The sequence below is a fragment of the Rhineura floridana genome, chromosome 5 (genome assembly GCF_030035675.1).
Source record: "Rhineura floridana isolate rRhiFlo1 chromosome 5, rRhiFlo1.hap2, whole genome shotgun sequence".
In the NCBI taxonomy this organism is placed as follows: Eukaryota; Metazoa; Chordata; class Lepidosauria; order Squamata; family Rhineuridae; genus Rhineura; species Rhineura floridana.
In genome coordinates, this window is record NC_084484.1 from 187852319 (window position 1) to 187991546 (window position 139228).

Consider the following 139228-nt stretch of genomic DNA (forward strand, 5'->3'; position numbering starts at 1 on the left):
TGGAGGAGTGCTTTGTGTGAGTTAACTCTGTGTGTGCTGGAAGACCTTCCCCTGGGCTGAAAAGAGACTTTTGCAATTTGCAGACGCCCCAAACAATAACATCCTTTGAAAAAGCAAACAGCCTGGAGTGTTGGTGAAACTGCCATGACATTAAATGTAAAGTGTTAGCCAGGCCATTCCACTCCAGGGGCCAGTGTGGGACTGGGGGCAGCCAGCTGGCTCAGAGGCCTGGATATTCATTCTGCTCTCACAGGAACACCCCTTATACTGAGCCAGGCCACCGGTCTGTTTACTTGAAATCGCCTACAGCAGGAGGTTGCCAACCTTTGGGTGCCCAGAGGCACATGTGCAAACCAGAAAACTGTTGTGGGCACTCTCTCCCTCACTGGCTGTAACACACACACACACACCAGGATCACCCCTGTGCTGTCATTAGACTTGGGGGGGACTTTCCATTGGTGAGAGGAAGCTTCTTTCAAGCCTAACTTCATGGGCAAGACCCCCGGGACAGCAGAGAAGGCCTCTGCAGGCACATGCGCCCTTGCAGGCGTCACGCTGGCAACTCATATTCAGCAGTGGCGCTTCAGGGTATCATGTACTAATTATACAAAACCAACAATAAATACACTATGGATCACTGGTAAAATATCAGTATCAACAGTCTTTTTCAGGTTCCTACAGATGAAAGGTGACAGCTAATTCCTTTAAAGTTGACAGTGGGGACATTGAACTTGTCAAGGGTTATCAATACTTCAGCACAGTTATTTAACAAACTGGAGACAATAGTCAAGAAATCAGAAAAGGGTTAGGACTGGGGAGGGCAGCTGTGAGAGAACTAGAAAAGGTCCTCAAATGCAAAGATGTATGGATGTGAAAGATGGACAGTGAAAAAAGCGGATAAGAGAAAAATCAACTCGTGAAATGGAGAGCTTTGCGGATACCATGGACTGCGACAAAGACAAATAATTGGGTGTTAGAACAAATTAAACCAGAACTGTCACTAGAAGATAAAATGATGAAACTGAGGTTATCATACTTTGGACACATCATGAGAAGACATGATTCATTAGAAAAGATAATAATGCTGGGAAAAACAGAAGGGAGTAGAAAAAGAGGAAGGCCAAACAAGAGATGGGTTGATTCCATAAAGGAAGCCACAGACCTGAACTTACAAGATCTGAACAGGGTGGTTCATGACAGATGCTCTTGGAGGTCACTGCTTCATAGGGTCGCCATAAGTCGAGACTGACTTGAAGGCACATAACAATTCCTTGGAGAGGGGAGAGTTTCTTATCTGGCTCCACCTTGTTCTCAAAGCTTTCCTGACTCAGCACCTGACTTTCTTCATCAGTGGCCCCCAAAGACTGTGGGGTCTCCATCGCTGGAAGGGGCCCTTTTAAGCAGCAGCCGAACAGCTTCCTGAAGGGCTGTGTCAAGTCCAAGAGCACCTCTTCATCAAAGTATATGGAGCAAGACCAACCAATCCCCCCACCTGGCAAACAAAAGAAGTTCCCAAGCAAGTTCAAACGATCTCCTGTGCCCAGGCACACCTCTGCATTTCAAGGAACATTCTGTGACTCAGCTCCAGTCACGCCATGCCATGATTCATCCTTGGCACAGCTGCAACTGGAGGTGTCAAGACATTGCTCAAGGGTCTGTTTTCTACTGTGAAGCACTTGGCTGCTCCAGAGGACCAGCTCAGAGTCTGCTTCCTAGCCTGGCCCCTTCACAACATCTGGACTCAACCAAAAGCCCCCCCCCCTGAAGTTTCTCCTCTGTGTACCATATCTGGACAACCAAGGAGTGTTGAGATGTTTCCAGCATCTGCCCTAAAAAGCATATTTTTATATCAACTGGCCATCAGTCGCTGTGGTTGCACCAGTTGTCTCGGTGACTTTTAGCTGTTTAATTCAGAATTTTGTTGGAGATTTGTGGCTTGTTTTTTTCAATTTACTCCATAAGAACACAAGAGTCCTGTAGCAGCTGGGCCAGGCCAAAAGGGGGGCATCTAGTCCAATGTGTTGTATCCCAAGAACAGCCAGGCAGATGCTCCAGAGGGAAGCCTGCAAGCAGGACCTGGGTGCAACAGCAGCAAATCTCCCCACTCGTGATTCCCAGCCACTGGCATTCAGAGGCATTGCTGTCGCCTCTGATTCCTTCCTTCTGAGCCTGCATTATGAAGGCAAACAAATATAGCCACTGTGTCATAAAGGAATCTCCTCAAGTAGTCCACAAGTTAAACATCTGCATCCCGATGTCTTGGCCTAGCACTTTTAAAGTGCCACTCTGTGTCAGGAAGGGCTGTTTGCCTCTGGGTACAGAGGGCACATCCTCCGAGTGCCCACAGCTGAGCACCTGGTTTGCAGGCAGGCAGTTCGGCTGGTGGCTCCATACGGGAAGGCCTCTGGCAGGAAGACACCCACCCCTGCTCCATGTGAACCCCTCTGCATGCATGTTCAGCCCTTGAGGTTGCTCCAGAAGCTGCAGCTGGTGCAAAATGCACGGCGAGACTGCTCACTGGGGAAGGGTATCGCAAACATGTCATCCTGCTGCTGAAAGACTTGCACTGGCTGCCCATTTGCTACCTGGCCAAGTTCAAGGTTCTAGTTTTGGTGTACAAAGCCCAATACAGCTCAGGACCAGGATACCTGAAAGACCATCTTATCCCTTAGATACCCAGTCAATCACTACGCTCTGCGGGTGAGGGCCTCCTGCAGATACCATCTTATCAAGAGGTCCGCTCTGCACAACATTGGAAACAGACCTTTAATGTGGCAGCACCTACCCTGTGGAATTCCCTCCCTTTGAATATTAGGCAGGCGCCATCTCTGCTATCTTATCGGCACCTTTTGAAGACTTTCCTCTTTCAACAAACCTTTTAAGTTGAGACCTATCCCAGTCTGCATCTGTGTTAAGAATTGCTTTTAATATGTTTTAATAATATGTTTTTAACCCTTTTTTAAAAAAAATGTTTTAAAGCTTTTTTAAAAAAATGTTTTTAACGTTGTTTTGTTTTAATGTATTTTAAGGTCTTTTTATGATGTTTTAAAGTGTTTTTCGCGTTTCTGTTTGCCGCCCTGGGCTCCTGCTGGGAGGAAGGGCGGGATATAAATCAAATAATAAATAAATAAATAATGTTCAGAGATGTAGGGAATGGGGGTGCCAGGCAGAGGGCGGCCAAGGGAAGAACCAATTCATTCGCTCTGGTAACTTCTAGACTGGATTACTGTAATGCGCTCTACGTAGGGCTGCCCTTGAAGACTGTTCGGAAACTTCAGCTAGTGCAAAATGCAGCAGCCAGGCTGTTGACGAGGACCAATCGGTCTGCACATATAACACCTGTCCTGGCTCGCTTGCACTGGCTACCTATTTGTTTCCGAGCTAGATTCAAGGTGCTGGTGTTGACCTATAAAGCCTTACACGGTGTGGGACCGCAATACCTTGTGGAACGCCTCTCCCGCTATGAACCTACCCGTTCACTTCGTTCAGTATCTAAGGCCCTTCTCCGGGTACCAACTCACCAGGATGCCCGGAGGACTGTTACTAGATCTAGGGCCTTTTCTGTGGTGGCCCCCGAATTATGGAACAGCTTACCGGAGGAAATACACCTGGCGCCTACGGTTCTTTCTTTTAGGCGCCAGGTTAAGACCTGGCTATACTCCCAGGCATTTTAATGTTTAATGCTTTATGTTTATGTTTTTAGTTTAATGTGTTCCTTTGTTACTGATTTTATTCTATATTGTATTTTAATCTCGTTTTGTACACCGCCCAGAGAGCTATTAGCTATGGGCGGTCTAGAAATGAAAATAAATAAATAAGTAAATAAATAATTCTCAGCCTCTTTGAGAATAATTTCATAAGACGGAGGACACCTGCAAGGTAGCGGGAGGGGGGGGCACCTGTGAGGACCATGCCACCAGCTGCCCACACAGATATACTGACACCAAAGCCTGAGTCTGGGCACACACGAGGGGGCTTCGCCAGAAGAGCCTTCACTCCACAGCCCTTCCCCCCCCCATTTCTCTGCAGCAGGGCGCATTGGAAGACTCCAGAAAAATGAGTTTTAGACCCCACAGAGGCCCACTCTGAATTGTTTGCAAGGCAGAGGGTAAAGTTGCTCGCCTCTGTAGCAGTCTTGATGCCCCCTCCACATCTACTGTAGTCCCCAATGAGGTGTCCAGTGCAACGTCTGCTGCAGCTTCTTGGGAATGGTTTCAGTTGATGTGGCCTGATGACGTAGACAAGGTGCTTCCGATGATGCGGCCAGCAACGTGTCCTCTCGACCTTTGACCTTCTTGGCTTATTAAAGCTTGCCAAGGGGGGTTGACCGAGTGGATCCAGGGGGTGGTCAACGCATCATTGCGGGAGGGAGTGGTTCCAGGTGCCCTGAAAGAGGCGGTGATTCGATCACTCCTGAAGAAGCCCACCCTGGACTCATTGGTTTGCGACAACTACTGCCTGGTTGCAAATACCCCCTTTTTAGGGAAGGTGATTGAGAGGGTTGTGGCGCAGCAATTACAAGCACTCTTGGATGAAACAGATTATCTTGATCCATCCCAGTCTGGGTTCAGGCCTGGTTATGGGACTGAATCAGCATTGGTCGCCCTGATGGATGACCTCTATCAGAAGGACAGGCGAGTGTGACCTTATTATTCTTATTTAATCTCTCAGCGGCTTTTGATACCTTTGACCATGGTATCCTCCAGGCCAACTTGGTAAGATGGGTATTGGAGGCATTGTTTTACAGTGGTTCTGATCCTATCTCCAGGATCGTTTTCAGATAATAGCATTGGGTGATGGTTCGGGCCCCTGGCAGATGTGCTGTGGGGTGCCGCAGGGTAGCATCTTGTCCCCCATGCTGTTCAACATCTATATGAATCCCTTGGAAGCAGTCATCAGGAGCTTTGGGGCGAGGTGTTAGCTGACGGTACCCAGCTCTATTTCTCTGTAATATCTGAATCGGGAGAGGCCGTGCAAGCCCTGGACCGCTGACTGGACTCGCTGGTGGGCTGGCAAAGCTTGGAAAAGTTACTTTTTTGAACTACAACTCCCACCAGCCCAATCCATGCTGGCTGGGGCTGATGGGAGCTGTAGTTCAAAAAAGTAACTTTTCCAAGCTCTGCCTGGATGATGGCCAATAAACTGAGTCTGAATCCTAGCAAGACAGACACTGTGGTCAGTTGGGATCGTACTCCCTCTGAAAGAGCAGGTCCGTAGTCTGGGGGTGTGCCTGGATCCATCTTTGTCACTAGAGGCCCAGGTGACCTCAGTGGCTAGGAGTGCCTTTTCCCTCCCCTTAAATGTTAGACAGGCATCTGTTATCTTTTTGGCACCAACTGAAGGCCTTCCTCTTTCAACAAACCTTTTAAGCACAGACGTTATCCCAGTCTGCATCTGTGCTGGAATTGTTTTTTAAACCTCTTGTTTTTTAAGATGTTTTTAAAGCTTTTAAAAAAATGTTTTTAAAGATGTTTTGAAGGATTTTTTTATTTATTTAGTTCAAATCAAATCAAATTTTATTGTGCGGTCATAGACCCAATATACAATTGATTAAAGTTTCAGATTAAAACAAATAAAACAAGACGATACAGAATCATCAGCTAAAAAAATTAGTCTACAACAATCAGTCATAATGTTAGGTACCATTTTTACGTAGGCTCTGAGCTAGAATTAGAAACTGGGCGACTGATTCAGTGGTACGCTTGTCTATATCAGACAGGAGATGGTTCACTAACCACTTGGTGGGCCTGCCAGGAAAAGCTTCGATACATGGCGAAATAAATCTGGCACGTACATCTTTATATAAGTCACAGGTAAGAAGAAGATGAGCAATTGTTTCTACCTCCCCCTTCTTGTAGATACAGAGTCGTTTTTCATATGGAGTTCCTTGAAAGCGGCCCTCTAAGAGCGCCGAGGGGAGGCAGTTGAATCTAGCCCTGGCAAACAGATGACGAAAACTCGGTATGGTCAAATTGGCAAGATAGGCCATGGGTTTAGGGAATGGAGGGCTTAGGCCAAAATAGAAAGGGGAACAAGTTTTACGAGCCCTGGCCATTGAATAGTGGAGGGCTATATCCTTGATACGCTGGCCAATAGTGTGATTAGCAGAGTCAAGATCCATAAAGGAAAGCAAATCCAGTGATAGGCCAAGTAACTTTACTTTCTCATTAAAATTTTTGGACCAAGAGCTGAGGTGAGGGTCTTTCCAAATTAAATTTAGGTAGCCTAAAGAATGGGCAGCATAAGCAGCTTTGGTCCAGAATCTGAAAGCATAAATCCAGGCAGAGCATTCAGTGGAATTTAAGCCCGCTTCGAGGCGGAGGCCAGCTGCTGAGGCGCATTGAGTCATTCTAAATATAGAACGCAGGAAGATCGAAAGTATCGATTCCACTTTGGCATTAAAGCTAGAAACCCATAATGGAATACCATAGAGGAGTTGAGGGAGGATTTTAGCTTTAAAAGTCTGGAGAGCAGCCGGGATATACTGGCTGCCCTGGGTAGAAAAAATCGAAGAATGGCCTTAGAGGTGTTACGGGCAGTTTGGACTGCAATTCGGATGTGTGTAGACCAGGAGAGTGTCGCACAGAACAAGATCCCCAGGTACCTGTACTGTTTGACTTGATCAGTCTTTTGGCCATTTATTACCCAAGAATGGATCGCAGAGCGCCGAGAGAAAGCCATAATTTTTGACTTATTGAAATTGATGGTAAGGGAGTTTGCGTCACAATAAGTCATAAAAGCACGTAAGAGGCGTTTTAGGCCAATCTTCGAGAGGGACATTAATACAGCGTCATCTGCATAAAGCAGTAAAGGACACTTAGTATCGGCCAGTTTGGGAGGATGGAAGTTATCAGCAAGGCAGTATTTACTCAGATCGTTGATAAAAAGATTGAATAGGGTAGGGGCCAGTATGCATCCCTGACGTACTCCTTTTGTGGCAGAGATAGGATTTGTCAGACTACCATCCATGCCACATCGCACACGAAGTGTTGTGTGCTGATATAAAAGGCTAATCAAGAACAAGAGTCTCTTATCAATTGATGTCTGGGATAATTTAGTCCATAGTAATTCTCTCGGGATGGAGTCAAAGGCAGTCTTCAGATCGATAAAGGCAACATAGAAACCATTACCGAAAGAGCATCTATACTTCTCTGCCAGATGGTTCAATACTGCACAATGATCAATAGTAGATCTGCCCTTTCTAAAACCAGCCTGCTCTCGACCCAATATATCCTCTTCCTCTATCCAGGTCAGTCTCACATTTAGAAGGTTAGCGTAAATCTTTCCCACCACTGACAGAAGCCTAATGGGTCTATAGTTGGTGGGGTCGTCCCTATCCCCTTTTTTATATACTGGGATAACAACCGCCTCAAGTCAAGCTTGGGGAAACTTGCCCGTTAGGTTAATCAAGGTGAAGAGGTTGGCCAGAACTGGGGCCCACCAGTCTATACGTGTTGTTATCAGTTCAGGAAGAATTGAATCAATCCCTGGGGCCTTACCAGTTTTTAAGGACTTAATCAATGTAACTATCTCGGATTGTTCAATTGGGGGCCAAGCTGGCAACGCGCTTATGTCTATAATAGTTGGCACACATGAAGAGTAGTCTGAGGAATTTGCAAACAAAGCAGAGAAATGGTATTCCCATATAGCAGGCGGGATGTTACATTGGGAGTTAGAAGAAGAGCCCAAGGCACCTGTAACCAAGGACCAAAAGAGCTTGGAGTTATTATTTAAAGAGGCATTTATTAGAACCTTCCATCGCTCTTGAACATCTCGTCATTTTTTGCTAGCAATCAGTAATTTATATTTCCTTTTAATAAGGTAATATTCCAATGGCAGCGTATTTACATTATCGTTTCTATATCTGATATACACCCTTCTCAATTGGTTCTTAGCCTCATGACAATCCTTGTTAAACCAGCTAGAAGTTTTTGTCCCGAGTGTTTGAGAAGAAGGGGGTGGTGGCCTTAAGGCCGTCTTCAGGGCCGAGGTCAGAGTAGAATAGACACATAAGCCAGCCGAAATTTCACTAGCATCAACTAATCGGGACCTAAGATCCAAGCTCGAAGGAGAGTCTAAGAGGTTAGACACCTTCTCAGCGATCGCATCCGACCAAAAGACTCTCTTATAGGAGGAGTCAGGTGCCTGGACCTGATAAATGAGGATTTATCTCTAGGTGGCCTAACTCAGGTATTCGCAGGGTAAAAGTTAAAGGTAAATGATCACTTTCAAATCTCGCGCCAACTGAAAAGTTGCAGATTAAATTAAAGAGAGATTGGGAAATAAGCACATAATCCACCACACTACTTCCATGGCTAGAGATGAAGGTGAATTCTCCAGGATTGTCAACTTTTGTATGGCCATTAAGAATCGTCAAATTTAAACGGGCCACTAATTGAGTCAGGGAGGTTCCCGCGTAATTCACCTTTAGATCCTTGGAAAATCTGTCAAACCTAGGAATAAAGTTGTCTGTATCTATTCCTCCCCATAGTTTGGATAAGAAAAGGGCATTGTTATTCGGGGCAATTCTGGCATTGAAATCTCCCATTACAATGGGGTATGCCCTAGGGTATAGAGCTTCTAGTTCAACTACATATTTTTCCAGATTTTCCCAAGACGCTATTATACCACGTTTGTGAGGCGAGGGCGGGATATATACATTAATTACTAAAAGGGTGATAGTTCTAAACTCCCAAATAGACCAAATTAATTTCCTGACTTGGAATATAGCGGGGTGGACGTCTAAACAAAACTGTCCTGGGTTCAGGGAATTTTTGGGTACCCATGATGTGATATTTATACAGGAAACCTGGTCTTGTAAAAAAATCTATGTGAATGGTTTTTCAGTATTAGAGTTATTTGCTGAGCCCCCTAAAGGGAAAGGCAGGCCCAAGGCAGGCTTAGCAATTCTGGTTTCCGCTTCTCTACATATGAACATGACAGCTTCCGCCATGCAGAAATATTGCAATTGCGGGATTAATTGAGTTTTATTTATTTAGTTATTGTTTTAATATATTTTACAATCTGTTTTTATGATGGTTTAAAGTGTTTTTAGTGCTTTTGTTTGCCGCCCTGGGCTCCTACTGGGAGGAAGGGCAGGATATACATTTAATGAATAAATAAAGAATAAAGAAGAACCGCCTTGAGGGTTTGGCCCTTCTTTCTGAAGCCCCCTCCCTCTTCCCCTGCAGCATCTTCCCACCCACCCCCACCCCGTCCTCAGGGTTTGGCCCATTGGTTTTGAGCTGTGTTTCCTTCCCGGAGACTTTGTCCAGAGCGTCTGTCTGTGTCCCAGTTTGGGGCCAGGGAGCTGAGGCAGAGGCAGGCCACCCTCCCTGGCTTGGCCTGAAGACCAGAATCCGGGCCTGCCATCACCTCTAGGGCAGACAGGATTTTGTAGGGCCCTGCGCTGTGTCAGGGAGATGGAAGGAAAGGAGCCAGGACTCTCCCCTTGATGCAGCACAAGATGCGAAGAGGGTCAGCAGAGAACGACCAGAGGTCCAGGCAAGCCAGAAGGGCTGTGGAACTCACCAGCACTGGATTCAAGGACAACAGCCAGGAATACAACTAGGTCCAAAAATCAATTTCCAAAAGAGTTTCCTTGAGGAAAGAGTGATTTTGCTTTCATGCTCAGGGTCTGGAATATTTTATTTATTTATTTATTTTAGTTTTATACCGCCCCATAGCCGAAGCTCTCTGGGCGGTTTACAACATAAAAGCAATATACCATCACATTTGGTACAATTGATAGTAAAAGAAAACGAATATATCACATTTTAAATAAACATAGCTGAACAATAAATCACAAGCAATATACATATCTTCAAAAACAAAATATGACAATTATAAAAATATCTAGACAAAAATAAAAGAAAACCATACATCACATTATAAAACATAAACCAAACAATAAATCTCAAACAATATACAGTTCATCAAAAGCAGAACAAGAGTAACAATTGTAAAATATGTCTAATAACAGTTATAAAATACGTCTCAAAGTTTTCTAGTGTCCCGTTGTGCTTCTCCCCACCTAACCACCATTTTCGCAATATGTTGCAATGACTATTCTGGCCTCGGTTTCCTACTTAACTGGAATCCTGGAATCTGTGAAGGTGCCACAAGACTCCACAGGGGCCTATATTTTGAAACACCAGTGTTTTTTTTGGGGGGGGTAGTTTGATTGCCCTGCCTGGGAACCTCCCCAGTTAACTAAAATCACCTACAGAGGCTCCACTGGTTGTGCCATGGTCTGAGGTGCCCATTAGCTGGCATCAACCAGGAAGAGGCCTTTTCAGTGACCCCCCCCCAAAAATAGGGTTTGCACCGACAAGTGATGCAAGTTTAGTGCATGCTCTAAACTTCATTTCCTCAGAGCTTTTGCTGCCACTGAAGGGTGCAGTTGTTTATTCTACTGTATTTTAATCTGTTTACGTGCGTTTACAAAATGTCCTTGCACTCTCTTTTATGAGATTGTTATACATCTCCTTATCTTAACAAATAAGCTAAATGAACGAACATTTCGGGGCAAATCAGATTCTCCCCAAGGCCCGGCATTTCTCACCCGAGGAGCGATTCCTTTGCAGACTCGGCTCCTAATTCCTTGCTAGAGGCCTCCCCCCCGCGCCCCCCCCAGGAAGAGCCCCAGCCTCCGCAAGTGGCCCGGAGGGAGGGAGGGACACTTCCGTCCCCGCCGCAGCCGAGCCGCCCCCTGCAATCCGGGCAGGCTGCCCTGGGGGCAAAGTGGCTGCCTCGGAAAGCCCAGTGGGAGGGCGGCTTTACTTCCCAGTAACCCCGCGCAGGAGAGAGGCCGTGCTTCGCAGAGGCCGACCCGGGAGGCTCCGGGGGGGGGGACTTTGGCGCTCCACACGTGCTCAGAGGGGCCCTCGCCTCCCACCGCCTGGCCTAGCACCCACAGAGTCCCGTTGCCGCCGCCCGTGCGGCGGTCCGGAGGGAGGGGGGAGGCGGGGGTCCCGGCCGGCCGCCTCCCCCTTCCTGTCTCCGGGGCGGAACGAGCGGAAGTTTGGCGGCTGCCGCCCAGCCCGCCGCGGAGGAGCAGGTGAGGGAGTGGGGCGCCCGGAGGGGGGCGGGGGAAGGACGTGGTGCCTGCGGGGGGGTCCGTCCTCCCATGCGGAGCAAGCCCAAGAGCCCCCCGTAGCCTGCCCATTCTGCAGCCCCCCGACAGGCAGGCGCCCGCTTCCGGAGCCTGCCCCCAGCTTAGGGCACCGCCTGCACTGAGCCCCCCCCGAATGGTGCCCCGCTTCTTTGCTTCCTCCCGAATGCGAAGGCAGCGGGGGCGGGGAGGAAAGGGCCTTTCTCGGCCTCTCTTCTTTTACTCCCCCCCCTCCACGGCCAGCGCCTCTTGCTGCTGAGCTGAGCTCTGCCTCCCTGCAGGGCTGGCCGGGCTTCTTGTTGCCACCCCCCTCCCCGCTGCCCCAACTCACAAACAAACCACATGGGCTCCAAGGCGCCCCGGCGCCCCTGGCTGTGGGGAGGGGGCTCTCAGTGTTGTTGAGGGAGGGACTCCGCTCGGCCTCGCTCGGCCTTCCCGGCTCTCGTCCTCTACCTGGCAGGGGGGCACCAGGGTGGCCCACCTGGCGGGGCTGTTGGGAGGCCTGGCGCAGGTGCACGCGGCGTGATTGGCCAAGCGGGACGGTCGCTGGGCCATCCTGGCGCCTTCCTTGCAAAACGCCTCCCCTCCCCGTGGGGAAGCAAGCCAAAGACTGACACGGCCTTTGCCCATTTTACAGCTTTCAAGCGAGGAATGAGGCTGGCCGCAGCGGAGGGCCAGGCACTCTGTGGCTCCCAGGCTGTGTGTGTAGGGGGGGGGGGAGAGAGGACTCTTCCCTCTGGGAGATCCTGCCTGCTTGAGCTTGCAAGGCGTTCTCTTCCCAGCACCCCCTCCCCCGCCCTGGCTTGATGCCCCTTGATCCTCTCCCTCCTTTGTGTGGGGCAAGATGCGATGAGGCTTGCCCAGGCAGCCCCCACCCTTTCCTACCCCCGCATTGTGCTTTCCCAGAAAATATAGTGGGGTGACACGGGGGGGGGGTGTCTCTCTGCAAAAGGGAGGCTGAGTTGGCCTGCCTGGGCTTGATGTGGGGTGGGTGGGACTGCCCTTCTTCCTCCCCTCTTCCTCCCCCCTCCAGATGCACCACTCCCCCTTCCTTCCTTCCTTCCTTCCTTCTTGGCCCTTGCAGGGAGTGGAGCCCTAGCTCAAGGCATGTGGGCTCAGCGTGGGGGTAGGACGTTCTGGTTTCCTGTGGGCCTCCTCTATAAGGCCAGCAGAAAAAAACCCCGGTAGGCGGGCGAGGCCGTATCCTGCTCACCCCCTTGGCCCTGGCCCTGGCTGGCTGGATAGGTGCACCCTCAAGCTCTGCAGCAAGAGCAGCTTGGGCAGGAGGGGGTTACTGGCCTCACCGCCACAGGGCTGGCCCTGCTCAGGGTGTGGGGCTGATGAATCAGCATCCGCTGCTGTTGCTCCGGCTGCGCTGCCTTCTTCTGGAGCACCTTGTGGCTGGCGCGGCTGGAGAGAGCCCGGGAGGGGGAGGAGGCACGGAGCAGCGAAGGTTAGTGATGGGGGGCATCACTGGGTATTCAGGGGGCCGTGGGTGCTGTGGGGTTGAGGACGGCTCAGCCACCAGGTTGCCGGACCAGCCAGCAAGCCGTAGGGCTTAACATGCTCTCTCTCTCTTCCCCCAGGCCTCCCCCCGCAGCTACTTTCCAGGCCCCCCACCGGCTGCCCTCGGAACCCGTTCTGGCCCTCCCTTGGCGCTGCCCCTTGGATTCCGCCATGCCCCCAGCCTGGCATGGAGCCCGCCGGGAGCCTGCTGCAGGGCAAGCCCTTCTACTGCCGGGAGTGGGCGCTGGGTCGGCTGGCGCTCAGTTTGGAGGGAGGCGGGGGGGTGCTGGTGACAGGGGGGCCTGGCAGCGGGAAGACGGCGCTGTGCACTGAAGCGCTGTGGCCGACATCCGAGTCAGGGCGCCGGGGGGGGCTGGGCGACTGTGCCCTGGCCTGGCACTTCTGCCAGCCCCACGATGGCACCACTTGCTCCCCACGTGGCTTCCTGCTCAGGCTGGTGGGGCAGATCAAGCGCTGCCCGCTGCTGCCCGGCTACTGTGAGCGCCTGAGCCAGGCAGATGCCCAGCATGCCCTGGAGACCGCAGAGTGCAAGAAGGACCCAGATGAAGCCTTCCGGAGGTAAGGAGCTCTCGGACACCCCCCCCCAGCTCTGCCCTAGGCTGCCCAGAAGCTCCGTGTCCTTCTGGAGGTGCATGCTGGTTGTGCCACTGCCCAGGGGGCCGGATCTTCCCAGCACTCACCCGAGGGCAGCACCTTCCAGTTGCAGACAGGAGCCACGTTCTTGCTGCTACGACACCAAACCCTCTGCTCCGATGCCTGCCATTTGGCCCTTGTCTGCCCATTAGGAGATGGACGATGGCATTGCATGGCGCTGTTGGAGGGTTTGCCAACCCCTGTGGTGCCCCCTCCAGGCAACTCTGCTCCTGTTCTGGAGAGCAAAGGAACCAAGGAAGTCAAAAGAGCCAGGGGGCTGGAGCAACCCCCCTCTCCTGCCGAGGAACGGTTGCAGCATTAGAGGCCTTGCAGTGGGGGAAGAGGAGGAAGGAAGCGGGGGGGCCACCACGTTGGACAGCTTTGAAAGGGGATAAGAAACAAGCAGAGCCTGGCTGCTGGATCAGGCCAGTGGCCCACCTAGTCCAACATCCTGTTTTCAGTGGCCAACCAGTTGCCTCAATGGGAAGCCCCCAAGTAGGACCCGAGTGCAAGAGCAACTCTCTCCCCTCCTGAGGCTTCCAGCAACTGGTTTTCAGAAGATACTGCCTCTGACTGTGGTGGGAGACACAGCCATCGTGGCTAGTAGCCGCTGAGAGCCTCTCTTTCTCCATGACTTAGCTTAATCCTCTTTCGGTGGCCGTCTGTCCGCCCTCTTTCCTCTCGCTCTGCACACTTATGGATGTGAAAGTTGGACAGTGAAAAAGGCGGATAAGAGAAAAATCAACTCATTTGAAATGTGGTGCTGGAGGAGAGCTTTGCACATACCATGGATTGCGAAAAAGAGAAATAATTGACTGTTGTTCTTGTTATGTTGTTATGTTATGACAACAGGATGCTGGATGAGATGGGCCACTGGCCTGATCCAGCAGGCTCTTATGTTTTATACCATTTATTTATTTATTTGATTGATTGATTGATTGACTGATATCCCGCCTTTCCTCCCAGCAGGAGCCCATGGCTCAATCCCCCGGGCAATTAAATGGATGTGACAGGAGGAGCAATCATCTGAAGTTCCTCTTCCTGTTGTTGTTATGTGCCTTCAAGTCGATTACGCCTTATGAATCGGTGACCTCCAAGAGCATCTGTCATGAACCGCCGTGTTCAGATCTTGTAAGTTCAGATCTGTGGCTTCCTTTATGGAATCAATCCATCTCTTGTTTGGCCTTCCTCTTTTTCTACTCCCTGCTGTTTTTCCCAGCATTATTGTCTTTTCTAGTGAATCAGGTCTTCTCATGGTGTGTCCAAAGTAGGATAACCTCAGATTCATCGTTTTAGCTTCTAGTGACAGTTATGGTTTAATTTGTTCTAACACCCAATTATTTGTCTTTTTCACAATCCATGGATGTTCAGAGGTGGTTTACCGTTGCCTTCCTCTGAGTCTGGATGCCTCTTAGTCTGGTGTCTCAGCTTTGACCATTCTGCCTTGGGTGCCCCTGCTAGGAGTCTAGCCTCCTGGTCTAGACTCCTGACGGCATTGCTCTCAGCTTCTTCAACACTCTCAACCCCCCTCACCACATTAAGGTGTGCATCCTATAGGGGGAATTGACTGTTAGGACATATTAAACCAGAACTGTCACTAGAAGCTAAAATGATGACACTGAGGTTATAGAATAGAATAGAATAGAATAGAATAGAATAGAATAGAATAGAATAGAATAGTAGAGTTGGAAGGGGCCTATGAGGCCATCAAGTCCAACCCCTGCGCAATGTAGGAATCGAAATCAAAGCATTCCCGACAGATGGCTGTCCAGCCGCCTCTTGAAGGCCTCCAGTGTCGGAGAGCCCACTACATCTCTAGGTCATTGGCTCCATTGTCGTATGGCTCTAACAGTTAGGAAGTTTTTCCTGATGTTCAGTCAAAATCTGGCTTCCTGCAACTTGAGCCAATTATTCCGTGTCCTGCACTCACACTTTGGACACATAATGAGAAGACCTGATTCACTAGAAAAGACAATAATGCTGGGAAAAACAGAAGGGAGTAGAAAAAGAGGAAGGCCAAACAAGAGATGGATTGATTCCATAAAGGAAGCCACAGACCTGAACTTACAAGATCTGAACAGGGTGGTTCATGACAGATGCTCTTGGAGGTCGCTGATTCATAGGGTCGCCATAAGTCGTAATCGCCTTGAAGGCACATAGCAACAACAACAAACACGCTTCTGTAAGACATCAGTGGTGGAGGAGGAGGCGGCAGCTACCAATGGCTACTGGCCACGACAGGCATCTCCTCTCCCTGCTCTCTGGCTGCCAGCTGCTGGGACTGGCAAGGAGGGCAAGTGTGCTGCGTTTTGCTCAGGTCCTGCATTGGGCTTCGCATCATGCTGGGCATCTGGCTGGCAGCTGTGAGGACGACAGGATGCTGGACTAAACGGGCCCCCGTTGGGCCGATCCAGCACCCGCAGGGCTCCTTGATGTCCCAGGGTGAGGTCCCACAGGCCGGACAAGCAGGCTTTGCTGTGCTGTTTGTCCCTTTTCGGGCCTGTTGGGAGTTGCTCGTTTGAGCTCTGGAATCCTCTTCCTCTCCCCCGCAGGGCTGTGCTGCTCCCCTTGCTGGACTTGCCTCCTCCCATGAAGCCCCTGCTGCTGGTGGTGGACGCCCTGGATGCAGGCAAGGCTGAGCGCGAAGAGGAGCGAGCCCCTCCTCCAGGGCCCAGCCGGACCATCGCCCAGCTCCTGGGGAGCCACCTGCAGCTGCTGCCCCCCTGGCTGCTCCTGGTGTGCACTGCCCGCTCCCACAGCAAGGGGGTGCTGCGCCTCTTTCCTGGTGAGGGGGAGGGGAGGGGCAGACCAAGGGGGGGGTGCCTCAGACCCAGGCAGGCAGCTCCCTGGCCATGGAGGTTCTCCAAAGCAAAAGCCTGGGAGCTCTTCGGAGGCGCTTCAGCGAAGACATTTTCACTGGAATGGGCTGTGGGTGGCTGCACTTGCACCAGAAGCTTGGTCCAACTTCCCCTTGCCCTGTACGGGTGATGGGGGGGAAGGGGCCATGTGGGGGGGATGTCGCTCCCTTCCCACTGTGGTCCTAGCCTCTGTTCTCAACGAGAGGGGGCGGGGCGGGGCATGCATCGGGAATCTTTTCTGACCGGGGCCTTTCCAAGAGAGGAGAGGAGAGGGCAGAGAGCCCCTGTTGCCCCCTGGGCTTCTTGGGCTGCACTTCATGGGGTGGCCCAGCAGGAGACCATGCGGGGCAGAGGGGGGTCCTTTCTTTTGTGGATTAATCACCCCTTCTGTTGGCCACCCTTTCGGGGAGGGCCTTTGGCGGTTCTTATCCTTCCGTTTCCTTTGCAGGGTTCCGGCGGCTGTGCCTCGATGACCTGCGCTGGGAGCCGGTGGTCTGTGACATGCAGCAGTACATCCTGGCGCGGCTGGATCAGGAGGAGGCTCTCCGCCGGCACCTGACCCGCGACACGGCCGAGGCCCTGAGCCAGCTGCACATCAAGAGCAACGGGTGCCTGCTATACTTGGAGCGGGTGCTGGATGGGGTGGCTGTGGAGCTGGTCACCCTGCGCGAGGTGCGCCACATTCCAGGGACGCTGTATGGACTCTACCTCTGGCTGTGCCAGCGCCTCTTCCCTGGCCGCGAGTTTGCACATGTCCGCCCTCTGCTGGAGGCCCTCCTGGCTGCCCCCAGCCCTCTGGGGCCTGCGGAGCTCTATGCGGCCGTCTGGACACGCCACCCGGTGCCCCAGAAGGAGTTTGAGGCCTGGCTTACCGCCCTGGCACCACTTCTGTGCCAGAGACCCCCTGCCGGCGGCGCCTGCATTCTCTTCCATTGTAGCTTTGCTGAGTGGCTCTGCGACGTCAAGCACTGCACCCAGAAGTACCTCTGCTGCCCAGCCCGTGGGCACGCCTTGCTTGCCATGAGTGCCTCCTGCCGCGCGCCAGGGCTGGTCGCTGGGCAAGTGCACGAACTGGCCCACCACCTGCTCTGTGCTGAGCTGGGCATGGAGCCCTGGCAGCTGGCCCTCTGGCTTGTGTGGTGTGGGGCACCTGTTGAGGGCTGCCTGGAGTTGGACGAGATGCTGCTGCCGTTGGAGCCAGCGGTGCTGGAGCTGTTGGTGCTGGCGGGGGCTCGCCTGGGGGCCCGGGGGCCCGGGCCCTCCCTGCAGCAGGTGCTGGAGCGTGAGGATTCGGTACGGCTGTTGCTGGAAAACGGTGCCAGCGTCAACCAGCGTGATGTGAATGGACGGACTTTGCTGGCGAGCGCCGCCCACAGTGGCAACCACGAGGTGGCTGGGCTCCTCCTGGCTCGTGGGGCACAGGCAGAGGTCCCAGACCGGCACGGGCAGACACCCATGACGCTGGCTGCCCGCCAAGGGCACACAAAGGTCTTGCTGTGTTTGCTGGCCCACGGCGCCAAGGTTGACCGCCCCGACCGGGAAGGGTGGACAGCGCTGCGGGCAGCTGCTTGGGGGGGGCACAGCGAGGCCGTTGGCGTCCTGCTGCATGCTGGTGCCAACGTGGACTGCGCTGATGCTGAGGGAAGGACAGCACTGAGAGCAGCTGCCTGGGGAGGCCACGAGGACATAGTGGCCACGCTGCTGGAGCACGGGGCTGACATCAACCGAGCAGACACTGAGGGGCGCACGGCACTCATTGCTGCAGCCTATATGGGCCATCGCGAGATAGTGGCGCGGCTCCTGGCTCACGGCGCTCACGTGGACCATGCAGATATGGATGGGCGCACCGCACTTTCTGTGGCAGCCCTGTGTGTCCCAGCTAGCCGTGGCTATGCCAAGGTAGTAGAGCTTCTCTTGGATTACGGTGCCTCTCCGGGACACGCAGACCAGGATGGCATGAACCCATTGCTGGTTGCTGCCTATGAAGGCCACGTAGATGTGGTGGAATTGCTGCTGGAAGCTGGTGCGGATGTGGATGAGGCTGATGCTACCGGCTGCACCCCTCTGCTGGCTGCTGCCTCCATGGGCCACCGAGCCGTGGTGGACACGTTGCTGCTTTGGGGTGCAGCCATTGACGTGCTGGACAGCGAGGGCCGGACTGCTCTGGGCATGGCTGCTGGGCAGGGCAGCGAAGCCGTGGTGAGAGCTCTGTTGGAGCGCGGCCTGGATGAGAACCACCGGGACGGGCTGGGCTGGACCCCGCTGCACTTGGCTGCTTGGCAGGGCCACGCAAGGACCTGTGCTGCCCTCCTGGAAGCGGGGGCCCGCGTGAGCGAGCGGAACCGAGACGGGCGGGTCCCACTCATGCTGGCCGCCCAGGAAGGGCACCTGGGCGTCGTGCAGCTCCTGCTTGACCGCGGCTCCCCCATCGACCACCAGGGCTACAACGGGCTCTCGGCCTTGGCCCTGGCCATGCTGGGCAGGCACTCGGCCACGGCAGAGCTGCTCCTGAGCAAGGGGGCAGACGTGAACCTGTCTGACGCTGAGGGGCGGCCTATGCTCTACCTCCTGGTGCTGGAGGGGCGCGTGGAGATGGCAGAGCTGCTGCTGGAGAACGGGGCCGGCCTGGAGGGTCGTGATGCCCGAGGGCGCTCCGCCTTGCATGTCGCCTGTTGGCAGGGCCAGGTGGAGGCCACACGGCTGCTGCTGAGCTATGGGGCTAATGTGGATGCCCTGGATGAGGAGCGCCGCTCGACCCTCCACTTGGCTGCCTGGCGAGGCCATGCCAGGATTGCCCGCCTCTTGCTGGAGAGCGGGGCGCAGCCTGACCATGCCTGCAACCAGGGGGCCACAGCACTGGGCATTGCAGCGCAGGAGGGCCAAGCGGGCGTGGTGGGAGTCCTGCTGGAGCACGGGGCCAGCCCCAATGTGCTCGACAGGGCCGGCCGCACCCCCATGCGCATGGCAGCCAAGCAGGGGCACCAGGCCGTGCTGCGTCTGCTGGAGGGTTGTGGGGCCTCCCCCGTGCCAACCTCCCCGCAGCTGGACTCCTCCAGCAGCTCCGCCAGCAGCCCCGTCCCACCCGGCAAGCGGGGCAGCTCCCCCTCAGCCTCGCTGGACTCCGCGAGCGAGCACTGCAAGTCCCGGGTCTCCCATGGCTCATCGGGGGCCACCGGGGCCACCTTCCACTCCCTGGCCACGGCCCAGACAGTGCCGATTGACTGCCTCAGCTTTGCCCAGCAGGTCCAGCAGCACTCACTGCCCCGCCGGCGCCAGGCACCCCTCTTGCCTGTCCACTGCCCGCCCACCCCCTCTGCTGCTCAGGACAAGCGCAACGGGGACCCCAGGGGACCCCTGATCTCCATCGACACCCTGGATCCCCACCTGCACCTGAAGGCAGCCATCAAGTTGCAGTTCGAGGGCCCCACCTGTGGCTACGAGTACAAGCAGGAGACGCCCCTCTGACAAGCTGTGGGGGCATACCGGAGGGGAAGAGGAGGGGGAGGTCTCATCTTTGCACAAAGTCCCTGCAGGCCTCTGTTTGGTGATGGTTGTAGGGGGTCACCCATGGGACTAAATGGGCCTAACCCTTACTGGCAGGGCCATGGGGTGGTGGTGGCTCCATTTGCCCCTGAAACTTCTGCTGGAGGGGCATTCCAAGCACACACATTCTTGGCAAGGGAGTTGTGGGGAGAGCCAAGCTTTGTCCCTCTGTCCCCCCATCTCCCCTCCAGTTTCTTTCCAGGATGGAGACTGGGAGGTAGGACTCCACACCCCAACTACAGAGCACAGAGGATCGTGACCTGGGGAGATGGGCAGGTTGGGGAGGAGGCTATGTCCTTGGGGAAACTTCATGTCCCCCCTAAGCCGCCTCCTGTGGCTTCCTGCTGTGTGCTCTAGCGGGGCCGCGAACTTCAGGCGGTTCTTATGGAGAGGCAGCCAGAACAGACAGATGCACACACCTCCCCCCCCCAAGACATCCCTCCTTAACTTCTGTAAGCTTCAGCTATGGGGCAGTGAAATGCAGGGGAAAGGAGGGATGTGGAGGTAGGAAGGAAGGGGCTGCACAGTGTGTGTGTCTCTGCCTGGCTGAAGGTGAGTGCAGGACTTGCCTGAAACATTGCACCTCCCTGCCCCCCCCCCCAAAAAATCTGCCACTTGGATCAGGCAGGTCTGTAAGGTGCTGGTGCTTGCTGTGCAGTCTGATGTTCTGCAGAGGGGCAAGGCCCCCAGAGGGCCCTTCCTCAAAGGGTGTCGTGCTTTTGTGGTGGGCGACATACAGAAGAGCAGGCTGAGCCCCCCTAAGGTCCCAACTCTGACACTGGAGGGGGAGGGGGCAGCAGCAGCTGTCCATGAAGGGGGCTCCAAGACCAAACACCCCCGGCTGCTTCGTCAGGTGCAGATTTGCCACCCTCTTTCCTTAACCCCCCTCCCCCCGGCCACATATCAGCCAAGAGTGACATTGCCACCTGCTGAGGAAAGCACAGAGAACATTTCCTGCTGCCCCCCCCTGAAGAAAATGCTCCTAGGCAACCTCCCCTTGGGTCCCTATCCTTGGGGGGCCAAGGCCTTTGGGTGCTCATGGGCTGGCTCTGCCTCCACCCTGCCCCCTGGTGCTTTGACCACGCTGCTGCCTTCATTTGTGTCGTAACCACTGAGTGAGTGGCTATAGGTGACTTTGGAACCACTGGATACCAAAAATGACGGGGAAGGGGGCAGCCCCCTGGTGCCTCCCTCCAGCCCCTGGGAGCCAACACAGCCCCCTGGCCCACCACCCTAGACCACCAATGCTGACTGTGGCCCTTGTTGCTGCAGGGCTACCTTGTGGCTTGTGTGGATTTGCAGAATTCCTGGCATCAATAAAGGTCCAACTCTGGCAACAGTCTTGTCCTGGCATCTATTGGGGAGGCTGTTTGGAGGAGGGGGCCCCCAAGGGCTGATGGCATCCTCGTGTTCCCTTCCCCCACCGCCGCCACCATCTCCTCAATGCCTGTCTTGCCCTTCTGGAATACAGCGAAGCCTCAGTTACCGACATGCATGAGTTCCTGGGCATGACTTTTTTCACAGACACTTTGGTACCAGAGGTAGGAACAGCATACAAAGAATAGGGATAGGTTCCTACACTACAAATAAGAAGAGCAATTCAACGTATTTCAGCAAACTTTTTATTCAAAACTAACAAGGTGCATGTCTGACATGAAACAACCAGGTCAGGTCAGCCTTGCATACAGACTCCTGGAAGGCTTCTTCCAAAATGCATCCAGGGATGCCTGCCTTGCCTTTTTTTTTTTTATCGTGGAGCATCTTGCTATAGCAATCTCAAGCTTTAAGCACAGTTCCCTCTGTATACTGGAGCAGGCAGGCAAGGGACAGCCACCGCCACCACCCTGTGCTGGGTATTTATTTATTTAATTTAATTTATATACCACCCTAAGCCAAAAAGGCTCTCTGGGCGGTGTACATAAAAGATAAAACAAGCAAAATATATAAATACAGTAAATATAACAGAATCAAAAGTCAAAACAACAACCAAGCAACATCAAAATATAACAATAATAAGATACTGTTTAAAATACACAATAAAAACAATTATTAAGATACATTTTAAAATGCCTGGGAGTATAAAAAGGTTTTCACCTGGCGCCGAAAAGATAGCAGCGTCGGCGCCAGGTGTACTTCATCGGGGAGACTATTCCACAATTCAGGGGCCACCACCGAGAAGGCCCTAGTTCTGGTCACCACCCTCCGAGCTTCTCGATGGGATGGCACTCGGAGGAGGACCTTAGATGTCGAGCGCAGTGTACGGGTAGGTTAGTATTGGGAGAGGTGTTCCACCAGGTATTGCGGTCCCATGCCGTGTAGGGCTTTATAGGTCAAAACCAGCACTTTGAATTTAGCCCGGAAACAAATAGGAAGCCAGTGCAGACAGGCCAGAACGGGTGTTATATGTGCGGACCTTTTGGTCCACGTCAGTAGTCTGGCCGCTGCATTCTGGACTAGCTGTAGTTTCCGAACTATCTTCAAGGGCAGCCCAACGTAGAGCGCATTGCAGTAGTCCAACCTAGAAGTTACCAGAGCGTGAACAACTGAGGCGAGGTCATCTCTGCCACCCTCCCCTACACTGGAGCAGATGCATCTGCAGTAAACGGTGCTTTCAGGGCACCGAAGCACTGTTTACTGTGGAGATGCCTGCAGCAGCTGCAGTCTGGTAGATGGAGTCACATTCTGACTATGACAGAGTGTGTGGTGCAGCATACAAGACTTTGTTAAAAGGAACTGCTTTCTTGGGAGGATTTGTTACCTGAGGTATTACTGTAGCCATAAACAGGAACCCAGGAATGGACCACCGCAGAACTCTCCCATTCACCGCAAAGGGGTCCTGCTGGATGACGGAGGGGGGGAGCAGCCTGGGGTGGATCTAGCCCAATATCCCATGGGGGAGCCGGAAGTTGCCCTTAACCAGGACAACCTCTTTGTCGTCGTCCCTGTGTATTGCCTCTATCCCAGACGGAGGTGGCTCTCACGGGAGCTTTTGCCACGTGAACTCTTCTGAGCAATCCCAGCCCCTCCAGATGCCCTTAGGGGTCCCACCCGCTGGCTTTGGAAGCAGCCGCCTTCCCCTGCTTTCCCGCTCCCATCTGGCGGCGCCGGAGCCGCCCCCTTGGCACCACACCCCCAGATCTCAGCAGGGCGCGTCTTCCACCCAGCCGCTTTTTATACCTTCGCTTGAATTTTGTCTCCGCCCCCCCCCCAAAAAAGGTTTTTGTGGTTAAAAGAAGCGGCGACAAACACACTACCAGAGAGGACGTGGCCCTTTTAATGTGTCCCCGCCCGCCAGGTTCGTTGGGGGAGACTTCTCGCAGCCCCCGCCCGCCTTGAGAGAGTTTCCCTCCCTGTCGTGATGGCCGAAAGGGACGGAGCCGGCTGCTGCTGCTGCTGTGGGCAGCCCCATGCCCCCCCGGGGGCGCAGAAAGCGGGGGGTCGGAGCGAGAGATTGCAGAGCCTTAGAGTGGGGGCGATGATCCCACAACAACCTTCCAACCCCCCCCCCGCAAAGGCTCTTAATGTGAGTTGCCCTCATTTTCCCCGCCCCCGCCAATTTGAAAAGGAAAACGGAACCTGGACTTTGGGGGAAGGGGGGTCCCAGCACACACGCACGCTCCCTCCCCTTCTGCCGCGCCCCCCACCTCCGGGCCTTTGGGGCGCTGATCACCAGTACTGGAAGGTTTTCAAGCAATGGTGCATGCTGTCAGCCACCACCAGATGGCGATCCCCGAGCAGGGCGACCCCGCGGGGGCTGCTTAACTCCTTGGTTGCCACAGGCCAGCCCTGCCCCTGCCGAGGGTAGCAGAAGACGGCGTGGGAGTGGCGCCCCCAGTCCGCTACCAAGACCCGGCCTGCCTCGTCCAGGGAGACGCCCCATGGGTTGGTGAGCAGAGGGGGTCGGCTGTGGACCCCCAGCACCCGCAGGAGCTGCCACTTGGAGCCCAGCACCTTTACACAGCAGCCACCATCCAGCCCACGCTCGGACACGGCCACCTCCCCGTGCCTGTTGGTGGCCACAAGATAGGGCTTACGGAAGCCCAGCACTACGTCGCTCCGTGCCAGCTGCCCCCCCCTGCTGGCCACCAGGACATGCAGCCCCCCCAGGCGAGTGTCGGCTACCAGGAATCCACCCCGGGGCCCCGCCGCGATGCCCCGAGGGCTCTGGAAGCCCTCGCTCAAAGTTTGCAGAAGGACCCCCCGGGCACTGTACACCTCCACGCCATGCCAGGTGATGCTGGTTAGGGCCAGGCAGCCGCCCCTGCCCCGGGCCACATCGAAGTAGGCCTTGCCCTTCAGGGGGAGCACCTGCCGGGCCCCCCCCACCTCCTGCAGCCGCCGGTTCCCAAAGTCCACCACGTAGAGGGAGCCGCTGCCACCACTACCGGCAGCAGGAGCCGCGGCACAGAGCCCATGGGGGAGGCAGAGCTGCCCTGGCTTGCCGCCCCACCCACCCCACTGCCCCACCAGCAGGTTACAGGGCAGAGCTGCTGGGGCACACTTGGGGGAGCCTGGCGCCCCCTGGGAAAAGGGGGGGCTCCGCTTCTGGGCAGGAGGGGCAGCTGGTGCCGGCTGCTGAGCCCCTCTGAGGAAAGGGGCCAGATCCCAGCCAGGGGAACCTGTCTCTGCCAGCTCCACACAGCTGCCCCCCAGGCGCGCCCTCCTGCCTTGCATGGCTCTGCGCAGTCTCCCCAAGGATTCAGCGGATGCCCACCGGGGCAGGGGCTCCCTGGCTGAGGGCACCCGGCTGCCCAGCACTGCCACCTCCCTGAAGCGCCCCAAGGCCCCAACCTGCCCCCTGCAGCCATCAGAGTTGTCTTCGTGCACCCAGATGGCCCTGGCATGGAAGAGGGTGCCAGGAGCATGGGCCAGGTGGAGGGGGCCCAGGGTTCCTTCTGCAGTGGGCCGGCCTGACACTGCTGCTGACCTGCCCACTTTCTCAGCCACCGCCGGGCACCTCCCTGGCCTCTCCCCGGCACTGGAAGAGGCAACAGGCTTCATGGTGCCTGGCAGGGATCTCTCCCTCCCAGCCACCTCCTCTGGGGCCCAGTTTGCTCCCTCAGTGCCTGGCAGGGCTCCTCCTTGGGCCCCCCTAGACATCTCCCCTCGGGATGCCAGGCCGGCCTCTCGCTCAGAGGTGTAGGTTTTGAGAGTGGGGTGCTGATCGCTGCCCACAGTGGCCTGATCCCCTTGGCCAGCGGCCCAGATGCTGCCGCTGCTGCCTCCGCCGTTGCCGCCCACCTCAGGCGAGATGGAGCCCCTCTGCCCTTCGGGGGTCCTGGCCGGGCTCTTGCACGGAGTGAGGCTCAGGACCTGCTCCTCCAAGCGGAATTCCCCCAGGGCTGCTGGAGCCCCCTGCTGGGGCACAAAGTGGGCCCAGGTCAGCTTGAGGGCGAGGCAGGTGGAGGAGGTGAGCAGCTCTCCTGCCTTTTGGGCTAGCTCCAGGGCCTGCGCTGCTGCAGGGGTCGCTAGAAGACAAGTGTGAAGGCTGCCCAGCTGGTGCCACAGGGCGTGGATCTTGGCTGTGCCCGCTTGGCCCGCCTGTTCATTGGCCTCTTGTATGCTTGCCAGCTCTTGCTGCAGCCGCAGCCGCTCCTCCCGGGCCTTCGTCCACAGCCGCTCCTCCTCCTGCAGTGCCGCAGCCAGGGCCACTTCCAGGGAGCACTGGGCATCGGCCAGGCCCTCCAGCTGGCACTTCCACAGGGCCCTCAGACAGTCCCGGGCTTGGCTGAGTGCGCGCACCAGGGACTTGTGATCCAGTGGAGGCAACGCCATGTTCCAGGAGGGCAGGTGGCCGAGGGCGTGCTACCTGGGAAGGGAGAGAGAGAGGGGAGAGCACCCCTGTGAAGGCCAGGCCACACTCGCCTGTGTGAAGCCAGGGCTTGGCTGGCAGGAAGGGGGGGGCAATATGGCAGGAGGAGGAAGTAAGGATAGAAATATGGGGAGGGCTTGGAGGTGAGGGAGAGGCCCTGGTGCCCAAACAGAAGATTCCTGTTGGCTGCACAGGATAAAGAGCGGGTGGCCTCCTTTTGGGGAGGGGAGGGGCTTGTGGCAGCAGGAGGGACCTTCGGGAAGCAGAATGCAAGATGGATGGATGTCGGAGGCAGGGCTTTGACCCTAAGGGCCACTTCTTAAATTACTCTTTGGTCAAATATGGTTATGTTGTTTTCGTGTCAAACTGGTTGCCTTCCAGTATTGATCATGCTTCTGGTTTTGGAAATCCTCCTTTTTAAAAGACAATTCTGAAACTGAAGAATTCTCAGTCTGAGAACGGAAGAATCGCGGAGGGAGGGGGGCAGGGGCTTCATGGCTGAAAGTTCCACCTCTGCCCACTGTTTGCTAGTAGCGTAGTCGCAAATTCAGAAGTGCAGGGTCCCTTCATGGTTGTCACAGCCACGACCCTCCCCCCCCCTTTTTGTTGCGGGGTTGAGAATGACATCCTTGTGAATGCCTTTTCCTACAACAACAGACACACCTAGGAGCCAATAAGCAGGAAAGAGGAGTGTTAGCTACTGAGAAGAGTCTTCTGGGTGGCTGACACACACCCTTTCACTCTGATTGGCTCCAATCAGCAGGAAAAAATAAGGAAGCATGTTAGAAGACTCTTCTCAGTAGCTAACACGCTCCCCTTTCATGCTGATTGGCATGATTCGCCAGGGACCCTCCCCCAATTTGATGGTTGGGGCTCCCTGCCCTCCCCCTGCTAAGCAGCCCCCCTGCCACAGCTCCTGCAACTCCAGGAAGGTCTCGGGTTGAAACCTGGAGCTTCAGTTGCTGCCTCAGGTGGCCCCATAAATATCTCATGAGCTGCTGAAAGAGTCTCTTCACTGCACCGCCTCTGCCCCCCCAGCCCCCAGCCTGGCCAGCCTTGCATTTCAGTCCTTTGGGGCAGATCCGCAGGGCATATACATATACAGAAAAAGAATTGCCGGGGTGGGGGTGAGAGCTTCTGCAGGAGGGAGTTACTGAGGAGACAGCTGGGGTGAAGGTAAAGCACCCCAAGACCTATAGGGTGTATGGGTCCCAGCTGGAGAGAAGGGCGGGAGGGGTCCTCAGGGCCCTGCAAGGCACTCACCTCCCCCAGCTGTTGGCAGCAACAGGAACCGGCCTTGGCCTTCAGGAAGGGAGCTGGGCATCAGCCGGGTACAGGTGAGAGAGGGAGGGTGGAGGGAGGGAGGAGTTGGATGGAAAGTGCAGGTGGGGTGGGGGCGGGAGGAGAGTCGTCATCTGATACAGGAGGCTTTGTTAGGTGCAGGCGGACAGGTTGGCAGCAGCGGCTGAGAAATGCAGAGCAATGTCTTCTTCCTTTGGGGAAAGGAGGGATTATGGCCGAATGTTGCTCAGTCCTCCCTTGAAGGCATCTGAGTGGGCGTTGCCCATCACTGCACCTTCCAACTGCAGATTCCATAATTATGGAAGACGGACCCCCAAGGAAAGAGACCCCCTGTGCAGGGACCCCTCTGTCCCTGTGGGCTGAGTTACAGCCACCTCTGGGTGATGGAGCCAGGCTGCTCTTTGTGACCTCACAGGCAAGCCATGGCTTCTCCTGTTGTTGCTGCTGCTGCTGGCGCCAAGGCTGGAGGGAGGGCACACCTCCCTTCCCTGGACTCACTGGCTACCCCCTCCATGCCTGTGCCCGTGTCCATGCCCACCCTCTGTAGCCAACCTCCTGGACCCCTGTAGGCCTCGTCCAGTTGTATTCAACGATGGACAGTGGGATCCACACTCTGGAGGTTGGCGAGGCTGATGTCAACTGGGAGCTGATCCGGGACAAGGTGAGAGGGAGTTGGCATGTCGAGGGGCAAGGAAGCCCCCCCCTTTGGATGACACCCCTGAAGGGAGGGCGGGCATGCAACATGGACTACATGGCCAACCCTAACTCCAAGACACCCCAGTTGGGGGTCGTGAGGGAGGGGACGTGAGAGCAAACCTGACTTCGGTGCTCTCATGACACATTTGCATGAAACTGTTTTCTGTGGTAGGTTATTTTTTAATCATCTTCTGAAGACCTAAATATATTGTTATTACACTCTACTTTTTAATTTTTTTTATCAACAGCAAAATATGCATAACCCAAAACTGAGATACATCGTATACAAAATAACTTTCTCTGCATACAATCAAACAGTCTACTAATTTTATTTGGTCACATTTATGAATCCAGGGGTTTTGAAAGGCTTATTACACTCTTCCACGTTTCTGAGTGGAGAGGGGGGGTTTCTTTGGAAGGAGGTTGCTGAGTTATGTAATAATTGAATTTATTTACAAATATACAGGTTGAGGGGAGGTGGAGGCTCAAGAGACAGCCAAAGTCCACATCAGATGTCTAGGGAGATGCAGGCAGGCAGGATCCCAAAATGCATCTTGCCTCTTTTCAGGCGTGATTCAAAAGCACATGTGAGGGTTCAAACTGTGTGACGGGCATGGGGGTGCATACTGGCCCCACCCTCAATGTTCCCATGCAGGCAAGCCAACTCCCCATCTCTTGGTGCATTGAGCACAGAAGTCTGGGGGGGGGACTCCAACTTCCTTCATCTGATTCCCCAGTGAGATCCATGGGGTGGGGACCCATGGAGTGGGCTTCCTCACTGGTGGCCCCATGCCGCTGGAATGACCTCCCTCCCTCTGGATTGTGTCTCATCATGACACTGCTGTTGTTCCATCTTTTGCTAAGGCTTTAGACTGTGCAGAATGCTGGACTGGATTTTTTATTGCTGCTGCCACTTCATCTGTATGGAATTTATTCTGGACTATTGTTTAATATTATTGTTTAACTTTGATTTCAGTTCTATGCATTTCCACCCTGGGGGGACACAGTTGATCTGGAGCCCTGATGAATGCCCAGGGGATACTTGTGGATGGGGGAGCACAGGGCTCCCAGCTACCCTTGGCTGTTTATTTGCTCCCGTCCCACCTTGCTTCCTTGTCCGGGATGTGTGTGCAAGGAAGGAGCGCAAGGGGCTGGAACCAACAGCATGGGAGATGGGGGGCAGCGCCAGCCTGTCAGCTGGGGCCAAGGCTGCCTCTGCTCAGGCAGGGGCAGCCCTCTTTAAGAAGCAGCAGGATTTGCATTCAAGCCTCTGCACCTGTTTTGCCCAGGATCCTGGCAGGGTTGTCAGCCCCAAGGCAGGCAGCTCCCGCCTCATCCTGGGGCCAGTGGGCAGGGTTCTTTCTCCCCCTCCCTGTGGCTCCGCCTTCCTCCTCACTGCCCCCCTCTCCCTTCAGTCACCTTCCGAGACCCCCACACCCCTCAGTGGCAACGTCCAGGAACGAGCTGCAATGTGCAGCAGCTCAGCCAACTGTGCGGGGGGGGGGGGGGGATGCCGCAGCAAATATGTGTTTTGTTTCCATGCCAAAGCTGATCCATCGGTGAGCTGTTTCGTCGCCTCTGCTGAGCGACTAGCTGCCCTCGCCCTCTCCAGTAGCCACCATGCTATCAGGCTACCTGCATTGAGCAGGGGGTAGGACTCGATGGCCTTACAGGCCCCTTCCAACTCTACTATTCTAGGATTCTATTATTCCATTCCAGCTGGTCATTGTAAGAACTGCAATTTGAGAACTGGTGACTGAGCCTGCTTTTTTCCTTGTTCTTCCCTGTCCCTTCTCCCTCATGTGTCGTGCATGTTAGCCTAAGAGCAGTTATTGAACTTTTGTAAATTGTATTTTGTAAATTGTATTGTTTTATTGATGTATTTTATATTGTATTTTTATATTTGTGGGGTGTTTTGTAAGCCGCCTTGAGAGCCTTTGGGTGAAAGGCGAGGTATACATAAATAAATAACAACACTAATAACAGACAGGGGCAAGCCGGACCCTCTGGACTGATCCCGTCCCAGCAGCGGAAGGCGCGTGTAGGCCGGAGCAGCGCGTCTCCTGCGGTGATGCGCCCTCTCTCTCCCTCCCGGCAGGTCGTCGAGGAGCGCTTCGGGCCGACGGTGGTGCCGGTGCCCTTCCTGGAGGACGCCGCCTCCTACGACCTGCTGACGGTGCTGATCAAGAAGGCGCCGCTGGGCCAGGGCCTCCTGCGCCGGCAGCGCTGCCTGGTGCCCGTCGGGCCGCTGGAGCACCTGCTGGCGGGGGGCGCGGCGGCGGCGGCGCGGGAGCTGACGCACTGCACGCGCGAGTACAACGCCCGCGTGCGCGGCGAGTCCCGCTACGAGGAGACGCGGCTGGCGGGCGGCGCCCTGCGGCACCTGCGCCTCACCATGGCCGGCGTCCACAAGAAGGTGGCCTTCCTGGTGCTGCGCCCCGGCGCGGTGGCCCTGCGCCCGGACCTGCCCTGGCTGCGCGCGCGGAGCAGCATCTACGTGGTCTACGAGGTCTTCTACTGCGGCAGCCTGACGCTGGCCGTCACCCAGGGGGCGGCGCAGCGCAGCTTCCACCGGGCGCAGCCCCTCCCGGTGGCCTTCTCCTGCCTCAAGTTCGCCCTCAGCGGCAAGGGGGTGCTGGGCTCCCAGAAGCCCATGGGCCACAGCTTGCCCGCGCGGGCGGCCTGGGTCCGAATGGCCGTGCTGGAGGCCCCCGGCCCGGCGGCGCCCTTGGAGACCGCCCCGCCCAGGGACAGCCCCGCCGGCCGCAAGCGGTGGAGGCCCCTGAGCAAGGCCTCCCGGAGCCTGGCAGGTGAGGACGCAGGCGCTGCCCGGGTTAGTAGGCCCCAGCCGGCCAGCCACGGCCACGCCCCCCAAGCCACCCCCTCCCCGGCTTCAGAGCTCCCCTGTGTCGCCTGCTGCCATCAGCTGCTTGATGGCGTAGATGGGATGCTATCCACCGGATTCACTGGCTCTGCCTCTGCAGTTACAAAATTGCCACTCTCCACAACCAGTCTTGGCTTTTTGGAGTAGGAGCTAACAACTGCTTGCTTGCCATCGGCACTCATTGGGGCCTGCATAAGAACGTAAGAAGAGCCTGATGGATCAGGCCAGTGGCCCATCTCATCCAGCATCCTGTTCTCACAGTGGCCAACCAGTTGCCCATGGGAAGCCCGCAAGCAGGACCCGAGTGCAAGAGCACTCCCCCCCCCCCCGCAGTTTCCAGCAACTGGTATTCAGAAGCAGAGTCAAGGCATAGCCATCGTGGCTAAGAGTAGCCCTTGATAGCCTTCTCCTCCATGAATTTGGCTAATCTTCTTTTAAAGCCGTCCAAGCTGGTGGCCATCACTGCATCTTGTGGGAGCAAATTCCATAGTTTAACTATGCGCTGAGTAAAGAAGTACTTCCTTTTGTCTGTCCTGAATCTTCCAACATTCAGCTTCTTTGAATGTCCCCGAGTTCTAGTATTATGAGAGAGGGAGAAGAACTTTTCTCTATCCACTTTCTCCAGGCCATGCATAATTTTATACAGTTCTGTCATATCACCTCTGACTCGCCTTTTCTCAAAACTGAAAAGCCCCCAAAGCTGCAGTCTTTCCTCATAAGGGAGTCGCTCCATCCCCTTGACTGTTCTGTTTGCCCTTTTCTGAACCTTTTCCAGCTCCACAATACCTTTTTTGAGGTGGATGGCCAGAACTGCACACAGTATTCCAAATGCGGCTGCCCCATAAATTCATATAATGGCATTATGATATTGGCAGTTTTATTTTCAATGCCTTTCCTAATGATTCCTAGCACGGAATTTGCCTTTTTCACAGCTGCTGCACACTGGGTTGACATCTTCATCAAGCTTTCCACTACAACCCCAAAGTTTTGTTCCTGGTCAGTCACCACCAGTTCATTCAGACCTCATGAGTGTATTTGCCCCAACATGCATTACTTTACACATTTAATTGCTTTGTAATTTTATTGCCCATTCACTCATTTTACTGTCCATTTGGAAAGGTCCTTTTGAAACTCTTTTTGTTTTAGTGATGCTGAACAATTTAGTATCATCAGCAAACTTGGCCACCTCACTGCTCACTCAAAACTCTAGAGCTTGGCAAAGATACTTTTTTAAACTACAACTCCCATCAGCCCCAGCCAGCATGGCCACTGGATTGGGCTGATGGGCGCTGTAGTTCAATAAAGTAACTAAGAAGTATAGGTCCCAGTACTGATCCCTGGGGGATTCCACTTTCTACATCCTTCCATTGGGAGAACCATCCATTTATTCTGCCTCACCGCTTTCTGTTTCCTAGCCAGTTCCTGATCCAGAAGAGGACCTCTCCTCTTACTCTGTGACTGCTAAGCTTACGCAGGAGTCTTTGGTGAGGTACCTTGTCAAAAGCTTTTGGAAAGTGCAAGTGCACCATGTCAACAGGGTCACCTGTATCTCTACGTTTGTCAACCTCTCAGAGAACTCCAATAGGTTTGTGGGACAAAACATAACTGACTCACAAAGCCCTACAGCAATAAAGAAAACACAACCTTTTTAAAAATGGCTCCCCCCTCCCTTTTTCTAGAAGCTTTTTTGCTGCTGGTTAAGACAAATTCTATTGTTCCTAATTGAAAGAATTCACACCCTCTAAGCAGGCCAAACATTCATTTTGCACAGGAATTTATAACCTTTAAAATTTTGCCACCTTCTAGAAGACAGGGATTTCCCCACCCCCTTCTCCTTCCACACATACCTAGAATACTAGAAAGAGACAGAGGTTTTAGCCCATTCAGGCATTTTCATCATCATTATTATGCTGCAAGGTAGGGAACTTCCTTTGCTGTTTCCCTTCTTGCTGCCATACGCTAAGATTCAGAGTAACCATTTGGGCAGAGCTTATAAGTTTTAGAGGAAACTTAAGCATGGAAATTCCTGATCCTAACTAGCCTCTGGTGTTGGCTGTACCACACAAGCGTGCGCATACACACACACACATTCTTAGCCATATTCATATGCATTTCACCTTACCATGCATGACACAGATATATACAAGATTATTAAAAGCTGAAACACCATCTCTGCCTCTCTCTCTTCCCTCCCCTCCCCCGAAGGTATTTTTCTCCCTTCTCCTCCTCCTCCTCCTCCTGGCTTTATGCTCGAACAAAACCACACATTTCCCCCATCCTCCTTTTTTGCTGCTGGGTTGAGAATGAGATCCTTGTTAACAGACAAACTGGAAGACATGTAGCAGAGAGACAGAGAGTACCCCCCCCCTTCAGAGCCCAAGTTCTCCCTCCACTACCTCCTTTTCTCCCATCGTCCTGGCTGTGTCCACCTTTGCCTCTGCAAAATCTGTTGCTTGCTTGCTCTCCATTGTCATTTCCACACTCCTCAGTCCTTCCTGTGTGTGACTTCTCCCTCAACAACAGACATCCCTTGGAGCCAATCAGCATGAATGGGGTGTATATTAGCTACTGAGTAGAGTCTTCCCAGTGCTTAAGACACTTCATACGGCACTGGAGACACAGGGACCCTTCTAGGGCCTGGCTCCCAAAAAAGTAAGTGGCCTAAGACCCTCTTGGACCCTGGATGACTACACCACTGGCTCTCATCCTCACCAAGCAGCCCCTGAGCAAGCTGCTGCTGCTGCTGCTCTCTCTGGGTGCCTCCTATTTTCATAGAATAGTAGCGTTGGAAGGGGCCTATAAGGCCATCAAGTCCAACCCACTGCTCAATGCAGGAATCCAAATCAAAGCATTCCTGAAAGATGGCTGTCCAGCTGCCTCTTGAATGCCTCCAGTGTCAGAGAGCCCACTACCTCTCTAGGTCATTGGTTCCATTGTCGTATGGCTCTAACAGTTAGGAAGTTTTTCATGATGTCCAGTCGAAATCTGGCTCCCTGCAACTTGAGCCCATTATTCCATGTCCTGCACTCTGGGACAATCAAGAAAAGATTCCAGCCCTCCTCTTTGTGACATCCTTTCATGTACTTGAACAGCGCTATCCTATCTCCCCTCTGTCTTCTCCAGGCTCTTGCTCAATGGAACAGTCTGCAGTTGTGCCTTCTGTATGGGGCTTTTACAGTAATGAGTTCCCACTCTCCTGAGCTTCCTCCTCGAGTATATTTTATACTCCTTGAGTATATTTTTAACGTGTTGAAATCAGCTCTCCAAAACACCCCACAGCTTTCCACCAGATCATGAACCTGAGGAGGAGGGGGGGACCTTGGGGGACAAGGTCCCCCCCTTTCACCTCATCCACCAGTCCTTGGTGAGAACACGGATTTAGGAAGGATAGTGACCGCTCCCCCCACCCCAGGCACAGACATGCATGGTCTTTCGCCTTCTGGAAGGCAAAATTGTCGGCAAGGCAAGGCAGGTGTTGATGAGGCCTTGGATTCTGAGCAGAGTTTGGATTCCACGCAGCTGAAGCTTCACATTGCTGCTCATGTCGCTCTCTTTGACCTTCCAAGGCTTCTGCCTGACTTGCTGGCTGGTGACAGATTCCCACTTATTGCTCTTACTCCCCTCTCCTTGCATTTCTGCCCAAATGCTCTCAGCCCGCCCTCCCACGTCACAATTCTTGCAGCTTTCCTTGCATGTCGATGCATCCTGTACATATAATGCAGTACATCCTGTTTGGTCTGTTTCTCGGCAATATTATGCCCATCTACTACCACCTTCCACTTACAAATTGCATCCCACCAGCATTCCAAAATGCCTGTTAAATCCTGTTTGCTGTCCTGTACTGAGATGCCACGTGTTGGTTGTTTATTTCCCATACTATGCAGGCACTGGAAACTGTCGGACGTGAACCCTGACCTCTGCATTCTCTCTCTGCTTACTAACATCCAAAGCTGCAACTGGTTGTAGCTTGATCAGGCCAAAGGGGGCCTATCTAGTCTAAGGTCCTGCCTCCGCAGGGGCTAACCTGGTGTCTTGGGGAAGCCTGTCGGCTGGGACCGAGTCCTGCTCCCTCACCCGCCCCCTTGTGTTCCCCAGCGAGGGGAATCCAGGCACAGACTGCCAACAACAGTGGAAGAACCTGGAGCTTCTCGTGGAATGAGTCAGACCATTGATCTACCTCAGTATTGCCCACACCGACTGGCAGGGTCCCCCAGAGTATTCAGGCAGGGAAATTTCCCATGCCCCACCTGGAGCTGCTGAGCAGGCATCCTGGGCCCCGCATGCAAAGCAGGTGCTGTGCCACTGAGCTACAGCCATCCGGTGGGACATTGCCATTGTGGCTACCAGTGGCCTTGGTAGCCACCTCTTCCACATGCCCTGCTGTGCCCTGCTCCTGTCAGCAGCCCTCGGCCTTGTGCCATCTTTGAGGCTTTCCTCACTGTCCCCTGAAGGATTTGGTTTGGGGGGCAATGACATTCTGGAAGCCTTGAATTTTTTAAAAATTGCTTGGGATACTGTGATCACAATGTTAAAATCCAGAGCAAGCCTCCCCACCCTCGGTCATCATGGCAGCTGTAGTAGAGGACACAGAACACCACTCGTGGCAGGGCCACCTTTTTGGAAACCTGCATGACCCAAACCTGGCTGGCCACTGTGGGAAGCAGGGTGCTGGGCTAGGAGGCTTCCTCTGGCCTGATCCAGCTGCTCTGCCGCTGGGCTCTTCAGACGACCTTATGGGACAACGTCCAGTTCACAAGCTTTGCTCAAGGTGCCCCTCACTTTTACGGCCTTCAAGCAGCAGGCGGGCAGGCGAGGGAGCCGTTTCCCCCAGACTGGAGGCACAGCCAGCCACTCCTCCGCACTTCCCTGGACCAGCCCTTCAGAGCCCCCCAACCCTCCCCATGTAAGATGCAAGCACCAAAGGCATCGAGGGGTCTCTTATGCCCCCAAGTGCTCCTTCACCTGCTGGGAAGCCCTCCAAGGGCCTGGGAGAAGGGTGTGGAGCGTAGGATGCGCCGGACCCTGCAGCCCTGCGAGGACTTCCTTAGGAGTCAGCCCATTAACTCAGTGGTGCTGGCGTAAAGGTGCAAAGCACTGGGCTCAGAGCACCACCCTGTTGCTACGGCCCGTTTGCTGTCCCCCAGAACCCCGAGATCCAGGCTGCTTCGTCCTTTCCTGCACTCAACGGCCAGACATGTGCTGCTTCCTGCCAATTTCCACATCATCGCTTTTGGACCACCCCTGGCCTGGCCTTGCCACAGATCTGGCCCATTCAGCCTCATGGTCTGATCGCACCTGCCTATCCTACAACCAGTCCGGGGGGGGGTGTCCCTGGCTGCCAGCACCCTCCTTCTCAGTCTCAGTGATGTAGAACTCAGGAGCGGGGGAAGAGGGGCTAACAACCAGTTGGCTCCGCCCCTCCATGGCTCTGGCCCTGCCCATTTTTGGGCTCCTTGCCCCCCCCATCCCTTGCAGACACCAGCTCCTACTGTTGATGGCTTCCTCCAGGTGACGGCTGTAGTCACCACAGTGGGGCGGGGGGCTCAACCATGGGACGGGGTTGCTGTTCTGGCTGCAGCAGCCTGCCACACAGTGTGGGGTGACTGAGGCCCACAGGAGACCTCACACCATTGGGAGACCCTTCACACAGAGCTCCTGGGTGGGAGTTTTGTTCTGGGTACTTTTAACGGAAAAGACAGTGTATGGGGGGGACAGAGGGGGGGTCTCTTTGACTTTTTCCCTCCCTGCCATTTGTCTGCACAAAATGCCCCCCCCATATTTCCCATCCATGGAGACAAAGATCCACTCCACTTTTTCCCCAGGGGAGGGGGGAACCTGGGGGAGGGAACTCTTGATCCTTGAACATGGCTCTCCCCTGCCCCAGAACACTCCACTGGCAACAGCCCCACATTAGGCCCAGTGCTGCCCCCCCATAGTCTCCACTGGGAGCAATATTGTAACACACACAGCTAGCTGGGGGGCCAGAAATGGGGGGCCAGAAATGGGGGGCCAATTTGGGAATGGCCAGGGGGTGGTGGGAGGCACCCCGAGCCGCCTCCTGACAGCCCCCCTCTCCTTCTTCTGTCCCCAGGGAAATGGCCCTTCCGGCAGCACCACCCCAAGCGGGGACCCTCCCCTGCCAGCCTGGCCGACCCGGAGAGGCACTCCATGTCTCTGCCCCTCCTGCAGAGTGTCATGGCCGAGAGCGACACGGAAGAGTGAGCCACCAAGAGCCACCGCAGGCAATAAAGCCTTTTGCACCCCATGCCCAGAGTCCAGCCTGGATCTTTTGGGGGGAGGAAGGGGGCATAGATAGGGTGCAGCAGGAACCAGAGAGACAGCACAGGGGGGGCCCTGGCCCCACCTGGCAGCAGCCATACTGCTCCCACCGCCTGTCAGCCACACAGCCGAGATCCTTGGGAGGGTCAAGAGTGGCCCTTGGCCGTGCAAAGCAAGACTGGCTCCAGCCAGCAGAGCGGCAATGCTGCTGCAGCTCCTGGGCTTGGCTCTGCCTTGCTGGGCACAGCTGGCAGCCCTAAACAAACGTGAAGGGTGCAAACTGTGCTTGGCTTGGAAGACGGATGCTGCCTCTCCTCACCCAGAAGACTGAGAACGCTGCTAGCGGTGCCGGTTCTGCCCCACCCTGGCTGTGGGGGGCCCCAGGCGAGAAAGCCCCAAAGTACAGACGCAGGTCTGTGAGCAGGTCTGTCAGAGTTAACTGTGCTGGGCTCTGCCATGGGCTTGTGGATAGCTGGCAATCACCTGAGACAGTCAGCCAGCGCCTGTCTCAAGTCTTGCTGTTTGCTTTTCTCATGTTTCCAGGCAGACGCACACCCCTCGCCCCCAGGATTTGCAAAGGGAAGGTTTGACCCAAAGTTGGCAGTGCTGCAAAGGAGCAACACTCACTAGGGACTGGAACCCTGGCATGCTTAACGATAAGCAGAGAAAAGTATGCAAATCCGTGCAAATGACTTTGCAAAGTTTATCACAGGGCAAGCAGAGGCACCTCTGAGATTCAACCTTCATCAGTGTACAGGAATAAAGCCCCCCCTCCAACCATCTGTGGTCTCCAAGCTACTGCTGTGAGAGACTCGAGGCTAGAGACTTGAGGGTGAGACCCCACCCTGAGGAACAACCAGAACAGAAGGGTGGGGCTGTGCTGGAAAGAGTTGCCTACACGGTCCTCCCCCCAATTCTCTGCCTGGAGGGGCGGGGGGAGAGGTTTACAGGCAGGCATCCATAACCACCGACAGCTCCTCCTACTAAGCCAGACCACTGGCCCATGTAGCTCAATACTGTGTGCTCTGACTGGCAGCAGTCCCCACATGGGACTTCCTCCAGACCAGTGGAGAGACCTTCTGCATTCCAGACAGATGCTCTGCCATGGAGCTCTGGATGGCAGAAGGAAGAAAGGGCGAGTGATGGGGCAGCCCTGCAGAAAAACACAACTCCCCCCCTTTTTGAAAGACACACAGACCATGCAGGAGAGAGAGAACTTCTTTTATACATATTGCAACGAATTCTCCAGAAAAACATTCATTCCCAATAAATTAAAAAGGTCCTTGTCCTGGTACGGAGTTTTAAAAAGATGCATTCCCAACCCCAGAGGGTGCCACCCCTCCCTGATTAGTGCAGGCCTAGCAAGAGCTAAGCTGGGAGGGGGGAGCCGGGAGGGGAGATTCCAGTTATGTGCCCCACACCAGCAGTGCTGAAGGGTGGGGCAGTTGGGGCACTGCCCGGTCACTCCTCAGGGGGTTCCAGCAGGAAAGGCGAGGTGACGGCGTGCGCCTGCGCAATGGCGGCCAGCTCCTTGAGGAACTCGCTGAAGATGACGGCGCAGTAGACAGCATTCTTCACACGCAGCGCCTCGTTCTGTTTCTCAGCCGAGGTGCGGAAGAGGGAGGCCCCCGCCAGGGCGTGCATGACTTGCCCCTCGCGCATGTGCTGCAGGGCCAGCTGGGCTGCCTGGCGTGCCCGCGTGGGGCTGTTGGTGTGGCGCATGATCAGCTCCCCGATGGACGGCTTCCGGCTCTTGACTGGGGAAAGCAAAGAAGGAACAGTGTCAGCACCGGGGTGGGGTGGGGTGGGGGGTGGCTTTGGGACAGGGAGGCTGCCTGGAGCCCAGCCCTGCCCCATGCCGTGCACCAATCCACCTCCAAAGGCTGGAGCTCTCACAACAGCACCAAGTCAGAGAGGGCCGCATACCAGACGCTCTGCCGAAAAGTCTTGGTTGCTGATGGAAGTGTCGCTATAAAGACTGACTTGCTAAAAATAGACGGCGCATGGTGTGGGCAAAGGTGGTCCCTCCCTGACTCAAGGGAAGACCACCTCACTGCCTTGTCATCACCTCCCCCCCCCAAACAAATGTGGGAATGACGACAGCAGCAACAACGATGTCCTGGTTTCAGGGGCTCTTGTTAAGGATGCCTGAGACAAAAGGTCCTTCTGTGCCCAGAGGGCACCCCCAGCTGAGTGAGGAGCCACAGGGCGACCCCCTAACCGCCCCTGCCCCAATGGCTGGGAGTGCTGCATCCGGCAGTCAAGGGAAACTTCTCACCAAGGGTCTCTGAGCGGCGCAGGGATGGCACGGCGTTCTGGGCGTCTGACCAGTCCAACTTGCCACGGGCAATCAGGTACTTCTTGGCTTTGAAGAGGAGGGACGGAAAGTCCTCCTGGCTGGCAGCAAAGTTCTCAATCTTGTTCTTCACTGAGCCCAGGACCTGCAGGGAGGGTAGGGTCAATTCCTGCATTGTGCAGGGGGTTGGACTTGATGGCCTTATAGGCCCCTTCCAACTCTGCTATTCTATGACCCCAGGAGGAAAAGGGGGCCTGAGGAGAGGCAGGGGTGGCAGCCCCAAAGAAGCACTGGCAGAGACCAAGATCCAGGCCGCCCCCCAGGCCTCCCTCCCTCCCAGGGCTCCGGCGCAGGCTACCTGGATGAGGGATTTGACGCTGGGCTGGAAGACCATGTTGGTGTTCAGCAGGAAAGAGCGCAGGAGTGGCTGCGGGTAGGAGGCCAGCTGGGAGATGAGCCCCGTCAGCAGGAAGTTGACGTAGAGGGAGTTCTGCAGCATGTTCTCTAGCTTGCCCAAGAGGACTGCCACAAACGGCCCTGCAGGGGAAGACAGCGCAGGGTCAGCCTGGCCAGGGTCACTCCGGCCACACAGCAGGCTGGGCAGGGGCGGGCGTGTGAATGGGCAGGCCCCTCACCCAGCAGAGTCCTTCCTGCCACCAGCCCATTGAGCCAGTCCAAAGGCCCATGCTGGGTCCCGACTAAAGACACCCCGGGGCTTCTTGAGGGGCGCAGCACCTGGCTTGACCTCAGGAAGCCCGTTTCAATCCCTGGCAGCCCATCCAGATTTTGAAGAAAGCAGCGGGTGAGGGGAAAGGGGTAGTCTCTCTCTCCCCAAGACCCTGGGCGGCCACTGGCAGTGCTGGGCTGGATGAACCAATGGCCAGAGCTGGGAGATGGCGGCCTCCCTGTGATCCTCTGTGCCCAGCCATGAAGGCTGTGACCCCTCCCAGAGACAAGAGCCCTCTCCCCGCAGAACCATTCAGAGGGGAAGGAGACTTGAGGGGCCTTGGGCCACCCCAGCCTCCCCCAGGGCTGGAGGGAGCCTCTGGCACACGCAGCTCCTCCCGGGTGCGAAGGGCCAGGGCTGGCGGAGAAGGAGAGCAGAAAAGGCTCTGCGGAAGCCACCGCCGGGAAGAGGCGGCAGCGGCTGGCACTTTGCCGTTCAGGTGGAGCGAGTGGCGGGTCTCTTGAAGAGAGAAAACGGCAGGAGACAAAGATGGAGGAAGAGCGTCTGCCAAGGGCCAGGCAGAAGCAGGGGCCTTCGGGAAGGGGGCCAGGCAGAGTGCTCTGGTGCCAAAGCCCCTCCTGCTGTGCTGGTGCTGGGGCCATTTCGCTGCCAGGAGGGGAAGCGCCTGCAGGGCCCTGCACCCTCCTCTGCCCACTGCTACGAGATCTGGCCTCTGTGGCCTTCGCGGCTGGATGCTTCCTCCTTCCAAGCCCCCCTCAGATTAAATTCTACCTGGGGTGGGGAATCCTGAAGCTAGCGTGGTCTAGGAAGAGACGTGCCACGCCAGAGGGGCCACGGGAAGGAGAGAGGACTTGAAATAGCCACACAGTGGGGGGGGTGGCACCAAAGAGGTCACTGGGGTGCAAGAAGAATGGCTCACCTGTGAAAGGCTGGCTGGGGGGCTGCCCAAGAATCCGTGGGGGGCTACTGATGATCTGGGCCAGGGAGTCAGCCGGCCTGGGTTGCCCCGTGCTGCTATTGGGGTGGGAGGAGAAACAGTAGGCCTCCTCCTCCTCCTCCTCCCGGTGCGCAAGGGGATCGGGAGGGAGGCCCAGCGAGGACGGTTCCTCTGCTCGGCCCCCGTTTTCCATCTCGTCTTCAAGCCGGCTCAGTTCCACTGTGAACTTCTCAATGGTCAAGGTGGCCCCGTTCTCCACCGGTGCCTGGCTCAGCAGCTCGTCCAACAGGGAATCCGGGCAGGGCGACGGCTCCCAGGCTGGCCCGGGTGGTTCAGTGCTGGGGATGGAGGCAGAGCCATTCTCCACCACGCCTCCCCCTTGTGGGCACCAGCGGACCTTCTTGATGCCGTGGGCCCCATCGAGCAGGGCACTCGAGTCCTTGGTACTGGGAGATGTGGGGGCACTGGGTTCCATACTAACCAGGGCCCCTTTGGGGCTTGCCCCCTCCTCTGGCAGGCCCCGCTTCTTAGTCCGGGGGGAGGCAGGTGTGGGGCCAGGATGCCCAGTCGGGTGGAAGGAGGTATAGCCGAAGTAGTCGTGGTGGACCGGCAAAGACGAGTCTGGGGGTGGAGCCAGGCTGCTGGCACTGGGCTCCTCCCCATCGTACAGGGCTGACCAGACACGGCAGGCCCACACGCAGCGGTCGATGTGGAGTCGCGCATCCCGCAAGTATTCCAGGTAGTTCCCTTCCAGCTCACAGACCTCCTCCCACCTGCCAGGACAGTGGGAGGGGCTCGCGGTGGGCGTCCCCGGGGAGCGGTGCGTGGGACTGGAGGCCTCTGGGCTGAAGGTCGACTGTCGCATGAAGAAAGAGATGCGAGACGGCGTGGAGGGCTTGGGGACCGTCACGACGGAGGAGGAGTCCACGCTGGGGCTGCCGTGGCCTAGAGGCAGAGGAGGAGCATGGGGGGGGGTCAAAGAGGCTCTGCAAAGGAGGAACACCAACATGCCAATACACCCCAACCCCTCACAAAGTGACGGGGGGGGTGTTCAAAGCCACTCAGGAAGTTATTGCCCTCCCACCCCAGCGCCCCACCCTCCGAGGCTCCTTGCCAGCACAGCCCAGGCACAGTTTGGCCAGTCTGGAGTCGTGTACCCAACCAGGCTGCAGGACGATCCCCGCAGTTGGACAGGCAGCCTTTCCTGGGATTTCTGCCCCCCCCCCGCCTTCCTTGTGAGTAGAATGTGTTTGACTGGACCAATGTGGTCACCCCCCCTTTCCCCCCCCCGGACATGGCTGTGCAGCACAAAGAGATGGAACAGGCGGCGCTTCTGCGCACACACACACACCCCGCCACAAGGAGCGTCACTTGCTAAATTCCCCACGGGCAGGCACAGGCGCAGGACTAGAAGGGGAGACAATCAACAGCCCTTCCAAGGGCTTCACCTCTGCTAGCCAGTGCCCTCCGCATCTCAGGCCATCTCCTTGACTTTGCTCCCGGGGCACCAGCACCTGAGACCACCAGCAGTTTGCTGTGCCTGCCATGGGGCAAGCTCTTCCCACTCTCTGCCTACAAGCGTGCGCCTCCTTCGTAGCCTTGCCTGTAACAATGATGGCCCAGGGCTGTCCGGAAGGCAGCGTCAAGGCCGGCCGTCTGGCCAAAACACAACTTAGTTTGAATCTGTTTTCAAAATGAAGACTGTGCCCCTCCTCCTCACACCGTCAGTGGATTTTCTCTGCCCCACAAGGAAGCCTGACACCCCAGAGGGATGGCGACCGCCCCCTTTGGTCTCCCAGGCGAGGGAGCTGGAGCCAGCAAGTCCCAAACCAGGCGGCCCATATTTCTCTGAGGCCAGCCGCCCCCTGCAGAGGTCATGACGCCAGCGGTCCCTTTGCAAGGACAGACAAGGAAGGCCTCGTGCCTCACTCATGTCCAGCTGTGGGACCACCAGGAGACAGCCGCCTTTGGCCATTTCTTCACAGAAAAGCAGCCGCTGGTGTTTCCTCCTCTCACAAAGGCTGCTTGAGACCAGGCGCCCGCCCCAGAAGCCCAGCTCCGCCCTCACGGCCTGCCTTCGAGGGCTCCAGTCCTTGCAGGGCCGGCAAAGCCTTCACTCTGGCTCTTGGCCAAAGAGCCACTTAGAGAAAGCTGCAGCCAACGTGACCCCATTGCAGACCGAGAAGATTTGGACAGGTGCTGAGCATCAGCGACTGCCACACCCCAGAAAACGTGGCTCTCCAAAGGGAGCCACCAGACGGGGCCCACGCTCTGCTCTGCTGAGCCCACATGCAAACGTCTCTCCTCCTCCCTGCAGGGGGACGCAACAACACCCAGAACGGCCCCAACCTGCCTTCGTGCTGCTTTGCTTTGGGTGCAAGAGGGGAACTTTGCTGCTTTTGCTTAGCCTCTCAACTCCCCGCAGCAAGAAGCCCTTGTAATCTACAACTCAAGATATCCACTGGGCTGCCCAGCTGGGCGCTGTGGAGGAGTCTCCGCTGAGTGTGCGCCACCCTCATGTGGGCATCAGCTCTTGGCAACCTGGGACGGGGAGTCCAGGTGTCTGAAGGGGCTTAGAACAGAGCTAGGAGGACGCACCCTCAACAGGCTTAGTTCCCCCACTCCCACCCCAGCTTTCCACTTTGCTGGTCAACATGGAGAGGGGAAACAGGATGTGCTATTGGGGGACGAGGTGGCGGCAAGGGAATTCAGCATCCTTAAATCATAAACTAACACTATGGTGAGATGTAACACTGAGCACAAGAGAGCACCCAACAGAAGGGAGAATTCTGGCTATGAAGCAGTCTCTGTGCCAACATTAGTGTTGGTATGTGCCTTTGATTAGGACTTATGGCAATCCCATGAATCAGTGACCTCCAAGAGCATCTGTCGTGAACCACCCTGTTCAGATCTTGTAAGTTCAGCTCTGTGGCTTCCTTGATGGAATCAATCCATCTCTTGTTTGGCCTTCCTCTTTTTCTACTCGCTTCTGTTTTTCCCAGCATTATTGTCTTTTCTAGTGAATCAGGTCTTCTTATGATGTGTCCAAAGTAGGATAACCTCAGTTTCATCATTTTAGCTTCTAGTGACAGTTCTGGTTTAATTTGTTCTGACACCCAATTATTTGTCTTTTTCACAGTCCATGGTATGTGCAAAGCTCTCCTCCAACACCACATTCAAATGAGTGGATTTTTCTCTTATCCGCTTTTTTCACTGTCCAGCTTTTCACACCCATACATAGAGATCAGGAATACCATGGTCCGAATGATCCTGACTTTGGTGTTCAGTGATACATCTTTGCATCTGAGGACCTTTTCTAGTTCTAGTTCTTGACTATTGCCTCCATTTTGGTTAATGACTGTGCCGAGGTATTGGCAATCCTTGACAAGTTCCATGTCCTCATTCTCCCATTTCGGCTGGGTGAGGAGTCTCGTGCCCGTCCAGGCTTCACCCAGCACTTCAGAGAAGAGGCGACCCAGTGAGAGGTAGCACCTCGCTCACAACACTTCTGGGGCTGAGCTGCACTGGAGCCACTTGTGCAGGGTGGCTGCTATGTGGCAGAGCTATGTGGCAGAGTACATGTCCCCAGAAAGTCCCAGCCCTGGGCCAGGTGAGAGGCAGAATGGCACCTCCAATCCCCCCCCTGCCTGCTCACCCTTGGACCAGGTGGCATGCTCCTCTTCGCGCTCAGGGGGCAGCAGGCTCTCTGGGCGGCAGCAGTGGGGGATGAGGGAGAGGAACTTGCTGGCTGCCTTGCCATAGAGGTCCACTTCCTTCACCGCCCTCTTCTGGCTCAGCATGACGTGGCTGCAGGGGATCAGGTATCTGCGGGGGTGGAAAGAGGAGACAGACACACATCCTTGCTCAGGGAGTCACAGAAGGTAGGCAGGCAGGCAGCAACCTGGCCAATGGGCAGTGGTGGATGGGGCTGCCTGCCATGAGCCCCACGGGCCACAAGAGGGAGCTCCTGTGCTACTCAGGGAGAGCCCAGGGTGCACACAGGTATTTATTTATTGTATTTATATAGTGCCCCATAGCCGAAGCTCTCTGGGCGGTTTACAGTAACTATTTGTGGGCTGGGGCTCACCCTGAAGGACCAGTCCTTCCCCATCGGCCAGGACAGGCCCCCTCCCCCTCGAGGTCCCCCACTAGAGCAAGCCAGGCTTCCGGCTGGTCCCGGTGGAAGAGCGCCTGGCCAGGAGCAGCCCGCTCACCGGAGCACGAGTTGCAGCAAGACGTCTTCGCAGTGGAGGCCGAGCAGCGTCCGGAACAGGCTGAGGGAGACCGTGCACAGCTGCGGGGGCAGAGAGGGGCTTGAGGTTGGGCAGAATGGCAGGAGCAGCGGGGGGCTCTCCCCCTCCCGGGAGCATCCTCAATGCAAGAGTGCACTAAAGAGCAAGGCTGAGGCATCCTGACCCACCACCAAGGGCTGCCTCCCGGAAGGGGCCACACTCTGCAACCCAGAGCCCCAAGCAGGGAAAAGGGGACTTCGAGGGCATCAAGCAGAGCCATAGAATCCTGCTCTCTACTAGCCCCACCCCCTGGCCGCTTAAAGGGAGCAGGAGGACTCCTTCCTGGCCCTCAGTGTAGTGACGGGCAGAACTTGAGGTGACTTTCCCTCCTCCAAGGAGCAGAGCATGGCACTTTGGGTACACAACAGCCCTGCAAGGTGGACTAGGCTGAAAGAATGCCACTGGTCCAAGGCACCCATCGTGCCTCCCCACTGACTCCGAGCCCCACCACCACTCCCATGGTCTTCCCCCCAGCCTGCAATGCCTGGCTTTCTCACACGGGAGTTGCTGGCGATGCGCGACACCAGCGTGTCGAGGATCGTGCTGTTGTCATGGTGGTGGAGCAAGAGGAAGCGCAGGAAGGTCTTGAGTAGGGCCGTCTCGCTGACGCTGCGCAGGAAGAGGTCCAGGTAGGCAGTGCTGGCAATCATTTCTTCAATGGAGGTCTGGGGTGGAGGAAGAATTGGGGGGAGGGGGCTCTCAACTGGGGCACCCCCCCAACAGGAGGTCTCTGCAGCTCACAGATACATGGCTGTCCCCAAGAGGCCCACAGTCCCCCCGGCCGGACCAGCACACAGAGACCGGCAGGCAGCCCAGCCCTGGTGGCTCAGAGCCCCTCGGTCCTCCGCCAGGGCCCCAGAAACACCGCCTGCTCTCTCCTTGGTTACCCCATGAGCAGGCAAAGAGGTACTGCACCAGGCGAGACTCCCCACTTTTCCTGCTTATACAGCTTAATGTTTGGTGCCAAAGGCAGCAGCAGAGGTCAGTTTGCTCAAATGGCAGGATTTATCCCAGCTGGGTGCTGCTGGCTTCCTCCCCACCAGGCAGGCAGATCGTTTGACACAGGGCTCTGGGAAGGCGGAAGAGGCGGGCTGGGCTGCGCTGGGCCGGGCCTGCCTGGTGACGTCGCCCCACTCCTCCCCGCCTGACCATACCTTGTGCAAGGCCGGGCCCAGGACAGGCACCAGGAACCCATTGTGGATGTAATCCACCAGCTGCTTCTGCACCAGCGGATGGGCCACCTGCATGCAGGAGAGGAAGGGGCCATCAGGAGGTGGGCTCAGCTCAGGGGAGGCAGGCAGAGGCCCACCTGCCTAAGTGCTGGGGGGGAAGCAGCCTGGTCCCCTGGCCCAAGACAAAGACCTTCTCCCCAAGCATCCCTGGCAGCGAGCTCTCTGGCCTTGCCCAGACCCCCCTGGGGAAGAGGCCAGCCGGCCACACCAGTGAGGGGCTCCCGCTTCTACCATCGGCCCGAGCGCTGCTCCCGACCCGCTGTGAATCAGGGCCCGCCCCACACGCCGTCCCCCCTTGCGTTTTGCAAGCACAGCACACAGCATAGGATAGAAGATCACCCAGCCAAAGCCTCTGGGCCACAACTCCACACAGCCAGCCCCAGCCCCTACATGCACCCCCCCCCAAAGCCACCCGTGAAGGCAGGCCGACCTGAATGACAGCGTTGCAGAACTCCAAGGAGTTCATGAAGAGGACGAGTGAGGGGACCCCAATCCAGTCCTCCCGCCGGAGGAAGTGCCAGTCGTCCCCCCGGACCTCAAGCTTGCGGGGCAGGGAGGAGTAGAGGGCACTCAGGCCAGTAGCCAGCACCTGTGGGGGCCGGGGGGGGTGAGATGACAGACAAAAAAGGCTCATTCTAGATATATTGGAAACAGAATTCCACGGCCATTCTAGACTGTTTGTAAACAAGAGTTTCACAATCTGAAAGTAAACTTTGGCTTCCAGAGACAAAGAACATCATCTCTACAGACCCCAAAGCCCCACAGGCCACAGGGCTCCCATTTTCAATGTGCGAGTAGTGTGGAGGGTGTCACTCAGTGGACACACACCAATCACATTCTGAAGACCACAGTCTATTTTCAGAGCTGGAACACCAGTGGGCTGTGGGTACTCTGCATTTCTGGGCCCAGAGAGGATGGTCTCTGGAGAAGGGCTACATCGGGAAGATGCTCAGCTCCCAGAAACGCTGCTGGGATTGAAAGCGGTCTCATGGACACAAGGCCAAGGGAGCATTTCAGAAAGTGACCCAGACAAGACGCCCACTCGCCCCAAAGGCGACCTGAAGACAGGAGTCAAGCTGCCACTCCGCAACTCTTGGGAGTCCGAGGCAGCCTGGGTCCTGAGAAACGACGTCTCTGGACCCAGGGACAGCAAGAGGGTAATAAACAGATGACTAACCAAGCCCAAGTTCAAGCAGGGGTGCCATCATGTTGACAAGTTTGGATTTTCTTTGCGGAGGCGGGGAGGGAGTTGCAGAATCCATTCCTGAGGCCTCCTCCTCCTCGCAGAGACCCAACCAGAGGTATCTCTGCACCGGCTGCACAGCGCACATGGCCAAGAGGCCGGAGCAACGGGCCATGGGGTGGACACGCGTCTCTCCCAGCGGCAGAGTTTGCATGGAGACGCTGCCGCCTGTGAGGCCTGGGCAGAGCAGGTCTTCCCCTGGGCCTGGGAAGGGAGAGTGCCGTCCCCAGGCTCTGGCTGGTCTGGGTGGCTCTGGTGAGGACAGCGCCACCCCCTGGGTCCAGGAGAAGAGCCAGGCCCCTGGCACGCGCCAGTACCGACCAACCAGGACTGCAGAGCTGCCCTCCTGCCAGTAGGGCACTGAGGGCCACACGATCAGTGCTTGCTCACAGACAGGAGGCCAGAAGCGAACACCCTGTGGGCCAAACCTTTCCTTATTCGTTTCCAAAGTGCCAAAATGCTGTAAATCCAATGGGGGCTCCCTATCTGGGCAACACGGCAAGAAGTTGTGATTCCACTCGTTTGGCATTGAAACAAAAAGCTGTATGTAATCAATCCTTTTTTCTGTTGTTGTTTTGGGTCTGATGTATTTTGAACACTTTATAACCCTCTTGGTATGTGATTCTTGGTTCTAAATCTTATTCCAGTGCTGTTTTTTTTAAAGGAACTCCAAGTGCCTAGTCCTCATGGCACCCATGGAATGGCAACTCAGGCCAGCTGAATTCAGAAGCGGGCCAGGGTTTCTGTTATGCCCATGCCCACGTGGGCAGCAGAGGCAACATCCCTTAAACAAAACGGATCGGGGGTTCTTGCCCAGGCTGGGGGCTCTTTCCTGGGTATGGGGTGCGATCCCCTCACCCCCCCTGCCCCCCTTACCGGGCAGAAGTAGGAGTTCTCGGTGATGTACTGGGCGACGGTGCAGTTGCCGGCAGACATCGCCATGAGGAGGAGGAGGGCGTCCCTCGCCTGCTGGCCCACCACCCCCTCGTGGTGGATGAAGGGGATGAGCAGGGAGAAGATGATGAGGTTGGCGGGGCCCTGCTCCGTGGGGCTGTGGAAGAAGAGCTCCAGCAGCGGGGGCTCCCGGGCGACCGAGACACAGAGCTGGTTGAGGAGCAGCACCAGGTTGCTCTCCAGGAGCGGGGAGGCCGGCCCGGGGCACAGGCCCAGCAGGCGCAGCAGGGGGGTCAGGACCGGCTTGTGCCGCAGGAGGGGCTGCCGCGCCTGGCTGATGAGCACCTCGTAGAGCTTCAGCAGCTCCACCTTGCGCTCCTCGGGGACGTCCCACTGCAGGTGCCAGCCCAGCAAGCGCTCCAGCACGCTCTCTGACACCACAAACTCCAGGATGGGCCCCATGGCCGTCTCCGCCCCCCGGGGCCGCTCCTCCGCCAGCAGCGTCATCATCTGGTAGGTGTTGTTGCGCACGGCGCTGAGGTCGTCCGCTGCCCCTGGGGCCGTCCAGGGCCCCCGCTGCTTCTCCAGGATCCTCAGCACCTGCAGGGAGGGGGCGGCAGGGCCGGGAGAAGTCAGAGGAGCCCTGCGGCCGGACCTGGCCCAAGGGGGCCCAGCTGGCCCAGCATCCTGGCCTCACAGCAGCCCACCAGATGCCCCAGAGAAGCCCACAAACAGGACCAGAGCACTCTCCCGCCACCCACCCCAGTTTCCAGCCCCTGGGATGAGGAAGCACACCGGCTTCTGAGAAGCGGAAGCCCCTCCCCAAACACCAGAAGATGCATCAGCCCAAGGCGGCTCCACCCAGCTTAGCATCCCGCCCCCCACAGCGGCCAGGAGCCAGCCCCCTCCCCAAGCCCCACAGCGCAGTGGAACACAATGGGGACAGTGGGCTCTGCACACGCTTGGGGACACCCCCTTCACATTCTCCCCCCTGCCTTCTGAGCGTGGTGTGCGGGCAGTGGGCCTTGCTCACACACTTGCCACCTGTTCCATTTCCCGGGGGGGGGAGGCCATCAAGACAAGCCCAAGCTCTCCCCCCGGACCCTCCTCGTGGGCCAAATGCCCCTCTCAGTAGCACTCACCTGGACCCAGTGATTCTTGAAGACCATCAGACAGGTTTCAGGGTCTGCCACCATGGGGCTCTGCAGACTGGCCCCACGGCTCGCCCGGTGTCCCCCTGGAGCCCGGGGATTCAGCTTGCTCAGCCAGCTCATCCTCTCCATCTGGAAGGGCCACACTCCGGATGGGGACGGCAGGGAAGGAGGCAGGCTGGGCAGGTCAGTGGTCACAGGAGGCCTTGCACTGGCCTTGCTCGTCTGAGGGCTGCTGAGTGGGGCTGGGCAGGCATGGGGGGGCAGCCGGTCCATGGAGAGGGTACTCCATGCTGCTTTGGAGGGAGCACCAGCCTGCGGAAATGGGGCAAGGACAGAAAACAGGTGGGTGGAAGCTAGTTTTGTTTCCACACCCTAGATTGGGGATGTGCGTGTCAAAACTTTTGAAAAGGAGAGTAAACACATTTCAGCGACATTTCACCCTAAAGCAACAGCCGGGGGCAGGTGACAGAGGAATTGGTCACCTAAAGCACAGGTCTGGTACAGCATTTGGTATGGTAGCCTGCATCTGAGTAGGGAAGCTCTATCTGGGCCTGGAAAGGCGAGCCCCCATTACAGCGACTCAGGCAGAGCACGTTTCGAGCTGGCTGAGTTGCAACGCCTCCTGCTGAGGCCAACAGCCACTGCCTCCTTGCACGGTGCATCTCTGCCAACTTCCCGCTGCCGGGGTCCTCTGCCTCCCAGGCTCCGACGAGGAAAGAGTGGATGCAGACTTCATACCCACGCCCCCTCAGTGCGCCTGCCGGGGGGCACATGCCAGCCCCCCTTATCCTTGGCAAACTGAAGCAAAAGGGACTCTCCTGTGGACTCCACACACCCACGCATGCACTTCCCTTTCTGTTGCTGCAGAGGAACCTCCAGCTCCAACAGAGAATGACGGAAAGGTATGAGACCTCAGCAGAAATGCACAAGCACACACACCCCTTCCTCTCTGGCAAGCCCCTCAGCTGGCAAAACCCTCTCCCTCCCTCCTTCCAAGCCTCAACAGACTCCCACTTCGCAAGGAGACCGGCTCCCTTCCCCAGCTCAGGGCTCTCTTTCTCCTTCCTTGGCCGTCTCACCCCAAAATCTCCTTCCCTTGCGACCCTGAGCCACACACTGCAAAAACTGCCGCTTTCATTCTGCGCTCATCCCCCAGCAATGCCCCCAAAGTCTTCCACCTGCTTTCTTCCAATTCTTTCTTTGAAACTCCCCCAAAGCCCCACACTCACTCACCCCCCCAGCAGTTTCCCCTTCTCTCCTTAAACCTTTTGTTAAAACCTTAAACCTTTTTTAAAAAACAAATAGATGTTTTTAAAGCTTTTTTAAAAAATGTTTTTAATTGTTGTTTTGTTTTAATATATTTTAAAGTCTGTTTTTATGATGTGTTAAAGTGTTTTTAGTGCTTTTGTTTGCCGCCCTGGAAGGAAGCGTGGGATATAAATCTAATCAAAGAAACAAGTAAGTAAAGGAAGCAACCGCTTCCCTTCCTTCACTCTCTCCTTCCACCGCAACCTAGTTTCTGTAAGTCTTCCCAGACATACCTCTAGAACATGAGTTTTAACTTTAAGCCAATAGTTATAGTGTGCTCTTTCTTGATTCTCTTCAACATCTTAAATAAGCATGCTAATTCCCTTTCTGAGACAATAAAATTTACTTCTGATCTAGCCTTGCTCCTTGTAAATCCTTGGGGGTGCCAAATTCTGGGGTGTGTTCAGGTCTCAACGTCAAAAGATCCCAAAAGTGGGGTCAGGGAGAACTGCAGCCTTGCACTCCAAACTGAACACTTCCTAAATGGGACCACTCCCAGCCTGAGTGTGCAATGCACCTCTAAACGCCCAGGAACACACTGCATTTCCCCAGATAGGATTCCCTGGCACTGGAGCTCCCACCCAGAAAGTGGCATTGGGTTAGTTGTAAAATAATCACAAAGGGGAGTTCAACAAAAAGCAGGCAAACTTCATAAATAAATAGAGAAAGACATACATAGTTTGGCCCTGCTACAAGACACAACATTTTCACAACCAAAGCCCACTGACTTACGAAAGGGAGTAAAACAAGGGGACTCTAATGCACAATCAGGGGGTGATTATGGGATGACCATTTTGCTCTGCAACGGCATCCTCAAGACACACTCTCTTATAGAATCATAGAATAGTAGAGTTGGAAGGGGCCTATAAGGCCATTGTTGGGTTTGGACCTAACACCATCAAGTCCAACCCCCTGCTCTTTTTAGAAGCTTGCTACACTGCACGCAGGTGACAGCCGGGTCCTTGGAATGCTGCACTTCCAGTACCTGGGCGTACGGTCCTTCAAACTGCAGGCAGGCCGCAAAGACACACCGAGGCTGCCGTGATGACTAGCGGGGCTACAGTTGGCAACCCACGACCAGCAGGCAGCGTCAAGTGCTCCTGTGCCCCCCTTGCAGCGTAGAAGGGCAGCCGTGTCCACCTAGCACAGACGGGCATATGCCACAGTAGGCCTCCGGAGTCAACCCTGGTCTTCAGAAGGCCTCGCGTGGGTCCAAAGGCCTAAGCGTGCCGTCAGCTTTCACTGCAAGGGAAACATCGCCATCGATGATGCAGATTATTATTATTATTATTATTATTTATTAAATTTATATACCGCCCGACTAGCTATAGCTCTCTGGGCGGTGAACATGGCAAAACAATAAATGACACAATATAGTACAAAAATAATGCAATCTAAAATCAGTACAATAACATTTTTAAAATTAAATCAATTTAAATTAAAATGCTTCAGAGAATAAGGTTTTGACCTGGCGCCGGAAGGAGAGCAGAGTCGGCGGCAGGCGTACTTCCTCGGGGAGACTGTTCCATAGTTCGGGGGCCACCACTGAGAAGGCCCTAGATCTTGTCATCACCCTCCGGGCCTCCCTGTGAGTTGGAACCTGGAGGAGGGCCTTCGTAGCAGAACGTAGTGCATGGGCCGGTTCATATCGGAAGAGGCGTTCCGCAAGGTATCGTGGTCCCGCACCATATAAGGCTTTATAGGTTAATACCAACACTTTGAATCTGGCCCGGAAACATATCGGCAAGCAGTGCAAGCTGGCCAGAACAGGTGTTATATGCTCGGACCGCTTGGTCCTTGTTAGCAGTCTGGCTGCCGTGTTTTGCACTAGCTGTAGCTTCCGAACTGTCTTCAGAGGTAGCCCTACGTAGAGCGCATTGCAGTAATCCAAACGCGAGGTTACCAGAGCATGTACCACTGATGTAAGGTCCTCTTTACTCAAATAGGGACGTAGCTGGGCTACCAACCGAAGTTGGTAAAACGCATTCCTTGCCACCGAGGCTACTTGAGCCTCAAGTGAGAGGGAAGAGTCTAAAAAGACTCCCACACTACGAACCCGCTCCTTCAGGGGGAGTGTAACCCCGTCCAGGACAGGGTATATATCCACCATCCAATCAGAGAACCCGTCCACCAACAGCATCTCAGTCTGGTCTGGATTGAGCTTCAGTTTGTTAACTCTCATCCAGTCCTAATGGCCTGGGATCCGAGGTCCTCAAGGGCTGCTTACTCCCAAGCAGACCTGCTGGGCCTTTGCAATCTGCCTCGGAGGCCACAAGAGACCCACCCCGTGAGCTGGGGGCGGAGGGGAGGGGCCCTTACAGGGGATCCGCAATGCTTCCTCCAAGTGAAATCTGCCAGCTTTTTCTAAGCTCCTTCCACCAGAAATCAAAACGAATTTATTGCAGGAGGGTTCTACTGCTGCCAATGAAAGAGATGTTGCTGCCGTGGGTGCAGGGGTATTTTAGTCCTCAAAGCAGTACATCATTTTTAAAAATATTGTTCCCCTTACTCTTCCACAGTGCAGGTTTTGCTTCTATTTTTTACTACTGTATTTGATTTAGTTCTACACCACCTTTTCCAAGCACAGCCGAAGAAGAGCAGGGTGTCAACAAGGTGCAAGTTACGTTCATCTTCTTCCCCTTGAAAACGGGTGCGGGGACCGGCCTGGGAGCTCCCCTTGAAAGGCAGAACGAGAGGCGACAAGGCCGCCGACGCCACCTCCCTGCTCAACAAAGTGATCGTGTTACAAACAAGCAGAAGGCCAAAGGCCAACAGGCCAACGGATCCTTGGCAACAAAAGAGAAGGAGCAGCTGCCTTTGCAAGGATCAGGCAAGCCCTGCCTGGCTGGGAAATGTGCTCCCATTCCTTGCTTCCAAGGGTGGCTTCCCTCACGCAGCAGACCTCGCCAGGGCGTTTGTCTGTATCCCAAACATGTCCTTCCCGGCCAGATAAAGAAACCAGAGGGACATCCCCCCATGAGGAAAGGCTGCCCGTTACCCGCAGCTCATTGCTTCTGCCTTTCCTGCAGTAAAGAAAGCAAGCCCTCCGTTCACAAAGTCCTGCAACTTGGGCTGTCTCTGCATTACGACACCGACGGCTGCCACAAACTGCCTTGGGTGGCAGATCCAGGCTTGACAGCTCTAACCCTCCTGTGCATTTTCCACAGGGCCGGCCGCATGACCACACCACTCCTGAGCTCCAGCGGCCCCTCCACAGCCCAGGCGGGCACCTGCGGGAAGCAGCCGGCTCTTCCTGCCTTGCCTGGGTAGCGTGTTGCTGTCGTCCTTCACGCGAGCCTCGTTAGGGGCGAGGGAAGGCTGTCAGCAAAATGAACAGGGCCCCTGGCTCAGTCCTTGGCAGCCTCTTCAGGGGGGCTGGGACTCTGCCTGTAACTCTGGAGAGCTGCTGCCAGTCAGTGCAGACATTACTCCGCTGGATGGACCAAGGGGCTGACTCAGCATCAGGCTACCTCCTAGAGCCCTCCACTCCATGGAGAACGAGGCGGCCCATGGCTACTAGCCACAGCGGCTATGCTATGCTCTGCCTCCACCAATGGGATGCCTCTGAATGGCGCCTGCAGCCTACTGGCTGGCCACTGTGGGGAAACTGGGACGCTGGTAGTACTAGATGGGTCCCTTTGCCCTTCTCATGCCCTCTGGAGGCTGCTTGCGTCTTCCGCCGCTCCAGAGCGGCCAAGCGGGCACAGCTTCCACCATGTGCTGTGCTGGGTGCCATGGCTGGCTGGAGCACATCCTGGGTCCCCTGAGGGGAGTGGCTCAAAGGACTGGAATCCACCAGGGAGAGCGCACGTGGGCTCCAAAAATGCTTCCCCCTTCACGGGCAGCGAGAGTTCGGTAACCAGTTCAGGACCAGGTTATTTGAGGGGGCCCTGCTATGGCAAACCTGCCTGGGCCTCAAGATCAGCCTCTGATGCACTCTGCCTATTTCGCGAGAGTAGGCCCCTCAGACGGATGATCACCAGAGGCAAGGCCTTCCCAGTCATGGCCCCTCGCAACTCCCTCCTGAGGCAGGAAAGCATGCAGCTTGCCTTGATTACCTCAATATGGGCCCTGAAGGCCTTTATTCTTGGCCGTCTCCCCATTTCGGGATTTAACTGCTGTTTTTAAACTCTTCCTGCTTGGCTACTTGCCTTTATATTTTACTGCTGCTATTTTCAGATGTTTGATAGATTGCAGTGTTGTGGTTTCTAATTGTGCTACGAATGGATTTTATGTTTTTAAACATGTTGCGAGGCCCACCTCAGGAGGGCTAATCCCTAAAAGATGGCCCTGTAACATCAAAATAATTAAAATTCTCATACATCCAGGAATGACACGGAGGTTCACGAAGAGGACGGCATCCCTGCATCTCCCCGCCCCCCAGCTTTCCAAATTGCAGTTACAGACAAGAGTTGGAAAAGATCCAAAATCACCTCCAAAATGCTCTGTGGAGAGAGAGACCCTGCCCTCTCCAGCTGCGCCCTGGGCCCCCTTGGGTGCACAAGGGGGCCTTGCTTCCCCCAGGTGTGGGGCTGCCGTTCTTCTTTGGGGGTCATGACGTCAGGCTCTCTGGCTCAGAACTGGCTTCCCACCCCCTCGCCGTGCATTCCCATCCCAAAGCCAGACCCCGTTTTGAGGGCAGAGAAGCCCTCCCCACATGAGGGGAGGGGAGGTCTGGGACTACAGAGAGCCGGGCAGAGATGCTGCCTGCCAGCTCAGCCTCCCTTCACCACCACTCGCCCTCTGCCAGCACAGGGACGCTCAGGTGTGCCTGCCAGCTGCCCCAGGTAGATCACAGTCCACATCCAGCAGCATGCGCCACTCATGCGCAGCTCAGAGTCCACTGGCAGGGCTCCGCCAGCATCTCTTTTCTGCCTGTTGCCACTCATGGTGACAGTGGCAAGCGCCAGCTGCCCACGGGGGGGGCACTTCCCCTCCCCACACCCCCTCTGGAAGGCAGCCTCCATGGCCAGCTCTCTTTCCCCAGAGACACTCACCTGCTGCCCCCAACAGGGAGACAGAGAGAGGGAAGGAAGGAACGACTGAGCCAGCCCAGAGAGTTGGCAGCCAGAGACGGGAAGGCGGAAGAGTCCCACGGCAGCATCCCCAGAGCAGCTGCGCCCCTCCCCTCCACCTGGACTCTGCCCCTTGCATGAGAAGAGGAGGGCCGGGCAAGGCCAGGAGGAGGCAGCCTCTTCCAGACAGCAGCGGAACGGCACTGGGCCCTTGCAAGGGCTGGGCACGGAGCAGCCAAGGGCTGGGCAGGCAGGCACTGCACCCCGTCCACCAAGATCCCAGCAGGGAACAGCCGCTTCCTGGCAGGGAACCCAACAGGCAACACCTAACGCTGCCAGAGGCGGCATGCACTTGGAGGACGCTCCCCACTCTGGCATGTCAGCGCTGGGCTGGGCACTGGCACAGGGAACCCCTTCACTCCCCCACAGCCCAAGGGAGGAGGGACCTGGGCCTCTCCCCAGGGCCAACACGGCAGCCCCCAAAACATCAGTGCGGTGGCTGGACTGGCACCACAGAGGGCACCTGGCCAAAAGCCTTGCCCACAAGACTCTGTTATGCCCCCGCCCGGCAGGATGGCTGCAAGCAGGAAGGCCTGACGGCAGGGACACCCTCCTCCTCCTCCTCTCCCAGGCCAGCAGCCAGCAGTCCCGTCCCCCCCAGTATCAGGGCACTGGAAGGCAGCCTGTGGCTCAAGCGGGGAAGCGGGTACAGGCCTCCTCCCAGCCTGCCCAGCTGGGGGCCCTCCCCACAACACAAGGGCAGATAGCTCAGTCAGCAGGGCTCATTCAAGGGCAGGCTGCTGCCTGGGCCACAAGGTCAGAAGCAGAAGCTACCGGGCAGGGCTGTCCCTGCCCAGCACCCACTGGCAGCTGCAAGGCTCAGGGTGGGGGGCAGGCCTGCCCCAGCACCCTCGCCCCATGATGCTAATCCCCAGCCCTGGCCGGTCTCTCTCGCCACCGATCCAGCCAGCAACATCTGCTGCCACTGACGTCCGAGGTGCAGCCCCTGCACTGCATGCAGAACGTTCCTGGTTCAATCCCCAAAGCAGCTCCAAGCGAGCGAGGAGAAACTCCTCCTGAAGCCCTGGAGAGCCACTGCCAGTCAGTGTAGACAGCACTGAGCCAGGTGGAACAGCCGCAGCAGCTGGATCAGGCCAAAGGGGGCCCCTCCAGCACCCCTCCTCACAGGGCCAACCAGATGCCCCAACAGGAAGCTCACAAGCAGCAAACATGAGCGCAGCAGCACTTGTGGTCCCCACATGTGACCGCCAGCAACCGGTGCTCACAGGCAGGAAGCAGTACTGCTGTGCACAGTTCTGGCTGCTCATCTTTCCTGCAGAAACGCAGGTGCTGGTGACATCCGGATGATGCTTCTGCCACATGCTCCAGGCAGGGCTGCTTTGGAAGAAGAGCAGCTGGACTGTTCAGCCGACACAAAGCACAGCAGCTGGACTCCCAGCAGGAGCCCCGTTGTCAGATTGCGTAACACCAGTACACACTCCAACTTCACCACCTCAGTGCTGCTCTTGGCCTTCAAAGCCTTAAGCTGAGGGTGGAGGCCCTGAGCCCTCCCCCAGGTATTGCCACTCAAACTCTCAGCAGCCAATGGTCAGGGATGATGGTGGGTTGTTGGGAGTCCAGGAACATCTCAAAGGCCACCGGTTCCTCATCCCCACCCTGGGAAGCCTGGGATAAGCATGGGACCAAGACCAGGCCCCTCTCCAGGGGAGACAGGGCACAGCCAATGCACCAGCTAAAGTTGGAAAAAAGGGCTCTGGGCGACCACCTGCAGCTCCCCCAAGGCAGGCACCTGAAGTCTCAGGGGGGATGTGCAGCCACACCCAAGACAGGCTGCACACCAGCATTCGCCAGATGCACACTTCATTTACAGTAGGGCCCTGCTTCACGGCGCTTCGCTAATGCAGCGGTCTCAATTAGAGGAAATTAGACTAAACCCCCACTCATACGGCGCTTGTTCCACTTTTACGGCGGTTTTCAGGCGTCGCACACCATTCTATTCAATCAGTTCCACTTTTCAGTGGGGGTCCGGAATGTTAACCCACCGTATGAGTGAGGCCCTACTGTATTTTAAAACACGCATAACCACCTCTTACAACGGCATCAAGGCAGTGCATGTATGCCTGGAATACAGCGACTGAAGGATATAACTTGTTCCAAAAGAACAGAAGGAATAAAAAGGGAGGTGGAGTCGCGCTATATGTTAAAAATATATATCCCTGCACAGAAATACTGCAGGATGAGCTTGGTAGCTCCACTGAGAATATCTAGATTAAAATTAATGGAGCAAGAAATAAAAGGAACATGGTGGTTGGAGTCTACTACCGACCACCCAGTCAAGGAGAAGACGAAGGTAACACCTTCACAAAGCAAATTGCCAATGTTTCAAGGAGGCATGAGGTAGTAGTAATGGGGGACTTCAATTATCCTGATATCAGTTGGGAGACAAATTCTGCTAAACACGGCCCCTCCAAGAAATTCCTGACTTTGTTGGAGATAACTGTCTCCTACCGAAAGTGAAGGAAGCAACCAGAGGATCAGCTATCCTGGACTTGATTCTAACCAACAGAGATGACTTGGATGAAGTGGCAGTTATGGGAACTCGGCGGGAAAGTGACCACGCTATACTTGATTTTAATGGAAGCAAAAGCTGAGAGTAGCCATACGTGTACCCTGGACTTCAGGAAAGGTGATTTTAATAAACTCAGAACAATGGTAAGGTTCTGTGGCAAGCCACCCTAATGAGAAAAGGAGTCCAAGGTGAGTGGGAGTTTCTAAATGAGGAAATTCTAAAGGCACAATGGCAAACAATTCCAACAAGGAAAAAGGGGGCAAAACAGCAGAAGAAGCCAATGTGGCTTCACAGAAAGCTTAGAGATGACCTGAAAACAAAAAAGGACACATACAGGAAGTGGAAAGAAGGCCAGGCCAGAAAGGAAGAGTACAGGCAGGTATCACGGAATTGCAGGGATGGTGTCAGGAAGGCTAAAGCTGAGAATGAGCTGAGGTTAGTGAGAGATGCTAAATGCAACAAAAAAGCTTTCTTCAGGTACATCCATCGTAAAAGACAGAGAAAAGAAATGGTGGTTCTGCTACTCGATGAGGATGGCAAACTGATAACAGATAAAGAAAAGGCAGAAGTGCTCAATTCTTACTTTGGCTCAGTCTTCTCCCAAAAGAGGGTCTATGACCTTCCTGATAAATGTGACATTGAAGGGGTAGGATTGCAGCTTGAGAGTGATAGACAAATGGTCAAGGAATAGCTAATCACTTTGAATGAGTTCAAATCTCCAGGGCCCAATGAACTGCATCCTAGAGGCTTGAAGGAACTGGCTGAAGAACTCTCAGAAACACTGTCTATTATCTTTGCGAAATATTGGAGAGTGGCCAGATGACTGGAGGAGGGCTACTGTCCCAATCTTCAAAGAGAGAAAAAAGAAGGAACCGGGGAACTACAGACTAGTTAGCCTGACATCGATCCCTGGGGAAATTATGGAGCAGCTTATAAAGCGGTCAGTCTGCAAGCACCTTGAAAACAATGCAGTGATTACTAGAACCCAACATGGATTTATCAAGAGCAAATCCTGCCAGACTAATCTTATCTCATTTTTTGATTGGGTAACCTCCCTTGTAGACTGTGGGAATGCTGTGGACATAATATATCTCGACTTCAGCAAAGCTTTTGACAAAGTGCCTCCTCTCTGGAGATGCTGAGGACTGAATTTGGGACCTTCCCCATCTCCACCACCTCCACTCATCCAACCAGGGGCCTACTTGGAGGGCGAGGGCACGCAGGAGCAAGTAGGACAACTACTCTGCCCTTCAGATGCTGCCTTAGACAGAGTCAGATCGTGGGTCCATCAATCCCAGGATCGTCTCCCCAACGCCTGTTCAGGACTTCTGACTGAGGGGTCTCTCTCAGCCCTACCTGAAGATGCCACTGTGGGGTTGAACATAGGGCCTTTTGCATGCAAAACAGGTGCTCTGCCACAGAGCCACAACCCATCCCCAAGAGGCCAGCCAGGGCATTGTGCCAACTTCATGGGAAGCAACTGGGGTTTTGTGGCTAGACCACGTTGGGAGTTTTAGGTGGTTTCTCTTATGGGGTCCCTGAAAGACACTGCCCAGATGGACAAGAAAGAAAGAAATAGAAGAGGAGGCCCACAGCCCAGCCCATCCTTCCTTTATCAGAACCAAGATGCATCGAATTGGACTATTACCCTCCAAGACTCTCCGATTTAGGAAGGCATTTTTATCAGGCCTTTTCGGTGCTTTACACCCACAGGGAGTTGTCACAATGGAAGGAGAACATCGGCAGGGGCTGATGATGGGACTTTGCAGTCCAAAACATCTGGAGAGCATCAGGCCAGGGAAGGCTGGCCAGGTAGAGCTCAGGGTCACCAAGTGAAGCCAACTGGCCAGAGAGGCAAAAGGAAGACCTTCGTCCAACATGCAGAACTAAATGTCCATAATTAATCTGCCACAAGACATGGCAATAGTAGACCCCTGGCTGGGATAGCTTCAGGCAAATCCACAGAGGAAGAGGGGAAGGTCTACCAGCTGCAACTGCCCACAACATCCTTTGGCAGCACATGTCCCCAGGCAGTGCAGAGCTGTGCTCCTCCACAGCTGAGCTCTGATTACTCCTCTGCAGGTGGCACGAGAGGACTGTTGCACTCATGCCCCCCTGCGCCTGGTTGGCTACTGCAGGAAATAAGACGCTGAAGCGAGTGTGTGCCTGTGACCTGCATCACCAGCCAGGCTCTCTTCAGAAGTTCTCAAGCTATTTCCTCATTTTGGCCAAGGTCAGCACTCGGCTTAAAAGCAATCTGCTTACTTTGGGAAAGAGCCGGCAGAGGAGCCATCAAACCAGGCAGCTTGGCCTGTTGGCAACATCACAGAATAGCAGAGGGGGAAGGGGCCCATAAGGCTATCAAGTCCACCCCCTTGCTCAGTGCATGTCTGCTGTGGGCAATGAGGAAGGCCTCCCTCCTCCACTGATGCCAAGAAATAGGGAGGGAGATTGAATCCAGCCAGCCGCTCCCCACCCCCCCCCATCAGGTTTGGCAGGAATGGCACTCTCTCTTCTCCCCCCCCACCTCAAGTGACCAATACTAGCAAGCTGCAGTTAGAAAGGCAGAACAGGCGGCCTCGGATACCTTGAATTTCCCTCCCAGCAACTCGCCAGAAGCCTCGTTTTTCCCAACAGGGCGGGAAGCTCGCTAAATACCTTCCCTTTCCAAACTGCATTCTCTGCTCCGAGCCCCAATCCCCTCGTGATCAGCCCTCCAGCTCAGGAGCCTTCTCCTCCACAGCCACAGCCGTGGGGCTGGGAGGATTTGGGTCAGGAAACGGGGGTGGGGAGGACAGGCAGTTGAAACACTCCCTCCCCACAGCCACCCTCTCCCTCCTCCGATTTCCATTCACCACCCTCAGCTGCTCTGAACTCCCAAACACCCTGCAGGAGATCCAATCCCATCTCCTCTAGGTCTAAAATTGGACACTTGTCTAAGAACTCCCCTCCCAGACGGCAAAAGGCAAACTCAGGCCTGTGCAAGGCATGCCACGGGCAGAACCTGGGAGTCTGCCGTGGGGCAGGGTCTGCCTCTCCCCTCTCCGAGGCTGCTTGCGGATTGTGCTGGGAGGAATGCAGCCTCCTCAGAGCATGCATTGTGTTGGGGGGGGGGCTCAAGCAATTCCCCTCTAGCACAGAAGCTGAGGACCTGGAAGGACCCAACACGTACCTCCCCCCCCCGAGATAGAAGATCCAGTGCACAGAGGAAAGGCCTACACCAGACTCAAGCCAGGAGGCAAACACTGCCTGGGGGGGCAGGGAACTCCAGGCCTCATCAGCCACATCCTGAGGATGGGCACAACCTAGCAGCCCTGGAGCACTCCCAGCGAGGGTGCTGGGGGCACAACTACCAGCCTCCTCCACTGCCCCCTCCATCATCTCACTACAGAGCCAGCCAGCCAGCGTACCCAACTTCGAGGAAAGGGTGGGGAAGAAAGAAGAGCTCTTCGGTGATAGGCAGGACTCCTGGGTTCCAGCGAGAGAGGTCTACTGCATGACAATATGCTGCTTCTGCCTCCCCCCGCACCTGCCAAAGGCCAACAGGGATCGGATGGTCCCCCCAGACACAAAAGGGCCCCAGAGATGATCTGCTGCCCTCCCTCCCCAGCACACACCAGGAAGAGGAGGAAGCAGGGAAGATGTTTGCAGAAGCTGAGCCCGCCCAGGCCTGGAACGCCAAACCCACAGGAATTCCGGCACATTCCAAAGCCGCTTGCCTGGGCTTGGGGCCAACAAGGCCTTGGCTTTAGGCTCTGGTGGCAAAAACAGGAGCGTTCCCAGGAGTTTGCCCCCTCCCTGTCAGGGGAGAATGGAAGACGCTCTGCCCGTTTGCAGAGACACTCCTGCCTCCCTCCTGAGGCTGAGCTCTGGCATTCAGAAGGGTCAGCCCGGCAGTCAGAGAGTGGCTCCCGCCCACAGACTGCTCCTCCTCTGGCAGGATGCAGCCCCGGTGATCTGGACGGAAAAAGCTGGGGAAGCCCCAGACCTCATGGAGGGTTATGCCCCTGTTGAAGGAAAAAACTTTCCAGATCAAAGATTGTGCTCCAAAGGATAGAGGTTTATTGATCAATGCCCCCTGCTGTGGAAACATTAAGCCACAGGCGTTCTGCTGAGGCTGGTGCACTGAGCAAGGGCAGAAAGGGACACAGAGGGCCCCCGTGAAGCAGAAGTGTGAGGAGAGAAAGAAAAAAGGGGGGAGGCAGGCAATGGGGCTGCCCTAGAGGCCAGCCTCTTGCACCGAGTGCCAGGATCAGTCCCTTCTTGCTCTGCCTGAGCACCCCCCCAGAGAGACCTCCACAGCCCTTACATGCCCCAGAGGCCCCTGCAGTCCGCAGGTGAGCTTCTCCTGCAGGTTCAAAACATCTCACCACAAGCCAGCTCCACAGCGACTTGGGGCAGGGCCTTCAGCACAGCTGCCCCTCTTCTGAAGACCAGCATCATCCCCGAGTGCCGAGATACGACAGGCGCATACTAGCTGCAGTCTCCGGAAATGACTGGGGGGGAAAGCTGTTCCAACAGGCTTCCCAGCTGGATGAAGAGGTCTCTGCCACGCCAGGCATCAGTTTTGTATTGTTGTTAAAGTTACCTGCTGCTGTTTTCTACATTTTCAACTCTCTTTGCTAAAGCTGTTTTTATCATGCATCGCTTTGAGACGACTGTAGGGGGCGGCGGAGAGGAGGGCAATGCCCCGCCGCCAAGGGGTCCCACCAGGGAGAAGGGGACTTCCTCTGTGCGGGGGGGTGTGTGTGTGTTGCTGAATGCAACTGCTCCCGTTTTCAGATCTAAGCTGTCTCCTACAACCACCACCATGGAAGTAAAACTGCCCCCCCAGCCACCGGAGCCAGCTGACCCCAACAGCGTGGGGAGAAGTGCCGAGTCTCAGAGTAGCCCTGGACACATGCCTGGGCTTGCCTCCCCACACTGGAGCACTTGTGCTCTGGGAGGGAGGGCTTTGGGGACCCCACCAGACGAGCTGGGACTTGGGCCAGCTGGAGGCAGCCCCCCCCCCGCTGAACAGATCCTTCCCAGCCCTGCGGGGATGCCATGGCTGCCACACACCGCACAGATGTGCCAAAGGGCACAAACCCACACACACCCCTCGCAGAAGGAAGGAACGGCCACAAGGCAGGCACAGCCACAGAGCAAGCCGGCATTCCTGATGCCAGGCACCACGAGCCGCTGGCCTCCACACCTTTCTACCACAGGGTGGAATGTGGCATGGGGGGGGAATAAGGCCCTGCAGAGCCCCCCACCGACACACAGGATTCCGCTCACCCACCCCCATGCAGACATCTTCCTGCAGAGTCCCCCACCGGAGCCCTCCATTCTTGGGCCGGCTCCCACAGAGCCACCCCCAGCCATGAGTCAGTCAGAGTCAGAGCCTTCCCACCCCACCACAGAGCCAGAAATAACCTTCTGCAGCATGGAGCTGGGAGGGAGGGCGGCGCTCAGCCTGGCCAAGGACTGACACGCCCCCCCCAGCAGCCCCCGCCCTGGAATCCAGGCAAGACAAGAAGGACTGGCATTGCAAGGGGAGCAGACACCCCGGCTGGCTCAGCAGGCAAGGACTCCCGGGCCTGGTTTGCACAAGGGGGGGCACTCCCCGCGTTGCCTCCTCCCCTCAGGAGGGGCTGTGCTCACAAAGTGCTTCCCAACACATGGGAGCCACTGGCACAGGCCCACGCGTGTAGGCAAAGGCTTTGGGGGAGGAAGCGGCCCCTCGGAGGCTGCTACAGGGGCCCTGCCAGGGGCATCCCCCCGCACACCACTGGCCTGCCCAGTGGGGAAGACCAGCGCCTCAGGTCCAGCTCCCAAAGACAGACTGGTGCACAAAGGCCCCTTTCAGCTGGGGAGGGGGCACAAGAGCTGCAGGGGAACACCTGCCCACGCCCTGAGCGTTCTTCAAGGGGACATCGCTTTTTGGCTGAGTTTGGCAATGCCTCTCCAAGTGGCAGAAGACAGAACCAGATGCGAGGGGGGAACAGGGGTCTCCCCAAGAAAGCCCTGCCCCCTTATGCTAATGCAGGGGCAAGAGGGGGTCCCCGCTCAGCTCTTCCCAAACCCAAAAGCAGGAGGCGGGCCTGGGCAGGAGAGAAAGAGAGAGGGGGTGCAGGAGGCATTAAGCATCCCAATGCCCATGCCCCTCACCCCCCATTCCTACTACGTTGGCAAAGGTGGATTTGTGGCCACTCTCTGGAGGAGAATCTTTGGTGGGGGCAGAGGAGACAAAGGACAGTCACACACCCCTCCCACCCCACCCCCACCGTCAGCCTTCTGCTATGGGACCAGGTCACTGGGTCTCAAGGTGCCCCACAGGGCTCGCCTTCTGCCCCAGGCGGAGCCTCAGAAGTGGCCCTTCCTCACCCCCCACTAGTCACAGGCCAGTACCCCCGACTTTGGGGAGGGCTGAGCCCTTCTGTAGATGGAGAAAGTGAAGAAGTTCAGAGGCAGGCATGAAGCCAGGTCTGGGCTTTTGCTAGCCACCTTGTGACTTGAGGACTGACTTCCGGGGAAGCCCACAAACCCCTTATTCCCTCCCCCACACAACCACACTTGGGGCAGGTTTGCCCGTCTGCTGGCCTGGAGCCAGTCCCACGCACAAGGGCCTCTGCAGAGAACAGCCACTCCCAGGGCACAGCAGGCCTCCCACATTGGGAGAATCTGAGGGGGCAGCCAAGCAGCCGCCAGATCAGAGCACCCCTTAAATCTGCCCAGTGGGGAGATGCCCAGGGAGAGCAGCAACACCAGGCCAGGATGCCCCCCGCCTTGCGTCCCTCCCGGCCCAGCGCCTCCCCCCCATCCCTTCCACGAGCGGACATCAGGCCAGGACCAGCCTGCATTCCCACAGCCTCTCCGCTCAGTTTAGCTTTAAAGAGACTCTTTTTGGGCCACGCTGACCTTGGAAGCAGCAACGGCCTCAGAAAAGCCAGGAGGCTGCAGCTGCGGGTCAGAGGGAGCAGGTGGGGAGCACAGCCTGGAAGAGCTGGGCAAGGCAGGAAAGCCTGTCCCAGAGAGGGAGCAAGGGGCCAGGGGACCCCCCTCCCACCGGAGGTGTGAAGGAACTGGGGAGGGGAGCAGGCCAGGCAGCCTTTCAGAGGAGCCTGCTCACCTTGGGACATAGCCAAGAAAGAAAGGCACTCTGCACTCCCTCAGATACTCAGAGGCTGAGGCCTGGCATCCGAAGGGAGGAAAGCAAACACCAGGCCTGGCATACGCACGCCCATGTAGAGAGTCTGCTCTCTGCCAAGACAGACCTCTCCTCTTCCCCCTCCTCCTCGCCCCCCAATTTCCTCTGCCTGGGCACGCTCTGCAAGTGCATGTCCCAAGGTGACCCCAGCGGAGCGGCTCGACTCGGAAGGAATGACGGAGGAGGTGGAGGAGGAAGCAGCAACGAAAGCGGAGGCCGCACCAGCGGATGGAGGACAGGCAGGCAGGCAGGAGCTGCAGGATGGCCCCTCACCCCCAAATGCAAGGCAAGGAGAGGGGTGGCACCCCCCCCCGAGCTCCCTCCAAGCCCCAGGCCGGACTGAGCTGCTCCAAAGGGGAGGCGTTTGCCAAGCAGGCCCCAAACAGAGAGGGGGGCAGTAGGACCTGCTGGTCTGTTCACCACCATATCCCCCCATGCCTCCACCCCTCAAGCAGGAGCCAGGAGACCTCCAGCCCCCCCCCCACTCGGTGCCTTGCAGAAGCAGAGAGGCCCCGCTGGGCTGTTCCTCTGAGCTTTTTGCCCCCCTTAGCGTGGGGGGGGCATTTCCAGGAGGAGCTTTTGAGATGGAAACCAAAGGGCAGACAACCCCTGCATGCCCCCACATTCCCTGGGAGAAGGCTGCCGGCTGGGGTGGAGGGACAGAGGAGGGGGGGATGCAGAGGAGCCCCAGCCGCCCCACTGAGCCTCTAGGGCTGAGCACCCCTGCAGGGATGTTGGGGGCTGAAGCCTGCGACTCCTGCAGGGAGGGCCGGTTGCCAGACTCCCCACCCAGAAGCTGCTGCCAGCGTCAGGCCAGCCCCCCCCCACTCAGCCCCTCTGCAAAATGCAAAGAGGGGCCCAGGAGCACCGGCCGACGGTGCCCCAGCTAGGAGAGCAGGGGGAGAAAGAAGGAACCCCAGGCGAGCATCCAGACCATCCCCATCCCCAAAGGAACGGGGGGGGAGGGAGAGCAGGGGGCCCTTCTTCACCCCTTGCCTCCCCTCTCCAGCTATCCCAGAGGAGGCCCTTCAGGGATCAACCACAACTAGAGTGAGCTCCCCCCGCCACGCTCCTCCTGCCCTCCACATGGGTGCCCCTCTCCCTGTGCCACCCCAGGGGATCCACCAGAGGCATTCCCCAGCCCTAGACCACCACCAAGCATCTGCCCACACACACACACTCACTCCCCCTAACAACCTCAGGAGCAGGCAGCCTCCCTCGCCTCTTTCTGGCCAGCCAAAACACACACCCGCTTGGAAACGTGCAACGGAGGGGGGGGGAGAGATGGCTCTTGTGCACACAGCCTTATTTTGACAAAGGTTGCAACCGGCCCCTGCACCATCATTCCCCAACCTAGCACCCTCCACATTTCCGACCAGAGCTGCCACCAGCCCCAGGCAGCACTGCCATGTGACGCTGAGGCACAGCCCAACATGTCTGGTGGGGGGTGCCAGGTAGGGGGAGGCTGCTCCCCCGCTTCAAGCTCCAGCTGGGCCCCACCACGGCCCGAGAGCCACAGATCGTGCCTCCTCCAAGGGCCAAGAAGCGGACCGGGCAGAGTGGAAGCACAGGGACGCCACCATAACGAACAGACAGGACCTCCAGTTCAAAGGGGCAGGCAGGAGGAAAAGCCCCTCCTCTGCCAGGGGCACTGTTCATGGGGCAGACAATCCTAGGGGCCTGGCATATGGCAACGTCCTAATCTGCAAAAATGCAAATACTGAGCAGTACTTTTGCACTGACAAGGCAAAGGGATCAGATCGTCACACAACATTTCAAAGAAAGGTGGGGGGTTCAGTGCTCACCAGGACTCTTCAGAGCACCCAGCGCAACGTAAATCCCCCCCAGGCGCCTGCAAGAAACGGTGCTCCATCACAGGGGCAGACAGAAGGGGCTCTCCAAAGTCAGTGATGAGGTGACCCTCTGAGGCAACAAGTGTCAGCACCCAGGACACTAGGGCACATGCCGGGCACACCAGCATTGACCCCTTGCTTGCACTCTCCCCTTTTCAGTGGCCACACTACTGCAGCCGGCAGCTCCCCCCCCCCCCGCCCCGGTCACTTGCCAGCGGGATCAGCAGGCAATGGTACTTCAACTGTTGCTTGGCTCCCCAGACCATTTTAGTGCCTCCATGAGGTAGGCCCGCTCGAGAGACAGGGAGGGAGGGAGGCTGGCAGCTGCAGCAGTGCTGGCATTGGGGGGGGGGGCAACTGGCAGCAGGCATGGTGGGGGGCACTTGCAGTCCTGGATCATCACAAACCTCGAGCCAGGCCAGGAGAGGTCCACATTTCAGGAGAGTATGTTGTTGGGACTGGGAGACTCATCCTAGAGCAGCTTTGCTAGAGCCTGAATTAAACCAGTGCTGTGTTGTGTGCTCCATGGCGTGGCAACCACACGCACATACACCTGAGCCACCTCAGACAACCCAACGCCGCCTTTGCCAGCGACTTGGATCTCCCTCGCCTTCATCCTCCTTCAAAGCACCAACTGGGAAGCGAGGGGAGAGGCTAGCAGCACCTGCCCTGAAGGCCCCCATCCTCCACCAGTCTGTAGCCCCGCGGCCAGGCCTGCTCCCTTGCTTGCAAACACAGGCGCACCAACAGAGGGCGAGGGCCCCTCTGCTGCCCACTCCTTCCCCCCAACATGCACTGCTTTCCCCGTCACTCACCTTGGCCGGCTTCTGGGGTACTCCTGGCCTGCCCCCTCTTTGCTCTTCAGGGGGCCGCCAAGCGGGGCCGCTCCCCCCACAATCCTGCTCAGCAGAAGCGGCTCTTCGCACGCGCAGCTCCGCCGCCCCCCCCCTCCCCGGAGTCGCTGCTTACCTTGGCGTGTAGGCTGCCGGAGTTCACGTCCCATCCACGCAGCAGCTAGAGGAAAAAGCAGGCGCTGATCAGGATGGCGCCATTCCCACCACCCCACTCTCGGCCCCAGCCCTCTTGCTTGGATGGGGCCCCGTCAGTGGCTCTCTAAGGCTGTGAGCCCTGCAGGCGCCCCAGGGAGCGGATCCCCTGGATCCGGTGGACTCGAACAGCACCGCGTTTGCCGGGCGCTGCTTTCGGAGGCCGCAGCAGCCATTGCACCCACCACCAGCGGGCCGGGCCACTGGGCGTCCTTATGCCCCACAGGGCGGATGGGGAGCCCGAGGCCTGCCCAGGACACCTGCCCGGTACCCTCGCGGCAGAGGCGAGATTCGAACCGGTGGCTTCTCGGCTCCCAGCACAACCAGCTCCTTGCTTCCAAACAGGGGTGCCCTGGCCTGGGCTGGGGGGGAGCTCGGGCTCCGCCAGCCAGGTCAGCCCCCCCAAGTAGTGGGCAACGGGGTGCGGCGGGTGGGCAACCGCAGCGACACCCACCCACCGCCTCTCGTTGCACAAGCATCGCCCTCGCGGGAGCTCAGAAACACCCGGTGCAGGGGAGGGGAAGAAACTAGGCAGATCCCACGGGGGAAGCGGGGAGGGGGCATGCCGTAAATAAACAGACCCCGCCCAAGGCGGCGGTCGGAGAGAGTCGGGAGGGGGAGAGGAGAGGGGGGTGGCGCTGCAAAGGCCACTAGGGCCGAGAGAGCGAGCGGGCGAGGCCGCCTTGCAGACCCCCGACCCTCCCTGGGCAACCAAAGTGGGGAAGAGGCCCCAGACTCGCAGACCAGAGCAGTCCCCCGCGACACACACGCACACGCCGCCCCCCCGGACCAGCAGCAGTAGCAGCTCCTCCCTCACGCAAAGCGAGCCGGGGAAGGCGAGGGCTTGGATGCGGCCCCCGCAGGGGAGGAAGGGGTCACGGCGGGGGGGGAGAGCGGTGCCCCCGCGGCTCCCATCCTGACGCGGCCAGGCACGATGAGGGGTCCGATCCTGACCCTCCCCGTCCCGGAACAGAGAGCCCTCCCCCTCTCCCTCCCGGCAGGAGCCCCTCCCCCCGGCCCCGGTACCTGAGTGTCGCCGACACCGAAGCCGCCATTTTCCCGCCGCCGCCGCCCGCCCAGGCCACGCCCGCCGCGGGGCGGAGCCTCTCCTCGCCGCAGTCTCCGCCCAGGGCACGCCCTCCACCTGCATGCCCCGCCCACGGCGGCTCCCTCCAGGTGCAGGAGCCGCGAGGATGGTGTTCCGCTCTGCACGTGCTCAGAGGACGCTTACCCCCCCCTGGTGGCCGACCAGGTGCCGCAGTGGGGGAGACACCCCCCCCGGCGGCAGGACCCCCACGCGATGGCCGCAGCTGCGCGCCCCAGCCAAGTGGCGTCGCGGCGAAGGCGGCTTTGTGTTGTTGCTTATTTGCTTGCGTGATCCAAAGGCCTCCGACGCCGGAGGCCGAACCTCAAGGGAGCCTCTCCCTCCTCGTGTTCCCAGCAGCCACCACTGCACTCCACGGGGGAACAGGGCCTTCGGGGTGGTGGCTCTTGACCCGCCGGATCCCCCCCCCTTGTAGGCCGCGCGGGCGCCGGCTCTGCTGTCTCCGCGGTGCCTCTTGACGAAGCCTTCTAAGTGGAGATTTTTATCCCAGTCGATATCTGTTTTGGATTTCATAAAAAAGTAGAATAGTAGAGTTGGAAGGAGCCTAGAGGGCCATTGAGTCCAACACCCTGCTCAATGCGGGAATCCAACTTAAAGCATCCCTGACAGGAGGCTGTTCAGTTGCCTCTCGAAGGCCTCCAGTGGGGGAGAGCCCACCACCTGCCGAGGTCACTGGTTCCATTGTCCTACTACTACTAATAATAAATAAATAATAATAAATTTAATTTCTGTGTCGCCTATCTGGCTGATGGCCACTCTAGGCGACGTACAAAATCATTAAAATACAATTAATAAAATACAGTGATACAATATAAAACAGTGTAAAATCAATAAATCTGCAACAACAGTATTAAAAGAGGGCAGGAGGCATTACAGTTATAGCAGTTAACCCTCCCCAGAAACCCCGAAGGCCTGTTGAAAGAGCCAGGTCTTTAAGGCTTTCCGAAATACATTTAGGGAAGAGGCGTGCCGGAGATCTTGTGGGAGGGAGTTCCAAAGAGTGGGGGCCGCCACTGAGAATGCCCTACTGTCCTAACAAGATGGTTTTCCTGATGTTCAGTCAAAATCTGGCTTCCTGTAACTTGAGCCAGTTATTCCATGTCCTGCACTCTGGGATGATCTGAAATGTTTTTTAAGTATGCAGTTGTTTTATTTATATATATTTGCATTGTGAAAACTCTTCCAGATGGTTCCTAGGAACCCATTCATAATAAATAAATATTTATAACATAGCCATCTTGGCTGGTAGCCACCAATAGCTTTCTCCTCCATCACTTTATATACTTACAGTATTTCAACAGCTCACATGCCACTTAATCACAATTGTCTCTGATTTGTCTAATCCCCTTTTGCAACCCTCCAGGTTGTGGGAGCGAATCCCCTGACTTAGCTCTGCGCTGTGTGAAGGGGACGCCCATTCCTCCGCCCGTGTCCCCTTCTCCTCAGGAGACAAGAGGCTTCCCAGCACTAGTGCAGTTGAGGGCAACGGCACAGCAGTGGCCAGGGCCAGTCCATGGTTGCCAGGCCAGGAGCCAGCAGTCCGTGGGCAACGTGGGTCTAGCACAAAGAAAGAGGCAGGTCCGGAGTAGTCCCAAGGTCAACACGAGGCAACAGGCCATCAGCAGACCGGTCAGGTGCACAGCTGGTGTATCAAAGTAGATCCAGCAATTCTTCCAGCCTAGCGGGGTGTGTGTGTGCGTGCTGGAGCTGCTGAAACCAAACCTCAGCTGACTCCTGTGAACCACCTGCAGCCAGCCCTTTACTCCTGAGGAGGAGTGCAGGCCTGCAATTGAGCACTCATCTGGATGGGCCAAGTCTCCAGCTAGCATTTGAGGAGATGCCTCTCCCTCGGGCCTGGGACCCGTTCAGCCTCAGTTCAGCCAAACTTGCCCTGGGTGCAGACCGCCCTTCCTTGGCCACCTCCCAGGACCCTGGCTCCCCATCCCGCGATGGAGCCTGACCCGGGACTGGGCCAAGGCCGGAGCCTCCTGCTCTTCCTCTGAGGAGGACTCCCCTGGCTGGGCTCTGAATCATCCAACATTCAGCTCCATTGAATGGCCACAAGTTCTCGTGTTAGGAGAGAGGGAGAAAACCTTTCTCTGTCTGCTTTCTCCAGACCATGCATAATTTTGTACACTCCTCTCATGCCGCCTCTGACTCGCCTTTTCTCTAAACTGAAAGCCCCAAATGCTGTAACCTTTCCTTCTTGTAGGGGAGTCGCTGCATCCCTCTGATCATTTTGGTTGCCCTTTTCTGAACCTTTTCCAGCTCTTCAGCATCCATCCTTTTTGAGGTGAGGTGACCAGAACTTCACACAATATACCAAACGCAGCTGCCCTGTAGATTTAGAGAACGGCATTATGGTATCAGCAGTTTTATTTTCAGTACCTCTCCTAATGATCCCTAGCATGTAATTTGCCTTTCTCACAGCTGCTGCCCCCTGGGTTGACATTCTCTTGAACTGCCCATGGCTGTCCCAAGATCTCTTTCCTGGACCAGCTGTGTGCAATGGGAGATGGGCCCACTGCGTTGTGGTGGTTCTGCAGGACCAGCATCAGAGAATGGAACGGGGGTGGGGGTGTTGCACTACACACCACTGGCACTTGCGTTGTGGGTGCCTCAGGGGACTATATTGCCTCCTGTGTTATTTAGCATCTATAAGAAGCTGCTGGGAGCAGCCATTGGAAGATTTGGAGCACAGAGCCAGCAATATGCAGCTCCTGCTGCTGCTATCATCCTCATCTGTGTATTACCTGCTCTTGATCAGTAGGTCCCAGGGCAGGTTACAACAATTTAAAATTCAATATTAAGAACCGTTGAAACTGTTGTGGTGTAAATTAGTATATTTGTTAAGCAGAGAGTAACAGCGGTCTGAAATGCATGTGTGCCAGTGTGCGCATGCGTGTACCTAAGAAAGCAGGCTTTTACCCTGCAACAGCATCACTGAGACTTGAGACTTAGTAAAATAAGAAAAGCTACTTTATTTATAGAAATATATAGTAGATAGAAAGGCAAACCTAGTTTTAACACCCGGGGTGGGAGTCGCCCTCATGGCTAGGAGAGAGAGAGCAGAGACTAAAAGTGTCTCCTCTCTCTCTCAGACAATGGGAGAAGAAAAGAGAGGAAAGAGCAGAGGAGCAGATAAGCTTCCTTAAGATGTATCAGTCTAACAACGGAAGGAAGTCAGAGCATCACAGGTAAAGGTAATCATGCCTATCCATCTGGAGGACCCTGACTTTATCTCCCTTCTGGGACATAAAGAAAAGAACAAAACAGGAGTTGCTCTTGCCCCACTTCCAACACAAACTACAGTCACTGGAGTAGGGTGGCTCCTGAAAGCACATATCTCAGGTGTCCAAGGCCAAGGTAAAGAGGAGCATCTTCACCTGGAGATACCTAGCTCTGTTTCTCTGCTACATCTGAGCCAGGTGAGGCTGTGCAGCTCCTGAACAGCAGCTGGATGCAGCAAGGAGCTGGGTGAGGGGAAATTAACTGAAATTCAATCCAGGCAAGACATAGGCCTCCTAGGTACTTGGCTGCTGGGCAGGGATGCCAACAGGATTTCCTGGGCAGGGTACACTATGTAGATTGGGCCCCTTACATTCCCACCCAGCCCCCACCTCCTGGCAATCTATTGGCAAGAACGGCTGCTTATGTACATATGCTATTTTGAATCTGCAGTCTTGTTTTAAGGTGAATTTAACAGGTTTTTAACCTACATTTCAGTATTCCTGCCCTCACAAAGCATTTACAAGTTGATTCAAAAAGCATAATCATACAATTAGTAAGTAACATTTAAACGTTAAAATAGCATTAAAAAGATAGGAGCAGCTAAAAAAACTTTTGCAGCTTGACTGAACCAACTGTCAGCCTAACATACCTCACAGGGTTGTTGCAAAGATAAAAGGGGGAGAGAGGACCCAGGAAGAAAAGCAAGGTGCAAATATAGCATGTCATACTCACAAACCATGCAGTGAGGGGGAGGAATGTACCAAGGCAGCCCCCCATTAGCTTTAATTGCAACATTCCATAGTCCTGATCTTTTATAGCAAATTTGGTCCCCTTCAAAAAAAACCTTAACAAAACACACACAGAGAGAGATACTCTAAGCATGTGCAGCTTGACTGAACCAACTCTTAGCCTAACCTACTTCACATGGTTTGTTGGGAAGGCTCTATACGCAAACATACATCCCTTATAATAGTTTATTGTCAAAATCAGTTGGTCATTGCAGAACTTTTTTTAAAAAAAGTTTCCTGCCAAATAACTGCTGTGACACTTACTCTAAGTAAGCCCTTAAAAATAGGAAGGAAGGAAGGAGGGGGGAAGGGGGAGAGCTAGAGAAGGATTAACAACACAATCCTATGTTATGTCTGCTCCTACGTCCCATTGACCTACAGCACAGTCCTAACCATGTCTACTGAAAAGTAAGTTCTATTGCATTCAGTGGAGTTTACTCCCAGCTCCACGCGATTCGGATTGCAGTTTTGTTCCCAGAAAAGTGAATATAGAATTAAAGCCTCATGTTGGGAAGGTTTTCAAACCAGACTCCGAATTAGACTACGAACTGCCCTGTTGAGCAGCCCAGGAAAATTTAAACTTGTATGACTCCTTATATTTTGAAAACTATAACACATTGTAATGGCATCATATGCTACATATACACTTTTTATTTCTGTTCAAAAATTAATTGATAAGCTAAAATGTATAATATGCTATTTTTGCAAATAATTTAAAAAACCCTGCATGTACACTTTTATTTTGATCACTGAAATTGTTTACTGTGCATGCCTACCAAGATCCTGCTGTCCTGTGTGCGCTTCTTTGATTTTTTGGACCTCGTGCTGGATGTGCACAGAAAGAGAAAAGTGGGCAGGCAGGCACACATGTTGCTGCTGAAAGTTATAAGCTTAATCAGCTCATGTGACACACACACACACACGCACACACCATACACCAATATGCAGAGACAAGCAGGAACAAGAAGCTCTTTTCAGATCTTGCAAGGGTTCCTAGTTGTTGCCTGATGTTTAACAAATCCCATGTCAATCACAGCTCAGACTTCACTCATTGGCTAAAACCCTGAAAGGGCATGGATTAGAGCAGCCAGCTAGCTCATTTCAAAGAAAATGCAGGAGGGAGGCAGCTCACATTTTGCTGTATAACTTTTCTGCAGAGCAGTTAGAAACATACTTAAAAAAAAGTAAGAGTCTGGGCCACCTGCTGGCCCTGGGCACAGTAGAAATGAACCCTTTCTACCCTTCTGTTGGGTAACCCTGTTCCTGGGTCCAGGCTGGGTAATGTGCCTGTTCTGGATGGGGCTGTGCTCCCCCTAAAGGAACAGGTACTCATTTTGGGAGCGTTCCTCGATTCATCTTTGTCCCTGAAAGTCCAAGTGGCTAGGACCACCATCTATCAGCTTTAGCTGGTATGCCAGCCATGGACATTCTTGGCCAGGATAGCCTGGCCACTGTGAACCCACACAGTAGTAACCTCTAGATTGGATTACTGTAATGTGCTCTCTCTGGGGCTTCCCTTGAGATTGGTCCGCAGACTGCAGCTGGTGTAGAATGCTGCAGTGAGCTTCCTCAGTGGAGTGGCCTGGCATGCTCATTTTACACAATTCTTAAGGGACCTGCCCTGACTGCCCAAAAGCTACAGGGCCAGGTTCAAGGTTTTAGTTTTAACCGATACTGCACAACTTGGCACCAGGATACCTGCAGGAGCACCCCTCCTCCCACTGCCTTGCGCAAGTGCTGCGAGGCCATAGTGGCAAAAGGGGAGGGAGGGTCTGCTCTGTGGCGGCCCCTGTTCTATGGAATCACCTCCCCTTGAAGCTCATGGCAAGCACCAAGTCTGATGGCATGTTAGCCCTGGTTAAAAACATACCTGTGCACTGAAGTCCCTTCTAGCATTTAGAGGGGGTGTTGTTTTTCGGTCTTGCATATGGACTCTCACTCACACCGGTCTTTGTGCAAGGGTGGGAAGACTCATATCACGAGTTTCCATCTGAAGGCGCACTTTTTGGACTATACAGATGAGAAGCCTTATTGTAACTGAGTTAGTCTCTATGTTATTGTTTAGCTTTCTTGCTTAGTGTTTGGTGTTTTTGATGTTTTATATGTTTTTTGCTTTGTACGTCGCTCAGAGTGGCTGGGTAGCCAGCCAGATGAGCGACTAAGAAATCAAATAAATAAAAATGTCAGGAATCAATGGATGATGCCCTTTGGGTAATCAGTTCCATTTTAAGTGACTTACCATTTTGAGTTTTAGCATGTTAGCTTGTATACCATCTTGAGACAGATTGTAATAGGCAGTATGTATTGCATAGACATACACTTTTATAAATAAATACAATTAATAAAATTAGATAATGGTTGTTATTGCTTGTCCCAATGTGCATTACTGTACATTCGCTTACATTGACCAAATTTGCAATTTTTTTAATGCCCATTGAACCCACCCTAGAGAGATCCTTTTGTAGCCCCTGCCAAATTCTCTAGGATTCCTAACATCCTGTAAAATGTGCAGGTCAGTAACTGTGTAACCCTCTGGCAGGAAAAACAAGTCTACCCTTTGTTTTCTTAAGGGCAGGTCCCTTAAGAAAAGCAAGTCTTATGGCACCTTAAAGAAATGTAAATGTCCTGCCTTCAAGTCGATTCTGACTTATGGTGACCCTATGAACAGGGTTTTCATGGTAAGCGGCATTCAGAGGTGGTTTCCCACTGCCCCCCTCTGAGGCTGAGAGGCAGTGACTGGCCCAATGTCACCCAGTGAGCTTCATGGCTGTGTGGGGATTCGAACCCTGGTCTCCCAGGTCGTAGTCCAGCACCCTAACCACTACACCACACTGGCTCTAATGGCACTTTAAAGACGGGTAACAAATTTATTATGTCGAAACCTTTTGTGGACTAGAGCCCACTTTGTCAGATGTGTAACACATCATTAGTTGGCAAGTGTAAATATACGCACTTGGGCTTACTGTTAACTTGGCAAGGAAATGCAAAAAGTCCAGGCAGTGAAAATTCTGTTAAAGGCATAAATGATTAATAAAAACAGTGACCATTCAGAAAAAGCAGTAATTAGTGACAAATCATCCTAGATTTGATACATTAATTAGCAAGACAGGATTAATTAGTGGAACAGGAGACAATTGTCTCAATTCAGGTCTAAATAAATGGAATCAAACTTCCTAAATGCCAATCCAGCTGTTTCCTGATGGACTCTCCCTTTAAAGTTCCTTTCCTGGGGAATGGCAACATTGGGGTGCGCTGCAAGATGTCCTAAGAGCATCAGAAGCAGCACCACCTGGATCAGGCCAGTGGGGACCCATCTAGCCCAGGCCAACCAGGTGCCAATCTCCCTGGGGCATTGAAATGGGCTTCTGAATGCTGCTGTAACAGAGGTTAAATTTCTGTCCATTCATTTTTTTTGCTCTGTAGGCAGTGACGGAGTGTTGTTTGCTGTTGGTGGCATTGTCCGTGTTGGTGGATGAGCCTCTGCGGTTGTGACTATAGTGGAAAGAGGCTTTTTCCTCCATTCCTTCTAGGACGGCCACTTGGGTCAGAGCTTCAAGGCAGGCTGCCATCACACTCCCCTTAGAGCCCCTCTCTCTCCGAACAGAGGTGCTTTCCCAGGATCTAAGACAAATGCTTGTGAGGAGAGGAGAGCGCATCCAGCTGCCCAGTCTCTCCCGGGAGGCCAAGGTAGCTTGCTCTTCTTTGCCAAACTTCACTTATATCACACGTGGCGTGAGCCAAAATTGTGTAGGCATCTGAGGGGAAAACTAACATAATGAACCATCTTGGACCCAAGGCAGGGCCTTATTGGTGGTGCCGCCCCTGGTCCTGAGCCGTTACAGGGCCTTTTCAGTGGTGGCTCTGTTTGTGGAATGCCCTCCCCAGTGAGGTGTGTCTGTCTCCCTCATTGTTCACTTTTAGAGGGAATTTGGAAAACATTCCCATTTCCTAGGCATTTGATGGCTGAAGAGGACTGTTCCTGGCAACCCAGAGCTCACTGGACAGAGCAAAATGCGGCAGCGAGACTGATCACTGGGGCAGGTATCGCCAACATATCACCCTGCTGCTGAAAGAATTGCACTGGCTGCCCATTTGCTACTGGGCCAAGTTCAAGGTACTAGTTTTGGTGTACAAAGCCCTATACAGCTTGGGACCAGGATACCTGAAAGACCGTCTTACCCCTTATACACCCAGTCGATCACTGCGCTCTGCAGGTGGGGGCCTCCTGCAGATACCATCTTATCAGGAGGTCCGTTCCGCACAATATAGGAAACAGATCTTTAGTGTGGCAGCACCTACCCTGTGGAATTCCCTCCCTTTGAATATTAGGCAGGCGCCATCTCTGCTATCTTTTTGGTGCCTTTTGAACCCTTATCCAGCTCCACGAACATATGGTTGGAAAATGAATGGACTGCAGCACATCCCCTCTCTGCTAAACTCCATACGACCTTTCCAGCTGCCAAAAGCCTCGCAGAGGAACTGCAGGATGCAGGCTTAAATTTTTCCTCGAGCGTAATAAACCATGAGCCACCCTCAGAAATCCTTACCATTGACTCTTACTGCCTTCTCATGGGACAATCAATAACCCCAGTTGAGAGTGAAAGGGAAAAGGATGGATTCCCTTCTTCAGACTCTGCCCAAGACTGGCAGCCCCTTCTTGAGGAAATGAAGCTAGTCAAGGCATATATTTCAGAAACAAACAATCTACTTACCACGTTGGTGGAAGTATTAGCGCCCCCGAGCGGTGGAAGAACAGCTGCAGAAAATTCTACCAATAGATCTGAACTGCCCTATAGCGCGGCTCCAGACACGGGCAAAAACAGAGGCAGAAAGAGGAAGAAAAAATCCACTCCTGCTTTAAACACCAACCAATCAAAAAAATCGAAAAACATTAAGAACAGCAAGCCCAATAACTCTAATAAGATGAATTTTAAGCCTTTGTTCAAACAATTGGACGCTCCAATGAAGAAGGATTCATCAAATGCCCACTGCCAGGCTATCCGGAGAAAATCTTTGCTGCCACTGATGGAGTCTCCGCCAGATTCTCAGAGCTTTACCTCTGTCAAGGACATGGCAGAATCTGAGTCTACTCTGAGGGACCACTCGGAGCAAAGGTCTGAGTTAATTGAAAGATACTCAACAAGGTGGAACCTGACATTGCAACCGGACAAGTTGGTCATCTGTAACGCCCCCTTTTTCCGAGTATTCCATTCTTGGATAACTGTTTCCGTCAGGCGACGTGTGCCTCATGGTGAACAAACTTCATCAGATCAATGAACAAAATCTCCAACAATGTGTGGGATTGGCGCCTGATTATTACTTGTCACTCCAGCAGAGCTTGGAAAAGTTACTTTTTGGAACTACAACTCCCATCAGCCCCAGCCAGCATGGCCACTGGATTGGGCTGATGGAAGTTGTAGTTCAAAAAAGTAACTTTTCCAAGCTCTGCACTCCAGTAAGGAAGCCAACCAAATTCTTAGTGCAAGGGGCGGCCTAAAAGGAAAGGGTATATTCATACAAAGATACTATACTAACGCTGCACCTCCAATGCCGTTAGTCAGATCTCATCCGCGAAGCTTGTTCGGCAGCACGGCCGTTTCTGAAGACCCCCCCAAGGACCAACAACTACATGCACAACGCCCAGCAGGCCCTTGACCCTTTGAAGCCACAATACCCTTCCGCAGTCGTGCCATTATTGATGCCTGCTCTCCTACAGGAACTAGAACCAGAGGAGCTTCAACTCACGGAGCTCTACGTCCAGCTCCCAGCTTCTGAGAGATCGGTGCTTGTCTCCAAGCTGCATCTTCTGATCCAACGACTCAGAGCTGTAGACTGTAGTGAGTCACTTATATCCTCACCCGCTCCTTCAAACGATGCTATAGGAGCTTTTTCCATCACCAAATTTGTGGAGGAAACAGGAACTCCTATCAGGCCAAGATCGACCTCATTAGAAGCAAAGGTTCCTAGATCTATTAATCCCAGCTGCCGTAAAAACGGAGCAGTTTTTCGGGACGACATGGGAACCCTAAACAGAATCTTGGACCTTAATTGACATTCACCCTCCGCTGTCTTGCATTTCCTCTCCTGGAACATAGCTGGCTGGAACAGTAAACAAAGTGACCCAGAGTTGACCTCTTACCTTAACAACTTTGATGTAATATTTCTCCAAGAGACCTGGGCAACCTGTAAACGCTTCCTGGATGGCTTTTCCTCCAGACACCTGCCAGCTACATTTGCAGCAGACAGGAGAGGTAGACCAGCGGGGGGTTTGGCAATTTTGATTTCCACTGAACTGGCTATCCAAGTTAGAGATCTTCAACCCTTGCATTCAACGGCCATGGCAGTGTGCCTAGAATTTAATGCCCTTTCGGTCCTGTGTATTAATGTCTATCTGCCTCCCAATTATACGCGTTCCAATACGGACCTGATTTGGGAGGAGCTTGATAATTATTTGCTAGATTTGGAGGCGAAGTACCCCAGAGCACATCTGCTCATCATGGGGGACTTTAACGTGAGGATTGGTCCAAATAATAATGCTCTTTTGTCATCAAGGTTATGGGGGGGTGAAAATTGTGACCACCTTATCCCTAATTCTAACAGGCACTCGAAGGACACCAAAATTAATTATGGGGGAATATGCCTAGCTCGCTTGGTTGGTAATCATAATCTGACCATATTAAATGGCCTCAAACAACTAGGCGCCAGTGCGGAATACACCTATATTTCCTCCCGCGGAAGCAGTGTTATCGATTATGCAATGATCGCCCCTCAACTATTTAACTTGATCTCTGCTTTCAAAGTAGGAAATAGACAAAACAGTGACCACCTTCCGCTCAACATTGAGTGTGTTTGCCCCAAGAACTCCAGGCTAGCTAACTACCATAACCCTACTCTTAGTGGCAAGCATTTTAAGGGCAGAAGGACCAGATGGTCGACACAGCTGGCCCTTAAGTCTGAAAATTTCCTTTTTTCCCCTCCGGCCATGGCCATTTGGGAAAATTTAAGGAAAGCCAATAATTCCCAGTCAGCTCTAGATGAGTACTCATCCTTAATCTCCAATTTAAACATCGCCCTTTTTCCTAGACAGCTCGCTCCCAAAAAAACCTTTAGCTGTAATGCGAAATGGTTCAATGGGGAATGTTTGGCCTTAAAATTACAGCTGAGGAACGTATATAAGCATTACCATCAGCAAAATCTTACCCAGCTTCCCTCTGAATATTATGACATCAAAAGAAAATACAAATCCCTGCTGACTACTAAGAAAAGGCTATCTGTACAGCAGGACTGGGAGACCTTAATTCGGGTATCGAAATCTAAAGACTCCAAAAGCTTCTGGGCCATCATCTCTAACGCTTCCCGCACCGAATTCATAGCACCCTGTAATATCCCCCCCCAGATTTGGGAATGGTACTTCACTGAAATGTTTGCGGAAGTCCGACACGTGGACCAAAGTCCCTTTGTCCCCCCCCCCCGATCCCTTGGCTCTCCTGCCATGGCCTCCTGTTACACAGGAAGAAGTAAAAGCCCTGATTGTTGCTCTGAAGGCGGACAAGGCGCTCGGCCCTGACAATATCCCGTCAGAAATGTTGATAAAATTTCCAGACTGGTGGGTGCCAATTTTAGCCAATCTATTTACTAAAATCAACAATACTGGCCACGTTCCGGAATCTTGGAGCAAAGCAATAGTTGTGCCTATATTTAAGAAGGGAGATAGAGAGGACCCTTCTAATTACAGGCCAATCAGCTTATTATCGGTCATTGGCAAATTATACGCTGAATACCTGAAAGAAAAGCTTGATGCCTGGATGGAGGAATATGACATATTAGGCAAAGAGCAGGCCAGGTTTAGGAAAGGCTGCTCGGTTTCTCGATCACTGCCTTGTACTGAGTCACCTGGTGGAAAAATACAGTAAGTTAAGAGGCAACGGTCTATAAGTGGCCTTTGTGGATCTCAAAGCTGCTTTTGATTTAATCCCACGAAACAATCTATGGCTCAAACTAGCAAACACTAACATCGACAAAAGGCTACTAACCCTGATCTACAACTTATATCAGCGCACCTCTCTACGTGTACGCTGCGGCCGAGAGGGAGGTTTAACCGACCCCATCCTCTCTAACAAGGGGGTGAGACAGAGGTGCATGCTAGCTCCCCTGCTATTCAATCTTTATTTAAATGACCTGAGATCATTTTGTCTCTCTCAGGATTTTCATTCCCCCAAAATCGCAGATGTAAGATGCCCTCTGCTTCTGTACGCAGATGACGCGGCTCTTCTTTCCCTTTCCAAAGTGGGTCTCAAGCGAATGCTGCGAGCCTTCATGCTTTTTTGTAGTGACAATCGATTGACTATCAACTACTCTAAAACCAAAATCCTGGTATTTTCTAACCGGAAAACAATCTCCCCCTGGTCAATTAATGGTCACCAAATTGAACAGGTCTCCCACTTCAGGTACTTAGGAATCATATTCCACTCCACGTTGACATGGACTACTCATATTAGAGTGGCAATCAAGAATGCTCATAATACAGTCAAGGGTGTACTACGTTTCCTTTTCACCAAAGGGGGGCAGTATGTGCCAGCCGCTATCCAGGTTTTCAAAGCTAAAATCATCCCTCAGATTCTTTATGGGGCCCCTATATGGATACATTCATTTAACTCCTCAGTGGAAGCAGTCCTTTCCCTCTTCCTACGCAGGGTGCTCGGTGTACCGAGATGCGTCGCTTCTGCAGCTCTTAGGTTAGAGTGTGGTCTTGCATCTCTGGAATGCACGGCATGGCTGATGGCTGTAAATTTTTGGGCCGTCCGTGCCTATAATCCGCAGCCAGGCTACATATCTGCCCTCTGGAACGACGATTTCACATCCAACTGGAGCAAAAAAAAATTTGCGAAATTTTTGCAATTAGGTTTCTCTGGGGAATTCCTAGCATCTCAACCACTCACCCTGGCAAAAGCCCAAATTCGGTCTCGGCTTAGAGACTCCAATCTGCAATCTTCGTTTGATAGAGGCTCTAAAGTATGCTCTCCCCTCTTTTTGAAGCTAAAAATGGACCCCGGAAACTTTGCCCCCTATCTAGATTTCTTTACAGTACCCAAATTCAGACTAGCTTTTACCAAGGCCAGATTCAATTCCCTACACTCTGCATTGCCGAGCGGGAGGTTCCCTGGTCTTTCCGTTGAACAACGCCTCTGTCCCTGTGGTATGGGTCCCATTGAAACCCTTCAGCATTCGTTTTTAAACTGCCCCCTATACTCCCTATTAAGGGAAAAATTCCTCTCCCCTCTTCTGGCAAGGTACCCATATAAGCCTCCAGAATCCATATTATCTTACCTGTTGGCTGGTTCTGATAGGGAAATCTCCCTGCAAGTTGCCAAGTTTATCCATGCCTTCCAACAAATACGGATATCCTTGCCCTCTTGATTGTAAGTTCTCGTATTGATGCAATTTTACCTTGTTTCTGTTTTAATGTTTTATTGTCTTTTCATTTTATTTCTCCTTTTATATGCTGTTCTTTGTATGTACTGTGGGTCTTTGACTGCAATAAACTTGAGTTAAGTTAAACATAAGAACATAAGAAGAGCCTGCTGGATCAGGCCAGTGGCCCATCTAGTCCAGCATCCTGTTCTCACAGTGGCCAACCAGGTGCCTGGGGGAAGCCCGCAAGCAGGACCCGAGTGCAAGAACACTCTCCCCTCCTGAGGCTTCCGGCAACTGGTTTTCAGAAGCATGCTGCCTCTGACTAGGGTGGCAGAGCACAGCCATCATGGCTAGTAGCCATTGATAGCCCTGTCCTCCATGAATTTGTCTAATCTTCTTTTAAAGCCATCCAAGCTGGTGGCCATTACTGCATCTTGTGGGAGCAAATTCCATAGTTTAACTATGCGCTGAGTAAAGAAGTACTTCCTTTTGTCTGTCCTGAATCTTCCAACATTCAGCTTCTTTGAATGTCCACGAGTTCTAGTATTATGAGAGAGGGAGAAGAACTTTTCTCTATCCACTTTCTCAATGCCATGCATAATTTTATACACTTCTATCACGTCTCCTCTGACTCGCCTTTTCTCTAAACTAAAAAGCCCCAAATGCTGCAACCTTTCCTCGTAAGGGAGTCGCTCCATCCCCTTGATCATTCTGGTTGCCCTCTTCTGAACCTTTTCCAACTCTATAATATCCTTTCTGAGATGAGGCGACCAGAACTGTACACAGTATTCCAAATGCGGTCGCACCATAGATTTATACAACGGCATTATGATATCGGCTGTTTTATTTTCAATACCTTTCCTAATTATCGCTAGCATGGAATTTGCCTTTTTCACAGCTGCCGCACACTGGGTCGACATTTTCATCGTGCTGTCCACCACAACCCCGAGGTCTCTCTCCTGGTCAGTCACCGCCAGTTCAGACCCCATGAGCGTATATGTGAAATTAAGATTTTTTGCTCCAATATGCATAATTTTACACTTGTTTATATTGAATTGCATTTGCCATTTTTCCGCCCATTCACTCAGTTTGGAGAGGTCTTTTTGGAGCTCTTCGCAATCCCTTTTTGTTTTAACAACCCTAAACAATTTAGTGTCGTCAGCAAACTTGGCCACTTCACTGCTCACTCCTAATTCTAGGTCATTAATGAACAAGTTGAAAAGTACAGGTCCCAATACCGATCCTTGAGGGACTCCACTTTCTACAGCCCTCCATTGGGAGAACTGTCCGTTTATTCCTACTCTCTGCTTTCTGCTTCTTAACCAATTCCTTATCCACAAGAGGACCTCTCCTCTTATTCCATGACTGCTAAGCTTCCTCAGAAGCCTTTGGTGAGGTACCTTGTCAAACGCTTTTTGAAAGTCTAAGTACACTATGTCCACTGGATCACCTCTATCTATATGCTTGTTGACACTCTCAAAGAATTCTAATAGGTTACTGAGACAGGACTTTCCCTTGCAGAAGCCATGCTGGCTCTGCTTCAGCAAGGCTTGTTCTTCTATGTGCTTAGTTAATCTAGCTTTAATAATACTTTCTACCAGTTTTCCAGGGACAGAAGTTAAGCTAACTGGCCTGTAATTTCTGGGATCCCCTCTGGATCCCTTTTTGAAGATTGGCGTTACATTGGCCACTTTCCAGTCCTCAGGCACGGAGGAGGACCCGAGGGACAAGTTACATATTTTAGTTAGCAGATCAGCAATTTCACCTTTGAGTTCTTTGAGAACTCTCGGGTGGATGCCATCCAGGCCCGGTGATTTGTCAGTTTTTATATTGTCCATTAAGCTTAGAACTTCCTCTCTCGTTACCACTATTTGTCTCAGTTCCTCAGAATCCCTTCCTGCAAATGTTAGTTCAGGTTCAGGGATCTGCCCTATATCTTCCACTGTGAAGACAGATGCAAAGAATTCATTTAGCTTCTCTGCAATCTCCTTATCGTTCTTTAGTACACCTTTGATTCCCTTATCATCCAAGGGTCCAATTGTCTCCCTAGATGGTCTCCTGCTTTGAATGTATTTATAGAATTTTTTGTTGTTGGTTTTTATGTTCTTAGCAATGTGCTCCTCAAATTCTTTTTTAGCATCCCTTATTGTCTTCTTGCATTTCTTTTGCCAGAGTTTGTGTTCTTTTTTATTTTCTTCATTCGGACAAGACTTCCATTTTCTGAAGGAAGACTTTTTGCCTCTAAGAGCTTCCTTGACTTTGCTCGTTAACCATGCTGGCATCTTCTTGGCCCTGGCGGTACCTTTTCTGATCTGCGGTATGCACTCCAGTTGAGCTTCTAATATAGTGTTTTTAAATAACTTCCAAGCATTTTCGAGTGATGTGACCCTCTGGACTTTGTTTTTCAGCTTTCTTTTTACCAATCCCCTCATTTTTGTGAAGTTTCCTCTTTTGAAGTCAAATGTGACCGTGTTGGATTTTCTTGGCAATTGGCCAGTTACATGTATGTTTAATTTAATAGCACTGTGGTCACTGCTCCCAATCGGTTCAACAACACTTACATCTCGCACCAGGTCCCGGTCCCCACTGAGGATTAAGTCCAGGGTTGCCGTCCCTCTGGTCGGTTCCATGACCAACTGATCTAGGGAATAGTCATTTAGAATATCTAGAAACTTTGCTTCTTTGTCATGACTGGAACACATATGCAGCCAGTCTATGTCCGGGTAGTTGAAGTCACCCATTACTACCACATTTCCTAGTTTGGATGCTTCCTCAATTTCATATCTCATCTCAAGGTCTCCCTGAGCATTTTGATCAGGGGGACGATAGATCGTTCCCAGTATTAAGTCCCTCCTGGGGCACGGTATCACCACCCACAACAATTCTGTGGAGGAGTCTGCCTCTTTGGGGGTTTCGAGCTTGCTGGATTCAATGCCTTCTTTCACGTATAGAGCGACTCCGCCACCAATACGTCCTTCCCTGTCCTTCCGATATAGTTTATATCCAGGGATAACCGTATCCCACTGGTTTTCTCCATTCCACCAGAAAACATTGAGAAAACATTCCCATTTCCTAGGCATTTGATGGCTGAAGGGGACTGTTCCTGGCAACCCAGAGCTCACTGGACAGAGCAAAATGCGGCAGCGAGACTGATCACTGGGGCAGGTATCGCCAACATATCACCCTGCTGCTGAAAGAATTGCACTGGCTGCCCATTTGCTACTGGGCCAAGTTCAAGGTTCTAGTTTTGGTGTACAAAGCCCTATATAGCTTGGGACCAGGATACCTGAAAGACCGTCTTACCCCTTATACACCCAGTCAGTCACTACACTCTGCAGGTGGGGGCTCCTGCAGATACCATCTTATCAGGAGGTTCGTTCTGCACAACATTGGAAACAGACCTTTAGTGTGGTGGCACCTACCCTGTGGAATTCCCTCCCCTTAAATATTAGGCAGGCGCCATCTCTGCTATCTTTTTGGTGCCTTTTGAAGACTTTCCTTTTTCAACAAGCCTTTTAAGTTGAGAGCTATCCCAGTCTGTGTCTGTGTCAGAATTGCTTAATATGTTTTTAATAATGTTTTTAACACTTTTTAAAAAGTTTTTAAAATGTTTTTAACACTTTGTCTTGATGTATTTTAAGATTTGTTTTTATGATGTTTTGAAGTGTTTTTAGTGCCTTGTTTGCCGCCCTGGGCTCCTGCTGGGAGGAAGGGCGGGATACAAAATAAATAAATAAATAAATAATCCGCAACTCTTTTTAGAATGTTTTTAATTGTTTTCAGAATGCTTTGTGTTGTTGAAATGTTTTGTTGTAAATGTGTTTGCCATCCTGAGCTCCTTAAAGGAAGGCCTGACAGGCAGGGAGGGTGACGGCAGGGACAGCGCTGCTGTTGCCTGGCCTCAGTGCAGGGTCTGGTCCTGGGGTTTGCATCTCCTCCTCTGGTTGGGGAGAAGCGTCTTCACATGCAGAAATTGTCCATTTGCAAGAAGAAGCCCCTGCACCACCGGCCTGAGAGACAGAACCCTTCAGTGTCCTTTGGAAACGCATCCTTCCCCCACTAGGCAGGCCTGTGGCTGTGGCAGGATGCAAGGCAGACCTAGAAAGGTGCTCCTCCTCAGGTGGGCCGAAGGCAGGAGTCGTACCTGGTCACGCACGGGCTGGTGGTCAGGTACTGGATCAAGCAAGCCAGGAGAGGGGAGGGAGGTCTGCACTGCAAATCGAAACAACAGGCTGCTCAGAGCAAGGGAAGCTTTTACAGGGTCTGCTGCCCCTCCACTGGCTGCTGAAGTCAGGTGACATCTTCAAGCTGTAGGGTCAGCTGGCAGCACGTGGGTCAGGGCTGCATCCTGGGGTCACCCATGACCCAGAGAGTCTGGGAGGGGCAGGGGAGAGATCCGTGGCTGTGCAGATGTTTATATGTAATCTTTTATTGACTGTCCAGATAAAATTTACAATATGATATAACAAAAGTTTTTGTGGCTGTGCAGATGTGCTTAAGGGCTGCCGTTCCTATAAGTGCCAGCCAGAATGGGAGCTGGAGTCCGGAGGGCACCAGGTCCGTCCCAGCCACCCCATCCCACCCTGGTCTAGGGAGCCTGGCCTGGCTGGGCCACTGCCCACAGTGCTGGTGGTGCAGGGGGCTGGCCAGCTGAGCTCCCGATTTGAGGCCTTCCACAACACCACCAGCTACCCCAGGTCATTTATGAACATGTCGCGTAGCAGGTCATAGCAGATACCCTGGAAGGTCCCACCAAAGGGGGGGGGTTGTCATACTTGTGTGGGGGGGGTCTCAGCCTGCCCTCTTTCCGAGCCCTCCAGCTAAACCAGGAAATCTCTGGCTGCTCCACAGCCGGAGCAGAAGCTGTAGGGCAAGGCCCCCCCCACAGCTGCCTGGCAGCCGCTCCCTGCCCCCCCCCGGACTGCTCGGGGCCTCCCCAGGGCCCTCATCAGCCCGGCACCAGCGCCGCATCCTCCCTGATTGGGCGCTTTAGGGTTGCACCTCCGGCTCAGGTGTGCGGCTGAGCCCCGTGGGAGCCTCTCCACCTCGTTGCTATGATCTGAGGCCCCTGGCTGCACACGCAGGGAGAGGGAGAGGGAGGGGGAGCGGTCTGTGGGGCAGGCAAGGCTGGACCAGGAGGCTGCAGCCTGCCTCTGCCGAGATGAACAGGCTGGCCCGGCTCTTCAGAGGCCAGGCCAAGGACCAGGAGGGGAAGGCCGAGCTCATCAAAACCAGGGGGGGCACCTCTGGAGCTGCCCCCAAGCAGCAGTAAGTGGGGGGAGCTCCTGCCGAGTCACGCCAAGACAAGTACTGGGGGGCCCAGGGGGCAAGAGGGGAGGGGGAGCCCCAGGCCAGCAGGAGATGTGCCAGGTGCTGTACCAGGCAGAGGCCTGAGGAGGGGCAGGCAGGGGCCCACACCCTTGGAGCCAGAGGTCGATTCCTTCCAGGCGCTGTGGGAGTACCAAGGGGTTCATCTGACAATGGGGTAGCCGGAGTGGATTTGGCCCTGCTTCCCAGGCCCTCCTCCTGCTAGGATGGTCAAGGCAGCGTACCTAGCTCCTCGACAACAACCCTGTGAGGGAGGCTAGGCTGAGGGAGTGTTTCTGGCCCGATTCCGCAGGGAGCGAGGAGGGGGGGCTGGCTCTCCCTGGCTAAGTCCAGCGCCAGCCACACTCCCAGGGCTGCAGGTCCAGGTTTAAAATGAAACTAGTCAGCAGGTTTGAACCCGACCTTTCCTCTTCCCCTCCATCCCAGAGGCCTCAGGAGTGAGGTCCTTCCCCACTGGCCTACCCGGGGGGGGGGGTCCAATAAGAGGGTCTGCAAGGCCAGAGTTTACCCTGAAGGACAGGTTGTTTATTCCAGATATTTCCAGACATTTCTAAGCGCCCTTCCCAAAGGAAATGAGGAAGAGGGTGGCAGAATATATGTTCCTGTTTGCAGCATCTTTGCTCCCCTCCTCCCCCTGCAGCTCATTCCCTGCTGATCCATCCCCAACAAGGGCAGGGAGCCCTTCATTTGCATCATCTCTGCAGGTGGCAGGTTTGTGCCCTGCTGGGGGGATTGAGCGGGCCCGTGTTTTGGTGGGTCTCAGGGCTGGACACTGGGCGTGGCCAAGCAAGGCCTTTCCAGCGGGGCCACCCCCTCCAGGCCAATGGCCAGGAGAGCCCCGGAAGGGCCACGCCCATCTCTCTTTGGCCCCAAGGTCCCCTTGCCTCTCCGCGCATTCCAAGGCATTCCACATGTTTCACTCCACAGGATTCTTCTGGGGCTCCGGCCCACTGGCAGGACATTGCAGGCTCCTCGCTGGGGCTATTTCGGCCCGGCCTCATTTTCTTTGCGCCAGGGCTCAGCCCAGGGGAGGCTGAAGTGATCATAAGAGATGTGGATGATGAGCATGTGCAGAGTGCCATTCACTCGCCACTGGGCAGAAGGGAGGTTTATCTCCAGCCCCTCTCCTTTTGGGCATCATGCTCTGTGAGTGACCGATGGCTGTGGCCATGCCAGTCTCCAAGGAACTCCTTAAATCAGCCGTTGCCAACGTGGCGCCTTCCAGATCTTTTGGACTACATCAGCCACTTGCGAATCTGACCCCCTGCAAGTGTCCAGGCTCCCCCTTCACCTGCCTCCCCCTCCCCCAATTGTTTCTGTTCTCCTCTGACTCCTCCGCCTGCCTTCTCCTCCCACCCCAGCAATGACCACAGTGAGAAGAGGCGAATCCTGGACCCATCCGGAGACTGTCACTCCTTGTGGCTGAACGTGATGGTGGCCCCCATCCTGTACAACTGGATCATCCTCATCTGCAGGTGATTGGGGGGGAGGGGGGAGCAGGGGTGCGCTTGGGCTGGTCCCTGCCCTGGCCACTGTCTCTGGCTAGAGGTGCACACATGCATTGCCCAAGGAGGGAGTGGAAAAAGGAAGGAAAGGTATAGAAACCACGGATTTCAACATTTCTTCCTTTCTCCGCTTGTTTTCGGATGTGTTGCCCACATTTCCACCCAAAAAAAAGGAAAGCCAAGCTGACTGACTCAGGACCCACAAGACAGACTATTAAACAGGAATAGGTCTTTAAAACAAAATGCAGCACGGTGGGGGGGGGCAGGAAGGCGGGAGAAACAAACAGCAAAAAGGCCTTTGGGTGAAATCAGTGTAAATCATCAGTTCTGTCTAAATGGGAAAGCAGTTCTTGGGCTGTTGGGTTCGGGGGGCCTCTCTTGGGAGGGAGGGTTGCCGGACACTGAGGATGTGATATTTGGGGAGCCCCTGTGGGGAAAGGGGGCTGGAGCACAGAGAGGAGCTGGTGGAGGGTCCCACAGCAGGCATCAAGGGGCTAGAGTCCACAGGGCCCCACAGCAGCAAGGGGAAAGGGAGAGGGATTGGAGGGGACCCTGTCCTCTAACCCCACCCCTCCCCTGCAGCTGCTGTAGTGGCCTGGTTAGAGCTTTCATTCTCCTCAGGTCCTGTTTCCCTGACCTGCAGCGCAAGTACCTGTATGTGTGGCTGGCCCTTGACTACCTCTGCGACCTGCTGTACCTGCTGGACATCGGGGTGCACTTCCACACCGGTCAGTCATGCCATCTTCAATGCCCAGAGCTCCCTTCCCTCCTCCTCCTGCCCTCCTGAATCCCTGCTGAAGAATGCATCGCCCACCCCCATCATCCTCTGGGCGGTGAATCTGCATCCACCGGCTGCTCAGTGGAAGAGCACCAGGTTTGGTCCCCAATGGCATCCAGGAGTGTAGTCCTCTGGGGCCACCGTAGACTCCTTCCTTTTGGGGGGCAGAGTCCCAGGCAAGTCCGTATCTACAAGCCAATCAGCATGAAAGGGGAGCCTGTTAGCCAGTGAGAAGAGTCCTTGTCATTTTGTGCTGATTGGAGCCAATCAGAGTGAAAGGAGGTGAGTTGGCCACCGAGAAGACTCTTCTCAGTAGCTAACACACAGCCTCCCCTTTCATGTTGCCTGCTAGGGACATCTGTTGTAGTTGTTGTAGAGTGTGGACACAGAGAGAAATGGAAACTAAGTAAAGGGGACAAGGGAGCGTGGCTGTTGATGGCTGTCCAATGGCTAGTATACCAGTTAGAGTTTAAGAACATAAGAACATAAGAAGAGCCTGCTGGATCAGGCCAGTGGCCCATCTAGTCCAGCATCCTGTTCTCACAGTGGCCAACCAGGTGCCAGTTTTAGTAAATTAGCAGAGTTTAGCTTAGTGTAGCTCGCTATAAGAGAACTAGAAAAGGTCCTCAAATGCAAAGATGTATCACGGAACACCAAAGTCAGGATCATTCAGACCATGGTATTCCCGATCTCTATGTATGAATGTGAAAGTTGGACAGTGAAAAAAGCGGATAAGAGAAAAATCAACTCATTTGAATGTGGTGTTGGAGGAGAGCTTTGCACATACCATGGACTGCAAAAAAGACAAATAATTGGGTGTTAGAACACATTATACCAGAACTATCACTAGAAGCTAAAATGATAAAACTGAGGTTATCATACTTTGGACACATCATTAGAAGACCTGATTCACTAGAAAAGACAATAATGCTGGGAAAAACAGAAGCGAGTAGAAAAAGAGGAAGGCCAAACAAGAGATGGATTGATTCCCTAAAGGAAGCCACAGAGCTGAACTTCCAAGATCTGAGCAGGGTGGTTCATGACAGATGCTCTTGGAGGTCGCTGATTCATAGGGTCGCCATAAGTCCTAGCGACTTGAAGGCACATGACGATGACAACAACAGCTCACTCAGTGCTCTGTGCTGCAGGGGGGTGATTTTACCCTAGTGAAAGTGAGATTTTACCTTGCTTTAAATCGCTTAGACTTTCAAAACAAGAAAAGACTCCTTCATTCATAGACTCACACACTGGACGGGAAAGGTGCGGCTTCTGTCTTGCTGACTAAGGCGGAGGCTGCCGTGGCCGTGCTGGACGGTGCCCCCATGCTAGAGGAGTCAGAGAGAACATGGCTCCTTCTGTTCTGGTGGTCAGCAGAGGAGAGAGAAACAGGAAGGGGAGTCAGAGGTGCGAAGAGCTCCCTGGGACATATCAATTTATACGGAAAGAAGACAGAAAAGGTGGGCGCAGGTCAGGGGCAGCCCAGGAAGCTGGGAGGACTCTCTCTCTCCCTCCAGGCAAAGAGGACCAAAGGGGAGCTGCTCTTGTCACGCTTGCAACAGCTGTGACTGTCACGAAGGGACCCTGCACTTCTGAATTTGCCGCTGCGCCACTGGCCGGCACCTTCAGGCCAGGCTGGACAAGAAGCCTTGTCTGAAACCGTGCAGAGCCAAGACGGAGCCTGATGGACCAGTCCTTCCCAGCCCCCCCCCCCCCCCCGCTCGGTTTCTCTCCGTTGTGCTCTGCAGTTACACGGTCGCCCACAAGGGGGCAGCAGCTGCCCAGAACATAACAACATAGGAACATCAGAAGAGCCTGCTGGATCAGGCCAGTGGCCCATCTAGTCCAGCATCCTGTTCTCACAGTGGCCAACCAGGTGCCTGGGGGACCAGCTTTGAAGGCCTGGTAAAGCTGGTCCGGTAAGGATGCTCAGGAGGACTGGGGGGGAGGGGGAGGGTGTGCCTGGTCTCCTTGGCCCTCTCCTCTGCCCCTCCTGCTCCCTGGGCCTTGTTCCTGCCCCAAAGAGAGGGCTTCTCCCCTCCCCCTTCTCTGCCATCCCAGGATGTAGGCAGCTCAGGGGCTGCTGCATGCAAGTTGGGGATGCCAGGCCTTGAGGACCCTCTGCTTGTGGATGTGGCAGGGACTCAGGTGGGGAGGGGAGAGTTCTTCTTCCCCAGCTCCAGGGGCCAGAGAAGGGAAACAGCTTCCCTCAGTTCTCCAGCCATGCGTCTCATAGTGAGGGCCCTGTGTGATGTAGTGGCAAACCCTGGTCTGTTGCAGGGCCCTTGGGTGGCATCTTAGCAGGGGCCTTGTGGCAGAAATCTTCATGGGCCACAGAGAGAGAGAGAGAGAGAGAGAGAGAGCACCATCAGGTGGGGGATGACGCTTTGCCCTCGGCTGACAGACACAGGTGTGCATGTGGGACCTGCAACGAGAAGTTGCCGCGTGGGGTGCTCCAGTCCAGGGCCCCATCCAGCCATGCCCTCTAGCAGGGTAAACCATTCCATCTGCCTGTTCCCCCTCCCCATTTTTCATCCCTCTATCCCCAGGGTCAGGATTCAGTGTCCACTGAACATATTTGGTCCTCATTAGGCCATGAGGGTGGGACCCCCACTCAGAATTTTTCCCCTTATTTTTTTTGTTTTTGCTTCTGCAAGCCCACTGACACCATCCCCTTGGGCAGAAACAGTGGGGCCAAAAGGCAACTGTCTCCCTCTTGCAAGTCCTGGTTTTCTTTCTGCCCCCCCTTACAGTGTCATTCTGTGTACCCCATCATCTCTGCCTGCCAACTGAGGCCATGCCTGTGACTGGCACATGTTGCCATCCGCGGGAGCAGATTCCACCACCATAGGGACATCAGCAGAGCTCTGCAGCAGCGGGTTCAGGCTGCCAGGGTCCCCGTCATCCTGGCCAGCAGCCTGTCCTCAAAATAGCCAACCAGATGCCCCAAGAGGGAACCCCACAAGCAGGACCTGAGCCAACAGCCGCAGCTGCACTCTCCCCACTTGTGATTCCCCGCAGCTGGTATCTGGGGGCATCCTGCCTCCACTCTGTCAATCTGCCAGTCCTTAAGATGTCACCAAAGGTCAAGACTCCTGCCTGTTACATCCTCCCCCTGCATTCAGGTCCATCAGTGCGCAGGGTGCTGTACAGAATGGGCAGTGAGCCTATCCCTCCCTAGCAGTCTTCCCTTCCTTCAAGGCTGGGCAAGAGAGAGGACTGGGGAGGCAAGGAAGAGGGTGAGCCGTGGGGAGGTGGAGGGCAGAGAGGGGGCTGTTCCAGGGGTTGGAAAGGAAGACACAGACTGAGGAGAGCAAAGCCAAGCCAAAAGTGGATGATCAAGAGATAGTGTTGTGGGGGGTGGAGGAGGAGCTGGGGATGAGTCACCCCACTCAGTTCGCTCCCATTTCCACCTGGAGAGCCTCTGTTCCTTCCCCACTAGGAAGATGCTGGATCTCCTGTGGTGGCTTGAGTCTGGCTGGGAGCATTTTCTTCTACCGTGGAGAAGCATCTCTTGTATTGAAAGTCAGCAGAGTTACACAGCAGTTGCAACAAATCAGTCTGTTAGGACCACTAGGAAAGGAAGGGTGTATCGCTCTATGCGTGAAAGAGGGCATTGAATCCAGCAAGCTAGAAACCCCCAGAGAGGCAGACCCCTCCACAAAATCATTGTGGGTGGTGGTACCAAGCCCCAAGAGTAATTTAGTACTGGGGACATTTTATCGTCCCCCCTATCAAAATGCTCAGGGAGATCTTGAGATGAAAAATGAAATCGAGGAAGCATCCAAACTAGGAAATGTTGTAGTCATGGGTGACTTCAAACTAGGAAATGTTGTAGTCATGGGTGACTTCAACTACCCTGACACAGACAGGCTACATGCATGTTCCAGTGATGGTAAAGACGTTAAATTTCTAGATACCCTAAATGACTGTGTGCCCTAGAAAAGCTGGCCGTGGAGCCAAACAGAGTGCTAGCGACCCTGGATTTAGTCTCAAGTGGCGCCCAGGACCTGGTGCAAGATATGTTGTCGAACCAATTAGGAGCAGTGACCATCGTGCTATTTAACTACACATTCATGTAAATGGCCAATTGCCAAGAAAATCCAACACGGTCACATTTGACTTCAGAAGAGGAACCTTCCCAAAAATGAGGGGATTGGTAAAAAGAAAGTCTAAAGGCAAAGTTCAGAGGGACAAATCACTCCAAAACACAATAGTTGCGAGTTGTTTAAAAACACAATATTAGAAGCTCAACTGGGATGTATACTGCAGATCAGGAAAGGTACCACCAGGGCCCAGAGGATGCCAGAGTCAAATAAGCTATTAGAGGCAAGAAGGCTTCCTTCAAAAAATGGAAGTCTTGTCCGAATAAGGAGAATAAAAAGGAACCCAAACTCTGGCAAAAAAATGCAAGGAAATAAGGGATGCCAAAAAAGAATGTGAGCACATTGCTAAAGACATAAAAGTCAACAACAAAAAATTCTTTAATACATTCAAAGCAAGAGAACATTTAGGGAGGCAGTTGGAGTCTTGGATGACAAGGGAGTCAAAAGTGTGCTTAAGCAGGATAAGGAGATTGCAGAGAGGCAAAGTGAATTCTTTGCATCCATCTTCACATTGAAGGATAGGGGCCGATCCCTGTGCCTGAACTAACGTTTGCAGGAAAGGAGTCTGAGGAACTGAGGTAGATAGTGGTGACAAGAGATGAAGGGCGTAATAGACAAAATAACTGACAAATTGCAGGGTCCGGATGGCATCCACTTGAGAGCTCTCAAACAACTCAGATGTGAGATTGCTGCTTTTCCTAACAAAAATGCATAACTTGTCCCACAGATGCATCTCCATACCTGAAGACTGGACAGTGGCCATTGTAACACCAATCTTTAAAAACGGATCTACAGGGGAACCTGGAAAGCTTTAGGTCTGTCCCAAGAAAACTGGTAGAAAGTATAGTTGCATCTGGTTGACACAGTGTACCTGGATTTCAAAAAGCTTTTGACAAGGTACCTCACCAAAGACTTCTGAGGAAGCTTAACAGCCATGGAATAAGAGGAGAGGTCCTCTTGTGGATAAGGAATTGGTTAAGAAGCAGAAAGCAGAGAGTAGGAATAAACGGACAGTTCTCCCAATGGAGGGCTGTAGAAAGTGGAGTCCCTCAAGGATCGGTATTTGGGACCTGTACTTTTCAACTTGTTCATTAATGACCTAGAATTAGAAGTGAATAGTGAGGTGGCCACATTTGCTGATGATACTAAATTGTTCAGGATTGTTAAAAAGGGATTGTGAAGAGCTCTATAAGGACCTCTCAAAACTGAGTGAATGGGTGGTAAAATTGCAAAGGCAATTATTGTAAACAACTGTAAAATTATGCATATTGGAGTAAAAAAAACCTTCACTTCACTTATAGGCTCATGGAGTCTGAACTGGTGGTGACTGACCAGGAACAAGACCTTGAGGTCATAGTGGATTGCTCAGTGAAGATGTTGACTTGGTGTGCGGCAGCTGTGAAAAAGGCAAATTCCATGCTAGGGATCATTAGGAAAGGAACGGAAAACAAAACTGCCTTATCATAATGCCATTATATAAATTTATGGTGCAACCACATTTGGAATACTGCATGCAGTTCTGGTCGCCTCACCTCAAAAAGGGTATTGTAGGGCTGGAAAAGGTTCAGAAAAGGGCAGCCAAGATGATCAAGGGGACTGAGTGACTCCCCTATGAGGAAAGGTTGTTGCAGCATTGGGGGCTTTTTCCTTTAGAGAAAAGCCAAGTGTATAGAAGTGTATTAAATTATGGCTGTCATGAGGAAAATGGATAGAGTGAAGATTTTCTTCCTCTCATAACACTAGAACTTGTGGACATCCAATGAAGCTGAATGTTGGAAGGTTCAGGGCAGACAGAAGAAAGTCCTCTCCCCACAAGAGGCAGTGATGGCCACCAACTTGGAAGACTCTAAAAGAGGATTAGACAAAGTCAAGGAGGACAAGGCTATCAATGGCTACTCTTAGCCACGATGGCTATGCCCTGCCTCCATAGGCAGAAAGTGCCTCTGAATAACCAGTTGCTGGAAACCGCAGGGGGGAGGAGTGCTCTCTGCACTCAAGTCCTGCTTGGGGGGCTTCCCATTGGGGCATCTGGTTGGCCACTGTGGGAATGGGATGCTGGCCTAGAGCGGCTGCCTTGGCCTGATCCTGCAGCTCTACTTATGCTCTCAAAGGTGAGAAAGAAAAGTTAAGGTTTGTTCATTACTAACCTAGATATCCATCTCTGAGTAGCAGCTCAGAGACACGTGGTCATAAAAGGGAGGGGGAAGAACAAAGGAGAGAGTGTGGCCCGAGATGAGGCAGAGACAGACAAACAAACAAGGTCACAAGGACATCAATGAGAGGAACGCAAACATTTCTCTTTCTCTCTAGCACCCCCACTGGTTCAGGTAACTAACTACAAGTCCTACACTCCTGTTGGACCTGAGAGTCCTTTCTTTCATGAAACCCCTTGAATCCCTGGGGAGCCACTGTCAGCCAGTGCAACCCTTGGGGTCCCCAGTTGTTGTTGAACTTCAGCTCCCCTCAGCCCCAGTCAGCTTAGCCAGCGGTCAGGGATTGTGGGAGTTGTAGTTCAATACCATCAGGGGATCCCAAGGCTGAAAAAACATTGGTGTAGACAAAACTGGGCTGGATGGTCCAATGGTGTGACTAGGCACAAGTCACCTGCCTACCTTCCTAATTCCAGAGCCAGGCCTCAGGCAGGAAGGAGCACCTGGCCAATTCTTCCTAAGCGGCACTCTCCGGATGCAGTGGATGTGCCATCTTCTCTAGGGCCAGTGCTGCATCTGGAGAGGAAAGGGGCCGTCTGAAGAGTGGTTGGCTCAGGGAAGGATGCAGAGCAGGGCAGCCTGATCATCTCCATCACTTCCCCTGTTGCTTTCAGGGCAGCCTGACAGAGTTTCACGGGCCTAGGAAGGCAAAGCTGTCAGGCTTAGGCAGGCAATTAAGAAAACATCCTTCTGTGATAGTCCATGATCTCTGACTTTAAATGTTTGTGTGGTTTTTATTGTATGTATATGTATATATAGCAGTATACAAATGTTTTTATAAATAAATAAATAAGGCAAGGCGGGGGGGAGGGCTGTCCATTGGGGCCGAGGTGCCCAGACAGGCCAAGTGCCCCCTTTCCCCCACTGGGTCTCCCCACCCCCACCCCCTCACCCATTGTGATCTGCCTCCTTTCCTCCTCTGCCAGGATTCCTGGAGCAAGGGATCCTGGTCCAGGACTGGAGCCAGATCTCCCGGCGCTACCTGCGGTCCTCCTCCTTTCCCTGGGATCTCATCTCGGTCCTGCCCACGGACTTGCTGTACCTGTGGCTGGGGATGGGGACGCCAGCAGTCCGGGCCAACCGCTTCCTGCGGACCCCTCGGCTCTTTGAGGCCTTTGACCGGATCGAGACGCGCACGGCGCACCCCAACTCCTTCCGCATCACCAAGCTGATGCTGTACGTCTTCATCACCATCCACTGGAACAGCTGTATCTACTTCGCCCTCTCTGGCTACATTGGCTATGGGGTGGACGAGTGGGTCTACCCCAACATCAGCACGACCGGCTTCGACCGGCTCCTGCGCCAGTACCTCTACAGCTTCTACTTCTCCACGCTCATCTTGACCACAGTGGGTGACACCCCCATGCCCCAGCGCGAGGAGGAGTTCCTCTTCATGGCCGTGGACTTCCTGCTAGCGGTCATGGGCTTTGCCACCATCATGGGCAGCATGACTTCCGTCATCTCCAACATGAACCAGGCCGACGAGGCCTTCTTCCCAAACTCCGATCTGGTGAAGGGCTACCTGCACACCCACTGTGTGAACCGCCGCCTCCAGCGCCGGGTTGTCGACTGGTACCAACACCTGCAGATGAACAAGAAGATGACCAATGAGCTGGAGATCCTCCAGCACCTGCCTGAGCGCCTGCGGGCCGAGGTGGCCATCAGCGTCCACCTGCCCACCCTCCGTAAAGTGCAGATCTTCCAGAGCTGTGAGCAGAGCCTGCTGGAAGAGCTGGTGCTGAAGCTGAAGCCACAGGTCTACAGCCCCGGAGAATACGTCTGCAAGAAGGGCGACATCGGGCGGGAGATGTACTTCATCCGCGAGGGGCAGCTGGCGGTGGTGGCCGACGATGGCGTCACGCAGTATGCCGTGCTGGGGGAGGGGCTGTACTTCGGGGAAATAAGCATCATCAACATCAAAGGTGAGTGAGTGGCGAATGGGGAGAGGAAGAAATGGGGGGTCCCCCGGCCGCATATCGCCTCCCTGCCCTTGAGAGCTGCTGCTGGGCATGGCCCAGAGGCTGAGCTATGTTGGACCAGGAAACCCCCAGTTCAAGCCCAGCCTTGGCCACAGACAAACTGCTGGGTCAACTTAGCAGAGCTGCCCTGCGCGCACAGCTCTGAAGGTGGCACTGCATGGTGAGTGCCATGTGATGTCGCCTTCCCTTTGGTTCCAGTCACACAGAGACTTTTGTCCTGGGAAACAAGAATGGCTAATTTATTATGGGAAATGCATCCTTGCATAGAAAAGAGTTCCTAGTCCTGGCTAGCAAAGTTGAAGTAGAGCCAGGCTTGGCCTTTGATCTCTTGCTGCTGGAGAGGGAGAGAAACAAAGGTCTCCCCTCCCGAGGTGGGATGAAGAACGAGGGAGGAGTCAGGAAATGAAGTCAGCAACCCTAAGAGTACCAGTCTGGGACCTGAAGGAAGGCCACCTGGAGGTGTCCTGCTCCATTGGCTGTACCCCATCAAGCTGAGGTGCATCCCAACTGCTAACACAAACCTCCCTCTCCCAGCCTATGTAACTATACTGGCCTACCTGTTGTGAGGATTACAGCAAGGTGACATATGAGATGCATGTAGTTAGCAGTTAATAAATGCTAGGTGTTGCTTGCAGAGTTGCACCCCCTCCCTGGGATGGACCGAGCAAGCCAGCCTGCATGGTGAGCCAGTCTGGTCCACAGGGAAGGGCTCCGAGGAGGGTCTTTGGGTGTGGGTGAAGGGAGCCTCTCCGTGATGGGCTCAGCTTGCTTAAGGACTGGGGAACGAGGGAGACCCTTTCCCACCCCATGGATTCCCTCTGGCAAACAGGCAGCCACTGGGGGAGGGGCTCCACAACTCCTCCTGGCCCACAAATAGCCAAGCTAGCTCTGCAGCTGAGCGCTGGTGGATTTGGGCAGAGGCCAAGCTGGTTCCAAAGGCTGCAAGGGGGAAGTCAGAGGAAATGCCCCCTTGCAGGGAGGTATCATCTTCGTTATCATTATTATTATTTGTTAGTTGCCTCATAACAGTAGAAACTTGCAACACATAAAACAGATTTTAAAATATACAATATAAAAACTTAAAACCCAAGCAAAATGCAGCAAAAGCGCACATCAAGGGCCAAAGGCCTGAGAGAAAGGAAGGTCTTTGCCTGGCGCCTGAAGATGGACAGAGTAGGCACCAGGCGGGCCTCCCAGGGGAGAGCATCCCATAGCCAAGGGGCCACCACTGAGAAGTCCCATTCTTGTGTTGCCACCCTCCGAGGCTCCTGTGGAAGGGCACAGTAAGGGCCTCTGATGACGAATGCAGGGTCACACAGGGAGAGGCCGTCCTTGAGATGTTGAGGGGTCCTGAGCCGTGTAATGCTGTATAGGTCAAAACCGGTACTTTGACTTGAGCCTGGAAGCTAATGGGCAGCCAGTGCAGTTGTGCCAGAACTGGTGTTCTATGTGTAGAGCAACCTGCCTCAGTCAGCAATCTGGCTGCCGATTCTACACTAGCAGAAGTTTCCGAACCATCTTCAAAGGTGGTCCTCCTCTTCGGCCGTGGTGCCCCCAGCAGCCTTTTCTTGCTCCAACTTTTTTGGAGATGCTGACTTAGAGCCAGGGAGGAGAAGGGAGAAGCCAGAAACTCCTCCTCCCACCCCACACACATCCCGAGGGTGAAGGTGAGTTTGAGGCCCCGAGATCCCTGCTCAGGCGCACCATCTGCTGCCCACAGTGATCCTCCACCGCCCCCCATCCCGTCCCATGGCCTCCTTCCTCCCCTCGCCCCAACCTCCCGGCTCCGGTTGCCTCTTACCCCGACGTGTGCCCTTCTGCACCCCTCTGGCCCCCACAGCTCAAGGGCCAGGAAGGGTCACCAGATCAAGCGGGGCTCTCAGTGCCCCAGACCACCTCCTTTCTCCTCCGCCCTCCAGGGAACAAGTCCGGGAACCGGCGCACGGCCAACATCAAAAGCATTGGCTTCTCCGACCTCTTCTGCCTGTCCAAGGAGGACCTGAAGGACGTGCTGGCCGAGTTCCCCAATGCCAAGTCCATGCTGGAGGCCAAAGGCCGGGAGATCCTGCTCAAGATGGACAAGCTGGATGTCAACGCAGAGGCCGCGGAAATCGCCCAGCAGGAGGAGGAGATGCGGCGCACGGCGGCCCTCGAGGAGGGCCTGGATGTGCTGCAGACGAAACTGGCGCGAGTCCTGGCCGGGCTGGAGTCCAGTGCCTTCAAGATGGCCCTGCGTCTGGAGCACCTGGAGTGGCAGATGCGGGAGTGGGGGGCAGAGGAGGAGGAGGAGGGGGTGGAGCCCTAGCCACCCCACCGCCAACGCCTCACTTGGTGAGGTGGTTGCTTCCCTGCAGAGCCTTCCCAGTGACCCCTGCTGGGTAAACGGGATCCTTTGGTGCTGCAGGGAGGGAGCGAGGGAGACCTTGATCTCAGGCAGGCAGGAAACCTGGGCCTGCACTGTCCCACTTCAGAGGCCGGCACAGGATTGCCGGGTGCAAGTGTGTGGCAGCATGTTGGCATGCTCCTCCGTCAAAACCAGCCAACCAACCCCCTGTGCATGGAAGGTGTCCGGGAGGAGAGAGACACCTTTCCGCCTGTCCTGTGAGGCCCCCTCCTGGAAACTAAGCCACAGCTGAATGCCTCCATCCACATCCTGGCAGAGGGTGGGAGAGGGTTAATGCCATTTTTCCCCTTTCCTTGCCAAGGGGCAGTGATGGGGTGTTGCTAAGCAACTTCATCCTGTTTAGCCAATGTCTGGCTTGCTCTGATTCCATGGTCCAGATGGGCAGGCCTTTGCAAATGGCCCCCGGCTGGGTTTCCCCTGCTGAGGGTGAATACCCCCCTTCTCTCTCCCCCCCAGCCAGAGAGTCTCTTCATTATCACTCACTTTCTCCTCCCCCCCCTTCAGTCTTTAGGAATGTTGCAAATCAAGGGGGTCTGTCAGTCCCAGATCAGAGCCCTCAAGCAGCCGGAGGAGTGGGTGGCAGGCAGGCTGGCTGGGGGGGTTGAGGCTCATGTGCAGTCTGCCATTCCTCAGAAGAGCGAAGGCAGTCAGGCAGGATGTGGGGGACAGGCGGTGAGGACCAGCTGTTGTTTACGGGGCACCAGCCGTGGGTCTGAGTTCTATCTTGTGGACAAGAGAAGAGGCAGATCGGAAGAAACCTCCAGCCTGGCAGCTGAGCAGGTTTGGGGAGAGGCGAACTCTGACGCAAGACACAAATGTGACTTGTCAGGGCCAGCCGGTGAGGAACGTGGGCTGTGAGCCAAAGGTCTGCTCCTGTGGGTGTGACAAGATTTGCCTCCGGGGAGGAGGGGAACATTTGGAAGGATTCCCTCAGGCAGAATGATCATCCACAGTACTATTGGGGGGGGAGGTCTTGGAGTGAGGGGGGGTCTTTCTTGTGGTTTCCTGGTCCCTCTTCTACACACAGACAGGCACGGGCAAAGGCTTTTCAGGTGAAAGTGGCCCAGGGGTGTGGAGAGCGTAGCATATGTCAGCAGGATGCAAGTTAATTGTCTTTTGTTTTGCTGTCCTGGGAGAAGGACTTGCTTGTCTGGTGGGGTAAGGATTGGGGGGTCCTCTTTGCCTCAAAATTTCTACTGTTTAATATAAGCGATGTGGCAGGAAGGAACTTCACAACATTATGGCAAAGAGGTGGCTGTTGATGCTACAGTGCCCCCACCCCCACCCCTGGTTGGGCGGCCCAACATTTGCCCTTCAGCTCTGGATTTCTGACAAAACCAGAATTGCCGACTGAAGCACTCCGAATCCTTTCCGATCGAAAGGCACTTGAACGACCGCCTAAAAATAATAGTGCTAAGATTTCTCTTTTAATTCCTCTTCCTTTTCTGAAACATTAGACATCTGCTTATTAGTCATTTGTGTTGTTATAAAAATTGACATTTAAAAAACAAGAAGACGTGAGCAGCAGGACAGAAGCAACCAAAAAGGGAATGAGGCTGGTGGGGGCTGAGAAGAGTGAGGAACACTCCCCCTCGGCTCTGTGCGTGAGCGGCAAGACCTTGGGATGGGCTGGCTTGCTGTGGCCATGGCCACCTTCGACGTTGGTGGGTGCCGCTGGCCTACAACCGAGCTGCTGCCTGGCCTCAGGTGGGTCACACCAGGAGCAGCGTCACTGCCACTGTTGCTTTCTCATGATGTTGGTGGTGCTCTGCTCTGCGGTGAGGCGGGTCCCAGGCTGGATTCAGCCTCTGCTCTGGGGACTCGGAGCTTTGATGTTGCTTCAGCAACAAAGGGAGAGTCAGTGGCTCTATACGACAGCAGCAGCAGCAGCAGAAGTTCCAGCTGCATACCAGTTTTTTTAGCCAGGCCTGCACTGCAAAGGGCTTCTTCAGTTAACGGCCCACAGCCTACTCCAGCGTTGTCCTGCAATGGAGCAGGGGCAGCTCTGGCCCCAGTTGGTCATCTGCAACGGAGTCCTCTGAATCAGAAGACAGGCAGTGCTGGAATATGTGGTTCAACTCCAACTTGTGGGTTGAGGCTGCATGGGGTTAAAAGGGTAGCTAGAGAGACCTCCAGATGGCTAGGCTAATGCCTATCCTTTGATCTCCTGCTGTCTCTCCCTTCCTGCTAGACTGATATGCAGAGGATGTTGACCACATCTCCTTCCTCCCTTCCTCTTGAGAGGGAGAGCAGACATATCCCTTTGTCTCTCCCTCTCCAAGCATGAGGACAAAGACTAGGCTTAGTATTTGCATCTCCAACTTAGCTAGTCAGCTAGATGTAGAACTCTTTCCTATCAAGCATGTATTTCCAGAATAAAGTAATTTCTTATTTTAAAGCTTAAAGTCTCTGTCTGACTAATTTGCAGGGAAGGTGTAATCTTTAGCAAAGATTCAAACATACCTAAAGGCTCACTCAGTCTCTCCATTCCCAATTTTGCCACTCTGACAGGCAGTGACCACATCCTTGGGCCGGGGGGCACTGGCCCCACAGGCTCATCTGGTGGGGAGAGCTGGCCCAGGGCCCTCCCTTCTGGCTCAGTCCTCCACTCCATCACCTGAGAAAGAGGAACCTGATCCCAGGTCCCTGGCAGGTGGTGTTGACATTGTTTTTAGGACTGGGAAGGAGGGGAGAGAGGTGCATAAAAAGATAAGTGGGGGTTTGGTGTTGCAGGCTGCGGTGGAAGGGCCTACTCCTCTCCTCCTGAGCAGTGACACAGTTGGGGTTCTTCCTCGGGGCCCTGTGGTATCCCCCACACTATTGACCATCTGCGTGAACCCTCTGGGAGAGGTCACCCAGAGATGTGCACTCGGCCACCACCCCTTCCTCTTTAGCAATGTAAGTGCAATGAAATTAAATCTGCAGATGGCACCCGGGGCCTATCTCTCTCCTTTCTGCCCAACCCAGGGGAGGCAGTTGGTGCTCCTAGCCAGTCCCTGGATGCCATCACGGACCGACGGGGGGGGGGGAATAACCTGCAGCTCAAGCCAGATAAGGCGGAGGTGCGGTTAGTGGGGGGGTTCTCTGCCCAGCCGAATGATGTTCGATCCTCTCAAAAGAATCAGGTGGTTTCTTTGTTATTGCATTTATATCCCACTTTTCCTCCAAGGACATCAAGGTGGTGTATAAACATGGTTCTTCCCTAATCCCCAGGACAACCTTGTGAGGGAGGTTAGGCTGAGAGGCAGTGACTGGCCCAAGGTCAGCCAGTCAGCTGAGCGGGGATTTGAACCCTGCTCGCCCAGACCCACACTCCAACCACCCTCCATGCTGGCTCTCAGGCTCACAGTTTGGGGGTCACTTGGACTCAGGGTGTTGTCTCCCAAATGGGTCCGTTGCCCAGTGTGCAGTACAGCCAAATGACCACACCCAGGTTGAAGGGTCCAGCAAGCTTTATTTCATTCTGGCCAGAAAGAGGTGCAAGGCGATAATTCGCAAAACAAGCACACCCCTTATGGGGGTGCTACACTTTTATACATTGCAAGCAAAAATTCATGGCACATTCTAATTGGCCCCTTAGTGCCAACCTGTCACCTTTCCATTGGTCGATCTTCTGACTATGCCCACCCTCTCTTATGCACACGGCACATTAGTTTCTCCACCCATATCTGCATTCCAAGTTAGCCATTACAGCAGCAGCTTCCAAGCACATATTTTACTGATAAGCTACAGAAGAAAGCATGTGACTTCTCTAACCCTTGTAAAATTCAGTTTCTTTTTGGTTTTTTTCTTTAAAAACGCTGGCGGCAATAAATTCGAGTTCTCCCAAGAATGCAGCCTATGGAGAGGGGACCTCGGCATCAGCCAGGTATCAAGGCCAGGGGTCCAAACCCTGCGGCGGGCCCTCATGGCTTGAAATGTGCTATTTAGACACTGAGGAGCTAGGTTCCCCTGGAAGGCCTGGGCCCCCACCTTGTATACTGGCTCGCCGCGAGGGCCCAATTCTTTCTAATGTCAGCATTTTGAACCCAGACACCGAGCAAATTACGGTTTGGAGTAATTCTATGGACTGACAGTGTCAAAATCCACATGAACTAATATTTCCCCGGACCTGCTTTCCTGAACCATCATCATCCCCTAGGAATTCTTTTCCAGCGAGACTTGAATCCCAAGTTTCCCACATAAACTTCCTCTTGTGGAACATCGCCGGCTGGAAAAATAAGTCGGCTGATCCAGAGTTTACCGCCTTTTTGCAATCTATGGACATTTTATGCCTCCAAGAGACTTGGCTCCTCGACCCTAATTCTCTTTCCTTACAGGGCTATAAGGTCTGGGAGAAGGCCGCAAAGAGAACAACAAATAGGGGTCGCGGAAGCAGAGATTTAGCAATCCTGATGGCCACATCCCTGGACGTCCAAGTCATCAAGCCCTTGAGTGTGGCCCCCGACACCTGTATGGCTCTAATAATCCACATTCCCAATTCCCCCCCTATGATTTGTGTTAATGTATACTTACCTCCCCTTCATCCCAGCTTGGCGACATCAACTTGGTTGGATCTGGAGAATTATGTCGAAAGTTTATTATGTGACTATCCTTTCCATCTCTTTCTGATTGGCGGTGACTTCAACACCAGAATGGGGGCTAGCTATCCTTCCACTGATAACAACCCCGGGTCTCTCCCAAGTGATATGACTATATTAGCACGGCTGTCCCGAGACAAGATAGTAAACAAAAATGGGCATGCCCTCTTTTACCTGATTGTTAAATTTCATTTAATGTGCTTTAATGGCTCTTATTTGGATTCTTCCAACGGCCATTACACTTTCATCTCAGGAAAGGGAGGAAGTGTAGTTGATTACATCCTCGGTTCGCCCTCCTTAGTTCCATTTGTCAAAGCAGTCACTGTGGAGGCTAGGCTGGATAGTGACCACCTCCCCGAGAGTGGTCCTACACAGTTTTTTTTCACCTCTCTTGCCATCCCCAGTCCCACACGATTGCCCCGATATTAGACAGCTTGCAAGGGACTAAGCAACTCAAATGGACCGCAGAAATTGAGCTAGAGGTATAAAGGACATTAGAGTCGAGCGCATTGTCAGAACTGCACCAGCTGGCCTCTAAAACTCCGGAGGACATTCCCAAAATATATGAGGATATCATCAAAGCCCATCAAACCGGTGGTGACTTAACAGCTGTAGAGAGATGCCCAAATGGCCCCAAATCGTGGTTTGACAGGGACTGCAGATTTATGAGAAGAAAATTACGCGCCCAAATGAGGACCTTAAAGAGAGATAATTCTGATGTAGCCATTTTTCACCTGCTCTCACTAAAAAGGGCATATAAAAAGTTACTTAAAGGGAAAAAACAGGCTTTCGTCACTAACAACTGGCGGGCCCTGGGCCTGGCTTTCCTCCAAGGAAATGACCCTGAATTTTGGAGACTAGTCCAGGGGGGACTTGCCCAGGATTATTTCATGCCAGTTCCTCCTACCCTTTCAGAAACTTGGGTTTCATATTTTCATGCCATTTTTGGACGCGTTGTACCGCCACTGTCACCCTCTCCTGTCGAGGTGCCTTCATTACCATCATGGCCCCCCGTCACCATCGCGGACATCGGGGAAATAATTTTGTCCCTTCGAGCTGGCAAAGCCCCGGGGGAGGACATGCTGCCCCCTGATTTATTTCACGCAAAAATCTCCTGGTGGGGCCCTCTCTTGGCCATTCTCTCCTCACATATTAATTCCACCGGGGACATTCCTACTGGTTGGCACACCAGCATAGTGGTGCCTATCTTTAAGAAAGGCGATCCCTCAGATCCCCATAACTATAGGCCTATTAGCCTACTAGATGTGATATCGAAAATGTATGGGCGCTATCTTCTAAACAAATTAGTAGAATGGGACTCTAAGCATTCTATTATCCACGTAGAGCAGGCTGGATTCAGGAAAGGCAGAAGTACTGTAGACCATGTTTATGTTCTCCACCACTTAATACAAAAGTCCTTAACGGAGCCAAACGCCTCTTTATTTGTACCATTTGTGGACTTTACTTCTGCCTTTGATTCAATCGACAGAGACTTCTTGTGGCATAAACTCGGGCAATCTAATATCGATAAGCGGCTCTTGTGGTTAATCCAGTCCCTCCATCAGGCAACCTTTATGCGGGTCAGAATAGGGAGAAATGGAACTCTCTCCCGAGAAATCCCCGTAGAGAGAGGCGTCAAACAGGGGTGCATATTGGCCCCTTTCCTTTTTAATTTTTATATATATGATATTATTCCTGCTCTGACCTCTCCTCCATTTGTTTCACCATCACTGGGGAATAGGAAGATTTCGTCTTTATTATATGCCGATGATCTGACCCTATTCTCTCTGAATAAAATCAGTTTAAAAAGAATTCTAGTCCGTTCGGAAGAATATTGCAAAGACCATCGTTTGCAAGTAAATCATTCCAAAACTAAAATAATGATTTGTGGGAAGTACAGGAAATCAAAATCTGGACCTTAAACAGGCAATCTCATGAACAGGTCTGGTCCTCTAAATATCTAGGCTTAAACATCAATGATAAGCTCTTGTAGAAACCCCACTTGGAGGCCACTCAACTACTTTGTGCTAGGGTTTGCGGGCAGCTAAGGAGATTTTTCTATACCCACGGTGGGCAGCTAATTAACCCAATGTTAAAAATCTATGCCGCCAAAGTCCTCCCAAAAATCCTATATGGATCAGAACTCTGGGGCCGTCCAGTTAAATCTAGGCTTGAGGTACTCCAAAATACTTTCATGAGACAAATTTTGGGGTTACCTCGCGGAACACCGTCAGCACATTTAAGAGCAGAACTTGGACTTCCATCCCTGGCAGCAAAATTGGACCTGGCCTACCTTAGGTTTTGGAGAAAGATCTCCATTATGAATGACAGCTCCCTCCCAAAGCTCTGCTGGCTTGAACAACAGAGGACTGGGGGCTGGGCCCAAGGGGGACAGGCAATACTAGACATGATCTTTCTCTAAGCAAGCTTTTTGGCCTTAACCCCACTCAACTTAGAAATTGGGTATTCGATTATGATGCGAACCAAGATAGGGCAACAATTATTGCGGCCCCTTTTTCATCTTGGTTCCCCCACATTAAATTCAATCATGCCAAACGCTGCTACTTTGACACTTTGTCGTGTGCCCCCTTACGAAGAGCATTCACAGAGCTCAGTTTTCAAGTAATGCCCACAGCTTACCTCAAAGGTAGGTACTTGGGAATCCCTACGCAGGAGCGACACTGTATCTTTGGTTGTAAGGTACCCGAAGATCTAGTTCATTATATATTCCAGTGCCCACTGTACAGGAACCCTAGACAGAAATTCTTAGCCCCTCTGATTAGTCGTATGGGGGGACATCGTGCGGAGACTGGGTGATCGTGCTTCTGGGCGATAATTACAAGCAGTCACAATTGCAGTAGCAAATTATGCTCTAGCTGCCAAAAAGCTCAGAGCAAATCATGTAAAAGTTTCATCATCCTCAGCAGGATCTGTTTTAACGTTATAGGTATTACGGTTTTAAATGTACATTTCGTATTGTGCAATGGCCTATGGCTAAATGCAAATAAAGGATTGACTGAGTTTCTTTTTTTTTAATTTAAAAACGCTGGCCCTGAGTTATCAAGGGGCCTCGGAGGTCCTTGTCTTGGAATATCCATTGCTGGCAACCGCAGGAAGGGGGGTGATCGCGGGGCGCGAGGGGGCCAGGCACGCCCGCTCAGCCCAAGGGAAGCTGGCCTGTCTCCTCCTGGCGAGGCGCCCTGGGACTTGGGGGGGGGAGCCACTGCCAGAGCCCACCCCCACAATCCCGATGGTGTATGCGGCGCCCCCCCCCGGTTGCTGCCGGTCATTGAGGCCTAGCAGAGGCTCCGTCTCCTCCCGGGGTGAGGGGGGACACTGCAGGACTGGCGGGCGAAGCCCCCCATTCGACAATGCGGCATTCCTCGCTTCTTCCCTCCCTGCTGCAAGAGGCTGAGGAGTGGGGGGGGGGCAGGCTGCTGGCGAGCTGTCCAGGGAGGCGGAGACAGCCGTGAACTTACACGGGGGGGGGTGGAGGAGCTGCACACGACAAACCTGTGTTGGGGGTCAGGGATTGCTCATTCTCCCCCCCCCGTGGGTTGCTTGCAGCTTCTCCCTGCGTAGCCTGAGCTGGGGTCCCACTTGAATCCCACGAGTGAAGGAGGACTTGGCGGGGGGAGGGGGATGCAATCCCCGCCCAATTGAGCTCGGGACGCTTAGCCCTCCGCCCTCCCTCCGGCGCTTCCTTAGAAGCAGAGGAATTAATTCCCCGGCGGGGCCACCAGCCCCCCCCCGTGCGCTCCCTTTTCCCCCAGGGCGGGGCCTGAGCTTCGGCTGCCGGGGCAACAGGCCCCTTGCACTCCATCTCTTTCTCTTCGCGGTCGGGTGTCTCCTCCCCTTGCAGCAGGGCCTCTTCTCCTGTGCTCGGCCCAAGGGCTCAACACCACAGGCCAAGATGAGCCCACTATTGGAAGAGGGAGGGGCGCAGCCCCCGTGTTTCCTTGGTGGCAAAGAAAGGACAGGCGCTCTGCACATGCCCCAAGGCACCCGCCTTTTTACCAGTCCCCTCCACCTCCAGACTCTCAGGTTTGGGGGCAAGGTCCCCTTGAGCTGCCCTGGTGAGAGGGCAGGTCCGTCTCCCTTCAGGCCACTGCTTCCCACTGTCTTGTGGAGGAGCAGCAGGTTTAGGAGCCTTGTCTGGGGCCAGGCCAGCCCAGAACAAGGATTTGAACACAGCTTTGCCACAGCAAGGCCAATCCCTTCCAATCGAGCAATGCCAGGGGGCAGCGCCTGCTCCAGTGCCCCAGCCTGACACGTGGGCGGATGAAGCTGGGCACCATGACCAGTGAGGCTCGCCTGCTAGTTCTGGTGTTACCCCGCCTCCCTCCCTCCACAAGTTCCGGGACGCATTGTGACTCTTTTCTGCTCCCCAGGACAGACGCACCCACCACCGGGCAGGCAACACAGTGGCCCAGAAATGTGAACCCCATTTACACCCAGCTGCAGCCGCTTGAGCTCAGCCCTGGAGCCTGGTTTCACTCGGGGCCTACGTGTGGAAGACTCAAGACCTGTTGGGGGCCCAACAGTGTAGGCAGGACTGAGCTAGATGGCCGAATGGGTCTGACCGAGGATAAGGCAGTTGAATTCCCGCATGGAGCAGGGGTTGGACTTGGTGGCCTTATCGGCCCCTTCCAACTCTACCATTCTATGATTCAGTAAGATAAGAGGGCCATGTGCCCCTGAGCATGTGCTGAATGTTCTTCCTTTGCCAATGAGGAGCTGCAACCAGCTCCTGAAGTCTGGATTACGGGGGCAGAAAATGCAGTTGTTCCTGGAAAGTCTGACCTCCCCAGAGCCTCTTTTTTCCACAAAAGTAACCCCAGGCATCAGCCAGCCTTTGGGGACTGTGACCAGACATCATCCTGAGACATGATGCCCCTGGGCGCCCCCTCCCCTTGTTTTGGGAAGGTCCACCATGAAATGGTGAAGAGTCCAGCCCAGGGAGCCTGCTTCTCTTCCCTGCTGCCCCTCCCTGAAATTGTCCCAGAGTGGCGAAATTGGGAACGGGGAGACTGAGTGAGCCTTTAGGTGTGTTTGAATCTTTGCTAAAGATTACACCTCCCCTGCAAATTAGTCAGACAGAGACTTTAAGCTTCAAAATAAGATATAACTACTTTATTCTGGAAGTACATACTTGATAGCAAAGAGTTCTACATCCAGCTAACTAGCTAAGTTGGAGCTGCAAACACTAGGCCTAGTGTTTGCCCTCATGCTTGGAGGAGAGGGAGAGACAAAGAGAAGATGTCTGCTCTCCCTCTCAAGAGAAAGAAGGAGGAAGGAGGAAGGAGATGTGGTCAACATCCTCTGCATATCAGTCTAGCAGGAAGGGAGAGTCAGCAGGAGATCAAAGGATAGGCATTAGCCTAGCCATCTGGAGGTCTCCTCTCTAGCTACCCTTTTAACCCCATGCAGCCTCAACCCCAGAGCCAGTGTGATGTAATGGTTAAGTTGCTGGACTAGGACCTGGGAGACCAGGGTTTGAATCCCCACAGAGCCATGAAGCTCCCTGGGTGACCTTGGGCCAGTCACTGCCTCTCAGCCTAGTGAAAACCCTATTCATAGGGTCCCCATAAGTCAGAATCGACTTGAAGGCAGTACACTTACTTACTTAGCCTCAACCCACAAGTTGGAGTTGAACCACATATTCCAACAGCAATTGCGGTGCCAGCCAGTTCCTCCCCTCCCCCCACATGCCCTATGCAGGTTGCCTAGGAAAGGTGGCAGAGGGTGGCCCTCAAAGCAGCAGCAGGGCCGGCTCAGCCCTTGGGAGCACAAGGAGGGGCATGGATTGTGCCAAGGAAAAATGAAACCGAAATCTGGAGGGCAAGGGGGCAGCTGGGGGGCTCAAAATACATCAAGCGGGGGGGGGGAGGAAGAGAGGGAGAGAGCCCTGAAAGAACAGTGGAGGGGGGAGGGGGGAGAGCACATCCACTGAGAGCCTCCCAATGTGGCAGGAGGCTGCTCCTCCCCGGCAGAAAACAGACCAAGAGACCCTTCCTTCCTTGCCAAGAGGAGATGGAAGGAAGACCAATTGGAGGCAGCTGCCATTCCTGGGGGCATCAGCCTGGCCCCCACTCTGAATGGGCTGTGGCAGGGAGGGAAATGCATTCCATCGTGGCATGCTCAGAGGCACTGTCATCTTGACTACATAGCCTGGGGCTCAGCACAGCTCCAGATTGCACACGGGCTCAAATTGGGCCCCACTTGGCACCCCATGGAGGAAGCCTGCTGGGGTACTGGGGCGTGGGGTCTGGCACTTGATTGCCCCTTGCTCCAAGAAAGAGGAGTGATGGCGGAGGTTTGCTTGGCTCTCTGCCTCTCGGCATGTGAGCATCTTGTGGCCTCTGGGCCTCTCAGCCATGGGTCTCTGCTGACCCCCTTCCAGAGGCACCTGAAGTTGTTCCAGACATTTTCTGTGCAGACGTGAGGGCAGCTGCCACAAAAGGGACTGTTGGGCCTCTGTGGACACCGGAGCCAGGCCTAAAATTGGCCTGGGATGGATGGCAGCTGGTTCCAGCCTCCTTGTCCAATCGTGTCTGCCTGCCACCTTCACCAGTGATGGGTGCCACTTTCCTAATGCCCGCAGAAGTGATAAGCCGCTGCCGCTGCAGAAATCCCCTCCCCTGTGGCGGCAGGAAAAGCCTCATCTTCTATTGCATTTGGTCCATGGAGTGGAGTGAGGGACGCAGCCGCATTAATTCCAGGCAATTGCACCCGGCTTGTGCCGCATCAATAATTAACACCCAGCAGAAATCAGGAAACGTGGTGAATGGTGGGCACTCGGCCAAGCAACTGAAGTGCATTGTGCTCCCCACCTGCCAGCTTCGAGGCCTCAGTGGCTCCCCAGAGCAAAGGGATTGATGTCCACGCAGCCACGTCAAAGAGGGCAAGGAGAAGATCCCAGATAATGTAATTGCTGTGCAGATCAACCACCCCCAAACTCTACAGGAATGGGAAACAGCCCCCTTCAAGTGGGAAAGGCAAGGGAGAAGGATGCCCGCCGGTGCCCAGAGGTCTCTCTGTGTCTCTCATTCCGGTGTGGTTGTCCAGGGTCTCGGAGGGTCTTAGACCCCTTACTCTTTTGGGGAGCAGGGTCCCTATGTCTCCAACATCCTATGAACCAATCAGTATGAAAGGGGAGTGTGAGCCACTGAGAAAAGTCTTCTAACATGCTTCATGGTCCTTTTCAGCTGACTGGAGCCAATCAGAATAAGAGCAGGTGAGTCAGCCGCTGAGAAGACTCACTTCAGTAGCTAACTACTCTTTCATGCTTATTGGCTGCTAGGGACGTCTGCTGTTGTGAGAGAAGGCATTAACAAGGATCTCATTCTCAATCCAGCAGCAAAAAAGGGTGGTGGTGGGTGTGACTATAATGAAGGGACCCCACCCTTCTGAATTTGCCACTACACGACTGTCCTTCAGTCTCCACATATGCAGAATGGGCAGCTGGCAGGCAGAAGAGTCATTAAGGAAATGAGTCCCTTCCTGACCTAGGCTTTAAGATAAAAATGGGCACAACAAATTTGTTTTTTCACACAAGCACATGAAATTTGGTGACACGGTAGCCCCTATAGAAAGAATTAACCCTGCCAAATTTCAGGTGAGTAGCTCCAGGGGTTTTCACTCAAGCCACTTTTACATTTTGATTTTTCCAAGAAAGTTTTTAAAAAAGATGACCCTGTCATATAGGGGGCAGATTGCCAACAGCAGTAGTGAGTGAGGGAAAAATAAAAATTCCACTTAATAATATCCACTGTGGTTAGCAATTGGAAATAATAATATAATAATAATAATAATAAATTTAATTTCTTCGTCGCCTATCTGGCCAATGGCCACTCTAGACGACTTACAAAATTATTAAAATACAATTAATAAAATACAGTAATACAATAAAAACAATAGATCTACAACAACAATATTAAAACTGGGTAGGAGGCATTACAATTATATCAATTAACCCTCCCCGGATACCCCGAAGGCCTGCTGAAAAAGCCAGGTCTTTAAGGCTTTCCGAAATACATTTAGGGAAGAGGCATGCCGGAGATCTTGTGGGAGGGAGTTCCAAAGAGTGGGGGCCGCCACTGAGAATGCCCTCTCTCTTGTACCCGCCAATCTGGCTGTTTTTGTTGGCGGGATTGAGAGAAGGCCCTGTGTGGCTGATCTTGTCGGGCGGCATAATTGGTGGCGTTGAAGGCGCTCCGTGAGATAAACTGGGCCGAAACCGTATAGGGATTTAAAGGTCAATACCAACACCTTGAATTGGGCTCGGAAAACAACTGGAAGCCAGTGTAGGTCGAACAACACTGGTGTGATGTGATCTCGGTGGCGACTATTCGTAAGTAGTCGAGCCGCCGCATTTTGTATCAGTTGTAATTTCCGGACCGTTTTCAAGGGTAACCCCACGTAGAGCGCATTACAGTAGTCCAAACGAGAGGTGATCAGGGCGTGTACTACCAGTGGGAGCTGATGAACAGGAAGGTAGGGTTGCAGCCTTCGTATGAGGTGTAGTTGGTACCAGGCTGCCCGGCTCACTGCCGAAATCTGAGCCTCCATGGACAGCCTGGAATCAAGCACAACCCCAAGGCTGCGGACCTGGTCCTTTAGGGGTAAACTCACCCCATTGAACTTCAGGTCAATGTCACCCAACCTTCTCTTGTCCCCCACAAGTAGTACCTCGGTTTTATCAGGGTTCAACTTCAGCTTGTTCCTTCCCATCCATCCACTCACGGATTCCAGGCAGTTGGACAAGGTCTCCACAGCCAACTCTGGTGAAGATTTAAAGGAGAGATAGAGCTGAGTGTCATCCGCATATTGATGACACTGCAGCCCAAATCTCCTGATGATTGCTCCCAGCGGCTTCATATAGATGTTAAATAGCATGGGAGAGAGGATAGAGCCCTGTGGCACACCACAATTGAGAGGCCAAGGGTCTGATACCTCCTCCCCCAATGCTACCTGTTGGTACCTGTCGGAGAGAAAGGAATGGAACCACTGTAATACAGTGCCTCAAATTCCCAATCCCTCCAGGCGAAGCAGAAGGATACTGTGGTCGACAGTATCAAAAGCCGCTGAGAGATCGAGGAGGACAAGAAAGGTGGATTCTCCCCTATCTAATGCCCTCCTCAAATCATCTACCAGAGCGACCAAGGCTGTTTCAGTTCCGTGACCAGTCCTGAAACCCGATGGGTATGGATCCAAATAATCTGTTTCATCCAAGTGTGCTGACAATAACAATAATCTCAGAATGCTAGCTAATATGCCCACAAGACTTGGCTGGCTGGTTGGCTAATAATTGTCCCATCCAGAGCCGAACCCAAGAGGCTGAGACGTTGGTGCAAGTAAATCTTGTTTTATTAGAGTAATGGAAACATCAAAAGCAGTGCACTTCATAGAGTTCCTACAATAACTCACTGTAATTCCCTAACAACACTTTAGACCTGCTCTGCAACGTAAAGGAGAGTTGACGCAACACCCCCCTCCCAACTCAGCAAGCTTATATAGGGGACGTTTTGGAGCGCAATCTCTCACTCCTTCGTACCCCCGCCCTCTGACCAGTGCGCTTTTCCCGCCGTCCAGAGCGAGGTCAAGGGGGGCGAACTTCCAAGGGCTCATCTGACAAAACAGGGTCCTTATCAACAGACAGGGAAGTAGAAGGCAGGGAAGCCTCAGACATCTCTAAGTTGCGGGTGGACAAAGGGGGAGTTCCTGCTCTTTCGGAATCCTCCCCTAACGGCTCCGAGAGGGCGTTTGGCGGCTGAGCACTATCCTGAAAGGGGGAGGGTTCCCCCGTGGGCATTGGCGGAGCATCTAACACACTCCCTTCCTCCTAGGCTGGAAAAGACGCAACAACAGCGGGACCTTCCGCGCCTTCTGGCCGTGGAGGCGCCTGCAATTCATGCCTTCCCCCTCCCTGCTCGCCAAGAGAGAGCGGAGGCTCCACAATAATAATAATGAAAACGTGTAACAGTACAGGCTGGCAGCTCCTACTTCTTTGGGGCAGCAACTGGAAAAACATAATCATAACACTGAATTCAGAAAGCTGTGGCTGAATATGCCCACAAAGTTTAATAATCATTCTTAGCACTGAGAACCAAATCAAATGTTTATAAAACCACAGACAACAAACTTTTAAAAAAGAAAATGTAAATAAGGATGGGACTGGAATTGATTGGGAAAGAACTGGAAACATACACAAGCTGAACAAATGCCACCCAACCCCCACCAAACATTTCTAAGAGACAGAATTTATGAAAGATTTCCGCATTTTAAGACTTCACCCCTTCTAAGCACTGTGATGGGAGAATGTTGGGTCTACTGCTAGTATCTTAGTCTTCCTCCCCACCCTGGTCTTCCCCTTGATGGTGTTGAAACTGCTCCTTTTCAGAGACACTTTGTCTGGTTGCGCATAGGTTGCACATCAGGACAATCAGATGCTGTGGCACCCCCCATTTCTTTTAAAGCATTCCATAGTTTTTCATGTTCTACAGTTCTACACAGTCAAAGGCTTTGCTGTAGTCTATAAAGCACAGGGTGATTTTCTTCTGAAATTCCTTGGTCTGTTCCGTTATCCAATGTATGTTTGCGATATGATCTCTGGTGCCTCTTCCCTTTCTAAATCCAGCTTGGACGTCTGGCATTTCTCGCTCCATATATGGTAAGAGCCTTTCTTGTAGAATATTGAGCATTACTTTACTTGCATGGGATATTAAGGCAATAGTTCGATAATTACTGCATTCCCTGAAATCCCCTTTCTTTGGAATCGGGATGTATATGGAACGCTTCCAGTCTGTAGGCCATTGTTTAGTTTTCCATATTTGTTGACAAATTTTAATCAACATTTGGACAGATTCAGTCTCAGTAGCTTGTAGCAACTCTATTGGTATGCCGTCTTAAAGAATTTTAAGAGCAGCTTTCACCTCACATTCTGAAATTTCTGGTTCTTCATCATACGGTTCCTCCATGAATGAATCTGTCATCCTTGCATCTCTTTTATAGAGTTCAGTGTATTGCTTCCATCTTCCTTTTATTTCATCTCGGTCAGTCAGTGTGTTCCCCTGTTGATTATTCAACATGGCTAATCTTGGTTTAAATTTCCCTTTAATTTCTCTAATCTTTTGGAACAAGGCTCTTGTTCTTCCCTTTTTGTTGTCCTCTTCTATTTCTATACAATAACTATTGTAATAGTTCTTTGTCCCTACGTACTAGTCGCTGTATTGTTGCATTTAGGGTTCTGACAGTGTTTCTATCTCCTTTTGTTTTTGCTTTCCTTCTCTTTTTAACCATTTGAAGAGTTTCTTCAGTCATCCATTGAGGTCTTTCTCTCTTTTTAACTAGAGGTATTGTCTTTTTGCATTCTTCCCAGATAATGTCTCAGACTTCACTCCATAGTTCTTCTGGTTCTCTGTCAACTAAGTTTAAAGCCTCAAATCTGTTCCTTATTTGATCTTTATATTATTCTGGGATGTTATTTAAATTGTATTTTGGCATTGTGATTGCTTTGTTCTTCTTCTTTAGCTTTACTCTAATTTTTGATATGACCAGTTCATGATCTGTACCACAGTCTGCTCCTGGTCTTGTTTTCACAGAAAGTATAGAACTTCTCCATCTTCTGTTGCCAATTATATAATTGATTTGATTTCTATATTGACTATTTGGTGATGTCCACGTGTCTTTTCGGTTGCTCAAAAATTGCAAGAAACAAATTACTGGCTCCACAGAATTCCATAAGGCTTTCTCCTGCTTCATTTCTATCTCCTAAACTCCATTTCCCACAATTTCTAGTTCTCTGTTCCCTACTTTTGCATTCCAGTCCCCTATGATTATCAGAGCATCTTGTTTTGGTGTGTGATCAATTTCTTCCTGTACTTCTGCATAAAATCTCTCCAATTCCTCTTCTTCTGCATTTGCCATCGGAGCATAGACTTGAATGATGGTTATTTTCATAGGTTTCCCATTAATCTCGTTGATATAACTTGCGCAGACCTTGCATTATAGCTTCTAATTGCTTTTGCTATATCACTTCTCACTATTAGAGCAACCCCATTTTTAGTAATTTATCATTTCCTGCATAAAATATTTTGTAGCTGCCTGATTGAAAATGTCCTATTCCCGTCCATTTTAATTCACTCACACCAAGTATTGTCATGTTGATACGTTCCATTTCTTGCTTTACAATTTCTAACTTTCCCTTCTTCATACTTCTCACATTCCATGTTCCTGTTGTGTGCATCGTACAACTCCGGACTCTCCTTTTGCATCTGTGCGCATCAGCCTCTGGGCTTCCTTTCGGCTTTGACCCAGCTGCATCATTAGTCACAGCGCTACTCATACGTGTCCTTTGTTCTTCCCCAGTAGCTCAGTGAGTGCCTTCTGACCTGGGGGTCTCATCTTCCAGCACTATCTCGTGTTGCGTTTTGGATACTCTGTTCATATAGGGTTTTTGTGGTAAGAGGTATTTAGAGGTGGTTTACCATTGCCTTCCTCTGAGTCTGGATGCATCCTAGTCTGGTGTCTCAGCTTTGACCATTCCGCCTTGGGTGCCTCTGCTAGGAGTCTAGCCTCTTGGTCTAGTCCCCTGACGGCATTGCTCTCGCTTCTTCGACACTCTCAAACCCCCTCACATTAAGGTGTGCATCCTAGAGGAGGACTAGGGTATCAAAAACTGAGACTAAGATTAGTCTGGTAGGATTTGTTCTTGACAAATCCGTGTTGGCTTCTAGTAATCACTGCATTGTTTTTGTTAGGGATAAATTGAAATCCCCAGTGCTTGTAGAACTATAGTTCACTTGTCCTATCTAAACCAGCTTGGGCTTTATGGGAAATAGAACCAAAGTGGCCTTTATTTGATTTTGATATAAAATGTCGGTTTATTTCCTGGTGACCTGACCCTTACCTACATTCCAGTGGCTCGCATAATAAAAGCCGGTTTAAGCTGGAAACTTCCCTACTATGCATTTCTGTATCACATTTATGCTTATGGCCTTGTTTGTTGCTACTAATGTGCCTTGCATAGAAATGTCAAACGCTATTCCAATGCCCCTCATATCCTTGACTTGTAATACTCCTTTGATATGTAAGCAGAATAATATCACGTCTGTCTCTAGTTTAGGGGGCGCCCGGTTGCAGCTGGGCCTCACCTCAATAGTTGCCTTTGTCTGTTCCTGCATAGTGCTTATCTCAAGGACATGCGAAATATGCAGACATGGAGTCTGAAAGATAGTCTTGATGTTTCCACTTTGTCCTTCCCCCAGTACCCCTTTACCTCCTTACATATGCCCCAAAGCTATGCTAGTTAGCAATTGTTTCCTTTGTATTTGATGACGTGAACCCGATATTGTAAACTTCGGGGTAAGCCTATATAAACCCTTGAACACCAATAAACGAGGTTCCCATGCTGGCCTGCTTCGGCTTGTAAGTATTGGGTCCCCTTTGCAAAGGTTTTTGTCTCGTGTTACTTGATCTCTGATAGTGGGTTCATTTGCACTCAACTCCGCACTCTTCCCGGGTGTAATAAGCGAGTTGGGGTTGACAGGGCGACTCGCGTGTTGGGTTTGGACCTAACATTTTCTTTTTTTTTTTTTTTTTTTTCAATAATTTTTATTCAAATTTTCATAAAACATACAAGACAAAATCATAAAACATTCAAAGACAAAAAACAAAATCAAAAATAGTTAAACAAAAAAAAATAAAAAAATAAAAATAAAAATAAAAATAAAAAATAAAGAGTAAAATATTGACTTCCCATTTGTCAAAGATCAGATCAGTTATAAGTCTATAATATATAACAATCCTGTCTCTTAAGTCATATTATAAAATCACTTTCCTCCAATAGTTATCTTACTTAATCATCAAATCTCATAAACATTACTTTATTCTTTCCACAAAAAGTCAAAGAGAGGTTTCAATTCTTTAAGAAATATATCTATCAATTTTTTTTTTCCAGATAAGCATATCGATTAACCCATCTCATTACTAATTATGATAATCTTATTGTCATAACCATAGTCAAAATAAACATTTCAATTAATCCATCACATCAGAATCTGTTAGGTTCAGTAATTTCAGTAGCCATTGTTCTATTATCCCTATTAGTTCCATTTTCCATCTTCCATCTTCAGTAGTCTTGTTAAGTCCAGTAATTTCAGTATCCAATCTTCCATTATCAGTATTCCATAATAATCTTGCTGTCAAAGCCATAGTCATATAGTAAGAGTCTGATGGGAATTACCTCTATCCCAAATATTTTCTTGCCATCCATTCTGAATAGGTTGCTGAAATACTGCTGTAAAATCATATCTCTGTTCTTTTTTTCAAAATACACTGGGTCATCTCTTGAAAGTTTTTCCATTGTCACATGGCTGCAGTTAATTCCATAGATTTCCTCTATATTGGGCTCCATCACATCATTCCAGTCCAGAAGATTATCCATGCCATTGATAACTTTATCTCTAGAATCTTCATTAATTTCTTCAGAGATAACATTGAGTTCCAAACAATAGATTTTATTTCTAAAGTCCATAGACTCCAAATCTTTTTCCTGTTCCACGTTTGTTCCAATCTCCGGGGTCTCCTCTCTCACAGGGACCCCTGTTCCAGTCTCCAGGGTCTCCTCTCTCACAGGGACCCCTGTTCCAGTCTCCAGGGTCTCCTCTCTCACAAGGACCCCTATGTCTTTAATCTCCTGTGTCTCCAAACAATAGATTTTATTTCTAAAGTCCATAGACTCCAAATCTTTTTCCTGTTCCACGTTTGTTCCAATCTCCGGGGTCTCCTCTCTCACAGGGACCCCTTCCAGGGTCACCTCTCTCACAGGGACCCCTATATCTTTAATCTCCTGCGTCATTTTACTCAATTCAATTTTCAGCTCCTTACAACCCTGTCGCAGGTTTTGTTTCGTTATCTCAATCTCATCCATTATTTTCTGAAACATAGTTATTTCCAGATTCTCAGCCACTTTCTTAATTGCCATTTTAAAAGAAAAATATAGGAAAACCACTTCTTATTTCAGCAACAATTGGGTTAATACTCCAAACTTGGTGACATCACAGTATAAACAGAGCAGACAGCCTTATCTCTCCATAGTTAAGTAAACAAAATGCAGTTCCCAGGATCGAAACAATTAATGGCAGTCGTCAGAAAACAGATTCGTCAAAATAAAATAAAATAAAATAGACCAAAAAGAGAGTAGTCTCAGACAATATAATATTCTTCAAAATAAAAATCTGGAATAGAAATCCCTCTTCTGTGTATATCTTTAGAATGCAAATCCAGGACAGCTTTTTGCAACAAAAACAGAGATAAGCTATTAATTAGTGCGTAGCAGAGAGAAGTTATGGCTCCCCAGTGAGATGTCAAAAACCGATCAATCTGGCAAATCTCTTTTAAACAGCAACAATTTAAGTCAAGTAAAAGAAAAATATAGAAAGAAGGGTGCTTGCCTGTTAGTGCGTTCTCTCTTAGAAGATAAGGTGAACGTTCGCTTTATCAGATAGAGCTTGCTGTTGAAAATCCGTCCCACCTTCGTCGGCTGGACCTCGTCCCATAAATTAATGAGATCTGGTCGTCCCAACAAAAATAGGCTTTGAGGTTAATCTCTTCGTTTCTCCCTACCCGGGAGAAGTTTAATCAGTCAAAAAAAAAGAAAAAACTGACTGATATATCTGAATAAGCTTCTTTTGAGGCAGGAGCCCGTCTCAAAAGCAGGCACAGGCTAAGTCACCCTTCCCGGAAGTCCGGACCTAACATTTTCAAGGTGCTTACAGACTGACCATTTTATAATCTGCTCTAGGATTTTCCCAGGGACTGATGTCAGGCTGACAATAGTTACCAGATTCCTCCTTTTGGCCGTTTTGAAGCCTAGCTAGAACTAGAACTCTTCCTATCCAGAATATATTTCTTTCCATAAACAAGCTTTTCTTCTTTTACTAAGTCTGATGCTGTTCATTGTGATGATATCAGCAGGTGGCGCTTCTCACACAGTACTGAGCCGGGTGGACCAAGGGCCTGACTGGGCTCCTAAGGCGGCTTCTGCTGCTCCTTCCGAGCCTGCTTGGCTCGGAGCTTCAAACACCCACCGGGACCCCCTCCAGCCCGAGATGCTCTCCTAGGCAAAGCAAGCTCCCTCGCAGGCATGCTCTTTGGGAGAGGAAGGGGCCAAGCACAGGGGACCATTCAAAGGGGAAACACGACTCAGTGAGCCTGTCTCTGGAGAAGGTGGCTCCTCCTCCTCAGCACACCAAGTTTATTTCATATTGTTGTGAGTTTGAGGGTTGGAATGGCTGATTCCTGTGGGTCCCCTTCCAGCCTCTGATTTGGAATCCTGTGCCTTGGGGTGAGTTGCTGGTTCTGCTGGCCAGATGAGTTTCTTTTGTTAAGCTAATAGAGTGGTCAGTTTGCTAAAGGGTCTTTCAGGTGCCCAGCAACTGGTGAATGAGCCAGGAAGATCCTTTTGTCATTGAAACTGTTCAGGAGAGCCTCCTCCCTCCTGGCGCCTAGGAGAGGTATATGTGTAGAGTGTGTCTAGAGAAAGGCTGGAAACTGGAGGCAGGCAGAGAGGGTGGCTCTCTGCACCATGGCTTTAGGATGCCTCCTGTAACACTGATGGGAAAGCTGGATATTGGCCTGCTGATGCCTTGAACCCCTCCATCCTAAGCTCAGGTTGGAATGTATGTAAATAAACAAACCATATTTCATAAAGACACCACAGTCTCGACCTTCCCAACGAAACCACGCCCAGGACGAGCGCAGGGACCCCTGGAATCTCACCGCTCAGAGATTGGGGAGGTGTGCAACATTATTATTTATTGCATTTATACCCCATCTTTCTCCATGGAGCTCAAGGTGGTGTACATAGTTCTCCCCCTCCTCATTTAATCCCCACAACAACCCTGTGAGGTAGGTCAGGCTGAGAGGCAGTGACTGGCCCAAGGTCACCCAGTGAGCTTCAGGGCAAAGAGGGGATTTGTCCTAGTCCTAGTCCAATGCTCTAACCATTATACCACCATTGGTGGCGGCTGGGGTGAGCAAGCACATACCCATCCACGCAAAAAGGCTCCCCCCCCCCGATGATATGCTTTTAGCCTGGACATGTGAGCTGTCCAAATCTTACACATGTCCTTCACCATTTCAGATTGGGCTTCAGCATTTGTTTTGCCATTGGCGGGGAGGGGAGGGGGCTGGGATCTTGAAGAGGAAAAGGTAGTGTGCTTAACCCTGTCCTTGATCCAGAGGATTGATCCTGGATTACTCTGGGACTCAGGTGACAGCTGGGCTGGTGGAAGTGATTCTGCCAAGTGCCACACCAGCCTCTCTGTGTTGCGCCCGCATAGCTGGCAGCGACAGCACTCCAGAGGCTGTCCCTCCCCAGCTGTGCTCTTAGGGGGCCCTTAAACAGCTACAGCTAATTACAGAACAATGGTGAACATTGTACCAAACTAGCATAATGGGCATTGATCTAAAATGAACCTGCTTTGCCGCCTGGGAACACAAAAAGGATTCACATAAAGATTTTGAGCAAAAACCGCCTGTCCAAAGTTGAGCACAAAGTTGAACACTGAAGTCTCATTGATTTCTCTGTGAGGAATCCTTCTATTCAGTTGGGTCTGTTGTGAGATAAGAGGTCAGACTTGAATGTTGTGGACCTTGACCAGACCCTGCCCAGAACGTTGATAGGGGAACGTATATTATTTGTATAAAGACTCTGTTTGTGCTTGTTGTGGGAATGTGTTGAGTCCCAGAGGCCTTCCCCCCCCCAAGACTGACCCAAATAAGCCCTCTTGCTCTGATGCCCAGAGACCTTCCAAGCGGCTCCTCTAGGCCTCTTGCTCTCCCCCACCTATAAGTGTCTAGTGGAAAACACACAAACCTTGGGGACTCCCTCCCCCCAATACATCCAGCACAGTTCAGCATTTATTTTTACACTGGCTCAGGGGCCAGGATCTCTTCTCGATAGTCCCAGAGTACAGGCCATGGAATAACGGAGGCCAGATTTCTTTTTTTTTTTTACAATAATTTTTATTCAAATTTTCATAAAACATAGAAAACAAAATCATAAAACATTCAAAGACAAAAAACAAAACAAAACAAAAATGATTAAACAAAAAAAAATAAAATGTTGACTTCCCATTTGTCACATATCAAATCAGTTATAGGTCTACAATATATAACAATCCTGTCTCTTAAATCATATTATAAAATCACTTTCCTCCAGTAGTTATCTTAATTAATCATCAAATCTCGTAAACCTTACTTTATTCTTTCCACAAAAAGTCAAAGAGAGGTTTCAATTCTTTAAGAAATATATCTATCAATTTTTCTCCAAATAAACATGTCAATTAATCCATCTCGTTAATAATTATAATAATCTTATTGTCATAACCATAGTCCAAATAAACATTTCGATTAATCCATCTCATCAGAATCTGTTAGGTCCAATAATTTCAATAGCCATTATTCCATTATCCCTATTAGTTCCATCTTCCATCTTCAATAGTCCTGTTAAGTCCAGTAATTTCAGTGTCCAATCTTCCATTATCAGTATTCCATAATAATCTTGCTGTTGTAGCCATATCATATAATAAGAGTCTGATGGGAATTTCCTCTATCCCAAATATTTTCTTGCCATCCATTCTGAATAAGTTGCTGAAATACTGTTGTAAAGTCATATCTGTGTTCTTCTTTTTTACAAAATGCACTGGCTCATCTCTTAAGAGTTTTTCCATTGTCACATGGCTGCAGTTAATTCCATAGATTTTCTCTATATCAAGCTCCATCACATCATTCCAGTCCAGAAGATTATCCAAGCCATTGATAACTTTATCTCTAATATCTTCATTAATTTCTTCAGAGATAACGTTAAATTCCAAACAGTAGATTTTATTTCTAAAATCCATAAACTCCAGATCTTTTTCCAATTCCACATTTGTTCCAATCTCCAGGGCTTGTATCTTCCCTTTATTTTTTCTTTTCTCATCTCTGATCTCATTCTCCTCTCTCACAGGATCCCCTATTTCTTTAAGCTCCTGCGTCATTTTGCTCAGTTCAATTTTCAGCTCCTTACTGCCCTGTCGCAGGGTTTGTTTCGTTATCTCAATCTCATCCATTATTTTCTGAAACATAATTACTTCCAGATTCTCAGCCACTTTCTTGATTGCCATTTTTAAAACCACGAAAACAAAGCAAAACAAAAATAAAGAAGAACCACTTCTTATTTCAGCAACAATTGGGTTAATATTCCAGGCTTGATGACATCACAGTATAAACAGAGCAGCCTGCCTTATCTCTCTATGTTCAAGAATGCAAAACAAATTTAGTTCCCAGCATCAAAACAGTTAGTGGCGTCGTGAAGAAGCAGATTCGTCAAAATAAAATAGACCAAAAAGAGAATAGTCCCAGACAATATAATATTCCTCGGAATAGAAATCAGGAATAGAAATCCCTCTTCTGTTTATTATCTTTAGAATGCACTTCCAGGACAGCTTTTTGCGACAGAAACAGAGATAAGCTGTTAATTTCGTGAATAACAGAGAAGAGCTATATCTCACCCAGAAGTTGTCCAAAGCCGATCAATCTGACAAATCTCCTTGTGCTGCAACAATTTAAACCAAGTAAAAAAAAAAGAATAGAAAGAAGGGTGCTTGCCTGTTAGTCCGTTTTCTCTTTGAAGAAAAGATAAACGTGTCGCATTAATCAGATAGAGCTTGTTCGGAAGTCCGTCCGGCATTGCTGGCTGGACCTTTTCTCATAAATTAATGAAATCCAGTCCTCCCAACAAAAACAGGCTTTTGAGGTTGATCTCTACGTTTCTCCCTGCCCGGGAGAAATTTCATCAGTCAAAAAAAAAATGTTCTGACTGATTTATATCTGAATAAGCTTCTTTTGAGGCGGGAGCCCGTCCCAAAAGCAGGCACAAGCGAAGTCACCCTTCCCGGAAGTCAACGGAGGCCAGATTTCAACTGAACCTCAGGAAAAACTTCCTAACTGTTAGAGTGGTAAGACAGTGGAACCAATGACTTAGGGAGGTGGTAGGCTCTCCAACCCTGGAGGTCTTCAAGAGGCACCTGTGGGGATGTTTTAAGATGGATTCCTGAACTGAGCAGGGGGTTGGACTGGATGGCCTTAGAGGCACCTTCCAACTCCACAATTCTATGATTCTGTGATCCCCGGGACTAGGATCAGTAGGACATGGGATCTCCCCAGGAGACAGGGCTTGGGATCTGGAGACACCATGAGGGAGGGAGACACAGCAGAAAGTTTGGGGGATCCACTTTTGCAAGATGAAGAAATCTAGAGGGTTACCCTTTGAATCAGCTGACACAGGAAAGCTGGGTGGGAGCCCCAGTGAAGGTGGATACGCAGCTGAGGTGGCCACTGTGGGTGCACGCATGCATGTGAGTGACAGGAATCTCTCTGGGAACCACAAGTAGGAGGGCCTCAGTGCCACCCCGAGTGTAGGCCCTCTCCTCGTGGACGGATTGTGACCAAGGCAGCAAGCTTCTCAGGCAGGCCCTTGAAGCTGCTGCGCCTCCTTCCCTTTGCTCCTTCCTTGCAGCCCTTCCCAGCCACCTCCCCAGCGGCCACCATGCCTCTTGGTCACGCTGCTCACACGCATGGAAGAGCACTGCAGTACGCCAGCTGGAGGCAGACAGGAAATTGCCCAAGGCTGAGCACATTTAGGCCAGCTGCAGAGACTCTGCTGGAAGTGTTGGGATGCAACTCAACTTGGGTGGGTTTGCATGGGGATAACGCAGAGCTTGGAAAAGTTACTTTTTTGAACTACAACTCCCATCAGCCCTAGGCAACATGGCCACTGGATTAGGCTGATGGGAGCTGTAGTTCAAAAAAGTAACTTTTCCAAGCTCTTAACGTAGACAGAGAGAGGAACCTCCGAACTTCCTGGACTGGCTTTCTGACCAGCCTGTGGCTGGCCTTCCTTCGGGTCCCAGACTGGTACTCTTAGGGTTGCTGGCCTCATTTCCTGACTCCTCCCTCGTTCTTCATCCCACCTTGGGAGAGGAGACCTTTGCTTTCTCTCCCTCCCCAGCAGCAAGAGATCAAAGGCCCGCCTCTCTGCCTCTCCAACTTAGCTAGGAACTCCTTTCTACCCAGGGACGCATTTCCTGTCGGAGAGTCGGGATGCTGGGAACAGAGAGTTCTGAGCGAGCTTAGTGTGTGTGTTTGAATCCTTGCTAAAGATTCTACCTTCCCTGCAAATTAGTCAGACAGAGACTTTAAGCTTTAAAATAAGAAATAACTACTTTATTCTGGAAGTACATGCTTGATAGGAAAGAGTCCTATATCTAGCTAACTAAGTTGGAGCTGCAAACACTGAGCCCAGTGCTTGCCCTCAAGCTTGGAGGAGAGGGAGAGACAAAGGAACATGTATGCTCTCCCTCACGAGAGGAAGAAGAAGGTAAGGAGGAGGGAAGGAACTGTGATCAACATCCTCTGCATATCAGTCTAGGAGGAAGGGAGAGTCAGCAGGAGATCAAAGGACAGGTATAGCCTAGCAACCAAGAGGTCTCCTCTCTAGCTACCCTTTTTAACCCCATGCAGCCTCAACCCACAAGTTGGAGTTGAACCACACATATTCCAACATTTTCTGCAATAAACCAGGCTCTCTTATTTTCCAAAGCTGAGAGTCCACAGCAGAGTGCTCCCTCAAGGAAGGGTCACACACCCACAACTCAGACTCTGTGCTGTGGGATACTCTGGACCATCTCTGAGCAGCCTGGCATTGCCCCCAGGCCCAGTCCGCCCCACAGACAGGGGGGCCTCCTCCTCTTCCCACCTCCTGGTAGCTACCTCAGCAGCACTCGGGGTCTTAGCCCCAAGCCAGCCCCACTTCTTCTTGGGCTGGCCCTACATATCTCCTTCCCCAAAGGAAGACCTTGAGGCTTCCTGCCTTTGCCGTTGCCTTTGGCTCCCCCATCCCAGCCCCTTCCCTCCCCAGGCAAATGCGGGCGGCTGCCTTCCCTGGGACATCTGCAGCCAGGCCCGGCTCTCTCTTTGCCCTGACCAGAAGGGCAGTACCTGGGGCTCCAGGCAGCAAATCTCTGGCGAGAAAGACATGAAGCAAATGGCGTGTCCTGGAGATCTGCCGAGGGAGGGGCAATGCTGGCGTGGGAAAGGCTCCCAGCCACCATTGCCTCCCACCCCCGTGGCCCTCCGTGGCCCAAATCCCCATTCTGCAAAAGGCCCTTTGGCCACTGCCTGGAGCAGCCTCCCCGCCTCTCTGTGTGCCAAGCGGCCCTGCCTCGCCCTCCTTTATCAACGAACCGCCTGAGGAGGCCTCTTCCTCTCACACCTCTCCCTCCCTCCCTGGCAAGGCCTTCACTGCAGCAGCCTCCAGAGAAGAGCAGGGAGCTGTTGTGAGCCCCCAAGCCTCTCAGAGGGAGGGCCAGGTCTGTCTCCCTGCAGGGAAGCTCCATGAGGGCCCTGGGGGGCGATGCTGGGGGCACAGAGTGCACTTCACCAAGACACACTGGGGAGGGGCCAGTGGCAAGCCTCCCCGCAGCAGACAGAGCACAGTGGAGACAGAGATGAGCTCGCCCCTGCACCTCTGGGCTGATCCTACCAGAAGCCTCCCAGGCACCCTTCCCCACAGGAGCTGCCCCCAACGGGGAGATAAGCAAAGCCAGAGACGCCTCATTTCCTTCCTGCTGCTGGGGAGTGATGGGATGCAGCTTGGCAGCATCAGCTGTGCTTCCAAAGAGAGTGGGCAGCATTTCCTGCTCCCTCTTAGAGGCTGAGATGTACAGATTTGAACCTCCTACTTGTTGGCAGCAGGTGCTGGCACTGAGGCCATCAAGTCTGACCTGCCTCCACCTGAGCCAGGAAATTCCCTCCTGCCACTGCTGCTCTGGCTGAAGCACGGCTAGCCGGTCCACCTCCTTGCAGACAGCGACTGCAGGAGAATCCACCCCCTCACTTCTGCTGCATGAAAATAAAAATAAAGAACTGCAGGGACACCAGCCCTGGCCCTTGGACTGCAAGCAGCAGAATGAGCGAAAATCACTGGAAACTGGGGGAAAGGAAGGCAGCAGTTCGGCTAAGAGGTATTCTCAAGCAGGTGGTGGACAGCCCAATGAAGATGTCGGCCCAGCACACAGCACTTGTGAAAAAGATGAATCCCACTTTAGGGATCACGAGGAAAGGGCGGAATATAAAATTGCTGGTATCACAATAATGCCATCATACAAATCTGTGGTGCGGCCACATTCGGAATACTGTGTACAGTTCTGGTCGCCTCAAAAGGACATTGTTGAACATAAGAACATAAGAAGAGCCTGCTGGATCAGGCCAGTGGCCCATCTAGTCCAGCATCCTGTTCTCACAGTGGCCAACCAGGTGCCTGGGGGAAGCCCGCAAGCAGGACCCGAGTGCAAGAACACTCTCCCCTCCTGAGGCTTCCGGCAACTGGTTTTCAGAAGCATGCTGCCTCTGACTAGGGTGGCACAGCACAGCCATCATGGCTAGTAGCCATTGATAGCCCTGTCCCCCATGAATTTGTCTAATCTTCTTTTAAAGCCAGCCAAGCTGGTGGCCATTACTGCATCTTGTGGGAGCAAATTCCATAGTTTAACTATGCGCTGAGTAAAGAAGTACTTCCTTTTGTCTGTCCTGAATCTTCCAACATTCAGCTTCTTTGAATGTCCACGAGTTCTAGTATTATGAGAGAGGGAGAAGAACTTTTCTCTATCCACTTTCTCAATGCCATGCATAATTTTATACACTTCTATCATGTCTCCTCTGACCCGCCTTTTCTCTAAACTAAAAAGCCCCAAATGCTGCAACCTTTCCTCGTAAGGGAGTCGCTCCATCCCCTTGATCATTCTGGTTGCCCTCTTCTGAACCTTTTCCAACTCTATAATAGTTGAGCTGGAAAAAGTTCAGAAAAGGGCAACCAGAATGATCAAGGGGACAGAGCTGTTGGAAGCAGGGCAAGAGCAACTCCCGTTTTGTTCTTTTATTTGTGTTCCAGAAGGAAGATAGAGCTAGGGTCCTCCAGATGGATAGGCTTGTTTACCTTTACCTGTGATGCTCTGACTGACTTCCTTTTGTCACTAGACTGTGATTTAGGGAAGCTTACCTGCCCCTCCTCCTTCTGCCCTTTCCGTGCTTTTTCTTCTCCGACTGTCCAGGAGAGAGGAGACACCTTTTGTCTCTGCTCTCTCTCTCCTAGCCATGAGGTCAACTCCCACCCCTGGGCGTTATGCCTCCAACTTAGTTAGTTAGTTAGAACTAGGTTTGCCTTTCTATCTACTATGTATTTCTATAAATAAAGTAGCTTTTCTTATTTTACTAAGTCTCCAGTCTCAGTGATGCGGATGCAGGGTAAAAGCCTGCTACTTAGGTAAATGCATGCACACACTGGCACACTCACATTTCAATATCCGCTGTTACTCTGCTGCTGTTGTGTTGCTTTAAACAAATTTAGCAACACACACAGCAACAGGAGCATCTCCCTTATGACGAAAGGCTGCAGCATTTGGGGCTTTTTAGTTTAGAGAAAAGGCGAGTCAGAGGCAACATGATAGAAGGGTATAAAATTATGCATGGCCTGGAGAAAGCGGACAAAGAAAGGTTTTCCTCCCTCTCATAACACTAGGACTCGTGGACCTCCAATGAAGCTGAATGCTGGAATATTCAGGACAGACAAAAGAAAGGACTTCTTCATGCAGAGCAAAGTTAAACTGTGGAACTCACTCCCAGAGGAGGCGGCGATGGCCACCAACTTGGATGGCTTTAAAAGAGGATTGGACAAATTCATGGAGGAGAAGGCTACTAAGGGCTACTAGCCACAATGGCTGTGCGCTGCCCCCGCATTCGGGGCCAACTGCATGCCACTTGCTGGGAATCACAAGTGGGGAGAGGCGTGCTGTTTTTCTTAAGTCCTCCCTGCAGCTTTCCCAAAATGGGCACCTGGTTGGCCACTGAGAGAAGACTTGGACGGCCCCTTGAGCTGATCTAGCTGCAGGGCCATTCCTACGTTCTTAGCAAATGCCAGCTTTCTAATGAATCACCATCCTCGTTGGCACGCATTACAAGGCTGCCCCTCCTGCCAAAACATCACAGACCCCAGAAGGGATCTGATGCCAGAACTGGCGCCGTGCCTTTCTATTCTTGACCCAGTGGCGTGGCTCGGTGGCAGGAACACGGAGGAGAACTCCAGCTGCCAGCCCCCTTCTCCCTCTGGACGCTGGCAGACTCCTCTCAGTCCCTCTCTCCCAATGCTGAATATGGAAGAACATCGAGATCAAAAGGCCGCTTCAAGGAGAAGCCAAGAAAGGGGAAACTGAAACACACACACACACCCCGCAAAGCTGGGAGGCGCAGAGATCCAAAGGCCACCAGGAGAGTTTGCTTGGCTTGTTTCTTCAAGAGGGCTCCGGCCTCTCCACGTTTGCTTGTTTGGTCTGGAAGCACAAATCCCCCCTCCCCCTTCTCAGGAAACCATCCTTGGCCACCTAATGACAGGCGGCTTCCCCAAGAGGCCCAATTTCCTGCTCCCCCCCAGAATGAAAAGAGGGGCTTTGGTGCTTTAAAAGCAAGGGCTTTATGGAAAGGGAGCCCTTCCCCGTGGTGAGGTGCAGGGCAGGAGAGGGATGCTTGGACCCCCCCAGAGCCGCACCTGCAACAGCGGCCGCCATGTGAGCGCTCTCCTTCCCCACACAGCAAGTGCCCCACCCAAGAAAGAGGCAGAGCAGCCAAGGCCTCTTCTCTGCCGGGGATGGAAGAGCCGCCCACAGGCCGCAGCTCCACAGCCTTGCGAGGGGAGGGGGGTCACCTCGCAGGGCAGCCAGAAGGCCAGCACATGTTGGGCACTGCAGCCTGCAGAAGAGGACAGGCAGTGCCCCGTGGAGGAGGACGCCCCAGCTGACTGCCTTCCCAGTGAGAGGAGTTCGGGTCATTCTGTGGCCATTCACCGCCCACCCCACAACCGCGTTGGGTCTCAAAGCGGGAGGGCGCCTGGTGCTGCTGCCTACTCTGTGGGTGAATGTGAGGCCTGGAGCAGAAGCTGAGCCTGGCTGCAGACATAATTCAACAGGTGATGCTTTCCCTGATGGAGCATTTCCACGGCCCTCCAGATGTTGCTGGACGGTAACTCCCAGCACTCCCACCACTATTCCTGGTCACTGGCCATACTGGCCGCTGGGGCTGATGATGGGGGTTAGAGTCCAACTCTTGCGGGGAGGACACCCCTCCTTCTGCGCCTCAGACGCTCAGGAGGAGAGCAGGTGACAGGCGGACACCTGGCAATGCCGCCCCTGCAATCCTCTTGTCCGGGGCACGGGCAGGCCCAGCAAAGGGCAGAGAGGCGGCTCTCAGGCAGTCCCCGGCCGACGCAGGGGGGAACCGGGAAGGATGCCGGCTACGCCGGCAGCAGGAGCCTCCGGAAGGCGCTCACAGCACAGGGAGCAGACCCGGCCCCCCGAAGCTGGACTGGGGACCAGGGAGCTGCCCTGGGCAGACGCTGTGGCGCCCTCTTTGCAAGGAGACCTCCGTTGCGCAGGAGAGGAGATCTGCTGGCGCCAAATGCCCCCAGCTCCTCGCGGAATGACCCCCGCGAGAGAGAGGCCTCTGGGCACAGCCAGCCGCAGGGCGCATGCGCAAGTTGTGCGCCCCTGCAGCAGGAAATGCAGCCCAGAGCGACAAGACCGGGGAGCGCGGAGGAGGCGAGCGGGCAGCGGGGGACGGTGCGGTGCGGGTGGCGGCGGGAAGACGCGAGAAGCTGCATTTGTCAACGTTCTCCCTTCCTGGCCACCCTGAAAGGCGAAGGAAGCCCCCGGGGTCGGCTGCGGGGGGGCAGCCTGCAGGGCTTGGGGGGCGCGAAGGCAGGACCTACGGGGGGGGGCTGAGCCGCCGGCCTCCTCCTGCTAGCAGCCCTCGGCCCGCCCCTCCCCTCGGCCCCGCACGGCACTTCGCCAGGTAAACAGCACCTGTGTCAACACCGGGCAGGCGCGTCCGGGGCCCCCGAGCAAACACGGCGTGTGTCTTTGGGCCGGCGCTGCTGGGAGACGTCCGCACGGGAGGCCTCCAAGGAGGGCGGCTCAGAGCCCTCTGGAAAGCAGCACTCCAACCCGGGAAGGGGCTCCTGCCCTGCCGCCCCTGCCTGCCTGCCTGGGGTTGAAGTCGCGCAGTTCGCCTCCTGCCCTCGAAGTCCTTCCCCCAGTTCCAAAGGCCAGAGAGTCCGAGAGAGAAAAGCACTCTGCACATGCCCAGAGGCACACGTTCTGGGATGGAAGTCGCTTGGAAAGCAGTGCACGTTGCCCGGCTGAAAGAGTCCGCTACCCCGAACTCTGGCCATGCCCAGAGGCAAGCCCAGAGGCTGGCGCTGGACAGCTGCTCCGGACTGATCCGCCCAGGGGAACTGTCTGCAGCCAGGCTCGACCCAGTTCTGCCCCAGGAGCATCCGTGGAGGGCCTCGCCTGGGCAGGGGGTTGGAGCGGCAGGTTTCGGGCGGGGCGAGGCACCGCGGCTGCCGTCAGGGGGCGCTCGGCAACTGGCTGCAGCCGGTGCTAGGCGCGGGGCTCGCTGCGTTTCAGTCGGGCGGCCGGGAAAGGGGGAGGAGGCCAGGCGCGGCGGCAGCTCCGGCTGGGAGCGAGGGGGCGTCAGTCTGGTTCGCCTCCCTTCCTCCTTCCCTCCAGCGACGCCACGGCGATGGGCGCCTAGCCCAGAGGCTGCTGCAGCGGAGAGGCCAGGGAGACCGCGGCCCGCGAGGAATGGAGGTGCAGCGGCCCTTCAACGAGTCGCTGCTCTGCAGCTGGCCCGCCAATGGCTCGGCCAGCGGCGCCTGGAACGGGACCGGCGGCGGCGGCGCTTCTCGGAGACACCCCCGTGGCCCCCGAGGTGAGGCGCGCGTGGTCCCCGTGAGGTGGGGGCGTCTGCCCCCTCGAGGATCCTCGACTGCCCCCATTCCACCTTCCGCAGCACCCGGTGGACGGGAGGAGCCCCGCCATCTCTCCCCGGGGGACTCCCCCGCGCCCCCAGGCACCTCCTCCACCGCCGCCTTCTTTGCCTCTGACACCCCCAGAGGGAAATCGCCCCTTTCCTGCACCCAGCCCCCCGTGCCCGCTCACCTCTCACATGTCAGCTCTTAAGCCCCCTCCCCGTCCGATTCTGCATAAGCTAAATGTGGCGGGGGGTCATGGCCCGCCCCTCAATATCCCGGTGTGACCCCGCCCTCGGCCCCCAGCCCGGACCCCCCAGCAGCCCAAGCTTGGCTGCGCACGACTCCTCCTGCAGTCTAGAGTGGGGGAAGCCCCCGTCTCAGTGGGGCAGAGTCTGCTTGGGAGGGGCCCCGCCTGCTCAAGCCGTGAACACCAGCCCTCCCGAGTCTCGCCACCCATCCGTATCTGGCCGGTCCTCCGCCTCATCTCCTGTTGCTGCCTTTCCCCGCTGGGACTGAAGGGCCTCAGAGCATGCACAAAGCGCCGCCTGCACCTTTTCCCAGCGGGGAGGGGTCCTTTTGTAGCCTGGGCGCTGGCACGTCCCTCCCGACTTGACCCACCTCCGGCACCTCTTTTGCGGGCGGCTGGGGGCCGGGCGCCCGACGTGGCTCCGGTTTGGCAGCGGGAGCTGCTTCAGCACCCTCTGCCTTTTCTCCCTCCCTCTTTGGGGGGGGGGTTGGAAGGGAGGGAAGTGGGCAGCCTGGAGCCCATCCCTGCCCTGGGGGTTGGTTACCCTTTAGGAGCCTCAGACCAGGCATTAAAAGGGGGGGTGGAGTCCTTCCTTCTCTGTGTCGGGGGAGGGGGAGGGGGGCAGCATGAACTCAGGCAGGACAAAGTTTCTCCCAACTGCTTCACACAGAGCATCAAGGGTTGCCCCCACACACACGCCCCATGGGAATTGCATTGCCAGCCCCTTCCAGGCTCTGGTGGCCAGGGAGAGCCTGCACAGGAACGGGGAAGGCCTGTGACACGTGTGCGGGCACACAGGCGTGTTGCGTGTCTACCTCGCAGGCAGCAAGTGGCTCTCAGCCAAGACGGTTCAAGTCACCCTTCCCAAATCCTCCCAGGTGAATTTCCAGGTTAGCCTTTGGCGATGGAGGGGCTGGCACTGGCCCAAGGGGGTGCAAGACTGTCCTGGGGTCTTTCCTCCCCTAGTGAGTGTCAGTTGCAGGACACACACTTGGGAGCAGAAGGCTAGAGAGATGCCTCCCCCCCCCCCGTCCCTTTGCCTTCCTGGTTCTGTGCCTGGCAGTGCTTGCCCGTTCAACACACACACACTCTGTTTGGGGCACAAGTTGAGTCTGGCACCAGCCGCCCTCCTCTGGCTTCCGTTCCCATCCCCATGTGTCACGGCCAGCGGCCAGGGAGACCTTCTTATCAGCCGCTGCGGAAAGGGCTCTGGGCAAACAGCAGCCTCCCCCCCCCCGCAACCTTCCCCTGGGAGAAAGGAGAGGATGCCACACCTGGATGTGGGCAGGGCGCTGGGGAGCTGGACTCTTCCTGGGCTCTTCAGGATGGGCGGCCTGCATGTGTGGTGGGCTTGAACTTCCTTGGGAGGGATCTGGGGTGCCTTATCTGTCTCCTGTTGGGGGGCAGGGAGCGTGAGGCCACCTGTCAGCCGCTGCCTGGAGAGGCCTCAGTGGAGGTGGCGGCGGCAGTAGCAGCGTGTTGGGGGGGATGGGGCTGCCAGCAGCTGTGGAAGAAGGCCCGGAAGCAGCAGGAAGAACATCCACGAGGGGGGGGGACACTGAGGGTGGTGTGTGGCAGGCCAGATCCAGAAGTGCCCCAATCTCCCCCCCCCCAGTTTGGAGCCATCCTCCCCAAGCAAGCTCATCACTAGAGGAGGCCCAGTTGGGCAGAGAAGCTCCTGGTGCCAAAAGCCACAAAGATCCAAACTGCAGGGCAGGGCAGGGCCGGTACTCTTTTGCCAGCATGGTGCCAGCAGCCTCCCTCCCTCCCTCCCCTGCCTTCTGAAGGCAGCTTCTCCCTGGGTGCCTCTGTGGGACCTGGGCTCCAGACTGTCTTGCTGCACTCCCCCTCCTCCTCCTCCTCCAATGAGGCCCCAATCCACCAGGGCGTTCACGGTGCCTCTCCTCCACCATCTCTCCTCAGACCTGGACCTGACGGTGCGAGTCCTCCTCTACTCGGTGATATACCTCCTGAGTGTTTTTGGGAACGTGCTCATCATCGTGGTGCTGGTGATGAACAAGCGGCTGCGCACTGTCACCAACTCCTTCCTGCTCTCATTGGCCCTCAGTGACCTCATGGTGGCCACCTTCTGCTTGCCCTTCAACCTCATCCCCAACCTGATGGGCACCTTCATCTTTGGGAAAGTCATCTGCAAGGCCCTCACCTACCTCATGGGTGAGTGAGCGAATTAACCGGAGTGGGGTGGTATGTGTGACCCACACGGGGGGGGGCTTTGGGAGAAGGCCTGTGGGGAAGGGGCTCCCTCCTTCTGGTTCTCTTGCCCACTCTCCCTAGCGGCAGCTCGGCTCTGCCCTGACCCCCTTCTCTCCTCCACCACTCTGCCAGGGATGTCTGTGAGCGTCTCCACCTTCAGCCTGGTGGCCATCGCCATCGAGCGCTACAATGCCATCTGCAACCCGCTGCAGTCGCGTGTGTGGCAGACGCGGTCCCATGCCTACCGGGTCATCGCTGCCACCTGGCTGATTTCTGCCCTCCTCATGCTGCCTTACCCAATCTACAGCACCACCACCTCCTTGCCCAGCAACCCCAGCGTCTCCCACTGCAGCCACAAATGGCCAGGGAGCCACATCAAGCAGGCCTGGTGAGTCCTGGTTGGGAGGGGGCTGGGCGCTGGCCCTGAGGAGTGGGGCCTGCTGGGTCTGGTTTGGGAGAATGACGCTGCAGGCAGAGTGCATCCGTGGGGTGTGGGGTCTCTGTGTGTGCGCCCACGCGCAGCTCTGTCTGCCTACAGGGCACCTTGCAGAGCCACATGGGCACGATGGACAGGCCTCCGTCCCAGGGAGCTTACTGTCTTAAGCGCAACAAGCTTCCTGTTGTGTCCAAGTGCCCCCCCAATCTGCATCACAAGCCCCCTTGCCCAGATCTAGCCGTTAGCAGGGCTGGCCACCTGCACCTCTGAGCAACAACTCCCAGCAGCGTAAGGAAAAGTGTGGCAGGACTGAGGCGCTGTTGCTGTCTCCAAAGGCAATGAATACTGATGCACCACCTGATTAGCGTCCTTGCTTTCGACCAGCCGGCTGCCTTCTGCTAGGTGTGTGCGTTCCCCTTGAGGTGTGCAGATGGGCAGGCAGTTGTTGTCAAGGGAGCTTGGAGGGAGAATGTCTTTTGTCCCATTGGCTAAACAGATTTTGCCAGTTTTGGGGGAAACTCCAACCCCCTGGCTCCCAAAGGCAGCACAACCAGCCCCCCCCCTTCAAAATACCGCCAGCTCAGTGGGGGTGGGGTGATGACAGGCACACCTCACTCGCTCGCAATATCGAAATTTTGTGAATGTAACATTTATGTCTTAAGTGCTATTCAGACTGTATCTTCTGTTTGAAATTCACACATAAAATGAGGTGACATTTTATTCTACTGGAATGTCTGTCTGTCTTCTGTAGTTCGTATCTTTGCACCTTGTGGCTGAATGTTAGAAATGCAAAAAATACTTTCTTGAGGCTGAAGCCACAATTGAGTAACATTTTCTAGGAAATTTTGAAGCCTCCCCGCTGAATTTGCAGGCCACAATCTAATGTGGAGTTAGATATGCTTCACGGCGTTGGAATCGATGGGATTCATCCTGTGGGTAGCAATCTGCATAGGATTGTGGAACTGTGCCAGTTCTAATGAGCAAACCCAATCTGAGAGGTCAGTGGCTTGCAGAGTGCTCATGGGTCCTCTTTGCGTTCTCCTGTGGAGTCCTGGAGAAGGCACTCGCTGGCTCACAGGCTTGAAAACAGCCATTTTGCACCTGTGGCTTGCAAGTCCAGTCAGCCTTCAGCCTTTACACACCTGGACCCATCTTTAGTCCAAATGTGTATTTGGGTACCCACATTTGAATTATTTGCCATATATTTTTTTGTGGTGACCATGCTGTACTTGTGACCCACCTTAAGTCAGGCTCTGACCCAATATTTATTTATTTATTTATTGCATTTATATAGTGCCCCATAGCCAAAGCTCTCTGGGCGGTTTACAACATAATTAGCATAATTAGGATAGAAAAGATGAGGACATGCCTACTTTTAGCATTATTTACCATGCATGAAGGATATGAGGAAATAGTGGGTCCTGATCCCCCCAATTATATTCCAATGAGTTAAAGGGCCCTTTGCACCCCCAACCGTATGAGGATTACCAAGGATGGGGCTCCCCTCAATGATCCGACAGGTGCAAGTAGAGAGGTGCAAGTTAGAAGTCCTTTTTAAAAAGAAGTTGTTAAAATAGATAAAAACTAGCTGCTCCGCTGGTCAGGGAAGGGGAGTGAGGGGGGTGGATTCAGTCCACCCTTGACCCCCTTCCTCCTCTCAACCCCCAAATAATTGAACATGGAGGTTTTAGCCTTGGTGCAAAGGGCTCTAGTATCCATACACCCCCTGGGGCTGATCTTGTATGCTCAGCTCTGTGCTTGTGTGGTCAGTTCTCCATGTCAGACAAGTACACTGTCCTGAAAGAGAAGCTGCCTTTTATCTTTTTTAAGCAACTGCTATCCATTTTTTTTCAATCCAGGCCCTTCCAAAAGGCCATAAAATACTTCACAGGCCAAATAATTGTTTTTAACAAATGTTTTTGAGAGTGACTGCAGCACTTTGAATATTCTGAGGCCAGTGACAGCTGCTGAATAATCTGTTTTGGAATGCTGAGTGAATACTGGCGCTGGTCATGAATGGGTTTAGCCAGAGTGGTTCAGGTTTGTGCCCCTTGGTGATCTCTTGGCGCAGTGGCTGTGGTGTTGCACTGATGCACCAGTTTCAAAAGTGGTGTTTTATGGCAGCATTGAAGCAGTTTACAAAAGGTTTGCAGCCCTACATTGCTGTCAGGCAGTAGCAGAGCTGTCCTAGCTGTAGTAAAAACATGATTGAATGAATGTACTTACCTTATTTTGAAAATACATTTTGGATTTCTTCAGAATAGGTTTGTTTTTGTAACTGCAATGCTTCTTGATTAAACATTTATTTCATACTTGAAATATAGCTGAAATGAGGTATTTTGAATTTGATATGTGAATTACTCCAAAGCAGCTGGTTTTTGCATGGCCCTGGCTACACAGGCCCCCAGACATGCAAAGAGAAAGTGCTTTGATTTCTTTGTGAAGATGAATCTGGATATATCAGTAACTGATACATATTAATGCCACCTTTATTTAAAACATTGCCAAAAAAAATCCCTATTTATTTAATTGGGACTTACATAGTTCACTTTTCAATTTATATAACCTCCCACAGCAGATTACAAAACATGTTGAATAAAGGTAGTGGTTTT

General features: G+C 53.3%; 5 protein-coding genes across 13 annotated transcripts in view; 4 read left to right on the forward strand and 1 right to left on the reverse strand.

Annotated features, from left to right (window-relative positions):
* Positions 1-10673: 10673 nt before the first annotated feature.
* Positions 10674-21011, forward strand: LOC133385700 (ankyrin repeat domain-containing protein 50-like). Of its 3 annotated transcripts, none has more exons than XM_061629263.1 (4): positions 10674-11059; positions 12700-13198; positions 15826-16058; positions 16580-21011. In XM_061629263.1, exons 2-4 carry the CDS (start codon positions 12807-12809, stop codon positions 19594-19596), a joined length of 3642 nt encoding a protein of 1213 aa, XP_061485247.1. In that variant the 5' UTR covers positions 10674-11059; positions 12700-12806; the 3' UTR covers positions 19597-21011. The 3 variants fall into 3 exon arrangements, with proteins under 3 accessions (XP_061485247.1, XP_061485249.1, XP_061485250.1); XM_061629265.1 differs by lacking the exon at positions 10674-11059 and adding an exon at positions 11072-12566; XM_061629266.1 differs by lacking the exons at positions 10674-11059; positions 15826-16058 and having other exon boundaries at positions 13134-13198.
* A 6369-nt stretch (positions 21012-27380) lies between these two features.
* C5H11orf42 (chromosome 5 C11orf42 homolog) lies at positions 27381-36623 on the forward strand. Its single transcript, XM_061629757.1, has 3 exons — positions 27381-27449; positions 29583-30294; positions 36460-36623. Exons 1-3 carry the CDS (start codon positions 27381-27383, stop codon positions 36588-36590), a joined length of 912 nt encoding a protein of 303 aa, XP_061485741.1. The 3' UTR covers positions 36591-36623.
* A 1229-nt stretch (positions 36624-37852) lies between these two features.
* FHIP1B (FHF complex subunit HOOK interacting protein 1B) lies at positions 37853-69552 on the reverse strand. 7 transcript variants are annotated; one of them, XM_061629268.1, is made up of 13 exons: positions 69411-69552; positions 68308-68352; positions 49372-49695; positions 48212-48829; positions 46523-46681; positions 46015-46101; positions 45358-45525; positions 44783-44862; positions 44224-44393; positions 40551-41513; positions 39302-39480; positions 38926-39088; positions 37853-38404 (listed from the first exon to the last, which is right to left on the reverse strand). In XM_061629268.1, the coding sequence occupies exons 3-13, from the start codon at positions 49654-49656 to the stop codon at positions 38109-38111; spliced, it is 3168 nt and encodes a 1055-aa protein (XP_061485252.1). In that variant the 5' UTR covers positions 49657-49695; positions 68308-68352; positions 69411-69552; the 3' UTR covers positions 37853-38108. The 7 variants fall into 7 exon arrangements, with proteins under 7 accessions (XP_061485252.1, XP_061485254.1, XP_061485255.1 ...); XM_061629270.1 differs by lacking the exon at positions 69411-69552 and adding an exon at positions 69202-69342; XM_061629271.1 differs by lacking the exon at positions 69411-69552 and adding an exon at positions 68682-68822.
* Positions 69553-88083: 18531 nt separating this feature from the next.
* Positions 88084-101130, forward strand: CNGA4 (cyclic nucleotide gated channel subunit alpha 4). Its single transcript, XM_061629759.1, has 5 exons — positions 88084-88190; positions 89612-89725; positions 90377-90483; positions 97773-98768; positions 100745-101130. The coding sequence occupies exons 1-5, from the start codon at positions 88084-88086 to the stop codon at positions 101128-101130; spliced, it is 1710 nt and encodes a 569-aa protein (XP_061485743.1).
* A 31352-nt stretch (positions 101131-132482) lies between these two features.
* CCKBR (cholecystokinin B receptor) overlaps positions 132483-139228 on the forward strand; it is an 8864-nt gene continuing 2118 nt past the window's right edge. Inside the window, exons 1-4 of the mRNA XM_061629274.1 lie at positions 132483-132755; positions 133475-133676; positions 135890-136141; positions 136313-136568. Coding sequence (XP_061485258.1) covers positions 133550-133676; positions 135890-136141; positions 136313-136568 — 635 coding nt within the window. The 5' untranslated portion in view covers positions 132483-132755; positions 133475-133549. The remainder of the gene's footprint in view (positions 132756-133474; positions 133677-135889; positions 136142-136312; positions 136569-139228) is intronic.

Coding starts and splice junctions, on each gene's coding strand:
- LOC133385700 (XM_061629263.1), top strand. CDS start 12,807: ATGGAGCCCGCCGGGAGCCTGCTGCAGGGCAAGCCCTTCTACTGCCGG. Junction 13,199..15,825: donor CCAGATGAAGCCTTCCGGAG/GTAAGGAGCTCT, acceptor TCTCCCCCGCAG/GGCTGTGCTGCTCCCCTTGC. Junction 16,059..16,579: donor GGTGCTGCGCCTCTTTCCTG/GTGAGGGGGAGG, acceptor TTTCCTTTGCAG/GGTTCCGGCGGCTGTGCCTC.
- C5H11orf42 (XM_061629757.1), top strand. CDS start 27,381: ATGGACAGTGGGATCCACACTCTGGAGGTTGGCGAGGCTGATGTCAAC. Junction 27,450..29,582: donor GGGAGCTGATCCGGGACAAG/GTGAGAGGGAGT, acceptor CCCTCCCGGCAG/GTCGTCGAGGAGCGCTTCGG. Junction 30,295..36,459: donor GGCCTCCCGGAGCCTGGCAG/GTGAGGACGCAG, acceptor TTCTGTCCCCAG/GGAAATGGCCCTTCCGGCAG.
- FHIP1B (XM_061629268.1), bottom strand. CDS start 49,656: ATGGACCGGCTGCCCCCCCATGCCTGCCCAGCCCCACTCAGCAGCCCT. Junction 48,830..49,371: donor TCAAGAATCACTGGGTCCAG/GTGAGTGCTACT, acceptor CCCTCCCTGCAG/GTGCTGAGGATCCTGGAGAA. Junction 46,682..48,211: donor AGAACTCCTACTTCTGCCCG/GTAAGGGGGGCA, acceptor CGGCCCCCACAG/GTGCTGGCTACTGGCCTGAG.
- CNGA4 (XM_061629759.1), top strand. CDS start 88,084: ATGAACAGGCTGGCCCGGCTCTTCAGAGGCCAGGCCAAGGACCAGGAG. Junction 88,191..89,611: donor GGAGCTGCCCCCAAGCAGCA/GTAAGTGGGGGG, acceptor CTCCCACCCCAG/CAATGACCACAGTGAGAAGA. Junction 89,726..90,376: donor TGGATCATCCTCATCTGCAG/GTGATTGGGGGG, acceptor CATTCTCCTCAG/GTCCTGTTTCCCTGACCTGC.